The sequence below is a fragment of the Sus scrofa genome, chromosome 6, assembly GCF_000003025.6.
Source record: "Sus scrofa isolate TJ Tabasco breed Duroc chromosome 6, Sscrofa11.1, whole genome shotgun sequence".
Classification (NCBI taxonomy): Eukaryota; Metazoa; Chordata; class Mammalia; order Artiodactyla; family Suidae; genus Sus; species Sus scrofa.
The window spans coordinates 114446608-114590786 of record NC_010448.4 but is presented as its reverse complement, the minus strand read 5'-3'; the positions used below and the strand labels follow the sequence as shown (position 1 = coordinate 114590786).

The window sequence follows — 144179 nt, the reverse complement described above, 5'->3', positions numbered from 1 at the left end:
GGAACTCCTGTAATTACTTCTTAATTTATGAAAGAAAGAGAAGCAATGAAAAATGAATTTATATATTTTCTCACTAAATATTTACCAGTTTATATAATGTTATAATAATATATGTAAATTTATCCATAAGTTTCATGAAAGTAATATATTAAATATATTTAATATAATATAAAAATAATAATTTACATATAAAAGATAATTTACAAATAAACTGTAGAGCACAGAAAGAATAAAGAGGGAGAAACGGTTATCAGTTTGCTTGTTAACAAATGATATATTCTCCTTACCATTATCTCTCTCTTTTCAAACTCAGTAAAAGCTGGGAATAATTGTGTGGTATTTTTCAGCAACACACTATTAGAAACTATCACTATTCAATCTCCCATGTCTCTTTTTATCAAAGATGTCACCAAAACTATATTTCCTTGTAGTTGGAGGTGAAAGAGACCATTTCATTAAGCAACTCATATCATTCTTTCAAGTTTTGGTTACAGGACAGTTCTAAGGGATCAACACAAGGAGAGGGAGCTTGTTTCTAATTTACTTCTTACCTAGTGCTATGATGTTGGGGAGCTTATATGTAGTATTTTAATGAACTGACGTTGAGATCACAATTTCTTGACACTGTTGTCCATGAATTTGGAGGAAGTCATAGATCTTGGTGGCTACTGGGTTCGACAGTAAAATGTGGGCATATGACAGCTAGGAAGAGCCAGATTGGAAGAGACAAATCTGAGACTTAAGGTTCATTCCAAATGCAATGACTATTTAACAAACAGCAGTTATTAGTCCAGAAGTCAATCATTATGACAAATGCATGCCAAAGACAAAAGGTTAAGAGTCAAGAACAAGGACTTTAGAATGGTATAGAAGTGAATAAAACTTAAATGATTAGCATAAATGTAAAAGGAAACCTAGAAATTATTTTCTGTTGTAAGTATTCTTTATCAATATTTATCTTTGCCAATTGTTTCTTTTTTTCCCCCCTTTTTATGGATGCACCTGTGGCCTATGGAAGTTCCCAGGGTAGGAGTCAAATTGGAGCTGCAGCTGCAGGCCTATACCACAGCCGCAACAACTCAGGATCCAAGCTGCATCTAAGACCTAAATCATGGCTTGCAGCAACATTGGGGCCTTAACCCACTGAGCAGGACAGGGAGCCCACATCCTCACAGATACTATGTTGGGTTCTTAACCCACTGAACCACATTGGAACTCCCAATTGTTTGAATGTTAATTCTCATTGCTCACTCAATTAGCTTCTGCTTTTGTGAATTTGATAGGCCATTCAGGATGAGTTTTCTTATTGGAGATATTTTTACTAAATCTCCTCCTGCTGATTAATCTTCTTTGTAGCAAGGGACCAAGTAATTAAGGGACAAGTCTATTGGCCCTCTATCAGGCATATCCAGTTAGATGATTATAATTCACTTGAAACAACATTGACTATATGAGTACATGATTCCAGACTTTGTGACAGGCACCAGAGAGAGAAATTTAAGATGAATTCTTCAGTATTATTTGTGTTACACAGGTGAGAATCTTGAAGAAATATATTCAAGACAATGTGTAAATGGCACAGAGCATTTCAAAGCACAAGTTATTATAAAAGCACAAAAGAACAGCACTAGATCATGGGAGTTCAGGGGAGGTCTTTCTAGAAGAGATGATACCTGGATTGAGTCTTAAACAATTAGTTGGATACAGCCAAGGGAATAATTCAGAGAAGGTAGTTAGCAGATGGAAGAAGATCACAAAGGCATGAAGCATAAAACTCTGTCACCTTGGTAGGAAATTACAAGTGATTCAGTATTGGTAGGGAAAGAAAATAAAGACAAGGAGTTATGGCAGGCAAAGCTGAGGGGTAGGCAATAATCACACCATGAAGAGCCTTAAATGTCAATTGCAGACTTTGGGTATTTTAAAAAAATTTTTATTTATTTATTTATTTATTTATTTATTTATTTATTGCTTTTTAGGGTCACACCCATGGCATATGGAGGTTCCCAGGCTAGGGGTCAAATCAGAGATATAGCTGTCAGTCTACACCATAGCCAGAGCAACGCCAGATCCAAGCCGTGTCTACAAGCTACACCACCGCTCAAGGCAACTCCAGACCCTTAACCCACTGAGCGAGGCCAGGGATCGAACTTGCATCCTCCTGAATGCTAGTCAGATTCACTTCTGCTGAGACATGACAGGAACTCCCAGACTTTGGGTTTTATCTTGAAGGTCAGGTTTGTATTTAAATTTCACAAATTAGGAAGCAATGTGAAAACTAATGTGATAGGAAGGGCAAAACAATGAGTGAGACATTTGTTGTCATAGTCTAAACAAAATATGGTAAGACCTGGACTAGGATAATGGCAAACTGGTGGAATGAACCAGTTTCAGATAGTTCTTGCTATTCTGGCCTAAGATCTGATATCAGAATTACTGACAGAGGAGAGGTTCAAGTGAAAATTTGAGTTTATCTAAGTATACATTGACTTTCAGTGTCCTCTAAACCATCCGAAGGATATTGTCAATAGGCACTTAGATATCAGATCTAATGGTGAAATGATCAGGATTGGGTGGGCCAACTCACCAATATGCCAAATCCATGAACCCAGGAGAAATTTGGAGATTTGGTCTAGAGCCAAGGTATAGGCAGAAACATACTTTACTATAGGAAGTTTTAAATGAGACTGAGCAGAAATAAAGAGTGAAGTAAAAATATAAAAAAATAAAAGCTGGAACTGTTTTAAAATATAGAGTGTTAATGAAAATTTTGAGGTATAGCAAGCCCAACAGATCACTAAAAAGACAGTTTGTTACTCACACTTCCTAAGTGGGGGGAACACTCCTTCCACTCAGGGAGGGAGAGGTCAAGTGAATCTGTCACAAGATAGATGGAGAGGGGGAAATGTCAGCAAGAGACTTTATTATGGCTTTATGAGAATGAATAGGCAAGGCAGGGTAAACAGACTAGGACTGGCTAATTTGAACAATTCACTGGGCTCTGGGGTGCAGGGATTGTCTCTTGTCTGGAACTTGGTCTTAGGTGATTGGGGCAGGTAGATAGTGAGAGTGTGAGAGTCTGATAAGGGTGATGGTTGGGGGCCTAAACTCTGGATTGGTTGGTTTGTATGTGAAAGGCATGTTCCAAGAGAAGGATTCCTTTCAAAGAAGAAGGGTAATGAAAGAGGCAGAAGCCAAGACAAGGTGACTCAGGCGTATAATCAGGTTTTCATGAACAAGGAGTGTTGGGCATTTGAATACAGGGTAGATCTTAAAGCATGAAGTTTACAGAAGCTAGAAAAATGGTTACGACAAGGACTCAAGGCATGAAGCAGAGGGAAGCTAGTTTCTAGAGAGGACCTTGAATGCATGAGTAGATTCACAAGTCAAAGAAACAGACCGATATAAACAATATTGTTGAAGTCCTGCTATATGCCAGGCATTGAACTGGATACCAAAGAGTAACCTTTGCAAATGATGGAGAATACAGTGCCAAACATGAGAAGCACATAGGACATGGTGGTTACTTAAGGTTTTTGTTTGTTTGTTTGTTTTTGTTTGTTTTTTTTTTTGTTTTTTTTTTATTCTGGCCTCTAGGAAAGAAAGTTGCAGAAGAATTCACTATACTTCTTTCCCTAACCACAGAAATACTTAGCATACTTCTTAGCCTCAAAGGAGACACAATTAATTAGAAACATGATGAAGTTGTTAACAAAGGGTGATACATTAAGAAATGTTTCAGAGAGCTTAAAAAAGAAAAATTGATAGCCCTCGGATAAGTTTGTTTATTCAGGTATTTAAACGATGTTCATCATTGCAACATCTGGGTGTTTCACATCTCAGAAAAGCATCATTACTGAAAAAGAGGTAATTTCAACAGCAGAAGGCAAAATAATTGAATTGAATTGTTGCCTGCAGGACTGAATGACCCCAAAACAGCACAAACTTTGAAATATCACAATGAACAATAAAAGAGTAAGGTAAAAAAAAAAAATTTAAGGAAAATAGGGAAACACTGAGTTTAAGGTTCCTAACTGGATACCAGTTTATAGTCCTGATGGATTATTTCCAAAGCTTATTATTGAATACTTAAAGGAAGATTGGGTTTATCAACTGGATTAAACAAGAAGTAAGAAGTTTGAGTTATTTGAATTTGGCAGTTGTCCTGTTATATGTAAAGGCTCCTCATATCTGGATTGTAGCATAAGATTTTTCTTCTTTTTTGCTTTTTAGAGCTGCACCCATGGCATGTGGAAGTTCCCAGGCTAGGGGTCGAATTTAAACTGTAGCTGCAGGTGGTGTATATCCACAGCCATGTGGGATCTGAGCCGCATCTGTGACCTACACCACAGCTCACAGAAACGCCAGATTCTTAACCCACCAAGTGAGGCCAGGGATCAAACCCGTATCCCCATGCATACTAGTCAGGTTCATTACCACTGAGCCAAGATGGGAACTCCAAGATTTTTCTTAAATGAGGTTTCTTTCTCCTAGAATTCGTATTTTAAGTTATTGCTGTACTAATTGACAAAAGAAAGCATCCCTATTAATGGAATTAAATTTGTTCAACCTTCCTTAAAGAACCTAAATTAGAAGTTGTAACCATAGGACCTTCTAATCATATACGTATATTTTTCTTGGTTTGGTCAGTAATATCTTTATTTTTTTTAATTAAAAGCGTTTAGTTTGCCAGTTGTTGGAAACACCTTTCTCTTTATTGTTTTAACAATAACACATTTTATCTGTTTAAATATTGCTGTCTCCACTTCTCCACTTCCTGTGCCCCAATCTCTCCTCCCTCTGTACACATAGTCTAACATTACCTGCTAGAATTCTTCATAAACACTTAATTACATACACATACACACACTTCCATTTCCATACGTTGGTCTTTTGAGCATCTTCTCTTGGCTAATAACCAATCTTACTTTTACTATAAAATCAAGGTTAAGATGCAGTTCCCCATGATTTTGCTTTAACAGCTTTGACCCTTGCTAAATTCATATTGTACTTATTTGTGCCATGTAATTTACTTTTTATTTTTCATTGTATTTTACTCTTTCTCATTGTCTCTGTAGTGGGTAATTTTTTTTTTCGACAAAACCCACTTAGAACACAAGGCCAGGAGTCATTCCTTTCATATTTTTTAATCTGGCAAAGTACAACAAATACGACAATATCATATATTATCAAATATTTTCTAAGTGATGAATTAATGTAGTTTCTACATATAAGATTAATTTCTATTTTTCATAAATACATATGCTAACAAGTTCCCTGGATAAATGCTAGTGGAATAGCTTCTGCGAACTACTCGTTATAGATCTTATTTCCTAAGTTGATAATATTGATCTTGAATGCAGTGATGTGAAATGGTAAAGTGTTTGATATTCCCCTATTTATGTTCATGCTTATATTTTGCTTCATATTTTTATTTATAGTTGCATAGACATGGGGATGTCTGATAAACTGGCATCTAATTTTAACTGACTGAAGAAGTAACTATTACCCAGTTATGACATAGGAACATTCACTGAAAACTCCTTGAAGGCTGAAATGCCTCAAAGTAGAAAAATCATTCAGGTGACTTCCAAGAAGCATGAACAGGGTGTGTATTTTAGAAATACCAACAACAAAGACAATAAAAATATGTCGACGCTCTCAAACAGTTGAAGAGACCTCATTTTCAGATGATTCTCTAATTTCAAAGCAACATTAGAATCATGTATAAAAGTGTTTTCTTCATCAAGTTCATTACAAAGGACTTATATCTGGAAAATATCCAAACACAAGGAAAGGGTTTGGTGCGCTCACTTTAACTCAGACTTAAAAGTTAGTTGGTTTTGTTTGTTTGTTGATGTGGCAGCTTAAAAATGTTATGTGCCATCAAAGGAAATTGATCTCCTTTCCTTTTTCATAGGATGTAATAGCAAGACACATTTTTGAGTGTGAAAATAGAACCAACTGTCCTCACTCATCTTTCATAATCTCCGCTTGGAGCCATATGATGCCTGCTGTTTTTTCATAACTGTGGATTTGTAGATTCAAAAGTTTAAAATGGTTATTCTTTTATCAGGAAAAATCAATCATACAATTTATTTTCTGCCAGCAGGTCACAATTAGATCTCATTTACTACCATATGGTTGAAGAAGTCAATACTTAGGTGTGTCAGAGACAGTTTTCAACAAACATGAAAGATACCAACTCATCATTAAAACAGTGAGAATTAAACTGAATTACAAATACTCTGAACAAAGAAGCTAAAAAAAAAATCTACTTCTCTTTCCATTTCTTAAAAACAAAAATTCTAAAAATATTTAAGTTAGAGTCATCCCAGCTCTGTTGTAAAAAACACTGGTATTTTGGATTGATGATAGAGAAATAAAAATGAAATGGTATCACATGGTATACCATTAATCACTGTGCTCTAGTCTGTAAAACTTTGCAGGCCCATGTAAACTAGTTGCATATCAAAAGGTAAATGATCAGATGTTTTTTGTTTGTTGGTTTTTTTGTTTGTTTTTTTAATGGCCACATCCGCATGGCATATGGAAGTTCCCAGGCTAGAGGTCAAATCAGCGCTGCAGCTGCCGCCCTATACCACAGCTCACAGTAATGCCAGATCCTTAATCAACTGATTGAGTCCAGGGGTGGAACCCGCATTCTCATGGATCTGGTCAGATTCATTACTGCTGAGCCCTGATGGGAAACTTTGAGCAGGTGGTTTTGATAGAAAAAGAGATTTAGAATCACAAAGTAAGGTATACTTTAAATATTTTTCAATACGATGTCTTTCTTTACTTATAAACTCACCTGAACTGTAATCTCGAGAGTTGTAAGACCAGGAGTTCCCGTCGTGGCACAGTGGTTAACGAATCCGACTAGGAACCATGAGGTTGCAGGTTCGATCCCTGGCCTTGCTCAGTGGGTTAAGGATCCGGCCCTGCCCTGAGCTGTACTGTAGGTTGAAGACATGGCTCGGATCCCATGTTGCTGTGGCACTGGCGTAGGCTGGCGGCTACAGCTCCGATTCAACCCCTAGCCTGGGAACCTCCATATGCTGCGGGAGCGGCCCTGGAAAAGGAAAAAAAAAAAACCAAAAATAAAATATTTTTGCCTCATATTTCTGTTTTTCTATCTTCCTTAATTGGCTAGCCACCAGAATTTTCAGTTCAATGTGAAATAATGGGATATAGATGTCATCTTTATCTTTGTTCAGTCTTTTATTGAAAATTTTAAAATGTGTGACTCATCTAGAGTTTTTAGAGTCAAGTTTTGGTACATAGCTTCATCAGGTTAAGGGAATTCTCTTGCCTTTGTAATTTGATGAGAATTTAACAGATGAATTAATTATTCTACCATACATTTTGGTGCACATTTTGAGGTAATATTTTTCATCATCAATGTGCTAAGAGAGAACTTAGTATTGATAGTATTTTCTAATGCTAGACTATTCTTGCTCTCCTTCAGTAAACTTAGTAATATATCAACTTGAAGGTACATTCAGGTTTGTTTTGTTTTCTGTTTTTTTGTTTTGTTTTTAGGGCCACACCTGCCCCACACAGAATTTCCCAGGCTAGGGGTTGTATCTGAGTTACAGATGCCAGCCTACACCTCAGCCACAGCAACGTGGGATCCGAGCCATGTCTGTGACCTACACCACAGACCACTGAAATGCTGGATCCTTAACCCACTGAGCAAGGTCAGGGATGGAACCTAGTGTGGTTCATTACCACTGAGCCACTACAGGAGCTCCGGTACATTCAGTTTTAAAATTTTATTCAGGGAGTTCCCGTCGTGGCGCAGTGGTTAACGAATCCGACTAGGAACCATGAGGTTGCGGGTTCGGTCCCTGCCCTTGCTCAGTGGGTTAACGATCCGGCGTTGCCGTGAGCTGTGGTGTAGGTTGCAGACGCAGCTCGGATCCCATGTTGCTGTGGCTCTGGCGTAGGCCGGTGGCTACAGCTCCGATTCAACCCCTAGCCTGGGAACCTCCATATGCCGCGGGAGCGCCCCAAGAAATAGCAACAACAACAACAACAACAAAATTTTTATTCAATGTTTCAACTTATATATTCAAATGTAACAATACTCTCTAGTTAATCTTTTTTTTTTTTTTTTTTGGACTTTTCCCCACTTTTTTGTAAAGTCAATGAAAGCCCAAAAAATAATTTACATGGCTTTACTTGTATTTTTTATGCCTAAAAAAACCTCTTTTATGAGATGGTCTCTGTCCCTTAAAAATTACTAAATCTGCAAATTGCCTATCCTAGATATGTTTTTGAATAGCAACATTTTATTAATTTGCTAGACTAATGCTTATTAGACTAATGTTCAAGTTTCTTTTTAATATTACTGTGATAACATGTTTTTCTAAAAATATTACATTTTATCTGATTTAAAACCATTGACACCACATAAATTAGTGATCTAAAAAAAAATTTTTATCTGCCCTTATAGCCCCTCTTTTATAAACTCTTTTGTATCTGCATTACATTTCATTTTCTTTTTAAAAAATAGTTTTAGATTCTGTTTGAATTTTGAAATAATGGAAATAAAGCAAATAATGTTACTGTATTTAACCCCCAGCTGAATGAACTAAAAGGTTATTTAAATGCTCTTATAAAGTAGATGATTTATTAAAATTTCATTGTGGAAATAAACAAAAACTTATTCCTAGATTAAGTTACTTCCTTCAAAAGATTACTCCTTACACTATAGGTTTTCTAGACAATTTTTATTTTAAATATGACATGTTTTGCTATAAAGGTCAGATATCTTGGTCTATTCCTATAAATAAGATTCTGATAAGATTTTTTTTTTTTTTTTTTTGCTTTTGTCTGACTTATTTCAGAATAATCTCTGACCAAAATCTTTGCTCAAGATGTTGGCTATTCCGAAAGCTCTTGAATAGTCTACCTACCGAAAAACTGCTAATTGAATTTGACCACATATTATTCTATGACATTTGTTGTGCATTCCCTTTGGTTTTCTTGACCTTTCCAATCAAATACCAATTGATAAAAATTGGTTAGTTAAAAGCAACGCACATTTTTATGACTTTTGCTATGCATGGTTATTCTGCCTTCACAGATAATATAAGAAATTACATTGCTATCAGCATAAATTCTAGTTTTAATTAGAATATTTCTTTGAAACTGATTTTATTTATTTTTAAGGCAGTCAAGTGCACTTTATTTTATGCTGGCCTACTTTTAGGTGTGGTGCTCTTTGGGATAGTTTTAGTGCTACCCTGCCCACTTTCTTCTCCTAACATCATAGAGAGTTTGCCACTTTTTTTTAAAAATGCTATGTAACCAAGACTTTTTTTAAATCTACTTATTTATTTTGAGTCTCTGTTGACATTATTTAAATGTAATCATCCAGAATGAATCCCTTTTTTTTTTTTTTTTTTTTAATGGCTGCACCCACAACATATGGAAATTCCTAGGCCAGGGACTGAATCCAAGCCACAGCTGCAACCTATGCCACAACTGTGGCATGCTACTGTGTCAGTCTGGGGATTGAACCCACACCTATATAGTGACCTGAGCCACTGCAGTCAGATTCTTAATCCATAGTACCACAGCAGGAACTTCAAGAATTAATTCTTAATGTCTGGTTTCCTGTGTTATGCTTGTAAGCTTCTTTTTCTTTATCCAGCTTTATGGAGCTATAATTAACATATAACATTGTGTAAGTTCAAGATACATATGCAATGATTTGATATATGTATATATTGTGAAACGATTGCCACAATAAGCTTCATGGCACAATACGCCATTGCCTCATAAAGTCACCATTTGTATGTTTGATGAGAACTCTCAACATCTATTTTCTTAACAACTTTCAAGTATACAATATAGTATTATTAACTATAGTTACAAAGCTATACATTAGATACTTGGAACTTATTCATTTATCACTGTATCCTTTGGCCATCTTCACCCATTTCCCCCACCCCCCAACCATTGTTCTTGGCACCATTGTTCTTACCCTGTTCTTTGTAATTATGAGTTTAGTTTCTTTAGATTCCACATTTAAGAGATCATACAGTATTTATCTTTCTCTGATGACTTATTTTACTTAGCATAGTGCCCTCAAGGTTTATCCAAGTTATTGCAAATAACAGAATTTCCCTTCTTATGGCCGAGTAGTATTTCATTATACATATACAATGGCTATTGTGAATAATGCTGCAGTGAACATGGGGGAGGGGTACAAGTATATTTTTGAGATAATGATTTCATTTCCTTCAATATATACCCCAGCTGGAATTGCTGGATCATATGGCATTGCTATTTTTTTTATTTTGGGGGCATAAGTCCATACTATTTTTCATAATGTCTATGCCAATTTACACAACCACCTTTTTTCCATATCCTTGCCAGCACTTGTTATTGCTTGTGTTCTTGATAACAGACATCTTAGTGGGTTTGAAGTGATATTTTTTGTGTGGTTTTGATTTGTGTTTCCCCCATAATTACTGATGTGGAGTGCTTTTTCATGTACCTGTTCACCATTTCTATTTCTTCTTTAGAAAATTGTCTACTCAGGTTATCGGTCCATTTTAAAATCTTTATTTATTTTGTTACTGAATTTATGAATTCCTTATATATTTTGGATACTAACCCTTGATAAGATTTGTAGATTCTTTCTCCCACTTTATAGGTTGTCCTTTCATTTTGATATCTTTTTCCTCTGCAGAAGCTTTTTAGTTTGATGTAATCTCATTAATTTAGTTTTTGCTTTTGGTGTCACATCTAAAAAATCATTGCTAAGATCGATGTTAAAGTGTTAGGGAGATTTCTAGCTATATTTTCTGCTAGAAGTTGTATTGTTTTGAGTTTTATATTCAATCTTTAATCTACTCTGAGTTAATTTTTGTGTATGGTGTAAGAAAGTGGTCCAGTTTCATTCTTTTGCATGTGGATATATGTTTTTCTCAACATCATTAATTGAAGATACTATTCTTTTCCCATTGTGTATTTTGATGTCTTTTTCAAAAATGTATTGACCATATATATGGGTTTGTTTCTAGGATCACTATACTGTTTTTTATACTATAGTTTTGTGATATAGTTTGAAATCAGGAAGTGTGATGCCTCCAGTTTTGTTCTTCTTTGTCAAGATTGCTTTGGCTCTTCAGGGATTTTTGAGGTTTCATACAAATTTTAGGATTTTTTTTTATTGCTGTGAAAAATGCTACTGGAATTTTGATAGAAATTGCATTGAATCTGTAAATGAACATTTTAACCATGTTAATTCTTCCAACTCATGAACTTGGAATATCTTTCAATTTGTTTGTGTCTTCTTCAATTTTCTTAATCAATGTTTTAAGGTTTCACAGTACAGATTTTTTACCTCCTTGGTTAAATTTATTCCTAACGATTTTATTATTTCTGGTGATACTGTAAATAGGATTTTATTACTTTTTTAGAAAGTTTGTTGTTATTATACAGAAACACTACTGATTTTTGTATGTTGATTTTGTACCCTGAAATTTTACTGAAATTATTTATTAGTTCGAATAGCTTTATGGTGGAGTCACAATCATCTATGGAATTTTTTTCATTATTGTTACTTGTGAATATGGTCCAGATGCTGATCCCATGGATTTTAACAATTTATCTAGTAGAAACGTATAACATGTTTATAGTGTATAGAACTATAAGAAAATATCTGAAAAAATCAATTGTATTAAATTAGAGGATGCTATTTTAATGTCATTTTAAAAATGCAAAATAATTTAGACACAGAAGTTAAAGAATAAAGCATAATCACAATTTCATAGAAATGAACATACATGATTCAAAAAAATAGTTTTGAATGGTAAGAGAGTCACATATTATGAATTATGTAAATTTCAAAACATTCAAAATATTCTTATATTATTAAATATATCCATATGTATATGATAAAACAATAAAGCAATAAAGAAAATCTAGAGAATAGTAAACAAAAAATTTAGAGCAGTAGTAAAATTGGGAGCAAAGAGAGGGCATGAATCAAAGCGGCAAGCACTAGGGATGTTTTATTTCTTAAGTTGGATGATGGAATGTTCATTTTGTTTTAATATATATTATGAATATACTTCTCATTTTTTCTATTTTATTTTTTAAAATTTAATAATGCAAATTTACAAATACCAATATAATAGATATCCATGATTCAGCTTCCCAGTTTAACTCTACCAATAAAATCCTTAGTCAAACTCAGCTTTTCTTCCTGGTAACTATGTGAATGAATAGGGGTAATAAAGCTCCTAAATGTGGCATGTAATTTCTCCAGAAACCAAATGATTCAATTAATCTTTGTGCCTCTTTCCTTGATTTTGGTATTGAAAGATTAATAACTCACTTTTGGTTGTTTGAGGAAAGTCTCCAATGGCTCTAGCAAAGGCAATTCCTAAGAATTTAATGTTTGTGCTGGGTTTTCTATGTTAGCCAGATTAATGAGATAATTTCTGGTGGTCATTAGATTAACCAGAATTTGAAATTCACTTTGGGATCAATCTTCTGATTGATATCAACATGATATTAACAATATAATTGTTTTAAAAAATGTACTTTTCATGTGAATCAAATCTGTCTCTCTTTCTCTTTTTTGGCCAGATTTTGACAGATAGAAGAATTTAAATATCCCTGTAGGAGCACAATAAGTGTCTATTGGAATCAGTCTCCCGTGGATACAAACTGTCTCTAATTTCCTCCAGAAATAGAAATTTAAAAGAAAGCATTTGCTAATTAGATCTCCAAACTCCTATAACTTGTTGCACAACCTGAAGTGTTAACACTATATTGGGTATAATTGATTCAATGGGGTTATTACTTTAATAAGGCCTCTATAATCCTCAGTCAATCCCCACTATCCATTAGCTTTTCTCTAGACCATACTGCACTATTATTAAAGAAGAAATTTGTGGGGACAAATCATCTGTGCCTAACACATCCTTAAATAAACATACAATTTTTGATACTTCCCATGTATTTGACATTGCTTTAAAATAATTCTAATTATTCTTTAATTCTAAGGGAGTTATTCGGGCATTTAAAACCTGATGAACAGTAGGTTTGCATAAAGTTCTTATCCTCTTGCTTAATATCACCTCAATAATGCACACTGGTAGGCTGGACTAAGACATTCCTTTAATAAATTTCTATTTTACAACTTTTTTTTTGTCAGTACCCATGGCATATGGAAGTTCTGGGGCCAGGGATCAAATCTGAGCCACATCTCTGGCACACTGGATCCTTAACCCACTGTGCCACAGTGGAAACTCCAGGAGACATACTTTCACTTGTAAGCCTCCTTCAGTTGTATAGGCTTAACTCTCTAATTTAGTTATTTTGACCTTGAACTGTTCATCACTGCATTTAGATTATGACAACATGCTGTACATCAGTGTTGGCAATCCTTGTAAAAATCTCTATAAAGTTATCTTCATTAGCCCTGGCTACTTTGCTTATACTAATACAAACAACCCTGATTTCTCTACCGGAGTTTGCACAAGACGTAATGGCCATTCTGTTTCTTAGAACCATAATTATGCCCTTTATATCATAACTCTTTAATAATCACAGGTCCTGAGGACTATAGACTTCTCTTTGGGTCAGCATCTGATTTTTTTTTTTTTTGCTTTTTAAGGCCAAACGTGAGACATATGGAAATTCCCAGGCTAGGGGTCGAATGAGAGCTTCAGCTGAGGCCTACACAACAGCCATGGCAACACCATATATGAGCTGCATCTATGACCTACGCTGCAGCTTGCTTCATCACCAGATCCTTAACCAACTGAGTGAGACCGGGGATTGAACCTGTATCTTCACGGAGACAATGTCGGGTCCTTAGTCGGGAACTCCAGTATCCAGTTTTTTAATATTTATCAAGGACAGAATGATTTGAAAGATATGACGTAGTCCTTTTCTAGTCTGAGGGATTGTTGGAGTAGCCAGATCATCTATTCACCTATAGTGATCCATTAAAATGTTCACAGCTCTTCCATCTACACCTTTTTCACAGCATTGTTTGAAATGCTGTGAACATTTGAATGAGTCATCTGGACATTTCCACCAGCTTAACTGCCTGAAAGTTTTATTTATCCCTTTTATTTTATTTTTTATTTTTTTAAATTAAATTAAATTAAATTTTTTTGGTTGTGCCCATGGCATGTAGAACATGTAGCAGTTTCTGGGCCAGGGATCAAACCCCCACCACAAGAGCGACTCAAGGCACTGCTTGCGCCAATGCCAGATCCTGAGTCTGCTGCACCACAAGATCACTTCCTTGTTTCCTTTTTAATGAATAATTGTAATCTTTCCCCCTTCATTTAACCTCATTTTTAGGGACCTGAGCTGGCAGAGTCCTAAAAACCTCCTTTATAACTCTGTGCTCACAGCATCGACTGCAGTAATAAGAGTGGGATCATTGAAAGAGCCTGTAAGACTTCACTGAGCACACTTACATAGGCTTTTAATAAAAGTAACAGTATAGCAGGGAAATACAGAGAGGTCCAACAAATTCCAGACATAGCTCCTAGAGTCCTTTCTCAGTTGCACAGGATGTTTTACCTTCACATTGTTAACCAAGAAGATACATGCAAAGATACCCTGGTCTCAAGGAAGATAAGATGTAAATTTACTGAGGATCCCTTGTGTCTCAATAGTCATAAAACCAGGCTAGGGAACTGTTTAAACAAGGTGCACACACTTTGTGTACATGTTTTCAGTACATAATATAGATAAATTAGAAAACAGTTACCTCAAGGGAGTCTGTGACTTTATATAACATATTTAAAATCCCTAGCTAGTACATATTATCCCTGCTTTTGTCAAAGGTCAGTAGCAGACATCAGGAGTTCCTAGGCAAAAGCATAGTTCTATATCAGAAACAACCACAAGTTAATCCTATCCTTATACAGATTGTTTACAATTTCAGTTATCTCTTTATTTCATTTAAAAATACTTATAGTGGAATAAAAGACATGGTCTATATGATTGATTTTTGGGAAGATTTTCAGACTTGCTTTAAGACCCAGAGATTGTTTTACTATCTATCTCATAAATGTTTCCTGTATGCTTGAGAAGGACATGAATTCTATAATTACTAGAATTAGTTAATATATATAAATGTGTCTTTTAAACCAATTTGCCAATTAAGTTTATCAAATATTTCAAAACCTTATCGTTTTCCCCTTATTTGTCCACTTTACCTATCAATTAGTGAAATAGGAATGTTAGATGGATTTTAATCGTGCTAGATTTGTCCATCTATACATGTAACACTGTCACTTTTTTTCCTTTATGTATCTGAGAATAGATTACTGTGTTCACTCAGGTTATAGCTGTATATAATCTTGGTGAATTTAAAAGGTTTTTTTCCCTATATCATTCTTATTTTCCCACAAAGTATATTTTTTAAGACATCACCACCAGTGCATGTTTAGGTCATTTCTGTCCTGATGAATCTGTTCTAATATTTATTTTCAACACTTTATGGCTTTATATTCATTTATATTTTATAAAATTATATAGCTATACATTTTACAATTCAATATTAGGGTATTTGTCTTTTAGCAACATACATTACTTTACATGTATTGAGATTACTTATTTATTTGAATTCTTTCCTCATCTTATTTTCTGTTTTTTACTTGTTCTGATTTTTTCTCTTTTTCCTTTAACTTTCTTTCACTGCATTCTTTTTGATTGGTAAATGTTTCTCCTTTATTGTTAGCACATTATACATTTTGTGCTTTTTCTTAGCTTTTAAAATGTGACTTCAAAAAAAGGTCAAAATTTATGCCTTCCTCAGATCACCCTATCCCATTTTAAATGATGCTTTAGGGAGCTTCCTCCCAAAGAGTGGTATGTGCCATTGGCTGGGAGGGTTTTATAATCCAACCCTATTCCCATTTAATTTTTAATGACTACTCCATGAGATCCTACCTGTGTTAAACCTAAAAATGAAATGGTCATATTAATGACTGTCTTTTGTTACAGAGCCAAGCTTCAAAGACAGATCATTGCGTCTTTATCTGCTGAAGAATGTGATGGGCACAGTCTTACATCACTGTATTTGTGCATTCATTTCACATAAAAATGTACTTTCCTCTTCTCCTCTATCAGCTCCCTTACAGTTCCTGAAATAATATATAATTTCCAATGCAATATAAGTTCTTTTCAATTTTTTCCACTTTCAGACATTGCTGTCCATAATAGATAATAACATTTTTTTAAAGTGGAAATACATTTTTTACACCAAGATGCTAAAGTTACCTTCTAGGCAGTAGCCATATTGCCTTCATTTTATTGACTTGTTTATTCACTATAACATACTGAATTATGACACATACAGAGATGGGAATGCAGCAGTGTTTTAACACTAAAATGTATTTAACATAGGCCATTTTGAGAAAAAATGAAAATGAGAACCTATAAGCAGAAACCTATGTTTTTAATAATCAAAATGTAAAAGGAGTATGTACGTCTGAAGGTATGCTCTCATCAACCAACAAACACACAATGCTAACAGCTGTAATGGAATGGTTAAAATCTCAGTTTAGTAACTAAATCTTTTAAACAATCATATGTCAGTAAATACAATCAGAATAATTTTTATTTTTCAAAGATGAGGTTTTTTTTGCACTATTTTGTTTGTTTGTTAATAAACCATTAATATTTTTCACATGAATACACTTTTCAAGGAAAATCAGAATTGAAATTTTCAATAAAAGTATAATTTAAAGTCTAAATTATTCTTTTTAAAAAAATGCATTAATGTATTACTATAATTTATTTGGGTCTACATTCTACTTACTTTTGCCTTTGAGGTTACTTAGCTTTTCTCAGTGGCCTGAACATCTGAAATTTGGCAAACATCCTCTCTAAATGGGGCTTTAATCACAATCTCTTCTTTTTCTTCAGTGTTTGTGAGATTTTTATGTCTCTTCCATACTGATTGAAGAGGCATAAAAAACAACTATAGGAGGGTGTCAACATGCTACCTTTTGTTCTTTATACTGCCTGAGAATCTAATTTTTATATTCATTTCTAATGTGTATTTGGAGTCTCAACTGTATTGAAAAATCTCACCAATAAGAATCAGTCTATCTTTTGAATTAAAGGTTTAATCAGGAGAAGATCAATTGATTTTACTATGCCCAACTGGGAATTTTTTATTCATTTATTTATTGCTTCTCTTATTGCATCTGTAATCTAAGATCTGATATACCATATAGTTGAAGAATGATATCTCAATTATGAGCAGTTATGAGTAAAATGAAAATAAAGACCTTAAAAATATATTAGTCTTCAATAAGTTTACAATTTTGCCTAGAACATAGAGGTTAAATGCATGAAAAGTAAACTAAAAGTTATTTGCATGTCCAGGTATTTCGAGAATAATGAAAACCAATTTAGTCCAACTAAAGGATGATACTAGCCTCCATCTGGTAACTGATAATGAAGCAACTTAGTCTGAAATGTAGAACTCATCAATAATTTATATGAATATTCCAGCCTTTCAACTTGTGTAACTGAATTACTTTCGGTTCATTAACACTACCCAAAAGCTATTTATTTTAATATGCATTTGGATGACAGCATTTGAGTTGTAATTTTTTTCTTTTCTGTTTTAGCTTATGTGTAAATCAGTTTACCGGTAAGATAAAGAAAAATTTCTTCTGCACTAGATTTACACCACATAGCCATAAGAGAAGAAGGTTTGAGACATAGCAACTTTATATGAATCCTTAAAAAATATTATAATAGTGGTGTACCCAGAAGAGTACAAGGAGTTAATTAAACCCTCACCTACTGTATATGTGCAAACATATTTAAACAAGATATTTGAACACAAGTATAGCACTTGAGATTTAATCTAAAATTTGAGATAACCCAGACAATTTCTTCTACTAGGATGCATAGAATAGAACTATTGTTTTGCTTCAGGAAAAGCTATGGTAGAAAAGGTTATATGTGGAAACCAGGGTTTCAAGGGTTAAGTAATTTGTCCACAGTATGGAGCTGGTGGATTGCAAACTCAACTCTGTAGGTCTTCAAATTATTTGGTCTTTCCATTGTATTACTGTAGTATGCTGGTATCTCTTGAAAGCAGATTCTTAGATGGGGTTTAGTTTGAAGGATGTTTATTAGGAGGGTCTTTGGTATCAACACTTGTGGAAAGAATGGGAAAGAAACAGGACTGGATATGTAGAGAACTGTAATGCAAACCCAGCAATAATTCTGACCAAGATTTTGACCAATATTGTGCTTCAGCTATGGCAAGTACATAAATAAATACATGTTTAGTATTTTTTCTGTACTTTCAAATTATCATTATTGCATATTAATAATCAGGTACTGGTTTCAAGAAATATTTAGGAGTCCCCATCATGGCGCAGCAGAAACGAATCCGACTAGTAACCATGAGGGTGAGGATTTGATCCCTGGCCTTGCTCAGTGGGTTAAGGATCTGGCACTGCTGTGAGCTGTGGTGTAGGCCTGCAGCTGTGGCTCCAATTGGACCCTTAGCCTGGGAGCTTCCCTATGCTGTGGGTGCAGCCCTGGAAAAAAAAAAAAAAGAGGGAGAGAGAGAGAAATATTTAAAAGAATTTTTAGTCTGACTTTGTTTACCTATAGTAATAGAGACTCCACTATAACTACAGGCATTTAAAGTTATAAATTCAGGGTTTTAATAAAGTTAGCATAGAGAAAGCATGTACCCTTCCACCAACTGTTTCGACAGTGAAAGTTGAAAAACAATCAACTGCATTTGTATGTACTAACAATCAGAAATAATTGGTGAAATATCCTATGTTTATGGATTTGAAGCCATAGTATTTTTGTTACCAATCTCCTAATATTGATTTATAAATTCCACACAATCCCACATTATAGAAATTGCCAAACTGGTTCGAAAATATACATAGATGGAGTTCCCACCATGGCTCAGTGGTTAACGAATCCGACTAGGAACCCTGAGGTTGCGGGTTTGATCCCTGGCTTTGGTCACAGGATCCGGCGTTGCCATGAACTGTGGTGTGGGTTGCAGACATGGCTCGGAACTTGCATTGCTGTGGCTCTGGCGTAGGCTGGTGGCTACAGCTCCTATTGAACCCCTAGCCTGGGAACCTCCATATGCCACGGGTTCGGCCCTAGAAAAGACAAAAAAAAAAAAAAAAATTAAAAAAAAATACACATGGAAGTGTGAAGAACCTACAATAGCTAAGTAATTTTGAAAAAGGGAAAATCTGTAGTAATTAAGACAATGTTATTGGCATGAAGATAGGTAAATAGGTCAATGTAGCAGAATACATATAGAAATAAACACATCAGATTGGATTAATTGATCTTCAAAAAATGTGAAAGGAATCCAGTGAATAAATGATAGCCTTTTCAGCAAATGATGCTGGAACATTTACAAATACATATGAAAAATGGAATGTTGATTCATACTTTCTACCACATGCAAAAACCAACTCAAAATGCATCACAAGAGTGGTATTGCTGGGTCATATGGTAGTACTATATATAGATTTCTAAGGTACCTCCATACTGTTCTCCATAGTGGTTGTACCAGCTTACATTCCCACCAACAGTGCAGGAGGGCTCCCTTTTCTCCACACCCCCTCCAGCATTTGTTATTTGTGGACTTCTTAATGAGGACCATTCTGACTGGTGTGAGGTGGTATCTCATGGTAGTTTGGATTTGCATTTCTCTTACAATCAGTGATGTTGAGCATTTTTTCATGTGCTTGTTGGCCATCTGTGTATCTTCCTTGGAGAAATGTCTATTCAGGACTTTTGCCCATTTTTCAATTGGGTTGTTGGCTTTTTTGCTGTTGAGTTGTTTAAGTTGCTTGTTTATTCTAGAGATGAAGCCCTTGTCAGTTGCATCATTTGAAACTATTACCACTCTTGGGCATATATCTGGACAAAACTTTCCTTAAAAAAGACACATGCACCCGCATGTTCATTGCAGCACTATTCACAATAGCCAAGACATGGAAACAACCCAAATGTCCATCAACAGATGATTGGGTTAGGAACACATGGTATATATACACAATGGAATACTACTCTGTCATAAAAAAGAATAAAATAATGCCATTTGCAGCAACACGGATGGAATGAGAGATTCTCATACTGAGTGAAGTAAGTCAGAAAGAGAAAAACAAATACCATATGGTATCACTTACATCTGGAATCTAACATACGGCACAAATGAACGTTTCCACAGAAAAGAAAATTGTGGACTTGGAGAATAGATGTGTGGTTGCCAAAGGGGAGGAGGAGGGAGTGGAGTGGTTAATAGATGCAGACTATTGCCTTTGGAATGGATAAGCAATGAGATCCTGCTGTGTAGTGCTGGAAACTATGTCTAGTCACTTATGATGGAGCATGATAATGTGAGAAAATAGAATGTGTACATGTATGTGTAACTGGGTCACCATCCTGTACAGTAGAAAAAAAATTGTATAGGGGAAATAACAATTTTAAAAAATTTAAAAAAAATTTCAAAATGTATCACAAACCTAAGTGCAAAACCTAAAACTCCAAAAAAAACAGGCCAAAATATAGGACAAAATCTTTGTGAGCTTTGGTTAGGCAAATATTTCTTAGATACACAAAAAAGCATGAGGACTGAATGATAAGAAAAGAATATACTGGATTTCATCAAAATTTGCAAATTCTACCCTCAAAAAGTCTCTCCTAAGAGAACAAAAATACAGGCTGCAATTCATAAAAAAATATTTACAAATAACATGTCAGATAAAATGTTTCTGTGCAGGATATACTCAAAACCCAATAATTTTATTTTTTATTTTTTAAATTTAAAATTTTTTTTGTCTTTTTGTCTTTTCTAGGGCTGCACCCATGGCATATGGACATATCCAGGCTAGGGGATCTAATCAGAGCTGCAGCTGCCAGCCTATGCCGGAGCCACAGCAACGCTAGATCTGAGCCATGCCTGTGACCTACACCACAGCTCATGGCAATGCCGGATCCTTAACCCACTGAGCAAGGCCAGGGATCGAACCCACAACCTCATGGTTCCTAGTCAGATTAACTAACCACTGAGCCATGATGGGAACTCCAAAACTCAATAATTTTAAAAAAACCCAAATAACTTTGTAAAAATAAGCAAGATTCATAGTTCCCTTCTGGTGCAATGGTTAAGAATCCAGATTAAGGATCTGGTGTTGTCACTGCTATGGCTTGGATTTGATCCTTAGCCCAGGAACTTCCACATGTCATGGGCATGGCAAAAACAAAAAAGTAAGAATCAAACAGACATTTTATTTATTTCACCAAAGAAGATATAAGGGTGAAAGGTGCTTACTCAACATTGTTAGTCGTTAAGGGTTTTCTACTTAAATCTATGTGATTTAACTACATATGTACATGGATGTCTAAAATCAGAAAACCTGGACACCCCAAGTGTTGACAAGGATGTTAAACAACTAGACGCTAAAACCACTGCTAGTGGACATGTAAAGTGGGACAAACACTTTGTAGAACATTTTGACAGTTTCTTTAAAAATTAAATGCACATCTAACCTATGGTCCAGAGATCCCATTCATATATTCATGCAAGAAAACTGAAAGCACTACCCATTAAAAAATTTATACTCTAATGTTCATAGGCAATTATTCGTAATAGCCAAAAACTGGAAAAAATACCAATGTTCAGTAACAGATTCTGGGTAAACATTTGTGGTATATCCATATGGTGCAATAGTGTTTAGCAATAAAAGCAAAAAAAAAAAAAATCATGTAAAACCACCATTATATCTTAAAATATAATGTGTATATCTTAAAAAGATTCTTCAGTGGGAAAGAAGCCAGAAAAAATATTACATACTGTATGATTCCATTTATATAAAATTCTAGCTAATGCAAATGAATCCTAATAACATGAAACACATCAGTACTTTCCTGGGACAAGTAGAGTGATTGGAAAAGATGGGAGGGACAGATTACAAAGAGGCATAAGGACGAGTTTGGGAGTGCTGGATATGTGTATTATCTTGATTATAGTGATTTTTTTCATGGGTATGTACACACGTCAAAATTTATCTCTTTGTACTATTTAAACATGTAAGGTTATTGTATGTTCATTATACCTTGTAGGTAGATACAATTATGTTTAAACACTAGCTTTGCCATTATACACTTGAGTGACTTTCAGACAATTGCTAATACATTCTAAGATCAACCTTCCTTCATAAATTAAGAGTGATTTCGATCTTATAGGTATATTGGAAGATAAAAATGAAATAATTTTTGTTATCCATCTATTGCAGTGTTAAACATAAATTTAATATGTTAATTATTAATATTAATTATAGAATGATCGATCTAAATAATACAAATCATGCCAAAAGCAATGTGCTATGTATACCACCTTTTTAATAATCACTCTTCCATTATACCACAATATCCACCAAAGTATTTCACAAGATGGTTCTCAATGACTTACTAAAATTCCCATGTTCTAGAAATATACTTAGGACCAAATGTTTAAAACTACTACTCTACTACTAATGGAGAGTATAAATAAGTTGATCACATGCCTATACCTAGTCAACATATACTTTGACCTATATTACTAAAATTATAAAGGCCAACAAGTGGAAAAGTAGTTTATTTTAATATTTGCCTCACTTTTCCCCTTCAGTTCATCAGTACAGAGTTGTGCAAATACAGGCTGCTTTATTTCCTCCAGACTTTGCCAGAGTAAATACATTTAATTAAAATCCCTCTATTCGATGAACAGTCAATATAGCAACTCATCTAAAAAATGAAGCCCCAATACAACTTTAATCATTAGTCAGAAGCTTTGGGCTCTGAGCTAATCTGGATTATGTTTCAACTTCATTTCACCTGCCCTACTTATAAAGAAGGCTACTTTCACAGTATAAATATATCTGAATAAATAAACATATCAAATAGATTTTTGTGATCATTTTCCTTCTTCCCCAATTATCTGTATCTATAAGGAAAACTATATGAATCACTAAAAACTAAGTAAGATGATGCATATGAAAGTATACTAAAAACGAAGCAGTAGCATTATTAGTATTGTTTCTACTGCTAGTACTATACTAGTACTATTACCATCACCACTATCTTTTTCAATCATCCAGTGTTACCATATGTAAATATTCTAGTAATGGCAAAAGGTACTGAAAATTCTTCTTGTCTTACCAAACATAATTTATGCAACTAGGACTTATGGGTGAGAATTCTTTTTTCTTTGCTCTTTAAGAGTAGCTTTCATCTCAAATCTGCACAATGCCTACTCATTCAGCCCATTATTTCCAAATGTCATATTTGTTGCTTGATCTTTAGTAGAAAGAGCAATGATCCAAAAGTCAGGAATCAGGATTTCAGCTTTTTCTACTACCTTGAACTAGGGCAATTGTCACTCGGGTTCTCTGTGATTCATTTTTTTAAATCTCAATAATAAATTAATAAAACCTGCTGACCTATCTCATAAGATTCCTGAGGAACTTTATTTCTTAACATGTTAGAATATATAATAAAAAACTACAACTCCAGATGTATTTCATGCAACAGGGGTAACTGTTCAAATCTATGTCAGGAACACAGAACAAAAGCAACAAAAAAACAGACTCATTTCCATTTCACCTTAGCAGTGAGACAGTAGGTTTGCCACCAACAAATTAGTCAGAAGGAGGAATGGGTAGGGTAACCCTGTAATTTACTGTTCAGACTGGGAGATCTGCGTGGTAGAAGAGCTATTAATAACAACCCCAGGAGTTCCCGTCGTGGCGCAGTGGTTAACGAATCCGACTAGGAACCATGAGGTTTCGGGTTCGGTCCCTGCCCTTGCTCAGTGGGTTAATGATCCGGCGTTGCCGTGAGCTGTGGTGTAGGTTGCAGACGCGGCTCGGATCCCGCGTTGCTGTGGCTCTGGCGTAGGCCGGTGGCTTCAGCTCCGATTCGACCCCTAGCCTGGGAACCTCCATATGCCGCGGGAGCGGCCCAAGAAATAGCAACAATAACAACAACAACAACAAAAAGACAAAAAAAAAAAAAAAACACCCCAGGACAACAGATATAAATGGGGATTAATCCAGGCAAACTGAACTATATGGTCACTCTAGATCTGAAACACTAGTCTTGAAGCTGCATTAACATAGACTGCACAGCCTTCTTGCTGATTACATATTTGTTTCTTCTGAGGAGAAGTAGAGGAATGGAGATTTGGAGATGCATAGGGTTTCCCAAAGAAAGGAAAACTGTTCAGTGTCAGATATGTAAAATTATTTATAGAAAACTAAATTTAACAAACCAAGAAAGGATTTGAAAATCTGTATGTCTGGAGACTCCAAAGGAGGAAAAATATTTCAAAGCATTTAATTTTCCTATTCTAGTAATATTGAAAAGTAATAAAAAAGTAAAATTAGCTTAATTTTGTAGTCATTTGAAAAATTATATTTAAAGTGGAAATAAGTGAGGATAATATTATATTCCAGATTGCTTTATGCACAAATTTTTTTATCAATATACATATTTTTAAGACTACAAGGAGAAAATTTCCAAAATTCATCAAAAGCTGATATACTTTATTAATGCATACATAATAATGGACAAAGAAGATTCTTTTACATTATGACTATCTTATTTAATAAGTATGAACTATAAAATAGGTGTTGCTTCTATATTTTATGGAATAACTTAGAAAGGTTAAGTCACCAGTTAAACTCGAACAACTAGTAAGTGACAAAATTGGGAATCAACCTAATTCTTCACATGAAATAGTCACTGTGAGAAGTAATCAAATTGTGATCAGTATTTGAATCAATAAATACATTATCCAAAATCATAAAATGGAATCCTATATAGAATTGAAAATAAATGCTACAATACACTCAAATATGACTGATTCTTTTCAAAAGTAATATTGAACAAAATAAGCCAGAGGTAAACAATACAGTATGAACTCATTTATGTAAAGTTCAAAAATAGACATCACTTAACTATAATGATTAATAATTCTTCATAAGGTATTAAGATTATAAAGGAAAAAATAAGTGATTATTACAAAATTAACTAATAAACTATTCTAGGAAGGAGGATTTAGTGTTCTTAAGCTGTAAATATTGGGCTTCTGTGCTGCTGGAAATGTTCTTTATTTTCAGGTGGGTTTTGAATATAAAAGTGTTTGCTTGTCAAGAAATTATTCAACTTTATGTTTTAAATATTTTTCTGTATGTGTTATAATACAAAATTTTATAGTTAATAAGAAGAATTTATGGATATTTTTATGTCAATAAATTTTGAAAATTACTTGGAGAATTATATTTGTAGAAATATGCAACATATCAGAATTGACTCTGAAAGAACCAGAAAACCCCAAAGAATCATTAACTATTAAAGAAAGTACATCTAAATTTTAGTGTTCCCTAAAAGGTTTTAGAGAGTAGTTCTATTAACTATTTAATAAACACACAAGTTCAATTTATACAAACTCTTCTAAAGAAAATTAAAAAGTACTTCTAAAGTATTTTATGAGAATAATAAAACTTTAGTTTCAAAACTAGTAAGGACTAATACAAAAATAAAAAGTACATACCTGTACCACTCCTGAACATAATAAGTAATACCTTAAGCAAAGTGTTACCAATTACAGCAAATTATAACATGGCAAAGTTGTCTATTCTATGATTTTATTTGTATAATATTCTTGAAATAGCAAAATTATAAAAATGCAGAACATATTAGTGGTTGGCAGAGGTTAGAGTTGGATATGGCTATGAAAGGGTGACACAGAAATCCTTATGGTGATGTAACTGTTTTTATTTTATTTTTTTTAATGACTGCACTTGCGGCATTGAAAGTTCCCAGAGCCAGGGATTGAATCTGAGCCTCAGCTGCACCCTACGTCACAGCTGCAGCAACACTGGAGCTTTTAAAGCATTGTGCTGGGCCAGGGATCAAACCCACACCTCTGCAGCAACCCAAGCGACTGCAGTCAGATTCTTAATCCACTGTGCCACAGCAGGAACTCCATAACTCTTATTTTAATGTTACTGATGTCAATATCCTGCTTATGATATCATACCATAGTTTTGTAGGATGTTCTCACTGGGAATAACTGAGTGAAGGCTACATGGAATCTTTGCATTATTTCATACAACAGCAGGTGAGTTACTAATCAACCCAACATATACTTAATTTAAAAAGCATATTTACAGTAGCTAAAATAATAAATCTTAGAAGACGTACAAAAATTTTACAGAAAAAATTACCATTCAAAATTTCAAAGTAGAAAAAATAGACAGATATATCTCATTTTGTATAGGAAGGTTCACTATTATAAAGATTTCAAAGTTATAAAAATTTCCAGAGCAAATTACTTAGAAATTTGGCTCCTTTAACTAGGCTGAGAAGTATAATTTCATCTCTTTTGTAATGCCTTTATTTTTCTGCTAGTAAGCATTTAGACTAATCACAGTGATGTCACTGGATGATAAATTTGTGGGATTTGAAATCTGTAATGTTGCTTACCATTTGTTACAGGACAAGATTGCTGGCAGATTTGAAGGCTTGCCTTGCCTAAGGTCACACAACAAAAGAGTGGATTTTTTTTTTTTTTGTCTTTTTGTCTTTTTGCCATTTCTTGGGCTCCACAGCGTATGGAGGTTTCCAGGCTAGGCATCGAAGTGGAGCTGCAGCCGCCAGCCTACGCCACAGCCACAGCAACGTGAGATCTCAGCTGCATCTGCAACTCACACCACAGCTCATGGCAACGCCGGACCCTTAACCCACTGAGCAAGGCCAGGGATCGAACCCACAACCTCATGGTTCCTAGTCGGATTCGTTTGCCACTGAGCCACAACAGGAACTCCCCAAAAGTGTGCCTTTAATAAGAATTAAACCCCAGTTCCTTAGATGTAAGATAATTTTTTCTTCTAAAGTACCATTGCCTCTTATAAATAAGTTATATATTTGGGATAAAAATAAACTTCCCACTAGGCCCATAAGGATCATTCATGATCTAGCTTCCTTTTGGGAAGTGCTGTTCAGCTGGTAGAGGACTCTGCTCTTTGAACTGTCCCAGGAAACCCTCCCAGCTCAGGTCTTGCCTGGAATTTGGTCGTGCGCTCTTCAAGTTTTTCTAGGACTTTCCCTTGAAGCATACTCTAAGATTTTTTTCTCCTGCATTAACTTCTGATGGTTATTACTAACATAGAGCAAAGATTTATTAGTGGAATAATGTCTTCATTGCCTTCTGAATATACACCATATTTATCCTCTATCTCTGCATTTAGGAGCTGGTAGTCCACCTCACTCTTTTCCCTTCCTATTCAGTCTGGTACCTGTCCACCCAGACAAATCACTGAATTCACGGCTTCTTTTTATTTGAAGGACAAGAGATAACTGCGTAAACGTTATGCTTTAAAAAAAAAAGAGGAGTTCTGGGAGTTCCCATTGTGGCACAGTGGTTAACAAATCAGACTAGGAACCATGAGGTTGTGGGTTTGATCCCTGGCCTTGCTCAGTGGGTTAAGGATCCAGCATTGCCATGAGCTGTGGTGTAGGTTGCAGACGAAGGCTCAGATCCTGAGTTGCTGTGGCTCTGGTGTAGGCCGGTGGCCACAGCTCCGATTAGACCCCTAGCCTGGGAACTTCCATATGCCACAGGAAGTGGCCCTAGAAAAGGCAAAAAGACAAAAAAATAAGTAAGTAAAAATTAAAAAAGAGGAGTTCCCATCATAGGCTCAGTGGAAACAAATCTGACTAGTATCCATAAGGATGCAAGTTTGATCCCTGGCCTCGCTCAATGGTTTAAGGATCCTGCGTGCCATGAGTTGTGGTGTAGGTCACAGACATGGCTTGGGTCTTGCATTGCTGTGGCTGTGATGTAGGCCAGCAGCTACAGCTCTGACACAACCCCTAGCCTGGGAACTTCCATATGCTGCAGGTGCGGCCAAATAAAAGCCAAAAAAAAAATTTCAATAAATAAATAAATAATGAAAAACAACTGCTTTTGTCTGTTTTTTCATTTTAGCTTTTCTTTTATCTGTTTATTAAATTTAGTTTAAAATTTAGTAAGACATAGTATAGACTTAGAATCTGAGTAATTACTGTGACATAAATGATCATCATTATTTTCTATTTCGATACTTAGTATCTTGTGGATTTCTGGTTTTAAAGCATGACAACTGATAGTGATTTAAATAAATGTATCTTTTCAAAACATGTATACACTTTCCCATGCAACTGTATATTTTTAGAAGTTTTCATTATATAGTATAATAATTCATATTGACTTCTATTAGGAATATCTGTTACTGTTTTGAGCATATTTTTTCATACTATAGTTAACTTTTTTCTTTTTTCCTTTATAAAAATTACCAATACAATTTCAGTACCTAGTTATTTAGAAATGGGTGTAGTTCTGAATAATACTGAGAAACCCTCAATTGTTTTTTCACTTTATTCCTGAGTACATTCTATCCTAGCTCGCTTCGGGAAAATCAGATTGGGGCTCCAATCACCAGAGGCTGTCCTAAAATTGTGAACAAACAATAAAATTGGCATTTCTGATTCTCATCGACATCATGCAGCTGTGTAGATAAATAAATCATATGGGGTAAATGTTTCCGTTCCATCTAATTGGACTATACTCTTATAGACTAGCCTTACCATGCAAAAATAGTTATTGCTATCTTATATCTTCATTTTCATCATCATCATCATCATCATCATCATCATCATACTTATTCAGATGAGTTGATTAGAAAAACTCTAATGAGTTATAGGATTTGATATCATGCAAATGTACTTTTTCACTAGCTGATGAGTTTATTCTCATCTTTCGCTTAAGAATACAAACTCATAACAAGGGTGAATCAAGCCTATGCATATGTAATGATGTAGAAATAGTTCCATTCTATCTATATGTGTATGTGTGTCTGCAGTTCTCTTGTCTATTTTTTCTATTACCCTCCTTTCAATAAAATTTGCCATAAGCTTTTTCTACTCTTAGACCAAAAGAAAAAAAAAAAACTGTACCCCTTGATTACTGAAAACACTTGGCATCATTTGAATTTTGACTTATAATGACCCTTGAAATGGATTTTGAAGAAATAATTTAAGAAACATATTTTATGCCTAAGTAATCATCAAATTTTATAAAAACTTCCATTGGAATGTTAAAGTATTTATATGATATTGACATAAACAGGCTATAGCATACCACATACCTTGATGTATTAAGAATAATCAAAAATCCTTTGACTACAAAGAGATACTCATTAAAAGCATTAATATTACATATACTGCATGCAGATAAAATTTACATCAAAGCACTTCACAACTGAGATGGTAAAGAGTCTGAATTAAATATATGGAGGTGTTATCTTAAATAATACTCATTTCAAAGTAATAACCTGTCTAAAAATGATGGCTTAGTGCTTCTGCATTTGGTATTCAGCAAGTAGTTAGCCTGTCAAAACTGCCAATGCTGACTGATAAATGTTTGAAAGACTCTGCTGGAATATTGACAAACCCTCAACTTGTGTGTATTATGGAGATAAGAAGACTAAATTTATATTTACCCCAACTCATAGCCCAGCCCTGAACTTTACAAAACAGAAAAGCTTTGTTAATAATTTTTCAGGATGATGAGCACTATGTGTGTGAATAAAAGTACACACACACACACCCCATCCCACGATTTTTATCAAAAAAGCATAGGACATTGTATCAGTCAGAGTTCTACCAGAGAAACAGAAGCTATAGGATATTTATATTTAGAGATTTACTGCAAGGAATACAGCTATGAGATTGTAGGGGCTGGTGAAGCAAGTCTTAAATTTATCGAGCAGGCCTTCAGAAGGGCAGGCTGGAACTCTTGGGCACAGGGGAGGGGAAGCTGCTATCCACAGGTAAAATTTCTTCTTAAGAAAGCCTCAGTTTTGCTCTTATACTCTGTCAACTAACTGAATAAAGCCCACTCAGTTTATCTAGGATAATCTCCCTTACTTAAAGTCAACTGATTATTTAATCATATCTATTAGTGGGGTTTTTTTTTGGGGGGGGTTATTGAAACACAAAACTAACAGTCAGGTACACAGTTTATTAACATGAATGTATCTTGCTGCCCTTAACACTGTCATGAAGTCAAATATTTAAGATGATCTTATCATACAGCCCTTATGTTAGCATGAAATGCTAAATGTATGTTGGCTACTTAAAAATTTATTAGGGTGCCCAATAAACACTGTGTCCTCTGCATAAAAAGTATCGTCAAAACTCTTGAATTTTCTCAGAGAATTTTCTTGCTGTACAATGAAAATCCCTAATGTTATTTATGATATTATTTGCACACTGTTCATAAACCAGTAAGTAGTTAATACAGTGACATAGTTTCACATTATCTCTCCTGGCCTGCAAATTTCATCATCTTGCTTTGCATACTGCTCTGCTTTGATATGTTTAAAGCATTAAACATAGTGATTTATTAATTATTAGCTAGCACATTAAACAGTTTATATGTTATTTGTCTTATGCAGTCATATTATTATGCATTCTTATAATGACACATAGGTCTCTGTTCCTTTCTTCATTCATCCTACAAACATTCATTAGACAAGGAGGAATTAAAAGATTTCAGTGAAAAAATAATTAAAAGTAATGAGATCATGGTTAGATAGAGAAGGAGATGTAGGTTAAAGTGAGCTTATTGACTTAGGAAACAGGTGATAAGATGAGAGAAAAGTAAATTAGAAAAGTATTCAAGAGTACAATATGGAATCAGATATACTTTGCTCTGAATTGCAGATGTGTCACTTAGTAACTAGCTTTGAGCAAATTATATATCTTTGTGCCTTTGTTTCTTCATCTATAAACGACCCTTCATTTGTTTAATAAATATCTAGTAGAACAAAATATGTGCACCAGGCACTAAATTCTTCATTGGATACCCAATAGTGAATTTGATGGGTACACTCCATTTTCCGATAAATCCTATATTCTAACCTTCAGGACTTGCACCTAAGGAGGTACTGTCTGTAAAGCACTCAGTAGTATGCTTGACTCACAGAAAATAACCAATGAATAGAAATATTCACCATTATCACAATTATTTTTTTTTTTTTTTTAGCCATGACATCATATATATGATCATCAGGGTTCTTTAGAGACAAAACCAATAGTGAGAGAGAAGGGAAGGGAGCAGGGCACAATCTTTAAAAGAATGACACAGCCCTTATGATATGACAAAAACTGTTTAGAAGCTACTAGGCCCAAGATGGTGCAAGATTTGCCTTCCAATATACCTTGGACCTCATTATACCTGCAATGCAGTGCATTAGCATGCCAACTGACACACCCGCAGGTGTCATAACCATTCCCAGGCTGACCACAAAAGGCTAAAGAGTGGACGATGACCCAATTCTTAGAAATCTCCACTCCCCAAAAATACTTGGAATAATTCTCCCACTCATTAGTCTATGAAATTACCCAGTCCATAAAACTCACCACCCCATATTTCAAGGCTGTTCTCACTGGACTGACTCTGCCTATGGATTGTATATCTCTCTCAATAAACCTGCTCTCACTTTACTAAGGCTTGCTCTTGAATTCTTTCCTGCAAGAAGCCAAGGACCTCACTTGGCAGCCTGTCGCAGGGACTCACCCAAGATCTGGTATAAGACCCATCTTCTTGCACCCCAGTTTCCTGCAACAATTCTTCTCTTACAATGAAGAGATTATAAGGCATTGACTTACATGGCTATCGAGATCCAGAAGTCCTCCATAAAGCCATCTCCCAGCCAGAGATCCAAGAATGCTGGTGGTATGGTTTGAGGTCCTGAGAACCAGAGCCAATAGCATAGATTCCAGTCCTAGTCTGAAGGTCAGAGAACCAGGAGCACTAAGGGCAAGAGAAAATAGATATTTTAGTTCAACAGTCAGGCAAGAGTGAAGTCAACTTTCCTTCACTTTTCTGTTCTACTCAGACCCTCAATAGATTGTATGATGCCCACCCATACTGGGGATGGCCATCTGCTTTTTATTCAGTCCACCAATTCAAAGGCTAATATATTCCAGAAACATTCTCACCAACACATTCAGAAATAATATTTAACCAGATAGCTGGGCAACCCCTGGCCTAGTAGAGCTGACATATAAAGTTAACCATCACAAGGTATATATGAAATTACTGCGTGAGATAGCTAGAAACCTACGGTCAGAGTGAAATGCAGAAAATAATAATGAAGACTTGAAATGTTGTAGCAATATCATTTGATTAGATTATTCCAAAGAGTGTGAGACTAAAATATTAGAAATGCTATATATTGGATATTAACTTATCAAATAACAGTGAAAAACAGTGGAGTCCACAGGAAAATTTTGGGAAATTAACCAGTTAAAAAGCCATGGTAAGGGAGTTCCCGTTGTTGCTCAGCCAAAACAACTGCTTAACTTAACCCAACTAGTATCCATGAGGATATTGGTTTGCTCCCTGGCCTTGCTCAGCTGGGTTAAGGATCTGGCATTGTTGTGAGCTGTGGTATAGGTTGCAGATGCAGCTCAGATACCGCCTTGCTGTGGCTGTGGTGTAGGCTGGCAGCTATAGCTCAGATTCAACCCCTAGCCTGGGAACTTCCATATGCTGCAAGTGCAGCTCTAAAAAAGCAAAAAAAAAAAAAAAAAAAAAAAAAAGGAAGTATACTCAGACAATAAACACACAATAAACACCAAATATTGTTCAATCATACTTAGGAACAGGAACAATCTAACAGTATTCTTAATAACATTATAGAAATTCTAGCTTCTACAAAAGGACAAAAGAAAATATTTTACATATTTAAAATATTGGAAATATTTAATATTGGAAAGTAGAAGAAAATTTATCATTACTTATAGATCATTCATATAGCATTGAATAAGTATTTCTTAAGAATATTCCATGTCTTTAGGAGCACCTAAAGATTTCCCTAGGAAGTGCCATTTGTAAATGGAATTAAAAATAAAGTTTTTCATGGGAAGAGGAGAACAAAGTGTGTTCCATCAAAGAGAAAAAGTAAGAGATAGAGAAAACAGAATGTACAGGACACAAAAGTATTTGAAATCTGAATGGAGGGCAGTGTTTACTGGCAGAAGCTGGAAAGAGAAGTGCAGGAATTATCTACAGGATCTTGCAAATCCTTTTTTTTTTTTCAAATTGGGAAAATGGAAAGCCTTTCCAGAGAGTACAGAGGCCCTGGAAATTATTGATAAATCAACTTTAAGATCCTTTACTTCCAAAGCTTTACAAAACTGATCTACTTGAGAAGAGTAACTTAACAAGCACGATTTAAATGTTATTGATCATTGGGTGCTATTATGAGCAAAGGCAAGCTAGGCTCATTAATTTTTCCCCTATTTTTTTTATTAAGCATGTAGGGTTTAACTCAAAAAATATATATTCAAGAGATAGTTGAGGACCTGGAACTATCTCAGTATGAACAGAGTGAGTCCAAATAAAGATTTCACAATTGTTTAGTTAAAATAAACAGCCTTATTGGATTACCAGAAAGGCAACTTTCAGGAATAAATCATATGCTTGAATTGTCTTTATCTGGTTCTACACAGAGCAGTAGCAGAATTCTTCTTAAGTCTGGCTGTAGATTTTTCCTGAGGAATTCAACCATTGACTGAATGTAGTGAAAACTAGAAAGACGTGGTTTTAAGTCACTCTAGTCACTCAGTCATACTGACAGGCTCCAAGGAAACAGCTCTGCACATTTCTACATGTTCCTCTGAAGTGGGTGATGGAACAGGTGCTGGTTAACACTATCTCATCTAGTGTTGCACAGACATGCTTTTCACAAAAGCAGCAAATGAGATATGCTGAATCAGTATTTTCTGGAGTATCAGGATCTGCTATTTTCTTTCTTTAAAAAAATTATCAGCCATATTACTCATTTAAATTATACTTGCTTTTATGTTAAGGACTTATTGTGACTTTTCTAAATTAACATTTGATAGGTATACCCCCCAAGATGGCAGGTGGTGAAGTTCAACAAAAGATCACAGAGGAACGGAAACAGAGCAGTTTATTACGGGCCCGGGAGGAGGTACATAGCATGCTCTGAGGGATCACAGGGGAAGTCACAATAGGATACAGGCAGAGAGTAAGCAGCATAACATCGGCACACGCCTTTATTAAAGCCCTCAGTTGGGGAGTACTTTGGGGTTCCTAGACAAAGGTCAGATTGGTCAGTGCAAACCAAAGAGCAGGGTTTTGGTAATCTCCAAGACAATCTTTGAGGGGTACATAAAGAGAAGGAGCTAGGAGGGAGGAGAGACTATTTTCACCAAGAGCACTTGGGGAATCATATCAGGAGCTTACATTTAGTTGTGACTCTGTGGTTTATTTCTAGAGCATGCCTTCATGGGAAAGGCCAGCATCAGTTCAAGGTCTCTGTAGGCCATGAGCCACGTAAAATGGATGCTGAGGCAGCAATATTATAGAGTAATATTGTCACTAAACTCAGTTCTCAATAGGACTTTTTTTGTACTTGTGGTTTTAAAATTGCTAACTAAGGGCACAGATGTCCATCTCCTGATTCAGACTCATGAAGTGTGGGAAGCAGATTCATGAATAGAGATATGGTGACTGGAAGTTATAACAGATGTCCCTCTGCAGGGAAATACAGAGGTGAAAAGACAATTCCCTCCACAACTGTCACCTTTAAAAAAAAAATCTGCTTTTGCCTGTGCTTGATACCAGACAGTAATTCTAGACTGGTTGGGTATGCCTATCTAGTCTTTGCTGGATGGCTGTATCAATGTGACTACCTCCAATAGGTAAGGTATCACTTTGTCCTTTACCCTGTGTGCCACGCTTGAATTAAGGGAAAGATTTCTTACAGGGATCAGGGCCTCCTTGAGATCTTGGCTCTACTTCATTCTTCATTACCATCTCCACTGAGGTCTTGTTGTTTTATTATTATTGTGGACATTGGGATGAAAGAACACATCACAGATCTACAAGGAAACATGCATGTCCCTTTGCCCTGTCACAAACGATGTAGTCCTGACCATTTTACCCTAAAAGGTAGAATAGTCTCCCACTAGAATATGGGTTCATTGACACCTGAGAATATAATAGGATTGTTTTAAAGTATCCATTGTATAAGTAAGTGAAATATGAATGTCTCATTTTGTCATCCAGGGGACTGCACATAAAAATGAATTTCAACTTATGTCACTAAACCTTACTATTTCACTTAGTTGCTCTAATTGAAACAGTTCTAGATAATTTTATACACTAGATGAGATTGTGATGCTTTTAAAAATGTATATTTTAGACTGACCCTGGATATTCTAAAATAAGACTTTAGAGGAGAACCTAGGATTCTGTGCTTTAAAAATCTCCCCTGAGATGATTCTGAAATATAAACTAACTTTATATACTTTTTAGACTTTGCTAATATAAGATAAATTGATCTTAATCAAAAAAATGATATCAGTGTTCCAAAATGCATCAGCTTTTCTTAAATTATGAAATGCTCATATTTCTGCATATCAGTTTCTCTGTCTAGAAAGCCCTGATATGCTAATTAACTCACAATCATTTTTCATGAAATTAAATTTTTTACTTATCACCCCTCTCACCTCCCTCAGCAGGCAGAGTCAAGCACTTACTATAATGGAAATATCAGGAGCTTATTAAACACAACGATTTGAACTCACATATTAGCATCTGTTCTTTCCTAAAATCTCACTGATGGAACTACCAAGATATTTTTATGGGCATAAACCCATAAGAACAAAGAAAAGTCGAGAGAAATAAATGCTAGAAAAAAAGACAATAAAATTTTGAAAGTTGAAATATAGATTGATGAGTGATGGCTGATTTAGAGGGAGAGACAAAACTGACTGCTGGGGGTTTTTAAGGAGGGTCGGTGAGTACAGACCCTTCAGAGTATGCTTATGGCTCCTACAGGATCCTGGGTAGCTCAGGATTTGGAAGCAGTGAAAACCTTTATACTTGACTAGAGCTGAGCGAGGGGCAGGAAACAGGTGCACCAGTTAAGAATCTGTATTAGAAAGTTATTAGGCACCTAGAACCACTCTCTAACTCCCCTCAGCCAGGTAACTACACCTCCTTCTCCTTGGTGACTGGAAGTTTAACATCCGGAAAGGTTTAACTAAAGTGTCTTTGAATGTGGGAATGCTGGCCATGTACACAAAAACAAGTAAATAAAACCTATATATTAAAAGGTAAACAATAGTTTGCAGCCTGAAAACACCCAGTCTGATAAACACCTAGCAGTCTGGAGAACTCTTCTCTGCAGATTGCGATGGCTATTGAAAAAGATTGGCAAGACTGGATACTGGGTAACTATGCCACATAGCCAGACAACCATTCCAAAATATAGTTGAAGCCCATTTAACACATATTTATAGAATTCCTTCTATGTGCACAACACTTTCCTAGTTGTTGAGAATACAGCAGTAAATATCTATACTAAGACAGACAGACAGATAGATAATGTGTATGTGTGTGTGATGTATTTTCAAAAATCTCTCCCTTCATGGAACTTATATTCTAGATGAGAAAGGACAAGAAAAAAGCAGAGGAGCAACATTTAATAATAATGGCTAATATTAGCAAAGACTGAGGTAGCATTTACTATGTTCACCTCCACTCTTTTAAGCACCTCACATATATACACTAACATCATCATATCCATTTTATGAGGGAGGAACTATTATTATTTATATTTTACAGATCTAGTAACTAAAGTACAGAGAAAAATTAATTTGTCCAAGTTTTCACAACTTTTAAGTAGCAAACTGGAATGTGAGCCCTGATAATCTGGTGCCAGAGCTTGTGCTGTTAATACGAAGCTATAGTACCATAATTTACATGGAGAGTAGTGCTACCAAGAAAGAAAAAGCTAGGAATAAAGTATTGTGATACGGGTTCCAGGAGTCCCCACATATCCCAAAATCCAAGGATGCCGTATATAGCTGGCTTTATATCCCTTGTTCCACATTTTCAGATTCAGCAAACCTTGGTTCCTATAGCACTACACGAATTTATTTTTAAAAATCCACATGTAAATGGACTTGTGCAGTTCAAACCTGTGTTGTTCAAGGGCCAACTGTATAAGAAATACATATATTTGGTCTTCATTCAGGGTTTCTGATATATAGCTCCCCCAAACCTTGGAATCTTCCAAGTTTACAAATGATAAAAAGTGTCTTTTGTTACGTTAATGAAGTGATTTCTGGAAAGCATCTAAGAATGAGGGCTGGTTGCCAGAATCAACCCTGTGATTAGAAGGCTGGAACTTCCATTTCCAGCCTCTGACATCCCGGAGAAGAAAGGGGCTGGAGGTTGAATCAATTGCCAATGACTAATGATTTAATCAAGTGTCCCTATGTAATGAAATTTCCATAAAAACCCAAAAGGAGAGGTTCAAAGAGGTTTGGGGTTGGTGAGTACATGGAGGTACAGGGAGAGTGGGAGAGTGGAGAAAGCATGGAAACACCACATCCTTTCCCCACCCCTTCCCCATGCATCTCTTCCATCTGGTTGTACCTGAGTCATATCCTTTTATCATAAACCAGTGACTTAGTAAAAGTGTTTCTCAGAGTTCTGGGCACTACTCTAGCAAATTAACTGAATCTAAGGAGGAGGTCTTGGGAACCTCTGATTAATATTCAATTGGTCAGAAGCACAGATAACAGCTAAGCTTGTGACTGGCACTTAGTAGGCAGTGGGATGGGGTCTTATTGGAATGAATGCTTAACCTACAGGACCAAATGCTATCTCCATATAGATAGGACCCCCACACATATTGGAAACTGAATCTCAGAATACCAAAAGAGATGTAGAGAATCCCGGGCCTGGTGGGGGCCTGGGCTGTGGGGCATGGTAGGAATGTGATTTTATTTTATTTTATTTTTGTCTTTTTAGGGCCGCACCTGCAGCATACGGAGGTTCCCAGGCTGGGGGTCGAATAGGAGCTGTAGCTGCTGGCCTACACCACAGCAGCAGCAACGCCAGATCCGAGCCGCACCATGGCTCACAGCAATGCTGTATACTTAACCCACTGATCAAGGCGAAGAATCGAACCTGCATCCTCATGGATACTAGTCAGATTCATTTCCACTGAGCCATTGTTGGGAACTCCAGAATGTGATTTTAAATAGCGTTGTCAGGAAAAATTACACACACACTGAGAGAAGGATGTCTAAACAATGTTTAGAAGCAAATAAGGTAACCAGCCATGCAGCTATTTGGTATAAAAATTATTCAGGCAAAGGCGATAAGAAAAGATCCAAGTCAGAACAAGTCTGATATGTGCAAGGAACCAGTGCATTTGCACCAGAATAAAAGAGGTCCAAAGTAACAGGAAAAAGGTTTAGGGGATTCAGGACCCAGGCAATGCAGGGTCTTGTGCCATGGTAAGGACTTTGGCTTTCAGTCCAATAGAGATAATTATGGCTCTTCATTGAAAAGAATCTAGGGGCAAGGGTGAAAGCACGAAGGCTTTTACAATAATCCAGAGAGAGAGGATGGCAGCTTGAATGATAAAGAAAACTGTGGAGGTAGTTATATATTCATCATTCAATTAGCCCTACATGTGGAAAAAAAGGCTTTTAATCAGTTTCAAATTTTTCATGGAAAATGATTCCTAAAATAGAATTTTATACCCAGATATATTAACAGTATGAATGCTGATTGGGGATATTTTTGGTACTATCAGTCAAGATTCTTAGTACCAATAAAATCCTCTTGGGTTAGTGTAAGGAATAAGGAAAGTATTACAGTCCATTTTATAGCTTTCAGAATTTCTAGATGGACAAGAAAGTTGATCTCAGAAAACACACAGTGGAAGCATATCCATATTGAAATTACGCTAGAGAAAATCTCAGGTGCTTTCTGATTATCTTACAGAAATATCACAGCTCCAAGACTGAAGCCCCTAAAGAGCTTGATACCTCCTCCATGATGCTTGCCAAAAGACAAATTTTTACGTATACCTGTATCCTCTTCTTCAAGTAACAGTGTCACAATAGTTGTATACATGAGCTACTGATGACACTAAGGTCAGTAGCAACAAGGAAGGCTGGTAAAATGAGCTGTGCCATTTGTATTGGGGATGTGCGAGTTAAATATGAACTACTCCAAACTTAGGAAGTGATTTCCAAATATGCTGGATGCAGACATAAACTTCAAACATGACAGATTTTTCACTACTTGTCACATTTCCTACTCAAAATCAAAATACACTCTTTGTATACGAACACTTCCCTAAACAACACAAATAGTGTGTTCCTTTCAACATAATTCAACTCTCTCATTCAATAAAAGTATGCACCTCCTCACTAAAAGGGAGACAAATAAGATATATCAATCTATTGGTTAATTATAAAATCAATAAAGGCTGCATTTTAAATTTAACCACCATCTACGTGTTTAATTAGGAGAAGAACTGTGGATTAAAAATAAAGTAAAATATTACAACGAAGAACAAAACATGAATAGAAATTTACTCCTAGATATCCATCTTGTCACAAATCTGTATTTTGTATTTATAAATTTTTTGCTTTACCACCAGTTTCCTCTTTTCTTTACCGCAAATCAGCATATCAGGTACTCAGGATTTTTACCTGAGCATAAGATTTTTTTTTTCCTTTACGCATGCCTTCATTACTCTAGGAACTGCATTCATAGTACCTTTGGTCATAGATGTTATATTATCTTTTATCACCAAGTACAGTAGAACTAGGAATCATATCGATGTATTCCCCTGGGTTTCCAACATCTTCCATACCATCCCAACCTATGTTAGCTACTTGTTTTTCTTAATTTAGAATGGAGTCAAGTAGCCATCATCAAGATCTATTTTTACCTTTAGGACATGAAAAGCCTGAAATGGCCAGAATGCAGCCATATACTCCAATGTAATATATGATCTTTTGGGTGTTCATTAGATTTGGCAGACAATTTGCTAACAGACATTTTTGTAGGTTTGCTAGCATAGGCACTGATAGATTTAGTTCTGGACTATTCTTTCCAGGATTTCACTTAGAAGGTGAAAACTGTATCCCCTCCCCCAGTCCCCCAATTAATGTAAGGTTTGTTTGCTGCTCAGTATAACAATGATAATATTTCTATGTGGGGCAAGTTGTGGATGGATTTGCTTGCAGTCCATTACCAAAAAAAAAAAAAAAAAAAAAAAAAATTTCTGAGGTTCACTTTCCTTGGCTGTTGTCTTAGCCTATTTAGGTTGTCATAACAAAATAACACAGACTGGGTGGCTTAAATTTATTTAAGTTTTAGAGGCTGGGAAGTTTAAGATCAAGATGTGGCAAAGTGAGTTTCATTCAGAGGCCTCTTTCCTTGGCTTGTAGATTGTCACTGCTTGTTGTGTGTGCATATGACTTTCTATCAGAGAGAAAGAGGGTGTGCTCTGGCATCTCTTCCTATAAGGACACTAATCCTATTAGATCAGGGCCCCACTCTTAAGACATCATTTAACTTTAGTTACTTTCTTAGAGGCCCTATGTCCAAATATAGCTACATGGAGGGTTAGGGCTAAATTCAAGATATGAATTTAGGAGGACACAAACATTCAGTCTATAGCAGCTGTAATGCAAACTCCAGTACACATGCAGCATTTACCTACCTGGGTCAATTCATCAACTTGGGTTGGGAGTAAGCTCATTCTACTTGCTGTTCTGTGAATACGCAAGTTCTTTTCTGTTACCCAATCATCTCAGTCATTACACTATGACCAGATAACTTGTCAGTTTGAAAGTAGCATAAAATCTCAGAGCCTTCACAATTCTTGACTCTTGGCGGAAGTAACTCTCCCTGCTATATTGAGACTAAACCAACATAGCCCAGATTTATACAGATAGAGGGAAGAAATTTAACGTAAACTCATTAGGGTTTATTGGCATAATTGTCAGAGTTGTCACCCCAAATTTACCCATTTCTAATACCTCTGAACCTCTGTAAATAGGTTATTAGGGAAGCAGCTATACATATTGGTAGATTTTTCAGTGCATAAACTATACAACTTTGAAAACCTACTTCACAAAATACTATCATCTGCTGGTGTCTAGATTTTACTATCTATAAGTTCAGCTGAATCTGCGTGATTGAGTTTCTTCTTTGACCAGTAAATGTGATCAGTCCATCATCGTAGTTTTTTGCTCTAAAATATGTTTCTTCTTTGAATAGGAAAGGGACATATAATATATGTGTATACATTTATAAATATATATAATGTATATATAAACATTTGTATGCATGTTAAAACAATTATATATACATTCACGATATATATAAATATAAAATATATAATATATAATATATATATGATACCCAGTTATGGACAGGTGCTCCAGAATATAGCAGTATGTCAAGGCTCAGAGTTAATCCCTGCTTTGATATGCTGAATGCCCAGTAACTATAATCAGGTAAGCTTTAGTGAGGAAAATCTAGTTGAAGAATCCATGCAAAAGCTCCATCCCTGCAAAAATGGATACTTCTTCATTCATGAGCTAACTGAGCAAATGAAGACTTGACTTAAAAAAAACTTGACAGTCACAGGACAGTTAATCTTTCTTTCTTTCTTTCTGTCTTTTTCTTTCATTTCCTTCTTTCTCTCTTTCTTTCTTTCCTTTTTCATTTGCTTGTTGAAAGCTTCCTTTACAACTTAGACATGTTAAAACATTACAAGAAACAAAAGCATCACATTCTAGCTTCATTCTGAGAGATATGTCCATGTAACTCTTTCCCAGAACTCCTTGTCTTCAATACTCCTATACTGTTCTTTTCAAGTCCTCAAACATCTACCAAATGATTAGTCACCACTCATGAATAAAATTATATCTTTCAGGCATCTCCACCAAAAATATCTTTTCTGGGAAGAGAGACGTTTCTTCCAGGAAAAAGAAACTGCATAACATACATCCTGAAGTTCTTTCCCTTTGAAATCTTTCCTTCTTCACGTTTATTTCAAAGTCACATGTGAGTGGAGCTATAATACTACAGCAGCCTCCTTCTGGTATATCATCTGTTGCCTATATGTGCTATTTTCCTCTTCAGTCAGTCATAGGGTAACTCTCATGACAGCAAAAGTTGGGATTGGGGCTGGATGGTAGTGAGGCGAGAGCATGTATATTGAATGTAAGTCACATGCTCATGAAACTATCTTTGCCTTAATTTCTACTAGAACCAAGTCTTCTACATATATCTTCTACTTGAAGATAGTGAGATATTGGTCATTCTTGAATTAAGGCTAATATTTCCAATAACATCCAAGTGATTATTGGCAGTTTGGGTCATTTTGTCACCTGGTATTTAGTCACTTAGTTTCTACTAGGGATCAGGAGTAACCAAATCCTATTTCTTGAGAGTAGTACTTAACAAGAAAATTTCTCCAAATCTTAAGGAAATCCTCTATGAACCACTTTTCTGGAGTTTTTTTTGTTTTTTTTTGTTTGTTTGTTTTTTGTTTTCCTAAAGGACCAGTATTAGGTCCTCTGGGCATATGACCCATTTGGTCTCAGTCACAACAGCTCAATTTGGCCACTGTAGAACATAAGGAAGTACTCAACGACAATGAGTATGTGAATGAACCTGGTTGTGTTCCAAAAAGACAATAATATCAGGCAGATGGCCGGCAGGCTATAGTTTATTAAGTTCTGCTCTTATTGGGGTTTGTCACTAATTCCACAGAGAATTCTAGTCTTCCACTAAAACTCAAGTAACTTTAGAACTTTTAGTTTATAAGACCAAGTTCAGAGCTGGAAGGTTTCAATGTGCTTGGAGAATGGAGAGACTTCTCTTGCTTTGAATCTTATTCAAAGGTGTCAGTGAGGTCATCTAAAAATGGGTTAGACCCAAATGTTTTTTTTTTTTCTCCCAAACCCAAAGGGTGTTACATAAAGCACTGTGCATCTTTCTTAGTTCTAGTGAGTATATTACACTTTAGAGAGTGGATTTTCCAAGTGTCCTAGAACACCAGAAACACTGAAATAACACGGAGTTGGCCGAACCATTTGCTCATGGGATTTATCTCATATCTCTTGGCATACATTTGTATTATAAGTTATCCACACTGCTGTCATTTCCTGCTTACTAGATTCTATTAATATAATTTCATTGCTGTAGTAGACCATGGTAAGTTTTTTTTTTCTCTTTTTGCTTTTGTTTAAGAGTAATAAAATTTTCTATAGTAAATTTTTTCCCCTAAAGCATGAGAGAATAAATATCTGAAGGTTTGCAAAAACTACCTGAACTGATTAATAAATTCAGTAAAGTAGCACCATATAAGATTAACATTCAGAAGTCAGTTGCATTTCTGTATACCAGCAATGAAATATTAGAAAAGGAATACAAAAATACAATACCTTTTAAATTGCTCCTCACAAAATCAAATACCTTGGAATACACCTGACCAAGGAGGTAAAGGACTTATATGCCGAGAACTATAAGCAAAGAAATCAAAGAAGATGTAAAGAAATGGAAAGATATTCCATGTCCATGCATTGGAAAAATTAATACTGTAAAAATGGCCATACTACCCAAAGCAACCTACAGATTCAATGCAATCCCTACCAAATTACCCACAACAATTTTCACAGAACTAGAACAAACAATCCAAATATTTATATGGAACAACAAAAGACCCAGAATTGCCAAAGCAATCCTGAGAAACAAAAACCAAGCAGGAGGCATAACTCTCCCAGACTTCAAGAAATACTACAAAGCCGCAGTCATCAAAACAGTGTGGTACTGGTATCAAAACTGACAGACAGACAGACCAATGGAACAGAATAGAGAACCCAGAAATAAACCCTGACACCTATGGTCAATTAATCTTTCACAAGGGAAGCAAGAACATCAAATGGGAAAAAGAAAGTCTATTCAGCAAGAATTGCTAGGAAACCTGGACAGCTGCATGCAAAGTAATGAAACTAGAACACACCCTCACACCTTGCACCAAAATAAACTCAAAATGGCTGAAAGACTTAAATATACGACAGGACACCATCAAACTTCTAGAAGAGAACATAGGCAAAACACTCTCTGACATCAACATCATGAATACTTTCTCAGGTCAGTCTCCCAAAGCAATAGAAATAAGAGCAAAAATAAACCCATGGGACCTAATCAACTGACAAGCTTTTGCACAGCAAAGGAAGCCAAAAAGAAAACAAAAAGACAACGTTCAGAATGGGAGAAAATAGTTTCAAGTGATGCAACTGACAAGGGCTTAATCTCTAGAATATACAAGCAACTTACATAACTCAACAGCAAAAAAGCCAATCAACCAATGGAAAAATGGGCAAAAGACCTGAATAGACTGTTCTCCAAGGAAGATATACAGATGGCCAACAAACACATGAAAAAATGCTCAACATCGCTGATTATAAGAGAAATGCAAATCAAAACTACCATGAGATACCACCTCACACCAGTCAGAATGGCCATCATTAATAAGTCCACGAATAACAAATGCTGAAGGGGGTATGGAGAAAAGGGAACCCTCTTGCACTGTTGGTGGGAATGTAAACTGGTACAGCCACTATGGAGAACAGTTTGGAGATACCTTTGAAATCTATACATAGAACTTCCATATGACCCCGCAATCCCACTCTTGGGCATATATCCGGACAAAACTCTACTTAAAAGAGACCCATGCACCTGCAAGTTCATTGCAGCACTATTCACAACAGCCAAGACATGGAAACAACCTAAATGTCCATCGACAGATGAATGGATTAGGAAGTATGGTGTATATACACAATGGAATACTACTCAGCCATAAAAAAGAATGGCATAATACCATTTATAGCAACATGGATGGAACTAGAGACTCTCATCCTAAGTGAAATGTGTCAGAAAGACAAAGACAAATACCATAGGATATCACTTATAACTGGAATCTAATATCCAGCACAAATGAACATCTCCACAGAAAAGAAAATCATGGACTTGGAAAATAGACTTGTGGCTGCCTGATGGGAGAGGGTGGGAGTGGGAGGGAGCCAGAGCTTGGGGTTATCAGACACAACTTGGAATAGATTTACAAGGAGATCCTGCTGAGTAGCATTGAGAACTATGTCTAGATAGTCATGTTGCAACAGAACAAAGGGTGGGGGGAAAAATGTATACATGTAAGGATAACTTGATCCCCTTGCTATACAGTGGGAAAAAAAATAAATTATAAAAAAAAAGATCTTAGGGTTTGTAGGCTACATTTAGTGACGTTCACATACTCATGTGTGTGTGTTTATAAACTTTTGCAAGTGTAATAACCATGGTTAATCCACAGGCCTTATAAAAATAGGTTGTTGACTGAATTTGGCTAATGGACCATAGTTGGCCAATCACTTTAGTAGCCCAGTTTCATTTACTTTGAGATTCTGGGATTATCAAGGCTCTGTAAAATTGAATTATGGCACAGAGCTCAATAATTGATTCAGCTCTAAAGCATAAGAATAAAGATAAAATGCTGTGTTGACTGAATGCAAATTGCCTCTATTTTTCTTTACCTTGTGCAATTTATACATGTGTATTGTGTGTGTGTGTGTGTGTACACATATATATGTATATTTTCTAGGAATGCTTAATACCATTGAACTCATGGCTTAAATGATAGAAATTTATTTTCTCACAGTTCTGGAAGTTGATAGTCCAAAATCAAGGTGTTCCTAGATTTAGTTTCTCCTAGGCCCGAAGACAGAATTTTCTCCTTATATCTTCACATGAACTTTGCGTTGGCATCTCTTTGTAAGTCCAAATTTCCTCTTCTCATAAGGACGCCAGTCAGATTGGACTAGTGTACATCTAGAGTCTTCATTTTAATTTAATTACTTCTCTAAAGGCCCTATTCCAAATACAGTACATTCTGAAGTACTAGAATTTCATCTTCCCATATGAATTTTGGGGAGATACAATTTAGTTCATAACATGATATATATTATTATATAACTATAATTTATACAGACAGCCCTCAACTTATGATGTGGTTAGATCCTAATAAACCTATCATAAATTAAAAATATTAATAAGTCAAAAATCCATTTAATACATCTACTCTATTAAACACTGTAACTTAGCCTAGCCTGACTTAAACATGCTTAGAACACTTGTCTATAGTTGAGCAAAATCATCTACTACAAAGCCTATTTTATAACAAAGTGTTGAGTATCTCATGTAACTTAACTGATGACTGTACTGAAAGTGAAAAACATTCAGTTTTTAAGTGTATTGGTTGTTTACAGCCATTACAGAATGAGTGATCGGGAGTTATGGCTCACTGCCTCTGCCAAGCATCATGAGAAGTATCACTAGCTTAGGAAAGGCTCAAATTTAAAATTCATGGGAGTTCCCATCGTGGCGCAGTGGTTAACAAATCCGACTAGGAACCATGAGGTTATGGGTTCGATCCCTGCCCTTGCTCAGTGGGTTAACGATCCGGCGTTGTCGTGAGCTGTGGTGTAGGTTGCAGACACGGCTCGGATCCCGCGTTGTTGTGGCTCTGGTGTAGGCTGGCAGTTACAGCTCTGATTAGACCCCTAGCCTGGGAACCTCCATGTGCTGCGGGAGCGGCCCAAGAAATGGCAAAAAGACAAAAAAAAAAATTTAAAATTCATATTATGGTTTCTACTGAATGTGTATCATTTTCCACATACATTGCAAAGCTGAAAATCGTTGTCAAACCACCATAAGTTGGGGACCACTTATATATATGTGTGTGTGGTATCTCCTTTCCCCTCCTCTCTTTTTCTCTTGGGTAGAGAGTGCGTCAGAGAGAGAGCTTGAAGCTTTAAATCATAGTAGCCTTCACTGCCAATCTTGATTTTGCCATGTTTTAAGCAAAGTTATTTCTAATTTTCAAATATTTGTTCCTTGCTTATAAATATAGCTTTAGTGGGTCACATAGTATACTTTTTTATGAAGTTCCTAAGCTCACAGCAAGCTCTATGGGAACATATTGGATCTTATATATTCCTGATAATACCCATAATAATGATATTAATGCATGAAATATGCATTTATTCATGCTTTCATCCGTTCAACAATTACTGCATATTAACTATATTTCAGGTACTTCTCCGAGGAAGAATTTATGAATACGAAGTAATTCTAAGGCTTCAGAATAATATTTAGTTAAGGAAACAAAGACGTAAACAAAAAGTGAAAAATTTGTGCTTGCTATGGCAGAAACTCACATCTATGACACACACAGGAAGCATAAAGGTGAGGAAGCCCAATTCTCCCTGTTGTGAGGATAGAAGAGGAAGCAGATTCAATAAAGATTTTGTAATAGTGATGATGAGTAATTTAGAACTTCATTGTTAAATCAGAGTTCACTATAGGAAAGAAGTGCATTTTAGGTAGTGCAGATGGAAAAGCAAAACAAACCAGGAATAAAATGAATGACCCATCAGAAAAAAGAAAAGAATAAATATAATCAGAACAGAAGCACAGGAGGGCTGCTCAGAGATTACACTGTACCAAATACATTTTCTCAGTATTATTATTATTATTCTTTGGTACAGATAGTATCACCATGAATAAGTACTCTTATTTTTTTCCACGATATGAATGAGGAAAATATGTTTATAAAGGATGACTCCATTGCTCTGTTTCACCCCTATAACAAGGGATAGACTCCAGGACTGAATGCAAACACCTTTCTTTTTGTCCCTAAATTGATCAATTAATACTTGCCGAATAAAACTTTGAATAAATGAATAGTTTCCTTATGGACTCCTTGTCAATGTGCTGAAAACATGTCTGCCTGTGAGGAAACAAACTTTCTAAAATTGTTTTTACAGCTGCACCTGTGACACGTGGAAGTTCAGGGGGTAGGGTTGAATTGGAGCTGCAGCTGCTGGCCTACACCACAGCCATAGCAACAGGAGACCTGAGCTGCATCTGTGGTACGCTCCAGCGTGAGGCAGTATCAGGTCCTTAACCATCTGAGCAGGCAAGGCCAGGGATAGAACCTGCATCTTCATGGATACTGGGTGCGTTCTTAACCCACTAAGCCACAATGGGGAGCTCCAAATTTTTTCTTTTAAGTAAAAATTAAATAGAGAAGCAAAGGTTTAACCAACCTTTTTTATTTCTTTTTTTATTCTTTTTAAAAATTTATTTGTTTGTTTATTTATTTGTTTATTTATTTGTTTATTTATTTATTTTTGTGGCTATATCTGCAGCATTCGGATGTTCCCAAGCCAGGGACTGAATTCAAGCCATAGCTATGCTCTGTGCCACAGCTGTGACAACACCTGATCCTTTAACCTAATACATGGGGCTGGGGATCAAACTTGCAGCTCTGAAGCAACCAGAGCTGCTGCAGTTGAATTCTTAACCCACTGCACCATAGAGGGAACTCAAAACCAACAATTTGAAAGTAAGATTTGGTCTATTTTAGGCTAGAAAAAAACGATTCTGCTGTTCTAAAAATACCTTTGACATAAAAGATTCAATCCGATTTAACACAATTTTTTTTTTCCTTATTTAGTCCAAGACTATTGGGCTTACTAATAGATTAGAAGTTAAGAACCATTCTCAATGTATTATGAGGCCAGGATGATATAGACGAAATATCCTACATGTACAAGATAATTAAATGTTTTTCTGGAAACACTTACTGATATGGATAACTGTCAAAATATTCATGCACACAAGAAGCGAATCACACTAGATCCAGAAAACTTGGTTTCATGATGATAGGCCATTTATTGTGTTAAAAATTTATGCTATTGACAATTAACATCACTATATAACTAGTCTTTAAGGGACATGCCTATCCTGTAGCTTACAGGAACCTCTGACTTAATGGTTCTTGATTCTTTATGTCTCTTTCTGGTTAAATCGTCCTAATCTCTGACTACCCCAAATCTTTGTCTCTTCCTAAGACAAGTAGACACAATATGAGCTTGTTTTATTGTTTCATTCTCTGAGGTTCAAGGCCTGTGTAGAAAAGTGACAACTCAGTATCAGGGCTACTAGACTTTCATCCATTCAATTTCAATGGTGCAAGGGGAATAGGGATCAGGGTTCCACTGGGAAGGGAATAATACAGATTAAAGGTTACAGAGAATTTTGAACCAAAGTGTTAAAAAATATCAGCTTCAATATGAAAAATAATTTATTTGTTGTTTTTTTCTTAATTGGTGACTACTTCCCAATCTTTTTGCAAAAGGCAAAAGACTGCGATTTTACTACTTAAAAATGATTTGAAGGAAAAAAGAAAAAAAGAAAAAAGAAGATAATAACATGTGTATTAAGGTCTAAAAGTTTGGAAATTAACCACTGGAATCTCTTTCTTCAATCTCTTAATTATATTTTTAAATTCAACTCCATTGTCATTGTAGAGTAGCTTTGAAGAAGTTCTATATGTTTTAGGCTTCAGATTAATAACATTTCAGATAATTAGCAGAAGAATAGAGTAGCTTAATGGCTTTGGAGCCATGAGGCCTATAGAAAGAAGGAAAAAACCCTTTAGTTGAAATTGCCTTGGGGTCACATTAGTATTTAATCAACGTGTGAGTCTTAATGGTAAAACCGTGAGGCTGACTGGTTCAACAGGCACACAGTCTTCTTTAGAAGTACATATTTCAATAGCAGATAATGCTTAAAAGTTTGATAGCAATTTCCAGGAGTTTCCATTATTTTGAAATTAGAGACATAGATTATAACACAGTGAAAATCAGTCCTACTTTAATGAACCTAGAGTAACAGTCCATTAAATGCAGCATCCTGAGCTCTGTAATTGATAATTTAAAAAAACATTAACCATCTAGATGTATAATACCATAAACTTTGGCTTCACTCAAAAAATAAAACAAGGCTTCTGTTAAAGCAGCAAACCAGCTGTGCTGTGCTATCCCTAAGGAGAGGGAATTGGATTCATCCTCAGATTCTTGTATCTGTACTCTTATTGCTTCAGAAATAACAGAGAGGCAAGCATACTGATATGCAAATAATTCACTTCCTTCCTGTTCTGCAAGTGACTTGGTGATAATGTGGATTGCTCTGGAACCTTTAAAGGCCTTTCCTTTCATTCAGCCTTGGTGCCAACCACTGGGGAGTTATATATTCTCGTCCCTCTTCCCTCCTTACATGTGCATTTTGGCCCAGGATTGTACTGAGGACTGTCACTGTAACTTTGTAATTGTATTCCAAAGCGCTTACCAGTAATTGACAAAAATCATCATTTACTCTGTCAGTCCTTCCTGGCATAAGAATAAATATTCTCCTATCTGATCCCTGGGTCTGGAAATGCCCCATCTACATATGGAATCACTTCTTAGTGTTTTATAGACAGCATCCTAAGTTGAGCACCATATAATAGTTTGATTTTAAACTTACTATACTAAAGATTTTACGTTTTTTTTAGGATAAGAACTGAGTCATTTTCATGTTTTTATCTAAATATTCTGCCTTAAATATGTTTGTTATAGGGATTTTGTGTATAAATGTAAGAGATGAATAATACAGGATAATTATAAATTGCTTTTTGCTAGAATTGCTTTATCGGATTAGGGTACATGTCCAAAGTTATGAAAACTCCAAGTGTGAACAAATACATTTTGATGGAAGGAGAGCAAGGAGTAAAATCAATGACTGTTTTCCCAAAAAGAAATTCTAAGGGGAGTTTAAAGCCACTCACAGGCAACCTTGAAGAAGGACAAAAAAGGTACAGGAGAAAGGGTGGTGAGGAATAAGATACATAGTAAAAATTACAGGACCCTTGTTTTTCTTCTGTTAATGGAGCATTAGCCCCTCTGCTCCTCTAACCGTCACCATCACACCTTTGCTCTTATTATCAAGGTGGCTCACCCTCATGGTGCTTGGCAGCATCATGGATTGAGATCCTCAGAAGCAGACCCCGTGACATGGATTGACAGGTGAGAGATTCACAAATACTTCATGGGAAACTGGCAGGGAATAGGGAAGGCCGGGCAGGGAAAGGTTATTAAAGGAAAAGTCTAAGTGAGAGACCACTGCAGGCAATGTTTTGCAAAAAGTAGCTTCATCCTGGTCTTGCAAGGATTTCAGAACTATAAATTATGCCTCAGTGTGGTTCTGACTTGAGGTGAACAAGCTACAAATTCCCAGGTGCTTCCTTATCTCTACATAAGATAGGTAAAGAAGGCTCTAGTAGCCTAAAGGCAGTCCTCCCGAAAAGAATTGCACAGGCTGAGTTTTGGAAATTAAAAAAAAAAAAAAATGTGACTGCTTCCTGCCCACTCTCACTCGTATATACACATCCAAGGCTCTATGGGCAAAGCACCAACATTTTCCAAAACACAAGCTAAGGTAAAAGTTGTAATATCATTACCATTTATTAAAGTCTGCTGTGGGGATGCAGAACCCTTGCATGCTTACTTTTTCTCCTCTCTCATGATTACTGTGAGGGTTTGAATGCATGGCATGACCAGAAATATCAAAAACAAGACTAAGTGCTCCTGGGAAGTTTGCTTCAGAAATTGAAGTAAAGGAGGTCTTTAGGCTGAGAGAATTTAGATGATAACTATTTCACTTAGCTTTGAAATCTGGCATTTTTAGAACCATTCTCCTGGAACGCTGGGCCATTTACCGTGAACTTAAGCTTCAGAGCCTTAAGATTCTATTCAATATGTAACCCCCTTCAATGCATAAATAGACTGAGGTGCTTGGTCTGAAACATCAATGCAACTTCCACAGTCACTTAATTTACTTCAAGGGTACCTGCCCATTGTATTCCCCAATAACTATATTCTTACTCCATTATTTACAAGAAAGGATATACTGTGAGCAGACATGGGAGCAAACTGTGTTAGTGGCCTCAGCAGCAGAATGAGCCCCTGTGAGTTAACACTGGCGGGAAGGCTTCAGAGACACCAAAGAAGTTCATAGCTGTATTGCAGGCTTTTTCTCTGTGCTTTAATTTTGAAGCAGAGCATTAGCTTTGACATTTTTTGGTTGATAGATATTTTTCTAGATATTCTTTGGGGATTTCAAAGTAGGCTAAAAGGCTTTTTGAAGGATGGGGAAATCAAGCTTTTATATTTGTTATTTCCATCGCAGCTATTACTGAGAAAATTAGCTCTATGTCAAGAGAACAGAACAAACAACACAAGATTACTTTCCTGGGTCTCAAACCATACAATGTGTTGTACTCTGCATCATTCCCTCCATGCTCCTCCCTCTCAAAAATGATTCATTGTTTTTTTAAATGGCACTACCCAAAACTAGGTAGAAAAATAAATTAATATTAGCCTTCATGAAAATATGTAATGTTAAAAACCAGCCAAACATATTCTTTCATCTAAGGAGGCAGAATTCAAAATGGCATAGCTTATAACTCTCTAAAGCTGAATCTTTTCATGACAAGTCGACAAGCTCCTTAAAAAAATCAGTGGGGTGTACTCAACATGTACAATATTTTTGGTATGGTTAAAACTTATCCTCAGCAGAATGAATCTTCCTAACACATGAAAATGGGAGTGTTAAGATTATGCATGAACCAAAAAAAAAAAAAAAAGTGCTTTATCTGTTGGCTCAAAATTCCACATAAAGCATGTAAATCGATTCCCACATGAACCAGTCATTCCCAAGTCAGCTAAGAGCAAATGATTTCTTCCTTTCTGCTTATGACTTTGGAACAAGGTTTTAACTCTCAGTTGCTTTTGTCTTATTTTTTTCTTAGCAAATTGCAAAATCACACTTGCAGACATTAGCAAAGGAAAATGTTTTCCTTCACTATAAGGAGCTCATGTTACAAAAACCATATGGTTTTAAAGACTGAAGATCATTTCACTCCCTCTCCAGGAGAAGAGTATTTGGGTGTGACGATATTTTTAATTCTTATATTATTGAGAAAGCTAGGTGTGTATACATTTATAATTGTCATATCTTCTTGATATATTGATTCATTTTTATGACGTCTCTCTTTGTCTCTAGGAATATTTCTTACAAGAAATACAAATCTCTTTTCTGTGATATTCACATAGCCACTTCAGGTATTTTATGACAACAATTCTTAGGGTACACTCTTTTCCATGTTTTCATCCTGTTTGTGTTTTTTGAATATAAAGTGAATCTATAAGATAGCATGTTGGAAAGTCATGCTTTCTATCCAATGTAACAATCTTTGCCTTTGATTGAAAAGAATAATCCATTCACATTTTATGCAGTTATTGATATGGCTGGGTTTACATCTGCCATTTTTGGTATTTATTTTCTACATCTCTTTTGTGTTTTTTGTTGTTGTTTTCCCATTATTGTCTCATTTGCTGTTAAACAAATACTTCTAAATGAACCATGTTAATTCCTCTGTTGCTATTTTAAGCCATATTTTTGAGCTATTATTTACTTAATGGCTATGCTACAGACCACATTACCCACATTTGATTTTTATGTGGCTGTTTTTTTTTTTTTTTTTTTTTTTTTTTTGGTAGGTTTAGGGCTGCATCTGTGGCATATGGAAGTTCCCAGGCTAAGGCTCAAATTGGAGCTGTAGCCGCCAGTCTACGCCACAGCTGCAGTATCTGGATACTCAAGCCGCATCTGTGACCCACACCACAGCTCATGGCAATGTTGGATCCTTAACGCACTGAGCAAGGTCAGGGATTAAATCCATGCCTTCATAGATACTAGTCAGGTTTGTTACCATCCATGAGACACAACAGGAACTCCCTGTGTTTTATTTTTTGTTGTCGTTCCTCCTATACTCTGTTCTTTTGGGTTAAACACATATTTTTAAGCACCATTTTAGTTTCTCTGTTGACTTAAAATATTTTTGAGTTATTTAATAATAGAGAAATAAATATAACTAAAAAAGATTAAATTATAGTTTAAAAGTGCAGTAGCCAAAGAGAGAGAGAATCTATTAGAAGTGCTAAAAAGCAGATATAAAACAGCAGAGGAAAAAAAAATCAGCAAACAGGAAGTGTGTTATACCAAATGTTATCTAACCTGAAGAAAAATAAGCAAAATAACATCAAACATAGTAAGGTAGGATGTAATGTAATGCAAGTCCCATAAAGAAGGATGGGGGAAAAATACTTGAAGAAATAATAGTTGACAATTCTACAAATTTATGAAAAAAACATAGGTAAAACTATAGGTAATTATAGATACAAAAATCTCAACAACCCCCAAGCATCATATATTCAAATAGAATCACATCTGGGCTCATGGCTCTGAGGTTACTTCAGAGTAAGTTTTGCATTTCTTTTGTTAAATTTATTCCTAAGTAAGTTATCTTATTTGGTGATGTTCCAAATAGAATTATTTTCTTAATTTTAGGTTGCTCCTTACTAGTGTATAAAAATACAATTTTGTATATTTATCTTTTACTTACTTAAAACTTTACTGAACAAATGATTTGGTTCTAATAGATTTCTTGTGGATTGCTTAGGACTTTTTATATAAAGGATTATGTAATCTACAAATAAAGATAGTTTTAGTTAGACAGTTTTAGTTTTGCTTCAATCTGGAGACATTTTATTTCTTTTTCTTGCCTACTTGCCACATCATTTTACTTTTCCTTTTCTTTGTCTATTTTTTCTTCCATTTCTTCTTCACTGTTTTATTTTGTATTTAATGAATATTTTCTAGGGTAACATTTCAATTTATTTAATAATTTTATTATATTTTTTGAGTTATCTTAATTGTTCTAGGATTTACCATATACAACTTAACATCAGAATTTACTTCAGATTTATACTAACTTGATATTCGAGCTAATATTATTATACACATTACATTTGTATATTTTATAAAAGCAACAATACATTGTTATAATTATTTATATTATTTCATGTTTTTTAAAGAAGATGAGAGAATAAATAGCAAGTACAGATTTACAAAACTTATCATATTAAATTTCTTAATTATAATTTCTGCCTCTTGTTTGTTCCTTTGGATTCAATTTAATCTCTGAGGTCTTTTTCTCACTGCATTGTAACTTTGCTCCCAATCACATTTTTTGTTGTTTCATTCTGTATTATAGCTAAATTCTAACATAAAAATGTGTAACTTGTACAAATGAATAAGTAGTCATTTTACTTAGAAAAAATACATGTGAAGAAATGAAGTTATTTCACTTATCTATGGAAAGCATCTTTGTTTTATTTTGTCTTTTTAGGTCTGCACCTGTGGCATATGGAGGTACCCAGGCTAGGGGTCCAGTCGGAGCTATAGCTGCCAGCCTATGCCATAGCCACAGCAATGCCATATCTAAGCTGTGTCTACAACCTACATCACAGCTCATGGCAACGCCAGATCCTTAACCCACCGAGTGAGGCCAGGGATCAAACCCACAACCTCATGGTTCCTAGTCAGATTCATTTCCACCGTATCATGACGGGAACTCCGGAAAGCACCTTTAAATAATTATGAAATAAGCATGTGTATATATGTGTATGTATTATATACATATACACGCACACACACATATAGGGTAGTAATAATGGTTATATTTAAAACCTTTATCTAAAACGATTTAGCTTCTATTCATGGGGGAACAGGACCACTAAAGGACAGACTTAAGGCATGAATTGTAAACAGTCCTATTTTTCTCTACATTCAGTTGAGCACACCTAAAACTTTATCAACTTTGTACACTTTGCTTTTTGAGTAGTAAGATTAGTGATTATTAAAAACCGATGGCAGGAGTTCCCGTCGTGGCGCAGAATCCGACTAGGAACCATGAGGTTGCGGGTTCGGTCCCTGCCCTTGCTCAGTGGGTTAACGATTTGGCGTTGCCGTGAGCTGTGGTGTGGGTTGCAGACGCGGCTCAGATCCCGCGTTGCTGTGACTCTGGCGTAGGCCAGGGGCTACAGTTCCGATTCAACCCCTAGCCTGGGAACTTCCATATGCCGAGGGAGTGGCCCAAAGAAATAGCAAAAAGACAAAAAAAAAAAAACGATGGCAATATAAATCATGCCATCTAAGAAAGTGTTCTATGGATTAATATGGAAATAATATGGGAAAGATAATGAGTTCAATAATTTGAAAAAATAGCCCAATGGAAGAAGATTAGAATCTCCTTTACATCCCTAAGAAAACAGAACAACTACTAATGGAGGAAGCTATAGGGCTCAAATTTCAGCTTGAGAAAAGGGAGAGTATTTTTCAACATATAGAGATAGTAGATGAGGTAATTGGTTTCCATTAATAGTGGTATTTAACCAAAGGCTAATTAAACACATTAATTAAAACTTGTGGAATAAGTAAAGAATCAAAGGAAAAGCTAAACAACCTGGTTTTGAAAAAGGCTAGAACTGGAATAGGTAATGGAGTCCAGGTAGCTTTCCATTCAGGGATGCTTTCTTATTTGCAAAACTTTGTGCAAGATTGAAAAGCCCTTAAAGTATTTCCTTGGCATTCAATTTATAATACTTTGGTCACTTTATTTGATAGTCCCCAAGATTTCAGGCCATGAAGGAGACGTTCCTGAAGGAAAATCATTAGTCTAATTAAAAACATGGATGGTGAATGCACAGAAACTCTGCATGTCCATTGCAACAGGAATGAATGTTTTGTAGAGACATCAAACAATCAAGTAGTATAGAGTTTTTTTTACTATTTAAACTATTCTCTATGATACCACTTCATCTGGTAATATTGTAATTTGTTTCTGTCTTTTGTCTTAATTGTTGACAGCAAAACATTACAAGTGAAATACTCAGTATTTGCTGATTGAGGTCCCTTTGCTATTTCCTTTCATGTGGAGGTAGCTCCACCAGTAGTATCATTTCTGGTCTCTCTACTCTTTTTTAGTCTGATATGTAAGCCTGGAAGGAGAAATTAGCGTATGTAAATAGTTTCTTTTCTTTTCTTTTTTCTTTTTTGTCTTTCTAGGGCCACACCTGAGACATATGGATCCCGGGATCAAAATGTATATGCAACGTTAGATCCTTTAACCCACTGAGACAGGCCAGGGAACAACTCTTCATTCTCATGGATACCAGTCTGATTCTTAACCCTCAGAGCCACAACAGGAACTTCTAAAAAGTTCCTTCTTGTTTCCTCTCTGTGGCGTGAGCTGCCTGTAGGGAGAAAGGCATTCTTCAGTTCTTCTTTGTTTTTTTTAATTTTAATGCTTTCTATTTTTTCTATTATAGTTGGTTTACAGTGTTCTGTCAATTTTCTACAGCAAAGTGACCCAGTGAAACGTGTACACACACACACACACACACACACACACACACACACACACACATTCATTTTCTCACATTATCCTCCATCATATTCCATCACAAGTGACTACATATAGTTCCCTGTGCTATACAGCAGGATCTCATTGTGTATCCATTCCAAATACAATAGCTTGTATCTATTAACCCCAGACTCCCAGTCCATCTCACTCCCTCCCCCTTGGCAACCACAAATTTGTTCTCCAAGTCCATGAGTTTCTTTTCTATGGAAAGGTTTATTTGTGCTGAATATATTACAATCCAGATATAAGTGATATCACATGGTATTTGTCTGTTTCTGACTTAATTCACTTAGTGTAAGAGCCTCTAGTTCCATCCATGTTGCTGCAAATGCATTAATTTTTTTTAATTTTTTTATGGCTGAGTAGTATTCCATTGTGTTTATGTACCACATCTTCTTAACCCATTCATCTGTCAATGAACAATTAGGTTGCTTCTATGTCTTGGATATTGTGAAAAGTGCTGCAACGAACATAACGGGTGCAGACAATGAACATACTTTTTTTTTTCAAGCAAAGAGTTATCTGGATATATGCACAAAAGTGGGAATGCTGGGTCATACAGTAGTTCTATATTTAGTTTTCTGAAGCACCTTCATACTGTTTTCCATAGTGGTGTACCAAGAAGTTACATTCCTACTAACAGTGTAGGAGGGTATGCTTTTGTCCAAACCCTCTCCAGCATTTGTTATTCGTTGACTTGTTAATGATGGCCATTCTGACAGGTGTGAGGTGGCAATTCATAGCTGTTTTGCATTTCTCTAATAATTAGTGATGTTGAGATTTTTTTTTTCATGTACTTGTTGGCCATCTGTAGGTCTTCTTTGAAGAAATGTCTATTCAGATCTTTGCCCAGTTTTCAATTGGTTGTTGGTTTTTTTGTTGTTGAGCTGTATAATTGTTTGTGTATTTTAGAGATTAAGCCCTTGTCAGCTGCATCATTTGACACTATTTTCTCCCATTCTGTAGGTTGTATATATATATATATTTTCTTATGGTTTCCTTTGCTGTGCAAAAGCTTGTCAGTTTGATTAGGTCCCATGGGTTTATTTTTGCTTTTATTTCTGTTGCCTTGGGAGACTAACCTAAGAAAATATTTGTAAGGTTAACGTCAGAGAATGTTTTGCCTATATTCTCTTCCAGGAGTTTGAAGGTGTCTTGTCTTATATTTAAGTCTTTAAGCCATTTTGAGTTTGTTTTTTTGCATGATGTGAGGGTATGTTCCAGTTTCACTGATATACATGTGGCTGTCTAGATTTCCCAGCACCACTTACTGAAAAGACAGTCTTTTTCCCATTTTATATTCTTGCCTCCTTTGTTGAAGATTAATTAACTGTAGGTGTATGGATTTCTGCATTCTCTATTCTGTTCCATTGGTCTGTATGTCTGTTTTGGTACCAATGCCACACTGTCTTGATTACCATAGCTTTGTAAAATTGTCTGAAGTCTGGGAGAGTTATGCCTCCTCAGGATTGCTTTGGTAATATTGGGTAATTTGTGGTTCCATGTAAGTTTTTTGATTGTTTTTTTTTAGTTTGTAAAAAATCTCATGGGTAATTTGATAAGGGTTGTATTGAATCTGCAGATTGCTTTGGGTAGTATGGCCATTTTTATGATATTAATTCTTCCAATCCAGGAGCATGGAAAATCTTTCCATTTCATTGATTCTCTTTAATTTTCTTGATTAGTGTTTTACAGTTCTCAGCATATAACTCTTTCACCTTCTTAGGTTTATTCCTAGGTATTTAATTTTTTGGGTGCAATTTTCAAAGGTATTGTTTTTTGTATTTCTTTTCTAATATTTCATTGTTAGTATACAGATATGAGACTGATTTCTGAATGTTAATCTTATATCCTGCTACCTTGCTGAATTTGTTGATCAGTTCAAGTAGTTTTTCTGTGGTGTCCTTAAGGTTTTCTATATATAGTATCATATTATCTGCATACATTGACAATTTTACCTCTTCTCTTCCAATTTGGATACTTTCTATTTCTTTGGTTTGTCTGACTGTTGTGGCTAGGACTTCTAACACTATATTGAATAAAAGTGGCGAGAGTGAGCATCCCTGTCCTGTTCCATATTTTAGTGGGAAAGCTTTCAGCTTTTCTCCATTGAGTATTATGTTGTCTGTGAATTTGTCATAAATGGTTTTGATTGTGTTAAGATGTGTTCCCTCTATACCCACTTTGGTAAGAGTTATTATCTTGAATGGATGTTGGACTTTGTCAAATGCTTTCTCTGCATCTATTGAGATGATCATGTAGTTTTTGACTTTTCTTTTGTTGATGTGTTGTATGACATAGATTGATTTGTGTATGTTGAACCATCCTTGTGAACCTGGGATGAATCCTGCTTGGTTTATCATTCCTTGTATTTATCGACACTTTTACAATAGTCTTTTTTTTCCTTTTAGATTGGTATACTGGCTTTTTTAAGTGATTGCTTTCCTATTGAGTTTTTCTCAAGTCTATTTCTTCTTACTTCTTTTTTGTTTAGAGTAGCCCTTTCAATGTTTCTTTTAGAATGTGTTTAGTATTGCAGTACTCTTTTAGTTTTTGTTTGTTGGAGACAGTCTTTATTTTTCCCTCTATTTTAAATGATATTCTTGCTGGGTAGAGTATTCTAGGCTGCAAATTTTTCCATTTTAGGACTTTGAATAAATCTTGCCATTCTCTTCTGGTGTGTAGTGTTTCTTATGGGGATCCCCTTTTAATTAATGCTTTGTGTTTCTCTTGCTGCCTTTAGAATCCTCTCTTTATCTTTAATTTTTGCCATTTTTATTATAACATATTTTGATGTGGGCCTGTTTGGTTTCAACTTGTTTGGGGCCCTCTGTGCTTCCTGTATCTTGATATCTGTTTCCTTTAGATTTGGAAAGTTTTTGGACATAATTTCGTCAGATGTATTTTCAATCCCCTTTGCTTTTTCTTCTCCTTCTGGAATTCCTATTATGCATAAATTGGCCTGCTTTATATTATCCCATAGGTCTCTTATATTGCTTGCATGTTTTTTCATTTGGTTTTCTGTCTACTGTTCTGATTGGGTGATTTCCATTATTCTATCTCCCAAGACACTAATTTATTCCTCTGCATTAGTCATTCTGCTCTTTAGTGCCTTTAGCTCAGTTTGCATCTCTGTAAATGAACTCTATAATTTTTCTTGCTTCCTCCTTATATTTTCTAGTTCCTTTTTAACTAGGAAATCTGCATTACTGTTTGTATCTGCTCTTAATTCCTTCAGTATTGTCACTATCTCCCTTTTGAACCCAGTGTCTATCATACTGCAAAGGTCTGTTTCATTATTTGCTGCTTCAGGTGAATTCTCTTGTTCTTTTAACTGGGCATGTTTCCCAAGCTTCTTCATTTCACTTATATTTTTCTTTTTCTGTGAGTTTAGGGAAACCAACTACTGTGGTCTTAGAGGGCTACTTCTATGCAGGGATGCACCTTTTTATTCTGTGGGGGGGGTTACTATTTATTTTGGGCATGGGATTTTGGATATTTGGTGTCTCTTTCTTCACTGAGAGTAGGCTGTTATTCCCTTGATAGGATGCTGAGTGTGTTTTCAGGGAGAAGAGGCAATGGGCAGGGCTAGTAGTTGGCCTGGTTACTGGGTTCTTTACAGTAGTAAGGACCAGCAGAAAGGTGGCACAGGCCTAGTTCCAGGGACCTGGGGTGTGGTAATGAGCCTCAGGCAGATTTAGGTGGTTCCTAGAGCATTTGGTAATGGCAGTGGCAGGGTGTGTGAGTTCCCAGGGGAGTGAGAGGAATAATAGTTGGTGTGTGGCAAAATGCCCTCTTCTGAGATGCCCTCTGAGGTGACTGGGGCCCAAAGTGGTGCCTGTTCATGGACCCCTGATGGTGGTGCGCCACATCCACCTCTGGAGTCAGAGATAACTGTGGTGGTTTGCCCCTGCCACCTGTAGGCCAAGCAAGAAGCACCCATCCCACTTAGCCCATGTAGTAAGTGCTGCACAGGTTTCTCCTAGTTGCAGGGTCCTTGCAAGCGACAGTGATCAAGCATGTGTGGGTGCTGCCTAGAGCATTTGGCAGTGGCAGAAGCAGGGCAGGTGTGTTCCCAGAGAAGTGTGTGTAGGAATGTTTGAAATGTTTCCTTCCTCACCTCAGTACTTAGATAATTAGATTATGAAAAATATAGGACTTGAAATAAAAGTGCTGCAACCACCTAACAAATTCTGGGAAGTGAGAACCAAAATTAATTATAAAGAACTTCAGAGAAATACAAGTTAGAAATTCAGGTTGTTTTTCCATCACATTTTATTTCTTTTTAGATTTTTGTGTGTGTGTGTGTGTGTGTGTGTGTGTGTGTGTGTGTATTGTTCTGAATTTGAGAAGTGAATTACAATTGATACCCTCTTACGGTCAGTCACCTTTGGCCAGGTAGCAGCTGTAATGTAGTTTCATTACTTGTTTATGTACAGGTTTAGTCAAAGTTGTATATTCTTCCCCTCAACAGAGGTATGTGTCCTGTTATTATAACACATGTTAGGTGTAATTGCCATTTAAAATGTCTTTTAAAGATTACATAATGTGAATTCCTGTTGTAGCACAGCAGAAATGAATCCAAAACTAGGAACTATGAGGTTGTGAGTTCAATCCAAGGTTTTGCTCAGTGGGTTAAGGATCTGGCATTGGCGTGAGCTGTTGTGTAGGTCGCAGATGTGGCTAGCATCTGGCATTGCTGTGGCTGTGTCATAGGCCGGTGGCTACAGCTCCGATTAGACCCCTAGCCTGGGAACTTCCATATACCTTGGGTGCGGCCCTAAAAAAAAGGACAAAAAGACAAAAGAAAAAAAAAGATTACAGAATGATTCAGCATTAAATGAAAAAGTTACTAGTATTCAGGAAGGCATGAAAAGTGATCAATGGGGGTAAATTTGATATTTATAAAAAAATATCCATCATTAGAGGAATGACTATAATTCCTCATTTTCTCATAAAGCAGCAGCCAAATAGTTATTGAATTTTTGAAAGAAAAATACCCTCAAATAACTAATTTTTGTTGTTAAAATCACCAAAGTGTAGTTGAAGTCAGAAGCCATGTCTAAAACCCCAGGATAGAAGAAAAGTTAGTGTGTGTCAAATAAAACAACTGTTAAAATACTGAGTGCCCTTTAATTAGCAGAATTTTTTTCTCTTATTGTTGATATAGATGGTAAAATAATGGTGCATTTTACAAAGGATGGTTAAGGGTAGATGAAAATGCAATGAAATAAACCCAACCAAAGCATTATGTGGTTCAAAAGTTTACCTCTTTGTTTTGTTGTAGTGTTATGTGTGAGTAGAAAATTTTTGTATCCTTTTGAGAAATAATATTCTTGTGAAGAGCCATGGCAAGGCTTTTTGCTTATTGAATTTGACACCTACTTAACATATATTTCTCATATATGAAAAAAAATCTACAAACAGTCAGTACATTTCTGCAAAATTAAACCACATCTTGAAAACGCATGTAATTTGTTCTTGCAATTTCTTCATTCAAAAAGAAATCTTGGATTTCCAATCTGAATTTGCGTCATAAATATAAATGCCATAAAATAAGGTCATGTCTACTACCGCTTTAGGCAGTTAAACCTGCAATTTATTGTTGTTCAGAGCTCAATATCTAATCTATTTCTGTTGTAGAGATCATTTGGCATATATTCACTTAGAAGCAGTCTTGTAATTTCATTCCAGAATACTTTTAGGGGGTTATGGGAAGCAAAGTTTTACTTGACATTGAAAGATAAGAGATAGTCCAACAGTCACACTCTAGGCAAGGTTTTGGATCATCTAGAAACATCTATCTCTACAAACAAAGGTTGAGAAAACAGACCTATTTCATTTCAAAATTTGTTAGGAGGACAGATAGCATGGTTAGTGTTAACACTTGCATATCAAAACAATGACAACAAAGAGACATAAAGAAACTCTGGGAGGTGTTCGATCTATCTATGACCTTGATTGTGGTGATGGTGTACTAGGTGTTTATATACCAAATTCATTAAGTTGTACACATAAAATATTTGCAATTATTTTATATCAATTATACAACAACTAAGTAATTAAGAAAACCAGATCTTCTTTTTTTGCCATACCTAGACCCTAAGCTGATCATTTATGTTAAATTAATGTTATTTCTGTTTCAGTTATAAGGAATATTCCTTCAGCCCTCCACTTGAATTAGAAAGTACAGTTTTAGTTGAGATTTGAAATGTCAGTGACTTAGAGCATACTGAGAAACATAAATCTATTTTTGGATGCCTTTTTTCTTGTAAAACATAAAAAAGGAATTTGGCAGTCCACTCAGGCTCTGATTAAATAAAGTTCTGATTCAATAAGGAAAGAAAACCTTTAGTTGATGAAATTCTTTTATAAAAGTATTTCCTTTCTTAGACTAGTAAGGAATTTTGATTTTATTTTTCAGCCATGTAGTTAGGATCTAATTTGATTCCTATAGGAACTACTGAGATCCTCTCAGAAAATTCTGTAATATGTTCAATAATTTTTCATTCCTTAGAACCTGAAGGTGAAGCAAAAGAATTAATCAATGGATTATAATTTATTGCTTAACTGAATTTTCATAGGTAATATTTCCTTTTTGTTTCTATTTTTCCTTATGTTCCAATGTGCCAAGTATTTACATAAGCACACAAATTCATATAGTTACACAAATCTTTGCATCTAATTGTAGATGTCATGCATGTCAGTATGGCTTTGGCACATAACAAATTGTACTCATTCAAGGATTAACTGAAAATTGGCCTGAAGACTGCAGCACCAAGGCCAGAGCCAAAAAAGCTGATGCAGCTACAGAGATAGCACTTCAAACCAGAGAGGCACATCTCTGTAGAATAATGGTTTTATCTGACTCTGTGTTATTAGTTTGGTTTTTTTCAGATCTCAGATGAGGAGGGCAATTCTTTCATGGCCATTCTCTCCCCATCACATCTAGATTATTTTAACCTACGCTGCGTTACCATAACCTGCTACCCTCCACCTATTATGATACTTACCATGCCTACTTGTGAATACTTATCTGTTTTTATGCATCATCTTATTTTGTAACCTCTATTAGGGTAGGGACTATGCCCATATTTGTTGTCATTTTACCTAAGCATCACAATATATGAGTCACTTGAAGAAGTAGAATATGTACTTATTAGATGTGTGACTGAATAAATTCATCATTTATTAATATTCTCCTCAAAGGCAAAGAATCATTCTCATACATCTTTGTACTTCTCTCCACAACAAACTGTTCTATGATAGAATCATGAACAAGATGAGAAGCCTCTTGCCCTTTTAAAATCCTAAGAAATGACAGAATAAACCCATATCACAATAAAACAAGAAAGAATACCATGTTGAGGAATTCCTAAAAGCTAGAAAGCAAGTAACACTAGATATATTGAGAAACAAACCTGGAAGGAGTTAGAAGCAAGAAAAGAACATGCTTAAGTATGGAAGTTTGAGGGAGGATGAATCACCTGGACCACTTAGAGCAGCTTAACTTGGGGAGCTTCACAGCCCACCCCTCTTTGGACTTGGCTGACCAGGGCATTTGGCCAAAGACTAAAGCATTGCGTGGGATGCTTGGACTAAATCATAAGGGGATGCTCCAAGGTTACTGCTAAGTGCTTTGAGGGGGTCCAGCCAATACCCAGATGGTCAGCACTACCTTCATCCCCTACAGACCCTCACCTGTTAAACAGGCATTTTCAAAACCAAAAACAAACTGCCAATCTTCGAGTTATTGCAAAATACTATGAAAATGAGATACCAGACTTAAAAAAATGGAGTTAACATCTGAGAAAATGCAATTTGTAATGTCCACAGGACAACTATACACAGTAAAATCAGAGAAATATGAAAAACATTATAGTTAGGAGACCCTGAAAATTTTTAACTTCTATTATAAAAGTAAAACAAACATTCCATGTGGTAGGCAGATTTCCAGAGTGACACTCCCTCCTTGGTTTCTCTATAATCTCAGAAACTGTGATTATGCTGTTGATGGCAAAGAGGATTTTGCAGATTCAATTAAGGTTACTAAGCAGTTAGTTTTGAGTTAATCAAAAGGAAGATTATCCAAGTGGTTGCAATTTATTCTCATGAGCCTTTAAAATCAGAGTTCTATCTCCAGCTGGAGACAGAAGAGCAAGTCAGGACTCACTGGAATGTGAGAGGAACTCAAGGTACTGTTGGTGTTTTGTATAGGTAGGAGGCTTTGTGGAAAGGACTGGAGAATTGACTCTGGGGGTTCAGACTGACTGCAAGCTGACAGACAAAACGGAAACAGGGACTTCAAATCTATTGCCACAAGCAACTGGATTCTGCCAACTACCTGAATGAGCTTTAAAGCAGATTCTTTCTTAGAGCCTCCAAATAAGCTGCTGATTCCTTTATTTCAGCCTCCTGAGACCCTCAGCAGAAAAACTAGTCAAGCCAGTTAGACCTCTGACCCACGGAATTGTGGGAATAATAAATAGATATTGTTTTGGTAAAAACTAACACACTCTACACGTCAGTTGGTATTTTGTTGAGAAGATTGATTATCTTATTACCACCTTTCAAAAGGCATCATGTCACCTGTTCCTTAAGAAATTTGTGGAAAATGGCTCTGCATTTTCTCCTAAAGGTGAATTAAAAGGTTTAACACCTCAAAATCATATTTAATTGTACTCTTTCTTTTGTTCTCAGTAAACAGTTAATCATATTATTTGGCTACTTTCTTTGAATTATTTTTCACATTTATCTTGATCAATGTTGCCTTTAGGTCCTATCTCTTCATTCCTAGATTTTTAAAAGGTTCTGAAGAAATGTACCACCATCAGTGTTCACCTCTTATCAAATTATACAGCATAAATGCCCCCAGTATAATATTACTAAAAAAAAGTCTTTAATAACATTGCCTTCTTGTTCACAAAACTACCCAGGGTCCTGTTGTCTAAAAAAATACTTAAATTTTTAAGTTGACAGTTGACAAGGTTCTCTAATCTAATCTCCACTGTCCTTCTGGTTTATCTAAAATTTCTCTTTTAAACTCTCTAATCTAGTCCAATTATAATGTGTTAAATACTGACCACTGAATTCATCTCATATTGATTTGGCTTATGGGATGTTTTATACAAGATGATTTTCTGTCTCCTAGCAAAATTCCTTTCTTCCTCCAAAATCCATTTCAAATCTCATGTGATCCAATAAAGCCTTCCCTAAACGTTTCAGGTGAAAATTATATTTTCTATCCTAATATCCAATTTCAATGATTCTTGAATAAACTTGGCCTGCTGGTCCCAAATTTTCATGTTATATTTCAGAGCACATGATTCTTTATCAGAGAACTCAATCTTTATATGGGTGTATCAAAAAGTGACTAGGGGCAGAGGAGGGATAGTTTCAATATTTCTTAGGAATTTGGAAATGAAATTTTCTATTACCTATGAAAAAAAAGAATTTATATTGACTATAATTGACAAAATGGTTATTGCTTTCTGTACAAAGACCTATATAAGATGAGCATTCAGGGTGAACATTTCTCTCTTCTCCAAAGAGGGAGATCCCTGGGGTCAGAATTAAAGATCAGTGATAATGATGACAAGTATGACCTGCTTGTCCATGTCTTATCAGTTCTACAGGCAAAATGCATGTCTTCAGTGTTCAAAGTAAAGTTACTAATGATGTGTAAAATTGTAGGAAACATTTGGTGGGTGCCAGTAACAGTCTACCCTAAATGATTTTGCTCTAAACCATGAAAGTCTAGAAAAAAAAAAATCAGTTGACACACAATTCACATCAAATACTGCCTGCCCACTATCCTAAAAATTACTCTGCTAAAACTGAAAGGCATTCTATTTCCATAATAATTTAAAAGAAAATATATTAGCATTCCTTATAATGTTTCAACTTACACATACATATACATATGTATATTCCTTTTTGTCCAAATTAACATGTGTCGAAGTCTATATATAAGGCAAATACCATAGGATATCACTTATAACTGGAATCTAATATCCAGCACAAATGAACATCTCCTCAGAAAAGAAAATCATGGACTTGGAGAAGAGACTTGTGGTTGCCTGATGGGAGGGGGAGGGAGTGGGAGGGATCGGGAGCTTGGGCTTATCAGACACAACTTAGAATAGATTTACAAGGAGATCCTGCTGAATAGCACTGAGAACTATGTCTAGATACTCATGTTGCAACAGAAGAAAGGGTGGGGGAAAAAACTGTAATTGCAATGTATACATGTAAGGATAACCTGACCCCCTTGCTGTACAGTGGGAAAATTAAAAAAAAAAAAAGAAAAAAGAAAAAAAAAGATATTCCACATATTCTTTTCTTCCTAAAATGACGGGACACTCATCTTAAATTCAACCCAAGACTTGGAAGCCATGTGTTTCTACAAGAAAATTTCTGTTTTTATTGTCTGCTACCTTGGTTTGTGCACTTTTCATCTTTTAGACTTCAGTAATGTCATATAACCAGTTTTCCTGCTCAAAGTTCTACTGCTCTTGGATCTTTATCTTACATGGATATAGAAAACTACTTCTAAAAAGCCAATACTATTATTTCACTTCCCAATAAATGGCTTCCAGTTGACTAGAGGAGAAAGTCAAACTTCTACCTTGGCTTATAAGGGACGTCGGGAACTGGGTTTTGCACTCCTTTCACTCCTTGCTCCTCACTCTGTTCAGAACTGCATCCCAGGCCACACTATTTCAAGCTTTCCAAAGTCACATGTATTTCCTCATTGTCACAGCCTTCTGTGGAATGTGAAAGCTCCACTCTTGTCCCACACACTCCTCCCCTTCCTGACCCACGTTTCCGGCAAGAACCTATTAATCTTTTAAGTGCAGTTCATGTATCCCACTCTAGAATAATATATGATATTTTCCTACTTCCAAAAGGAATTTAGTTGTAACTTTATAAATCTGACATACACTGTATTTACAACATTGCATACTTTATAATTTTATAATTCATTAATAATTTTATAAATCATTCCCTATTCTGCTATTACATGATTTAGCATTTGATATAGTATAGTTACCATCACAAAAAAGTCAAACCTGACCAATTAATGAACATATTTATTCATATAAGAAAATTTACATGTGGAGTTAACTGTTACTGCAATGGAACACTAGAGATTTCTTGATGATTAGAACATTTCAGTCAAACGTCAGCAAAACTGCAGAAGAGAATATCCATTATGAGAAAAAGCAGTACTAATAGCAAACAATCATACAGCATTTCCAATATGCTTAGGCACAATTGAAGCATTTTATGTGTATTGACACAATGAGGTGTCTAAACTCTGTTTACTTCCTTACAGATACAATTCTATGGTATTCATCAGTTTAACTAAGCACTTTGAATAGCATTTGACCAAAATAGATTATATAAGTAGACTTTACTAGCATTTTTTGAGAAATATAAAGGTATGCTGTTAATTAAGTCTTTGACAGATTACTATAAATTAAATTTTGTCTTATTGAAGTTTGGTGCTTACATTTCTAGTCTGGTGTAACCCAATTTAAAGTTATTTGAAATATAGAGAACAGAGATAGTTTTTCACTTATTATTTTAAAAATTATGATTAATATAAGCTTACTATAAAGATATACTTAATTCAAAAGACTCATGCATAAAACGTTTTTTACACGTGGGAATGCTTTGCTTTTTCTTTGTTTTGAAATTCTATGAAATCATTTTTATTATGCTTTGCTTTATCCTTAATTATTTGCAAACATGATTTCTTATTAGATTGTTGGTTTCAGTGGGCTATAATCTAGCCACCAGATTATGCCTATCTTTTATCCTTTCATCTTTTCATTTATACATGAAACCTAGATATAACATGATAAGCACTATGAACTAGGGGAAAGGAGACTGTATAAGTAGGATTAATGGCATGTAGTCCCAGGTCTGCCCGGAAGTAGCTTTGCTACCTTAAATAACTTTTTTTGTGGGATTCACTTTATTCTTAGACGAATAAGCTTTTAGGGTTAAATTCATCTCAAATTTCTCTCTCATTCTAATATTCTATTATCCAATGAGAAAATTATTTATATTAAATTTATGTTTATGTTAAATTTAGACATACTATGAATGAGTTGTAGTTATTTGACAAGAACTTAGAATGTGCAGCCATAAGTAAGAAGCATGAGCTAGAGGAAGAGAGTGGTAATCAAAATGTATTGGGAGAGCAAGATGGCGGAAGAGTAGGGGGAGGCACTCGCCCTCTCCCACAAGCACAACAAAAAAAACCCACGCATCTACACATGAAACAACTTACACAGAACAGCAAGTGAATGCTGGCAGAAGAACTTAAACCTCCAAAAACGGCAAGAATCTCTTGACATAACTGGGTAAAACAAGAGAAAAGAGGAGAGAGAGAGAAGGGGAATCAGGACCAGACTGGCACTCCCAAGAGGGAACTGTGAAGGAGAAAGGGAACCCACACCCTGGAAAGTCGCCTAACTGACTGAAAGATCACCTGAGTCAGAGGGATCTCCAGACGCCAAGAAGAGTGCAGCAGCAAGTCTGAGAACTTAAAAGCAGAGTGAGAACCGCACAGATCATCTGAGCCACTTGCACAGACACCAAAAACCGAGAAGCTTGGGTGGGGGCTGGGCACCAAGACTTAGGCTCCAGAAGTTAGTCCCTGGGAGCAGGCTGGGGTTGGTGGTGTGGAGACAGCCTAAGGGACTAGGAAGCAGAGCCCTTGGGAAAGGCTCCACTCCTGTGGAGCAAGCCGGCCAGCACCGCCCACCCTCGGGAAGCCCAGGACAAGCCTGCCGGCTGCAGGGAACACATCTCCACCACAGCGAGCACCTGGCAACCCCGTCCACCCTCGGGAAGCGCCCTCTGCTGGGGAGCAAGCCAGCCAGCACCACCTGCCCCTGGGAAGTGCTCCTTTGCCTAGGAGTGAACCAGCTAGCCCTGCACGCCCTTGGGAAGGGCTCAACTCCTGCAGAGCAAGCCAGCCAGCACTTCCTGCCCTCAGGAAGAGCTCTGCGGCCCAGGAACACCAGGGCAAGTCTTGCTCAGCCAGGGGAAGTTCACTTCCACCACGGTGCCAACCTGCCAGTCCCGCCCAACCTCAGGAAGTGCTCCTTTGCCTCAGAGTGTCCTGGTTAGCTCCTGCCTGCCCTTGGGAGGCGTCCTCCACTGTGGAGTGACTCAGCTAGCCCCGCCTGCCCTCAGGAAAGGCACAGCTGCCTCAAAGCAGGCCAACACTGCCGGCTCATGGGAAACACTCTGCAGCAGCACCAGGGCAAACCCTGCCTGGCCATGGGGTGTACACCTCCACCACGAAAAAGAAAATCACAAGCAAGATGAAGAAGCATAGAAACCATTCCCAGTTAAAGCAACAGGAGAACTCACCTAAAGCAGTCAACAATGAAACAGATCTTTGTAGTCTGACAGACTTGGAATTCAAAAAGGAGATAGTGAAAATACCGAGGAATTAAGGGAAGATATGAACAGTGATATGAAGACTCCCTTAGAAAGGAACTAGAAAATATAAGGAGAAGCCAAGAAAAACTAGAAAATTCATTTGCAGAGATACAAACTGAAATAAGGGCAGTAAAAACCAGAATGAATAAAGCAGAGGAATGAATTAGTGACGTGGAAGATAAAATAATGGAAATTACCCAAACAGGACAGCAGACAGAAAACCAAATGAAAAACATGAAAGCAATATAAGAGACCTAGGGGATAATATAAAGTGGGCCAATTTACAATAATAGGAATTCCAGAAGGAGCAGAAAAAGATAAGGGGATTGAAAATATATTTGAAGAAATTATCACTGGAAACTTTCCAAATCTAATACTGATTTCAAGATAGAGGAAGCACAGAGGGCCACAAACTAATAGAACCCAAATAGACCCACACCAAGATATATTATAATAAAAATGGCAAAAGTTAATGATAAAGAGAGGATTCTAAAGGCAGCAAGAGAAAAGCAAAGTGTCAATTATAAGGGAGCCCCCATAAGGCTATCAGATGATTTCTCTACAGAAACTCTACAGGCCAGGAGGGAATGGCAACAGATATTTAAAGTACTGAAAGGAAAAAATATGCAACCTAAAATACTCTATCCAGCAAGAATATCATTTAAAATAGAAGGGGAAATAAAAAAAATCTCCAACAAACAAAAGCCAAAAGAATGCAACAATACAAAACCCATTCTAAAAGAAATACTGAAAGGGCGTCTCTAAATTAAAAAAAAAAAAAAGAGGAAGAACTAGGATGGAGGAAACCACAATCAGAGAGCAGTCACTTAAATAAGTTAGCATACAGCTCTAACCATGAAGATGTTTAAAATAAAATAAAATAAGACATTAAGACATCAAAATCATAAAATGTGGGCAAGGGATGTGAGGAAATAAATAGATGCTTTTTTTTTCCTTTTTTCTTTTTTTTTAAATTTTATTATGGTAATGAAGTGTTTGAACCTACAGGACTATCAGGCTAAAACACACAATTATAGGAAGGGGTTAACATACTTAAACACATCAAGCACAGATCAAACTGAACATTACATTCACAAAAAAAAGAAAAGCAAAGTACTCAAGCAGAAAATAACTGGAGACCATCCAACCAAAAAAAGAAAGGAAGAATGGAGAATCATAAAAATAACTGGAAAATGAGGTTAAAAATGGCAATAAATAAATATCTATCAATTATCACCTTAAATGTCAATGGACTGAATGCTCCAATCAAAAGACGCAAAGTGGCAGACTGCATCAAAAAGCAAAAACCTTGTATCTGCTGCCTACAAGAAACTCACCTTAGAACAATGGACACATATAGATTGAAAATGAGGGGATGGGAAAAGATATTACATGCCAATAGACAAAGACAGGAAAGCAGGAGTTGCAATAATCATATCAGACAAAATATACTTTAAAACGAAGGCCATAAAGAAACACAAAGAAAGACACTATTTAATGCTTAAAGGATCCATTCAAGAAGAGGATATTACAATCATCAATATATGCCCCTAATATAGAAGCACCCAGATACATACAACAAATATTAACAGACATAAAGGGGGAAATTGATGGGAATACAATCATCATAGGAGACTTTAACACCCCACTCACATCAATGGACAGATCCTCTAGACAGAAAACCAATAAAGCAACAGAGATCCTAAAGGAAACAAAAGAAAAGTTAGACTTGACATTTTCAGGACATTACATCCAAAAAAATCAGAGTACACATTCTTCTCAAGTGCACATGGAACATTCTCAAAAACTGATCACATATTGGGGCACAAAGCTAACCTCAACAAATTTAAGAGTATAGAAATTATTTCAAGTATCTTCTCTGACCACAATGTCATGAAACTAGAAATCAATGAAGGAAAAGAAATGAGAAATAACCTACAACATGGAGACTAAACAACATGCTACTAAAAAACCAATAGGTCAATGAGGAAATCAAGAAGGAAATTAAAAAAATACCTCTAGACAAATGATAATGAAGAAACAACCTCAAAATCTATGGGATGCTGCAAAAGCAGTGCTCAGAGGGAAGTTCATAGCAATACAGGCCTTCCTCAAAAAAGAAGAAAAATCTCAAATTGACAACTTAACCCACCACTTAAATGAATTAGAAAAAGAAGAACAAGCAAAATCTACGGTCAGCAGAAGGAAGGAAATCAGAAAGATCAAAGAGGAAATCAATAAAATAGAGATTCAAAAAACAATAGACAAAATCAATCAAACCAAGAGCTGATTCTTTGAAAAGGTAAACAAAATTGACAAACCTCTGGCTAGACTCACCAAGAAGAGGAGAGAAAAAACCCAAATAAACAAAATAAGAAATGAAAAAGGAGAAATCACCACCGATACTGCAGAAATACAGAAAACCATTAGAGAATACTATGAACAATTGTATGCTAACAAATTTGACAACCTAGAAGAAATGGACAACTTTCTAGAGACAAACAGCCTGCCAAAAGTGAATCAAGAAGAAGCAGACCAACTGAACAGACCGATCACTAGAAATGAAATTGAATATGTCATAAAAACACTCCGTACAAATAAAAGTCCAGGACCAGATGGCTTCATAGGTGAATTCTACCAAACATACAAAGAGGAACTGGTGCCCATCCTCCTTAAACTTTTCCAAAAGGTTGAAGAAGAAGGAATACTCCCAAAGACATCCTGTGATGCCACCATCACCCTAATTCCAAAACCAGACAAAAATACCACCAAGAAAAACCAAAAAACAAAAAACTATAGGCAAATATCTTTGATGAATTTTGAAGCAAAAATTCTCAACCAAAATTTTAGCCAACCAAATCTGACAACATATCAAAAAGATCATACACCATGACTAGGTGGGATTCATCCCCAGTTCACAAAGATGGTTCAACATATGCAAATCAATCAACGTCATACACCACATTAACAAAAGAAAAGTCAAAAAGCATTTGATCATCTCAATAGATGCAGAAGAAGTATTTGACAAAGTCCAACATCCATTTATGATAAAAACTCTCACCAAAGTGGGTATAGAGGGAATATTCCTGAACATAATCAAAGCCATTTATGACAAACACATAGCAAATATAATAGTCAATGGAGAAAAGCTGAAAGCCTTCCCACTAAAATCTGGAACAAGACAGGGATGCCCACTCTCACCACTGCTATTTGACATAGTTTTGGAAGTCCTAGCCACAGCAATCAGAAAAACAAAAGAAATAAAAGGCATCCAAATAGGAAGATAAGAGATAAAACTGTCACTGTATGTGGATGACATGATACTATACATAGAAAACCCTAAAGACTCAACCCAAAAACTACTTGAACTGATCAACAAATTCAGCAAAGTAGCACCATATAAGATTAACATTCAGAAATCAGTAGCATTTCTGTATACTAACAATGAAACTTTAGAAAATGAATACAAAAATACGATACCTTTTAAAATTACACCTCACAAAATCATATACCTGGGAACATACCTGACCAAGGATGCAAAGGACCTATATGCTGAGAACTATAAAACATTAATCAAGGAAATTAAAGAAGATGTAAAGAAATGGAAAGATATTCCATGTCCATGGATTGGAAAAATTAATACTGTAAAAACGGCAATACTATCCAAAGCAATCTACAGATTCAATGCAATCACTATCAAATTACCCATGACATTTTTCACAGAACCACAACAAACAATCCAAAAATTTATATGGAACAACAAAAAAACCCAGAATTGCCAAAACAATCCTGAGAAACAAAAACCAAGCAGGAGGCATAACTCTCCTAGACCTCAAGCAATATTACAAAGCTGCAGTCATCAAACGGTGTGGTACTGGTATCAAAACTGACAGACAGACAGACCAATGGAACAGAATAGAGAACCCAGAAATAAACCCTGACACCTATGGTCAATTAATCTTTCACAAGGGAAGCAAGAACATCAAATGGGAAAAAGAAAGTCTATTCAGCAAGCATTGCTGGGAAACCTGGACAGCTGCATGCAAAGCAATGAAACTAGAACACACCCTCACACCATGCACAAAAATAAACTCCAAATGGCTGAAAGACTTAAATATACGACAGGACACCATCAAACTCCTAGAAGAGAACATAGGCAAAACACTCTCTGACATCAACATCATGAATATTTTCTCAGGTCAGTCTCCCAAAGCAATAGAAATTAGAGCAAAAATAAACCAATGGGACCTAATCAAGCTGAAAAGCTTTTGCACAGCAAAGGAAGCCAAAAAGAAAACAAAAAGACAACTTACAGAATGGGAGAAAATAATTTCAAATGATGCAACTGACAAGGGCTTAATCTCTAGAATATACGAGCAACTTATACAACTCAACAGCAAAAAAGCCCAACAACCCAATGGAAAAAATGGGCAATGGACCTGAATAAACATTTCTCCAAGGAAGATATATGGATGGCCAACAAGCACTTGAAACAATGCTCAACATCACTGATTATTAGAGAAATGCAAATCAAAACTACCGTGAGATACCACCTCACACCAGTCAGAATGGCCATCATTAATAAGTCCACAAATAACAAATGCTGGAGGGGGTATGGAGAAAAGGGAACCCTCTTGCACTGTTGGTGGGAATGTAAGCTGGTACAGCCACTATAGAGATCAGTATGGAGGTACCTTAGAAATCTATACATAGAACTACCATATGACCCCACAATCCCACTCTTGGGCATATATCCAGATAAAACTTTCCTTAAAAAAGACACATGCACCTGAAAGTTTATTGCAGCACTTTTCACAATAGCCAAGACATGGAAACAACCCAAATGTCCATCAACAGACGAATGGATTAGGAAGAAGTGGTATGCAGACACAATGGAATACTACTCAGCCATAAAAAATGAAATAATGCCATTTGCAGGAACATGGATGGAACTAGAGACTGTCATACTAAGTGAAGTCAGAAAGATAAAGACAAATATCATATGATAGAACTCATATCTGGTATGTAATACACAGCACAAATGAACCTTTCCAAAGAAAGGAAAATCATGGACTTGGAAAACAGGCTTGTGGTTGCCCAGGGGCAGGGGGAAGGAGTGGGAGTTATTGGGAACTTGGTGTTAACGGATGTAAACTATTGCTTTTGGAATGGATTAAGAGTGAGATCCTGCTGTGTAGCACTGAGAACTATGTCTAGATACTTACAACACAGCACGATAATGGGAGAAAAAAGTATGTATACATGTATGTGTAACTGGGTCCCATGCTGTACAGCGGGGAAAAAAAAAGAAAATGTAATAAAAAGATAAAAATTAAAAAAAAAAAAGAATGTATTGATGTGCAAGAATTGTGATGCCTAGCTGATCATGGACTAGGAAGGAGATAATTTTTGTATGAAGATGTTATTTGGTATAAATAGGCTGAAATTTTCTAGGTCTGGTAGGCATAAATCCCCATAATGTGGATTCCCAGTCTATTTTCGTTTACAGCACTAAGCTATCTCCTTGAACTAGAGACCCTTGAATGAAAAATAGCCCAGTTGCCTGTGAGGAAACGCACTGCATACACAGCCACAGGTGGGTGTTATGAAACCCCGCAAAGCCTTCTCTAGAAAAACTAGTGCCATTTGCAATGGGATAAGGTACAGTGAAGAAAGGTGAATAGCCAGACCTTTCAGTAGTTATTAGGTAATGATTCTGAATTCATGGTGATCTTTGGACACTTGAAAGCACTGTGGCTTGCCAGACAACTGGGAGCTTTTAGAGGTCATGAGATAGGTGAAGTCAGCCCGAGTAAGTCCAGGGGGAACACAGACCCCTTCTGGGGTAGTTTTCTGGTGTCAGGATAAATGTACTTTATAATGAGAAGATTTCCACATCTGTACCCTAACCTGTAGAATAAATGCTATTATGGTAGAGAGAGCTATGTAAAAATTCTGGACCATCCATTTTCCCCTGACATGATAGAAAACCACCAACAATGCTACATACCTAGGGAAATGATAAAGATCCATACCATCACCAATAAAAGAAAGACCTATGTATGCTTATTGATGCTTACCACATTTCAGTTTGTCTCACCTCTTTAGTTGGTGCAAAAGGTAGAGCTTTAACGTATGAATGTAGACTAACAGAAACTTAGTTATATGGTGATGATAATTCCAATTGCAGGTCCAGATAAAGTTGCTTTACTAAAGCAAATCACCAGATGTGCAGTTAATGAAATAGCAAATGCTTTTTCTTTTACTCACTTTTACAAGCAAATATAATAACAAGCATGCCTCTCACACACAAGATTCAGCAGTACGCATTTACTGTGCCACCACAGGCCTTTACCAACAATTCAAATTTTAGGAATAATATAGTCTAGAAAGATCTTAATTTTTTGATATATCAATAGAACATCATATGCACATTTATATTAAAGAGACTATGACTATGCCAGATAGATATGGTAGTCAGGGAGCAGTAAATGTTCTAGATGCTCCCGTAAGATCTGTGCATGTCAAAGGATGATGTCATATAACATCACCACCAATTAACATATATGCTATTCATTTGTATGGAAAAAGAATTAAAGCAATGAGCTGGCATCCATGAAAGTTATTTACTTAGCATATGATCATGATTCAATTGCAGCTGGCTTTACAGAATGGTGGAACAGCTTCCTGAAAATTTAGTTACAGCACTGATTGGCATGCAAGTCTCTGTTAGGTCATGACATTCTCCACTTATCATGTAATACATGCCATAAACCAGAAGCCACTATATGGTGTTAACTTTACTATAGCTAGAGTACCTAGAATAGGGAAACTAAGGGGTTAGGGGTTCTTTTCTTACTACTACATAAAATAAATCACTGGAAAAATATTTGCTGTCTCCACGACTTTGATTTTAGTGGCTTTAGATATCCCAGTGCCCAAGGCAGAAATGCTTCTACTAGGAAACAGTTATGCTCCTTTAAATAAAAAAACTGAAATTGCTCTCTTTGCACCTTAGGTCATATAGAGAAAAGGGTTGATGATGAAGTAATTTACCTTTATTATCAAGCAAAAAAGTAGATGGCTGCTATACAATAGGACAAGGAAGGCAATGTCTGGAACCAGAGGATTCTCTGGCTTTTAGCACCTTTTTGTACACTTTTACCCAATAGTGCTCAGTGGAACACTCAGCATTCTAACAAAGATGGGACCAGAAAGATTCGGATCTCAAGAATAAAGGTTTGGGTCACCCCACTTGATAAACAGTCTTATCCAAACTAGGTAATTGCAGAGGGTAAGAGGAATGTTAAATGGGTGTTGAAAGACAGAAGTTGAAGAAATGGAAAGGTTAAAGCCAGGTTTTATATTGTTTCTTCCTCTCCCTTTATACTGAGAAATGGTGGTAGCTTAAAATTTATATTTTAGATGGGAATATGTCTATAGTGCTGTCATCCCATGGTTAAATGAGAGCTTTTGATATTTTGCATGAGTATACTCATTTTTCATCAAGAAAAAGAACAACAGCAGATACTGAGAAGCAAAGGCAGTGGACTGTGCTAGATATTGTTTGTATCTCCAGAATTCTTCCTCACCCATTCTTACCTTAAGCTGTCTCCTGGGAAGTTATTGTTATAGAATGCATCAATGAGCTCCTTTCCCATAGAGTTGGATTTAATTAGTGGGAAACACCTGCAAAAGATAGGGTGGAAGGAGGAGAACTGAGATTGTACACATTACTCTGACTCTTGTCAGGTTTATTAAATAGCGCATCTCTTTCCTGGGACCCCTCCTCTTACATCCACAGTTACATTTTTCCACTTCTAGTAACTACTCAATCCTCTTTCCTTTACAGATATATGGCTATTAACAGCTTTTGCTAGCTCCAAGCTGATTCACCAAAAAATTTTGGTTTCCTAATTGCCCACACTTTGTAAACAGTCTTTTCATTAATATTTCTTCATGTATATCTTTTTTTTTTTTTTTGTCTTTTTGCTATTTCTTGGGCTGCTCCCGCGGCATATAGAGACTCCCAGGCTAGGGGTCGAATCGGAGCTGTAGCCACCGGCCTACGCCAGAGCCACAGCAACGCTGGATCCGAGCCGCGTCTGCAACCTACACCACAGCTCACGGCAACGCCGGATCTTTAACCCACTGAGCAAGGGCAGGGATCGAACCCGCAACCTCATGGCTCCTAGTCGGATTTGTTAACCACTGCGCCACGACGGGAACTCCCTCTTCATATATATCTTAAATACACCCTTTATGAGTGTGAAATCTGTTTTCTGTGGAGAGCCTGAATGATACAGAGTAGCACAATATTAAATGTTAGATATTATTTTTCTTCTGCCACTTAAGTCTAAAATATTAAAAGTTCTAGGTAAAATAGGTGTCATCGCCTTAGAAAATGTCACCAATACCATAGTTCCCTATGGCAATTCAGTCCTAGTTTTGATGAAAGGGTAATAGGAGGTAAATGGATCTTCTTTGTCTTTTTGTTTTTGTGCATGCTTTAGAAAAATGACCTTTAAAAGCAGTGTAGTGGAATATAAATGTAAACTGTCTTTAAACATTTTTGACAAGCTTAGCGCACTCAAAGCCTCTACTTGTAAAAACAAGTTTGTTAAAAATTTCTATTTAATAGTCACTAATAATTATAGTTACCGCCATATAAGTTTGGTTTTCATCATGTTGTATAGTTTTATTACAGTTGTGGAGAATTTTAAACAATTTACACAAGTGATGAAATTTTATGGAGAGGACATAGCAAAATAAAAATGAATAATCTTAGTTTAAACACAGATTTGGATCACCCTATATTCTCCATAAAACTGACTAAATGATAAAAAAACAGTCAATAAATATAACCAAGTAAACGTAACTGGCAAATAGTAATTTGTGCCAATGTTTAACCATTTTAACACAGCAACAATATACACTTGTAATTTTGTAAAAGTTTTTCTGTTCCTTTATTACATTGTTTTGTTCTCCTATCTTTGCTTTTTTTTTTTTTTTTTTTTTTTTTTTTTTTTTTGTCTTTTTGCCTTTTCTAGGGCTCCTCCCGTGGCATATAGAGTTTCCCAGGCTAGAGGTCGAATCGGAGCTGTAGCCACCAGCCTACGCCAGAGTCATAGCAACACGGGATCTGAGCCACGTCTGCAACCTACACCACAGCTCACAGCAACGCCAGATCCTTAAACCCACCGAGCAAGGGCAGAGATGGAACCCGCAACCTCATGATTCTAGTCGGATTCGTTAACCATTGCGCCATGATGGGAGCTCCTTGTTCTCCTATCTTTAGCATGTTAATAAACACTTTTAAACTTGGAGTCTATACCTACATAACACATTGCACAATATGATTTCAAGTATTGAATAGTTTTCTCACAAATATAGTAAAAACATTTTTACTTTAAATGTATAACTTCAGCATGGTTTCATGAATATATTTAACTTGAAAATATCAGTTGGTAAGCATATATGGAATATTTTCTAAAATATACCATGAAAGTGATAATTACATTTTTTAAATAATCAAAATAATGATTAACAACAGTCATTAAAACTGTTCTCTTTAGAATCTTTTGCAAATGGGGTAGTGAGGTGACATTCAAGGATGTTCTGGTATCTGCAAGTAACAGTTATGTGTACATTTACCTCTAGAAAACAGAAAAATATTTTGAAGAATATTTCGCAAAGTATTTATGAAACATAATTAAGACAATAGAGATAGTAAGACTCAATCAATTAAATCTAGGAAACTCAGTCAACACTGCTTCCAGAGAAAGGCATGCTATTATAAAGTTTTCCCATGTAAAAATAATTGACGTTTCATGTGGCATTTCCTGTTGCCACTCCTAATAACTAGATTAGATTGTTTCAACTCACTCCTCTCCCCACCATCCTAATATTCCACCTACTCCTCTTGGACATCCAAATCTCCTGAGGTCACAGAAGGCAGTAAGACAGACTACTTCCTGGGGTCTATCTTCCTTCTGACTCCAAATTCTCTTTCTGCTGAATTGGTTCAGTTTTGGTGTCATTCATGTGCTATTCCTGCAGCTAGGGTGGCCATTTTAACAAACAGAAACACAGCACTTCAAGCTACATTTGAATTTCAGATAAAAATTAGGGTTTTTTTTTTTTTTTTTTAGTATAAGTCTGTTCCAGGCAATATCTGGGACATACCTAGACAAAAAGCTTAAGTGTTTTTTATTTTGTTATTTATTCAGTATTTAACTGAGCTTCTGTATTTAATTTGACAATCCTACCTATTGCACACTAGATTAGCCTTTGATGGAATTCTGCTTCTTTTCATTAATTCTACATTCTCTCCCCTCCTACCGCAATAAGATTCTTTTCATGAAACAATTTTCCTTGAAGTTTTGGGAGAGCTGGAAAGAAAAACTTACGAATAATAGGAGATACTATAAAACACAGTTTATTTTTCCCCTTTACTGCTCTGTTACCAATGTATGCATTTTTACTGGTATTGATTGACTCTAACTTATTGCAAGGAAACAGAGAAAGGGATTCTTAAGTGTAACTTTGGGTAAATTTAAAATGTTTATATATTGTTTCCTCATATGCAACATGAAAAGATTGATTATTTACATGAAGAGGTAGGTTTATCGATCAAATTTAAAGTTGAATTAAGATTTGGGGAAAAAAGATTCTGTGGACTATATACATATATATTAAGAAATAGGAATTTTCCTTGCTATTAAGAAAGGAAACAGAATAGCAGAATAGATAAGGAAAGGCTAAAATTGCCTCAAGGGCTGATTTTTTTTCCAGTATTCCCTATCTCTAGTCTTCCTCCGTCTGTAGACCAGTGGAATAAGCCTAGACTTTGTAACTAGGAAGGCTGACTCAGTATTCCACTGGTTTTGTAAATTTTATAATTTTTACCTTTTCTGAACCCTAATTGATTTTTAGAGCCTGATATTTTCTTTAGGAATTTGCTCATATATAGCTTTATCACTGAGGCCATCTCTTACCAGCCTACAAATATAGCAAATCAAATGTACACTTTACTTTTCTTCATTGCACATATCTTCTCTCACATCATGTGACCATTCATATATTAACCTGTTTATTTTTATTGCCTATCTCTTTATGCCATAAGGTAGCCACTACAATGACTAGGATTTTGCCTATCTGTTTCTTTGCTATATCCCCAGCACTTCAAACAATTCTTATCTCATAAAAGGACACAATATGCATTTGTTGACTGAAAGGTAAGCTTTATCTATTTCTATATATCATAAGGGGCTAAACCAAATTCCAGAAGGTTTTTCTGAAGCATTAAAGGTGTACTGCATATAATGAATTAGGATAGTGCCTGGCTCATGGTATGCAGAAAATAAATGATTAATTTTATTGTTACTAACACAGTGCACACTCCCTGACATGTAGTAGTAAATCAATGGATTTTAATACTCTTTCCTTTCCTTCTTAATTTCTTTGATTTATCTCCCATGTCAAAGTCCTAGCTTCTCTCACTTACCCTGAACAGAATCATGGAAGTGCAGGAAAATACAAAGAACAATAAAAATGCTAAATTTACAAATTATTGATAATAATGTGTTTTGCTTGAATTCCATAAATATATTTAAATACAATTAACTGAAAATACTTGGCAACAATAGCACAGAAAGTTGCAGGAGTATCTATAGTGTTATATTATTTAAAAATTTTAGCATCTTGGGGATAGCAGGGAAAGTATTCATGTATATTATATCTTACTAAGTCAAAGATTCTTGTGGTAGTCTTTTGAGTAATAAAGTAGAAAAAGAGCTTTCTTCAATCAACCATCTCAGAGTTTTCATTGTGGCTCAGCAGAAACAAATCTGACTAGTACCCATGAGGACTCAAGTTCAAACCCTGACCTCACTCATTGGGTTAAGGCTCCAGTGTTAGCATGAGCTGTGGTGTAGGTTGTAGACACGGCTTGGAACTGGCGTTGCTGTGGCTACGGCATAGGCCAGCAGCTACAGCTCTGATTCGGCCCCTAGCCTGGGAACCTCCATATGCCACGGGTACTGGGTACAATCCTAAAACAGACAAACAAAAATAACAACTTCATAGAAAAGAAAAATAAATTTAAAATAATTTGATCAATTCAAAAGTGGGCAAGAAAAAATATTTTAAAAAATTGTAATGCAATAGATATACATAAATCTAAACATATAAACAAATCCAGCAAGTTGATGAGGAATAAATAATCAAATAAAAATGGTCATTTGCATTTAAAAGTGGAATCTAAATATAGGCTGCTTTCAAAAGACCCTTGAAATTCAAAAGTAAAGAAGTTATTATAAAAGTATAGGAAATATGCCAAAACAAAATGAAAAAATAAAAAGAACATTGGTATAGCTACATTAACATCAAAAATTACTTTAAGGCTGGAGTTCCTGTTGTGGCTCAGCAGTATCCATGAGGACTCAGGTTCAATCCCTGGCTTGGCTCAGTTGGTTAAGGATGCAGGGTTGCCGTGAGCTGTGGAGTAAGTCACAGTCACAGCTTGGATCTGGCGTTGCTGTGTCTGTGGTCTCTGTGAGCAGCTGTAGCTCTTGTTCATTACCTAGCCTCCTTAGCCTGGGAACTTCCATATGCCACAGGTGAGACCCAAAAAAGCACACACACACACACACACACACACACACACACAAAGACGACTTTAAGGCAATAAGAATCACTAGAGCTGTAGAGAGATACTTCATCATAATAGGGTCAATCCGTTGGGAGGATCATTAATTCTAAATTTGTGTGCATATCATAATGTAGGTTTATACCATATAAAGCAAAAGTTGACAGAATAAAAAAGAAATAAGCACTACCACAAATACACTGGGAAACTTTTCATGTATTTCTCTCAGTTACTGTACAAGAACACAAAAAACAATAACACTATAGATGAGATAAAATTATTTTAAAAAATTAAACTTAACTGACATATAGAATGCCACCAATAACAACTGAAGGGAACATATTTTTTCCAAGTGTGCTTGGAACATTTACCAAAACTGTTTATAGGCAGAACAATAAAACATGTATCGACAAATTTTAAAGAGCTCATACAGGAGTTCCCAATGTGGCAAAAAGGATTCAGTGGCATCTCTGCAGAGCCAGGATGCTGGTTCCATGCCTGGCCCAGCACAGTGGGTTAAAGGACTGCATTGCACAGGGGTGAACTAAGTCACAACTGTGGCTTGGATCTGAGCCTTGGCCCAGGAATTCCATATGCCATAGGGCAGCCAAAAAAGAAAAAAAGAAGAAGAAAAAAAGCTCACCTAACACAGAATAAATTTTCTGGCCACAGTGTAACTATGCTAAAAAACAATAACAAAAATATAACTGGAAAATCCTCAGATATCTAAAAAAACCCCAGCAAACCCTTCTAAATAATTTGGGTCTAAAATAAATCACATTGGAAATTTCAAATATTTTGGACTGTATGATAATGAAAATGAGGTTTGGTGACCCTTCTGGATGTAATGAAGATATAATTTGAAAAAAAAATGTAATGTGTCAGTGAATATGTTAGACATAATCTAAGTAGCCACCACTAAAAGTTATAAAAAGACTTCTAGCAATACCTCTGTGTTCCTATTAAAGATTAGAAAAGACCGAGAAAATTTAATGTGCGTGTGTATGCGTGTGTATTTTAACACACTAGAGAGGCGATGAACCAACCTGGACTTAGGAGAACAAAATTCCCAAGAAGGCAAAATCTTTTGGAGAGGTATGGGTATGACAACATTGTGCAGTGGTTTTTGTTTGTTTGTTTGTTTTTCTCCCAGTTGAGAGTGGGATATAAGACATACTTAAAGTAAGACAAACTGCTCATGAGGCTTAAGAACAAACAGCATAGTGTTAAGGAGTCTCACAGGGACAGAACCATAGAAAGTGAGCACCAATTAGAGTATTTGCAAGTGAATAAATAAAAAAGGAGAGGAAGGGAACTGAGTCCAACAATCTTCAGTTTTTCCATTTGTGATAGTCCCTGAATTCTAAAGTCAAAGGGACAGTCTAGGAAGCTAAGATGAAGTCTTTCACCTCTAGGTCCTCATGTAAGGAGGTCGGAAGTCACAGACCCCATCCTAACAAGTAAGACCCTGAACAGAACGAACTGTCAACTCTTCTTGGCTCTGTAAAAGAGGGGAGGACAAAGGCAAACCACTCCCTGCTCCCCTCCAGATCAGAGAGACAGACAGGCAAATGTAGGAAGTCAAGGCTTTCCAGAACTCAGCCTAAAGGACAGGAGGCTTGGTGACCTTTTTGGATGTAATGAAGATATAATTTGAAAAAAAAAAAAAAATGTTATGTGTCAGTGAATACATTAGAAATAAGTACCCACCACTAAAAGTTATAAAATGACTTCTAGCAATTCCTCTGTAGAACCAGCACTGCAGTAGGAAAACCTGAACTATAACTGACAAACTTCTGGAGACACAGTGCAGACAATGCTGAGAGTTAAAAAGTCCAGGGGGATCCTGTCAAAGGAAGGCCTCCATAATATTGTGAGATTTGCCTTCAGAAGTGCAAGCAGATCCCCACAGTAAATATCAGAGAAAAAAAAATCTCAGAGTTCCTGTCGTGGCACAGTGGAAATGAATCAGAGCATCCATGAGGACACAGGTTCAATCCCTGGCCTTGTTCAGCGGGTTAATGATCTGGCCTTGCTGTGAGCTCGAATCCCGTGTTGCTGTGGCTGTGGTATAGGCCGGCAGCTGTAGCTCCAATTCAGCCCTAACCTGGGAACCTCTATATGCCATGGGTGCAGCCATAAAAAGACAAAAAAAAAAAAAAAATCTTATTGGGTTTCAGGTATGGATGGAAAAAGGAACTATTTTCAAATATGCAATAACACTCTTCTTTTTAACGAGTCCTATCCTCAGGAGAAACAAGTTAACAGAGCTTAAACTGCCTGGGTATTTTCAGAGCCTAACTGACCTGCGGAAGAGAAGTACCTAGCTCCCCGCTAACCATCCACTCTGGCCATACTTTCCTACCCAATTAGGGAGTAAGAAAACCTGAGGAACATCTGTGGTATTCACAGTGCAGAGGCACAGACTCACTAAAACGCTGAGACCTAATCATAGGAATGCTTCCCTGCCCTACACTTCACCACATTGCTAAAGGCTTGTTTATAGCAGTTCCTTTTACTGGTACATCATATCCAATAATCAAGAAAAAAATTGCAAAGTATACCTAAAGGCAAAAGAAAAAAGAAAAAAAAAAAAAAAACCCAAACCCCCACAATTTGAATAGATAGAGCAAGCATTAGAATTGGACATGACAGTGATGTTGGAATAGTCACACTGTGAACTTAAAACAACGAGAATTCATATGCTAAGGTCTCTAAAGAATAAAGTAGACAGCATGCAGGAACAGATGGCTAATGTCAGTAGAGAGATGGAAATCCTAAGAACCAAAAAAAAAAAAAAAAAAAAAAAAAAATTACTGGTGATAAAAAAACACTGTAACAGAAATGAAGAATGACTTTGATGGGCTTATTAGGAGACTGAGCATGACTGAGCAAAGCAGAGTGTTTTCAGCAGTGCTTAGCTGGGATGAATTAAGTAGTAGTTCAGAGATTAGTGGAGGAAGATGTGACTTGGAAAGACCAAAATCTATGGTGGGACCTCTCAAAGGCTATGACCTAGAAACTGGTTGAGCAGATGAGAGCTAGAAGTTTTACCAAGTCTTTACAACTTAACAAGCCAAGTCAATGCCTAATTGGATTAATATGATCAACTTTCTACCTAGCCTAGCAACGCAATTAGTAAACCTCCTTGAGAAAAGGTGCTGAAGATGCTATTAAAATACTCTTTACATAATGTCTAGTATCACTCAAATATTAATAAAATATGCCAAGAGAAAGGACTAAATGATTGAAAGTCAATAGGAGAAAATAAATATAGTTAAAAACAGATCCATTGGTGAAACAGATTTTAGAATTATCAGATAAGGGTTCTAAATAGATCCTTATAGAGATATATATGTATGTAGATGTAGATTTATGTATAGAACAAAGAGATGCAATAGGGAGAATTCCCCAAATAATTTATATAAAATTACATATAAATATTTATAAAATTTATATTAAAAATCAAAGTAAAATATTGGTATTAAAAAATACAATAACCAGTGGAGAACTCTGTGGATAAATTTACCATCAAATCAGTGTCTGAGAGTCCTTGATCTAAAATATAGATCAATAGAAAATATACAAACTAAAACACAGAAAGGAGAATAATTGAATATACCAAAAAGAATGTGTGTATGTGCATACACATGTGTGTGTATGTATGTTACTGAAATATCTAACAAATCTGTACTAGAGTTTCAAGGAGAGAGAAACTTTGGCAGAAGTAATTTTTCAGGATATGATAGTAATTTAGAGTTTTCCAAAACTAATGAAAAATTTTAAACCATACATCCAAGAAACTGCAAACTCCAACTATTAATGATCTCAAGAAAAATCACAATTTGACATACACCACTCCAACTATCCAATTTGACATACAGTAGTCCAACTAATCCAAAAGAAATAATATTTTGAAAGCAGCAAGAGGAAAAAGACACATTAACCGTAGAATAGCAGCATATAAGACCATAAACTGATTTTTAGAAAAATTATCAAAACCAGAGACAATATAATATAATCATTAAAGGGCTAAATAAAAACAATTGGCAAACTACAATTATGTGTCCAGAAAAAAGTTTAAAAAATGAAAGCAAAATGAAATATTTTTAAGATATGCACATTGCTAGTAACTGTCACAAGCAGAATTATACTTAAAAAATGTATTAAAAGGAATTCTCAGGCAGAGAGAATTCTGAGTGATGACCTGACTCAGGAACAGAGAAATATAAGAATGAGAGCAATAAAGATAAATTTTCCAAAAAAAAAAAAACCAGAAGTAAAAAGAAAACCATAATTGCCCTGAATTTACTAAAGAAATCAGTTGGTATTTTAGAATATTCTTCTAAAACACCACCAGCTTCATACAGTTTTAGTGGTGGTTTAGTGAAACATTTCAGGTACAAATAACACCAATATTTTAAAAAGTTATTTCTGGGAATGGAAAAACAGCCAATACTTTCTACTTCATTTTGAGGCCAGCATAATTTTGAAACCAAAATCTAATGACATTGAAAGATATAAAATTAGAAGCTAAAAATCTCTCATGAACATAAATGTGAAATCCTAAATAAAGTATAAGCCAAGGGAATCTAGTAATATATAAAACATGATTATATACCATCATTTCTTTGCATTTCTTAACATCACAGAAAATTTTGGGTTAGCAGTCAAAAACCTCCCAACATAATTAGCTATACTAGCAGACATACAGAAGAAAAAAACATGATCATCTCAACAAATATAAGAAAATATTTGATAAAATATTTGATAGAAATATATCATTTATATTTAAAAATAAACTTAGTGTACAAGAATTACAAGGAACTTTACTTTTTCTGATTATTATATCTAGAAATTTAGCAAAAATACAAATTTCAATGAAATTTTGAAGAATGTTCCTTAAAGACTGGGCAAAAAAGACACTGATGCCTGCTCTTACCACTATTATTCAACATTTCATAGAAGAATCTATTCAGGGCAATACAACCAGAGAAAAATATAAGGCACAGAAATTAAAAAGGAACAAGCAAAACTGCCATTATTCACATAAAACATTCTTAGAAAACAGAGAATAAATAAACTATAAGAATTTATCAGTAAATTTGGCAAAATATTTGGATATAAGGACAGCACAGAAAAAAAGACAAGAAAATCAAATACAAAATTACCATTTGTAATAGTATTAAAAATCGCAAATATTTAGGAACATATGCAATGAAAGATGTGCAAAACTTCTTCATAGGAATTTATATATTTTTATTAGAGAAATTTTAAGAGCTAAATAAGTGAAAGAATGAACCACAACCATAATTTGAAATTCAATATTGTAAAATGTCAGTTTCCCTAAAGTGATCAGTAAATTCAACAGACCCAAACTTAATCCACAAGCTATAAGATAACAAGCAACCAAATAATAAAATAAATGAAAGATTGGGACAGGTACTTTACAAAAGTGTATATTCAAAGAGTCAATAAATATAAGAAAAGGTGTTAAATTTAATCAGTAGTAAAGGTGATACAAAGTAAAAACTAATTAAGTATATTATCACATTTCCATTAAACTGTATAACATTTTTAAAAATGATATCTACAATTATTGGTAAAAGCTATCATGTGTTGCTGGTGGAAGTATAAACTGGTATAAACATGCTGAAAATTTAACTATATTTTGAAGACTAATCATACACATATATCATGACTTGTAATATATCCCTAGGCATACACCCCAAGAATTACGCATATATGTTCACAAAAGGCATACATAAGAATATTCATAGCAATACTATTTGAAAGGACCCTAAAATGGAAACAACTCTAATGCCCATCAATAGTAGAATGGATAAAGATATAATATCTTCATTTAATGGATTATTAGAAATCAGTGGAAGTGAATAAACTGCTGCATGGATTAATCTCAAAATATATAAACAATATAATTTATTTATATGAAGTTGAAAATTAGCCAATTTAAGTGAAGTTAAAAGGTAGGCAGGTGTTTTTTGAGAGGAGACAGTGACTCTACACAGGATGAGAACATCATCTGATAATGTGCTAGTTCTTGTTCTGACTGTTGATCACCTGAGTCTGCTCAGTCATGAAAACTACTGATCTGTCTAGTTATTATTTTTGTACTTGTCTGTAAGTATAATTATTGCATAGAATATTATATATATTGTGCTTTAACAAAACTTTACTTTGAAAAAATGACAGAACTAACCTCTTTAGTCTCTTTAGTCACTTTTAGTATCCAAATCAGAATACTCCAAGTTCTCAGCTAATGAATTCATCGTTATTGCCACCTTTTCCTAATGATTCCTGCTTCCAATATTATTGAATGTTCACAAGATTACTTACATAGTTCCTTAAATCAGTATTTTTCCAAAAAAGAAACTCATTACAATCATATGCACAGCAACACAGTAATACCTTTTTTCTCCAGATCCTGATATTCAGTGGAAAATTTTGCAGTGACTATTCCTTCATTAATACTTTTAGAAAAAGAACATTGCCACTCTTTTGAATTTCTTAGCACCAGTGTATTATAAGATCTGAGATGGCTGCAAGCTGCTACTAGCACTATGGAAAAACACCACCGTAAATATTTGTAAAAATGGATTTTCTATTTATACTTGCTAATCCATAATAAGTAAGAGGCATTCTCAAAGATTTCTTGCCATCTAATTCAGCAGTTTATTCTTCCCTATGTAAGACAGAAGTATGCTACCCCAGGAGAGTTGTTATGGAGTTTTCTTTTGGAAAAGTCTTTGTCTGTAGATAGGAGAGTGTGTCCAACTGCTTTGCGAGATTTTAGTAACCCTGAGAAAATTTCACAAGTGAGTGAATGAAGACGTTTCTGCCATTTCCTCTCAAAATATACCATCACCTTCCCCTCACCTGTGGGGTCTAAAATAGAACTCAAATTCACGTTCTATCTTACAAAGTGAAAATTGGTATGAAAAAAAATTGTGAAATGTGACTACGAATTCCAATAATCACTTGGTCTTTCCCACAGGAAGTGAAAGAAATTAGAGAAAATTAGATTTTACTGAGCTAATGAGGCACACAGGAAAAGGTTTAGTTTTGCTTTCACTTTTTCACTGAAGCAACCAATGTAAGATCACAGCTAATTTTGCATTCCCTTTCATCTATTTAAGTCATAAATCAGATAAATGCAAAAGTCAACTGAAACTCCTGTAAGACAAAGGGGATAGGGAGAAGGATCCACAATTTACTGGGCACCTACTATTAAAATATCCATTTTAACCCTTACAATAATCTTACGCAATAAATATTATTGTAATTTGACAGATGAGTCAACTAGGTTCAGTGGGCTTAAATACCACCCCCAGGTTCAAAAAGCTACTACATTACAGAGCCAGGAGTCAATGTCCATATTTTTATCATGCTAACCATGCTGTTACTGTCTGATTGCAGAATTAGTGCACTGTTACAAACGGATGTTCGATCTTTATTGCTATGTGTATTTTATCTCTTTGTGGTCTTTACTACTAAGTGTACTCTAATTTTTAATAGAAATCATTTTAATTCGTACTAAAGAACAGAAACACATTTAAAAATCAGGAGTTCCCGTCATGGCTCAGTGGAAAGGAATCTGACTAGTATCCATGAGAGCCCAGGTTCAATCCCTGGCCTCGCTCACTGGATTAAGGATCCAGCGTTAATGTGAGCTGTGGTATAGGTTGCAGACAAGACTCAGATCCCATGTTGCTGTGACTTTGGCATAGGCCAGCAGCTACAGCTCCAATTCAACCCCTTGCCTGGGAACTTCCATACGCTGCAGGTGCGGCCCTAAAAAGATAAAAATTAAAAAAAAATCAATTTATGCCTACACATTGGAATGTAATTAAACAAGATGCCTACGATAATGTTCCAGGTTAATTGCTGAGCAGGAAGGAACACTAAAATGAAATCTGGTAACAAACCATAATGCCATGAACCAAATAGCTATCTTATATAATGCAGTCCACAATTTAAAGAGATAAATAATGTAGGTAGTGACTAAGATGATGGATTATGAAATCAAGATGACTTGTGGATTACTATATTTTATTAAATCTAAGACACTGTTGACTGTGAAAACTAACATTACTTTATAATGAAGGAACAACTGCCAGCAGATAATTTTAAGATAGCTTTGACAGTATGATCCATCGATGCATCCTGACCTCAGAAGTGTTAAATTTGGAGTAAAAAAAAAAAAAAGAATGAATGCAGAATTGGTGAGAAAGTTATGTCACATAAATTATAAACATTTTAGTAGCTGACATAAGATAAAATTGTGTTCTGCAGTTACTAATATATGTAATGAGTGTTCCTTATTGTGGCTGCCTCCTTTCAGGGACAAATTCAGGGATCCAGAGTCTTTCCATCTGGGGTCTGGTCCATCTTTAACTAAACAGGACTTCCAGGATCCTGCATCAAGATGGTGGGAGGGAAAACAACCAGGGGGATTATACCTAAGAATTGTGTATGAATCACAGCTGGTAATAAAATGTATCACTATTACTCACATGTCATTATTGGAATTCAGTCACAGTAACACAAAGCAAGCTGGGTAATTTCATCAAGTCAAGTGCCCACAAAGAAAAGGAATGCAGTTTGTGCAAAGTTAAGTTCTACCACAATCAATCAAGTCAGTGTGCTCACAAGCCTCCACAATTCTCTCCACTCACAGACACATGCAAGACTGTTTCCCAGCCTCATTTTGGTGGGATGGATCACTCAGTGAACATACCAAGGGCAGCTGCCCTAAAGAAACACCAGATCTACCTCAGACACTCCGTGTGCAAGATTTTAGCACTTATTGTCTTAATCCTCTGAGATTTGGAAATTTTCATTTGTTTATTATTGCAGCATAATTTAGTCCAACGTGATCCATTAGCTCAGGTCCCTCATTTTATGTGTTAAAGATAAAAATGATTACCCCACAGAGTAGTGGTAGAGATTAAATGTGGCATAGTGAACTGAATATAGTGCCTGGCATATAGCAGTATAATCAATAAATAAAATGTGTTACTATGATTTTCATAAAATCACTATCAACTTTTGAATGTGGAATCTTTACTCTGATTTGACTTCCAACATGTGTAAATATTTAAATGATTATCTTCACATTATACTTGCAAACTAATTTTTACTTAGATAACTTCATCTTACAAATTTGCCAGGGGGAAAAAAAATCCCCTAACATAGGCTTCAGATAAAATTAGAGTGCTTTGGAACCCTGAATATGATAGTACATTAAGATAATCTGTTTGTAGACACCAGAAAGAATGTTGGCAATTGTGTGAAAGTGCTGGTGCTTGAATTAGGATGGACACAAATAAACAATAGTTCAGTCCTCAGTTACTCTAGAAAATTTATCCTAATCTCAAACCTTATTAAAGTTTCCAAAACCCATGATAAAGCAAAGAATTTGCTACAGAAAAATAACAGTTTTGCACTTAAATATACCTTATCTCCATGCTAATAATACTCTATTTCCACTGTGAGACCACCTCTTACATTTTTAAGGCCCCTCATTTTAGATGTAAAGCCAAGATTCATGCCAAAGTGTATTATGGAGAAAAGATGAGAGTAATAAATGTGAAACATGAAACTAAAGGGGAAGTATATCATTAGCTGAAATATACCTACAATTCAAAGGAAAAAAACTAGAATGCATTTTGATGTTGTTACGAATTGAATACATTCTTGGAAACAGAATGAGTGGGACAAAATGAGTATTTAGGTCAAGAGAGTTTTGCCTTTTTTATTTTTGTTTTGTTTCATGGCCATGCCTATTTTTTATTTATTATTATTTTCTAGATATAATTGACATTGCCAAAGTTCCATTCTTAGGGCAAAATATAGACAAAGTTTTAAACCCTGAAAAGTGCACAATAGACATTATCCAAACCTAAATTATTATTCAAAAATAATTTCAGTTTATAAAATACATTGAATAGCCAGGTGTACTTTTGGGTGAATGACTATAAATACAGATTACTTATCTGCTGTTGTCTTTGAAAAAATTCACTGCTTTTTATTCTGATTTTATTTCTCCTTCACTTTCTTGCTGTCATCGGTTTCAAAATGAGGCCCTTACACAGTAAAGATATGCAAAGCATACAGATATTTAATGTCATCAGGCCCAGTTCATACTGATTTTTGTATACCATTGTTACTCAATTTTACAACATACATTGTATTTTTGTATTTTTATAAACTAAATTATGAAAGTCAGTAATTTAAGTAATTCCTGCAAGATACTTCAAAATATCTTTATCTCTTTCAACCATGTGAATATTTTGGGGCACTTTTTTTTTTTTTCCTTTTAGGGCCATGCCTGCAGCTTATGGAATTTCCTGGGCTAGGGGTTGAATCAGAGCTGCAGCTGCCAGCCTATGCCACAGCCACAGCAATGCTGGATCCAAGGTGCATCTGTGACTATACTACAGCTTGCAGGAATGCCAGATCTTTAACCCACTGAGTGAGGCCAGGGATAGAACCCACAACCTCATGGATACTAGTTGGGTTTCTAACCCACGGAGCCATAATGGGAAGTCCTGAAGCACTTTTAACTTTAAGCAAAATTATTCTCACTTTAAAAAAAATTTTATAATGATTTTTTTTTTCCATTATAGCTAGTTTACAGTGTTCTGTCAATTTTCTACTGTACAGCAAGGTGACCCAGTTACACATACATGTATACATTCTTTTTTCTCACATTATCATGCTCCATCATAAGTAACTATACAGCAGGATCTCATTGCTTATCCATTCCAAAGGCAATAGTCTGCATCTATTAACCCCAAATTCCGAATCTATCCTACTCCCTCCCCCTCCCCCCTTGGCAACCACAAGTCTATTCTCCAAGTCCATGATTTTCTTTTCTGTGGAAAGGTTCATTTGTGCTGTATATTAGATTCTAGATACAAGTGATACCATATGGTATTTGTCTTTCTCTTTCTGACTTACTTCATTCAGTATGGGAGTCTCTAGTTCCATCCATGTTGCTGCAAATGGCATTATTTTGTTCTTTTTTATGGTTGAGTAGTATTCCACTGTATATATATACCACATCTTCTTAATCCAGTCACCTGTCCATGGACATTTAGTTTTTTTCCATGTCTTAGCTATTGTAAATAGTACTGCAATGAACATGCGGGTGCATGTATCTTTTTCAAGGAAAATTTTGTCTGGATATATGCTCAAGAGTGGGATTTCTGGGTCATATGGCAGTTCTATGTATAGTAATCTTGCTTTTAAAAGTAGTCAATTTTTTTTTTGCTTTGTAAAAGCAGTAAAGTATGTATATTCTTGGGATTGATTACTATAATTACTATAATTTTATTCTTTATTGTTGGTCATCTTTGCTATAAAACTATATTATTTTATGGTTTCAAAAAGGCATCTATACTCTGAAGGTGAAATAATTACTTTGTAATTTTTATAAAGATGTTAGTTTTTCATACTTATCAAATATGAAATATCCATATGTGGAAAAAAGTGGTACATTTCATATTATTGGGGAGGAAGAAGTTTTCTTCTACCTTTTTATGTTCTCCTGGATGTTCTAAGAATTAAATTGAGATGAGATACGTTAACAGAAAATCAAACAAAAATTTGATAGCATGTGTACATGGGAGAGATCTGGGAAAACTGAGTCTCTCACCGAAATGACTGAAACTCTCACCTTAAATATCATCTTCAGCTAAATACAAAACAGAATTTTTGGGATAGTGGTTATGACTTCAAAGAAGAGGAAGGCATTGAGATGGAATCAGAAAGCAAATGTTTGGTAAAAAAAGAATGTTCACTGAGTCCTGAAGAGACAAGTGGACAGAGAGAGGAATTTTAACATTTTGCCTTTTTCTCAGTTTAACATACCTAGTTCTATTATAATTACCTACGATTCTAAGTAATCCACTTGCCAAAGAGACATATTGCAGTAACAAATTTTGCTCCCCTACAATATACATGATGGTTTTTATCATTATATGTTTTATAAGTTATTACTGAGGATTGTCATCTTAGACATGTTAGGCATGAACTTGTTCATTGCAGAAATAAGATTTTTTGAATGCAAATGCAACTTCTATTAATTGAAACTAGCTCTTTAACTTTATATGTTTATGACAAAATATGTGATAAACTTGTATAAAGTTTAATACTGGAAGCCCCTCCTAAAGCAAATAATTAAAATCACATAAATAATTACATGAGAAGGCAGTTATTCTTTCTTCACATATTGTAGGAGTTATCTGTGAAATACCATTTGCTCAAATTCTCACTTGGGCTTACATTTATTATTCTCCATCAGTATGTCAGATAATAATTATGACCATTTTTATTAACTGGAGACATTATATTAAAATTTCAAATCTAGATCCACTCTAACTAGACTGTGAAACTATTGGGAATTGTTTAGTGAACTGATGAAAGCCCATTTCCTAAGATATCTCTAGTTATAACACTTCTATTAACATGTTGTAGGACAAACTGACTCCAAAGATTTCATAAAATATTTAGAAATACAAATACATATAAAAATATAAATAAATATATGATGGCTAATGAAGGTGACCTACTTGTAATCCTTTTAAATTCTTTTTCATTTTTTAACCTATTCATTCTCTTTTCCTACCTGCTCAAATTTTTATTCTATGGCAAGAAAAATATGAATCCAAAGTCAAGATCTTTTGTCCATTATTTCCATAAGCCTTCTGGTGAGAAAAGATGTTCTACTTAAAAGTTTAAAGTGAAACCAAGTTAAAATGCAAAGACTGACAGTGGAATTAACATTGCAAAGAGTAAGGACTTCATGGGTTTCACTAAATATCCATCACTTATCTTTAGAATGGTGACCTTAAAAACAGTTACACATTTTGGTTTATTCTTTTAAGGGCTACTTGCCAACCATTTTATGCTTTCCGAGTTGAATTTCATTTCGTGGTTGCCCTTTAATCACTGAAGGTCCCTTTTTATCGTTTCTGCACTAATTGGTGTTAAAACACTTGACAATTTATTGTGATTTAAGTTTCATTAGCTTGCATCTCTTTCCCCACTAGATGATTAACAGAGATGTTAAATAAGATTACAACCTAATAACAATGCCCTCTCTACCCTGACTGTATCTTTCCTCAACTAGATAAAATAATATGTTTTCTTGATGGAAGCAAAACATGGTTTCAGTCTGTGTCTTGTGAAGAAACAGACTGTCTGTCTTTGATAATTTGAAGATTTGTAATCTTCCTTCAGTCTTATATGATTAAGTTCAGAGCAAAACTGCCACTTAATTAATATAAATTTGTTAGTACTTGTGTAAAATCTAATAATTGTTTCTCAATCATTTCAGCTTTTAAAATATGAACCTCATTTCCAAAAAAGGAATTTCACTCACACACACACACACACACACACACACACACCTCTTAGGATATAAATATTTTAAAAACTAATTTATAATTTTCAACCTACACTTTTCAATTTCTTGAAGACATCTAAAGGGGATTTACTCTAAAAGGTGGGCTTCAGTTAACCTCATCTCAGGCTGACAATTCTCATACCATTTTTAAGAACAGCTTTATTGAGACAAAATTCATATGTCATAAAGTTCACCCTGTTAAAATGTACAATTCAGTAGTTTTCTCTATATATTCACTGTTGTGTAACCATCACTATCTTAGCTCTATATATTCACTCTTGTGTAACCATAACTCACTATCTTTAGCTGTATCTCATACAATTTCATGTTGTTGCAAAAGTTTTTATATTACTTGACTATACTTTTGATTATATCTTAGACATTGACTTTTTAGTTATTTTATATAGATATTTTCTTGACATGATTATAAATTCTTTAGTAGCTGGACATATATGCTTGTAAGAGGATATTTAATTAAAAGTTTTGAGTATAGCAACAAGGTAAAATAGATATGAAACTTTAAAGTGAATATGAGTCATATCATATTAAGTTGACTTTATCAAAGAAATACTCCAAATTCCTTTCCACAATTTGTTGTCTCACAAGCAAATACTTAGACCGTAAGAAGTGGAGCCTTTGTCTAGGGGGTGTATGCCTCAGAGATTGAACCTGGTTGAACAGAGTCCCTGCAAAATTCCTATCTATTCAGAACCTCAGAATGTGATCTTACTTGTAAATAGGGTCTTTTATTGATATTATCAAGTTACGATGAGATCATAATGGATTGTGATGTGCCCCCTAAATCTAATATAACTGATGTCCTTACAAAGAGAAGAAAATTCACATACACACAGAGAGGGGAAGGCCACAAGAAGACATAGGCAGAGATTGATGTGATGCATCTAACCAGCCAAGAAACACTGAAGACTGTCAGCAACCACCATAAGCTAGAAGAGGCAGGTGTGAGGTGGTACCTCATTATAGTTTTGATTTGCATTTCTCTGATAATTAGCAATGTGGAGTATCATTTCATGTGCCTACTGGCCAGGAGAATGTCTTCTTTGGAGGTTGCCAAGGGGGAGGGTGGAGGGAGTGAGACATGCTGGGAGTTTGGGATTAGTGGATGCAAACTATTACATTCAGAACGGATAAGCAATGAGGGCCTACTGCATAGCACAGGGAACTATGTCCAATCTCTTGGGATAGACCATGATGGAAATTAATATAAGGAAGGGAATATATATATGTATATGTATATATATATATATGACTGAGTCACTTTGCTGTATAGCAGAAATTGGCACAACATTGTAAATCAACTATATTTTAATAAAAAATAAAAATTAGGAGTTCCCATCGTGGCACAGTGGTTAACGAATCCGACTAGGAACCATGAGGTTGTAGGTTCGATCCCTGGCCTTGCTCAGTGGGTTGGGGATCTGGTGTTGCCGTGAGCTGTGGTGTGGGTCGCAGATGCGGCTCGGATCCTGCATTGCTGTGGCTCTGGCATAGACCAGCAGCTGCAGCTCCAATTCGACCCCTAGCCTGGAAAGCGGCCCTAGAAAAGGCAAAAAAAAATAAAAATAAAAAAATTTAAAAAAAAGAAGAGAAAAGAATTCTTTCCCAAAGCCTTCAGAGAGAGCAGCTTTGCAGAAACATTAATTTCAGGCTTCTAGCTTATAGAAATGTTAGAGGATAAATTTTTGCTGTTTTATATACTACCTAACTTGTGATACTTTTTTATAGCAGTTATAGGACTGTACAGGGGACTTAACACTTTGCAATGCCTTCCTCAAAATTTTCTAACTTCTTTTTTGGTGTCTAGGTCCAGTATCTATGGACAGCAGGATGAATGATATGGATCACGTACAATTATAAAGCCAGATTAAATATATAATATTAGGGAACTTCAGAGGCAAGAAGATCTGCATTGTTTTGATATGAACATTTTCCAAAGAACCAGAGCACTGTGTGAAACAACAGTGTTGCTACCTTTTTCTTCCAACAGAAGATATAAAACTAACCAGGAATGGTGGATTTGACAATAAAGAGTATGAAAAGATGATGCCTGGATTTGAGGACCCGAGGAGGAAAAAATGGTGCCTGAGTAGTACATATAGTATTCATATGCCCTGATTGGACAATTATGAAAAATATAAGTTTTCCTTCTCTACTCGTTATTCTAAGTATTCATTGATAAGTCATTATATATCACATGGACCCATGCCATTGTAACATATTTAGAATCAAATGGTTTTATAGAGAGAATCTCCTCAAAAGCTATGTGACTCAGAGACTGACACAGCCTAGACATAGCCAAGTCATGTGTCTACTGGCCTGAGGCAAACAGGAAAGGGATGAGATAGAGATAGAATCAGAGAGAGATACAGATGGAGATGGAGAGAGGAGAAAGAGAGAGAGAAAAAAGACTTTGCTGAGCAGTAACTGAACTCCTACTGAATGCAGAATAAAGGTTGTATTAGAGTTCTCTGTGGCCCTAATTCAACTTCCAGGAGAGAGGAAAGAGCTGCATGGGAGTCATTTAGGAATTTCGTGTCTTAACAGAGGAGAAGCTGGGGTTTAACTATTTATCATCTGATTTCTAGAGGCAATCACAAAGATAAATAAATAAATAAATAAATACCCCCAAACCACATTCATTCTGTTTAGGGAAATCATAAAGAAAAACAAATAACATTCCAAGTTTTTTCTGAAGACCATAGTAATGGCAGAGTGTGAGATTTAAATTTTGATCAGGCCCAGAGATTACAACTAAGATTTAAAAATAACAGTCAATAAAGAACTTTCTGCAGTCCTTACTACGGCTCCTGCCCCCTGTTTTTCCACGATGGTGAAAATGGCATGGAATAGAAAAGGTAGAGATGAGTTGAAAAAAGAAAACTGACAATTTTTTCATATACACCAAGCCACCCCTTGGTGAGAAGAGAAAAAAAAAAATTCATCCTCATAGTGTTATTCGCTGAATTGAGACTGTTTGTAAAATGAGTTATAAAACTTTTTTTTTCAACCGAAAGTGACCAGATGTTGAGGGGATGCCTGAGTGTCATCCTGTGATAAAAGACAGACGATTCTTTGTAAGAAGACTTAAAGAGTGTGTGAGGGAAATAAAGACTTCCTTTTGGTTACATTCCATGAGTTTTGTAAATTAAGGATATCAGTTGAAGCACACTTTAACTAATACAGCAGAAGTTGTGCTTTAGTAACACATTGCATGAAGAAGGCCATGGTATACATAGTGCTAAATGAAAGGAGGGAACTAAAATTTTCTCTGAAGTTGTTACAATACATTTTCTTTCTTTCTAGCTTATGTTTCACAACTCAATACTTCAAGCTCTCCCTGAAGAATTTCTAAACAAACTTGAACTTTGATGTCTTTTCTTTTTTGACCCTGACCTTGATGTCTTTTCATCCCACCTGCCCTGCAAGCATCTAGTTCTGCGTAAATCCCTTTGTCTGTACACAGACTTTTGAGACTCCTGGAGAAAAATCACACACCTCAGCCAACTATTGACACTACACATTCATGGTCACCTGTTTGATCAGTGTCTAACAGTGATTTCAACTGGCAGTGTTCCTTCTCATATCCTACAAGAGATATTTTATCTTTTGCAAAAGATAATCCAGTCCTTCATTTCAAGAAAATTGAATACATTGAAAAGTAAAAAGTCCAGTTCTTATTTCCAAAAAACAGGCAATCCTATCATTATCTATGCACACCTGTTCCTTTCATTAAAATGGAAGTTCCCCTATCAATGTCAGGTCCACATTCGTTCCTGAAATTTACAAGTGGTACCCCGCTCTGATTCTTTAGGATATATCATTATCAATGAACCCACATTCCTTTAGAACATCAAGCTGCCCCTTTTACATAGGAAATTTTTCTATTTTCATGTGAATTTTTTTCAAATCCCAAAAACAGCAAATAGAAAAGAAAAAGTAAGCTCTTTCATATTAAAAAATGTCAACAGTGACAATACACACACACACACCAGAAAAAGAATACAGAGAGATGGGATTAAGACAGCAAAATAGAAGGACTGGATCTCAACTTCTTTCCTAAAAACAACAAAATTTACAACCAAATGCTGAGGAATCATCAACCAAATGGACTGGACACTTTCAAAAAGATATCCTACTCCAGAAGACAAAGAGGAGGCCACATCAAGAGGTAGGAGGGGCAATTATGTGATATAAGCAATCCCATACCTCCCAAGTGGGAAGCCCCACAGACTGGAAAGTAAATGTTTCACAGAGACTCACATAGAGGAGTGAGAGTTCTGAGCCCCACATCAAACCCTCATGTGTGGGGATCTGGCACTGGGAGAAAGAGCCCCTGGAGCATCTGGCATTGAAGGCCAGTGGGGCTTGTGTGCAGGAGCTCCACGGGACTGGGGGAAATGGAGACCCTATTCTTAAAAGGTGCACACAGACTTTCAAGTGCACTGGGTCCCAGGGCAAAGCTAAGTCTCCATGGAAATCTGGGTCAAACCTGACCACAGTTCTTGGACAACCTCCTGGGAAAACAAGGGTGAATGTGGCTTGTTGTGGGGGAAGGACATTGGAAGCAAAGCTCTTGAGAATATTCAGCAGCATGCCTTTCTCTGGAGGTGGCCATTTTGGGAAAATTTGGCCCCACCCATCAGTGCTGAGAAGCCCCAGGGCAAGCAACAATCCAGGTGGGATCACAGCCCCACCCCTCAGTAAACAGGCTGCCTAAAGACCCCCCAAGGCACACAGCTGCCTCTAATCTCATCCAAAGACAAAGCCTCACCCACCGAAGAGACAGGAATCAGCTCCACCTACCAGTGGGCAGGTATCAGTCCCTCCCATCAGGAAGTCTACAGCAAGCCCCCTTACCAACTTTAGCCTCAAGGGGGGCAGACACCAGAAGTAAGAGAGGCTACAACCCTATTATCTGTAAAAAACGTCACCACACCAAAAACCTATATAAATGAAAAGACAGAGAACTATAACTCAGATGAGGGAGAAAGAAAAAAAACCCAGAAAATCAGCTAAGTGATCAGGAGATTCTCAGCCTCCAGGAAAAAAACTTCAGAATGTTGATGCTGAAGATGATGCAAGACATTGGAAATAAACTGGAGGCTAAGACTGATAATTTACATGAAACTCTAAGCAAAGAGATACAAGATATAAAACTTAAACAAGAAGAGATACAAAATACAATGACTGAAATTAAAAATTCATTAGAAGCAGCCAACAGCAGAATACAGGAGGCAGAAGAATGAATAAGCGAGGTGAAGGACAGATTAGTGGAAATCAAAGATGCGGAACAGAAAAGAGAAAAAAGATTGAAAAGAAATGAAGAGGGTCTCAGAGAACTCTGGGACAATGTGAAACACACCAACATTCGTATTATAGGGGTGTTGGAACAAGAAGAGAGAGAGAAAGGGACAGAAAAAATATTTGAAGAGATAATAGCCAAAAACTTCCCTAACATGGGAAAAGAATCATTCACTCAAATCCAGGAAGTGCAACAAGTACCATATAAAATAAACCCAAAGAGGAATACCCTGAGACACATATTAATCAAACTGACCAAAATTAAAGACAAAGAGAAAATATTGAAAGCAGCTAGGGAAAAGAAACAAGTAACATACAATGGAACCCTGATAAGGTTATTGGCAGATTTTTCAGCAGAAACTCTGCAGGCCAGAAGGGAGTGGCATGATATACTTAATGTGATGAAAGGAAAAAACCTCCAACCAAGATTACTTTACCCAGCAAGGCTCTCATTCAGATTTGAAGGAGAAATCAAAACCTTCACGGATAAGCAAAAGCTGAGAGAATTCAGCAACACTGAACCAGTCTTACAACAAATACTAAAGGAACTTCTCTAGGCAGAAAAGAAAAGATCCTCTCAACAGATACAGAAAAAGCCTTTGACAAAATTCAACACAAATTCCTGATAAAAAACCACCATAAGGTATCTCCCTACACCAAACAAAATGGCCATCATCGAAAAGTCTACAAACAATAAGTGCTAGAGAGGGTGTGGAGGAAAAGGAACCCTAGTACACTGTTGATGGGATTGTAAATTGGTGCAACCACTGTGGAAAACAGTATGGAGATTCCTCAGAAAACTAAAACTAGAACTACCATTTGATCCAGCAATCCCACTCCTGGGCATCTATCCAGAGAAAACCATGACTCGAAAATACACGTGTACTCTGATGTTCATTGCAGCACTATTTGCAATAGCCAAGACATGGAAACAACCTAAATGTCCATCAACAGAGGAGTGGATCAAGAAGATGTGGTATATATACATGATGAAATATCATTCAGGCATTAAAAGGAATGAAATACCAGCATTTTTAGCAACATTGATGGACCTAGAAATTATCATGCTAAGTGAAGTCAGCCGTACAACGAGACACCAACATCAAATGCTTTCACTGACATGTGGAACCTGAAAAAAGGACTCAATGAACTTCTTTGCGGAGCAGATACTGACTCACAGACTTTGAAAAACTTATGATTTCCAAAAGAGACAGTTCAGGGGTGGAGGGATGCGCTGGGGTTGAGGGATGGAAATGCTATAAAATTGGGTTGTGATAATCATTCCATAACTATAAATGTAATAAATTCATTGAGTAATAAAAAAATAAATATAAATAAAAAACTAAAAAAGAAATTCAAAAATAAAAAAATTAAAAAAAAGAAAAAGAATACAGAAATTAAAAATAAACAGAAGCAGACACTCATATATTGCTGGTGGGAGCATGAATTATTCAATTCCATTGAGAGACATTTTTGACAATACCTGTCAAATTTACAAAAGTTTATGTCCTTTCCCTTGTAATCTTAAATCCAGAAATGATCATACAAAGATATCTGTACATATATAAATTGAATACACACAATGCTTATTTGTTTTAATATTGTCAGTGATTAAAAAGTGCAAGTCAAGTCAAACCTACCGCTTAAAACTTGCAATGGATCTGCATTTCACTCAAAGAATTAATCACATAATGCCAGTGGCTGGTCTTTGATTTTTTTCTTCATCATCTACCATTCTCCCTTCCCCTACTACGCTCCAGGCACAGTAACTTCCTTGCTGTTCTTAAAACACAGAAGGCATGTGCTGGAATAAGGCCTTTCCCTTTAATTGGAACACTGTTCCCATGTGATCTGTCTCTTCCTTCTAAAACATAAATAATATAACTTCCATGAAGGTTTTAGTCTTTATCTGGTTTGTCCACTGACAAAGCTCTGAAATAATCATGCTACATAGTAGGCACTTAAAAATGTTTGTTAAATTAATGAATAATCCAAAATAATCCATTAAAGCTGAGTTTTTAGATAAAATATAGGAAATTCCTAAAATCATACTATACACTACAAAAATATCAAACAATGACTAAAGTTTTTTATGTTCTGTGGAATATCAGTATGTTAAATGAAAAAAATGATAGAGTGGTATGGAATGTTATATTTGTATAAGATATGGAAAATATTAATTTATAGTTGTTTGCATTTTTATTAAAAATCCTTAGAAGCACATTAAGACAATAAAAATTTTTAGTAATTGTTCTCACATCCATTTTTTTGTTATCTTGGTCACATGGCCATACCTCATTTCCAGGAGAGGTGAAAAATGTAGACTAGCTGAACAGCCTTGAATCCAGTTCTTCATTACAATGGAAAAAGAGAATGGGCTTTTATGGACGGCTAGAAATCGCTTCTATATAAATTCACATAGGCCACAGAGTACAAATATCTTGATTTCTCCAAGAATTTTTAAAACTCGTTTTTTTTTTTTTGAGTCCTATACTTGAATGGCAACTGCTACTTAAACCCTTATATAATGCTAAATGCTAAAAGCTTCCCCTTGTCTTGTGTCTTCCTTTGAATTATTCATAGAAATCTGCAATAGTGCTGCTGTTAATATCTCCCAAATGCCTGCCCAGCCTTTATGTAATCCCTTCCACAAACGTGACTTTCTGCAGCTCTTGAATTTCATAGGCTTCAAATAATCTGATCTATTTCAACAGCAGCCAAATGAATAGTCCTTCCTGCCACTTCTTTGCCTGAATCAGAAGAACTTTGTATATAACCTAAGGTGTATGTTTCTGATGTCTCATTTTCTTCTATTGTTTTTCTAGTCATTTCCAGCTCTAATTTAAGTCTGGCTACTCCTTGAACAAACTTCCTTACCTGCACGGAGAGGTCAGTAAACAAAATAGATGGTCACCTTGTTTCCCACGATGACTTTCAAGCCATTTCTCCTTATTTCTTTTTCCGAACAATTTAGATCATTTTGATATCTGACAAAATCCCCATCAACCTACATTCTGGTCCCACAATGTTATTCAGCGAAGATCTTAGCTCCTATCCCACTATTTTTCTCTATGACTCTACCCTGTTTGTGGGTGTTCCTTTTGACACCTTGACATTTTATTGTTATGATAAATCTACCAATGGAGTCTCTACAGGAAGCATTATCACCCCTAATGGTTTATAGGAAGAGATTTTAATGAAAAGGCAAGTTACCTAAGGGAAGACAGTTTTTTAAAAATGGTGAAATAATTTGAAAAAATCAAATAAAAACAAAAGGAAAAGAGAAAAAAGAAGCAGAAAACAAGCAAGTAAGAATACAATAAGTACTAACAGATGAAAGAGGAAAGAAAGATTACATAGATAGATTCAGATCTCAATTCTGCCATTTATCAGCTATGGATTGTGATTTTTTTTCATGAGCAAGGGTCCGTGATTACAATTCTGATCCTGGGTTGACCAATCCAGCTCTTCCTTCCCGAACAAGATACTTTCTAAATCTTCCTGGTAAGTGACTCTTTAATGTCTACTGGAGGGCAGAAAGGGAGTCTGGCAAATAAGAAAGTGTGCAATAAATATCTGTGGAATGACTGACTGATTGAATGAATGAATGCATGGTGAATAAGGCAAAGTGATTCACTTGCTGGTTTAAGTCTGTAGTTCACAGAACTGTTTCAAAGACAGGAACTTAAGAAAATTACCACACATCTCTCAGTGCTGTGCTGCCTATCATGCTGTCCCAATATAAGATAAATACATTCACTCAAACACTCTCTATAGCCCAGATGTCATAGATCTCACTGATCTGTGATTATAAAATAAAGTTATATCCCTGCTTAATTACTAAGCTATCACAGATGACAAATGTTTAATCCTCCTTGCTAGAAACTACTTCTCAAAGAGCACTAAAAAGATTACTTAACTAGTCTCCTAACCACAGCTGAACCTGTTTTTCTTTTCCTTTTCTAGCTCCTGCTTATCCATTTCAGCCACCTTAGCATCATTGCACTTGCTCACACTACTCTCTGAATTTTTTCACTTGGGATTTTTTTTTTCAAATCTAACTTTATTGAAGTATAGTTGATTTACAATGGTATTCACTCAGGCTTTTCAACTCAATGATGCTTTTCACTTTTTTAGCTTACAGCTCAAATAGTACCTTCTCAGAAAAGACTCACTACATGTCCTATTCAAAGTAGCTCCTCTCCACCATGTCACAGGATAGAAGATCAGGGTGTAATTTCTTTATAGATCTTTTTATAATTTGAAATAGTTAATTTTCTGTTTACCTATTTGAAGTTTTGAATAAAGTTTTATTTACTTAAAGTTTTCCTCCCCTTGCTTTACTATGTAAGAAAATAAGTAAACTACTTACTTAAAACTTCACTTTCCATGGGGAAGAAGACTGTCTTGCTTACTGCTGAATTTCCAAGGTATACGATTATGTGTTTTTTTAAACATCACGTACAGGTTGTTTCTAGCACACATATCACCTGGGATAAAAATTGTAAAATTCATTAATAGCTTGTGCTCACTATATATCTATATATCACAATATAGATGTGTATACAGACAATGATATTGTCAAAAATGTATTGATTGAACATTCCTTTATGTGAAGGAAAATATTTTGAGAGACCACAGATAAGAGGGCTATATGATCTTTAATTGAAAAAAAATATTTTAGAATAGCCTTTTAAAAACAAAACATGTACTTGTCTTTAGATTGGATAATACAGAAAAGCATTAGATGCATTTATGACTTCTACTTGTTACTACTACCAGAGTTTGAGTTCTCATATAACACATCACTCCAACAGAAATGCAATAAAGAAATCCTGTGTTTTCACCCTCAGGGCTTGAAGAGTGGAAATTTAATCACTAAAATATGCGATTTTTATTAGAATGAAGGGGAAGCAAGTTCTACATATTTTCTTTAAAAACACATGCCCTTAATAGAAAAACACAACCACCTAACAGTACAGTACGAATCAGTACCTATGGATTTTCAGGCATCCAACCTATCTTTTCATTTTTATTCCATTTCTTATCTTTTATGAAATTATATTTATTTAGTCATTTCTTAATGCTCCAGAGAATTCTATGTCTTTTTTTTTTTTTTTTTGCCCAAGTCCTTTAAGTTGTTGTGGCTGATAAAATATGATATCTTCAACTGCTGTAATGAAGTTTATTCATGACTCTGTCTCTGAAGTATTGGCCCCTAATACTCCATAATCCATGAAGGACTCCCATATAGTGTTATGAGGCTCTTAGGTCCAGAATACCAGTAAAATATGAAAAGGGGAATGTATGTTTGTTTTCTGTCTCAGATTTCTGATATGTCCCATCAGATTCATTTTTTTATTCTCTCTTCATGGTACTATATAACATTTTATCTTCAGTGCTGCTTGCAATTTTCATGCCAAACTTCTCCTTAAAAGTTTTACTAGCCTAGAGATTTAAGAAGGGAAATAAAATGGACTAGTAAAGATTGGTCTTGTAGTTGGTGTCCATTTCTTAGTGATGTGATCTAGACAAAGGGATTTCTATGATGTCAGAATCAAGCAGAAATTGTCACACACAATTTCTACTCAAAAAATTACAAATAACCATACATAGATAATAAACATCTGTATGACAGCACTATTAAATGAGCCCTTTCAGTATAGATGTAAATGTCTACATTTTAACATCATTTAAGTTTTTCTCATACCTATCTCAAAGGTTACAGAAAAACAAGGTGTCAATATTCTGATTGTGCAGCAGTTAACTTCCTAAAATCTTCCAGATAGAGTCCCAATATTAGGAATCTAAGCTGCACTCAAGAGAGGAGTTTGCTTTTGACTTTGCTGGAACCTGATCCAGGGAAAAGGATATAAGCAACTTATTTTAAGATAGTTGAGTCAGTGAAGCGTTTCAATTCTGGTATTAAGGTGGTGGTTTGACTAGACCACCAAATTTCCTTCCAGCTCTGACAGCGTATGTATCTGTCCATAATATTATACATAATCCATGATATTTTATGAAATGCACTAATAATAGAGGCTAAAGTTAATGACATTTGAGAGTTGGGCAGGAAATCTATCACTAGCTTATTCTTACTTCAAGCTTATAAATACTTGGACCTCTCAGCAAACTTTTAATAAAAGTTCCAAATCACTAAGCGCTTGATTGTATGTAGTAATTTTATAGTCTTTTTAGTCTCTCTCTCCTCTTAGATAAGTACTTATGGGGAGTTTTGCTGATTAGCTAGTAAATTCTCAGCTTGAGAAAAAAGCTTAAAAAAGAAAAAGCTAAGTCAGGAAGGATTTTTTTTAATACAAGGAGAAATGTTCTTATTTAGGGGAATATAGGAAAAGCTATTGAATATCTAACCCCCCAAATGGTTTTGCTAAATGTCTACTTTTATTCAATAGATAGCCTATTAAAACACCTATGTAACATATACAAAATCAATTTATCAAGTAGCTATATTACATTGTGGGTAACATAACATCCCAGTACTTCTGACTAGTTATCAAAAAATTAGATTAAATCATTGCTAATAGGTTTATATTTTCCTAATTTTTATTTTATATATTTGGTGCATATTTAATGGAAATAAATAATTTAAAAGAATAGAGTTTCCTGCTTCAAGGTAAATTTGGTGCAGAAAAATTTTAAAGTAATAATAACTTATAAGTTTGAGCACTGATTTGCTTACCAAAATTACTGACATTTACTATGAGTCTGACTGTGGGACATCCTGTAATTAGAGAATTATGCTGGAAAATTTTGAAGTTAAGACTTTATCATGAAGTTCACTTGTTTTTCTTCTTATTGAGATAAGATTATATAAACAATTATAGCACCTGGGCATTCCAAATACCTCCTGCTATGTGATAATTATATCAGAATTTAGTGGCATAAAATCACAATCCTCTTATTATGCTCAGAGGTCTTGCAGGTTAGGAGTCTGGATGTGTACCATAGAGCTGGCATATCTGTACTTCACATGGCCTGCGCCTCAACTTGGAAACCTCAGTTACTGAGAAGTGACTCAAAAGGCCAGAACTGGAATCAGTTTGGAGGATCTTTTACGTGCACTTTTGGCACCTGGGTGAGGTGACTCAAGCTTGAGCTCAAATGGGTCTGCTGACCTGAGCTCTTAACTGAGTCTTCTCCACTTGGCTTGGGCTTCCTCAAAGTTTTGTGATCTGAGGATTAATGAACTTCTTACATCATTTCTCTGGACTCCAAGAACAAGTATTCCATGGAACAAGGCATAGGACACACGACTTTTTTGACTTAGCCTTGAAAATCCGTCATTTTCAATGTATTCTCTTGGTTAAAGAAATTACAAACCCACTCAGATACAAGAAGGGTGCAGGTGCCCTACCTCCAATAAGATGATTGTCAAAAAATTTGTAGCCATATTTTAAAAGTGACATCCTCTTCTATCTAATAAATTAGAATTTTAGTTATTTAGTTCCACAGTCTATTTATTGATTCCCAATGAATACACGTGTATTTTTATTTAACTGATGTTAAACATACACATACATTTAAAATTAATGGAAACTTTTGAAAGCACAGTCTTATTTCATTACTAATTTAACTGAATTGAGCAGCCCATCATGGGAAGAAGTTTCTTTCTCATTACTAGGTCTCATAGGTAGAAGGCTCTGGAATTGCATAAGAAGCTTATTGGTATCTTGTCAGTATATTCTCTTTCAGACAGTATTTTAGGCTGACAATTTGCCTTTCAATTCTAGCCTTTCTAGTCCCATGAAGAATCTTTCAGACAATGAAATTTTTCAGATAAGCCAATTCATTATTTTTAATGGTAACAGAGACAATTAAGATTTTCAAAGCTAAAGGTGTTATATTTCATATTGCGCCCCTTTAAAAATTAATAACAATTTTTTTCAAGGTCCAGGATGGTAAGCTAAGTCTCATATCATATTATTTGTTTTTTAGTTTTGCATATGACTCATGTCACATGTATGGGTCATATGCATTCATTAAAACAATATCCTTAGAAGGACAAAAAGGGAGGTAAAGTGGGCAGTAAAGTAATTACTTTGAGCTGGAGGGTGAGACACACTGGAAAGAAAAAAAAATTCACTATATCAAAGAAATCATGAGTGAAGGAAAGATAAACACTTTTATCATTACTACTAGCAGAAGGTGTCTGTGGCCAGAGGAGAAGAGTACTGGGCACCTACAGAACTGAAAAACAAGACTGAACTGTCATTTTATGTTTAAATTCTACAAGAGTGATGTTAGAACCTATCTTCTGCTGTATCTTGGAGTCGAAAGAGATTACATTCCAAATGCCTGATCAAGACCCTCCTGGACTGAAACATAGCAAGTATGCTTTCACCTTCATGATTAGGGAAGATGGGAATTAATGCTCTGATTTTGGTTAAAAAAAAAACCCAAACTTTATTATTCAGATCAATTATATGAAATACCCTAATTCCTTTCATAGTTTGTTAAATCAGGCTATAATGCCTACAAAAACCTTTCAAATGCTTCACATCCAATTTGGAATGCAAATACTGAAAGCAACTTACTATATTAATTATAATAAATTGAATTATAATTTATTACCTGTATTTATTCAATTAAATTCCTAATACTTAATTCTCTATAGTATACCTCCAAGCTTGACACCATTAACAAATACATAATATTCTAGGCAATGAATTCTATATGATTAAGTACATTACTAACTAAAAATATTTGGAACCTATACACAACAAGGCAATGTGCTGCTCAAATCCTACTTTGTAGAAGGGCTCAATGACCAGCTGCCAGGAATGACAGCCTTCAGTTACTAATCCAAACTGAGAAGTCATGCCCTTTCCATGATGTCTACAGCCAGTGTCTGATGGAGGCAGGGTATGAAATTCTGGCATTTTATGGCATATATTCAGGACAACCCTGATGGGTCATTTAACACCAGCTTTCTTGTGGGTTTAATCAAGGCTGTTGCCAGACCAGAATCACAGCTGAACTTCTCCTTCTGCCCAATCTTCCTTCTTTCCTCATCCTTTCACAGGGGTTGAGTTCTACCAAGGTCACTCCCTGACAAATATCTTGCATTCTAAACTTCGCCCCATAATCCATTTCTAGAAAATGCAACCTTCAATAGAATCTAAAAAATTAAGATTAATCAAACCTGAATACAAATGATCAGAATACACTTAAACTTTTAAAATATGCAAACACACATCCTACTAGGAAAAGAGTAACTTATTCTCTCTGTGAAAGAGTTTCTCCTCCAATTGATTATGTCATTTTGAATTAAAATAACCCACTTGCCAATAATGGAGGGTTTCAGTGTCAATGTCAGTACACATTTCAAAAGCATGCTTGGAATAGTGTATTGAGGAGAGGCTTGATAAATGTACACTGACTTGCTAGATAATACTGTTGCCACATAATGTAGTGGTAACTAAAATTTTTAGAAGTGCCATAAAATATGTAATAGTTTTCCTTTATGCAAGGTGAAAGAAAAGCTTTAACAGCAACAAAAACACAGTTAAAAACTTTCTTTAACATAAACAAACTTCTATTCTCATAAAGACAGCTAGTGAGTTATAGATTCTTTTCAGTGACTTAAAAATAAAATGGGGCAGCATAATCTGGAAACTGTAATGGGAATAATTGACCAAGATGAACAAAAAGGCAGTCATTTCTCTCTGTGAAGTAGAATAATGTCAGTATTGTCATTTACTTTCTTTCCATGTTTTTTCTTAGTTCAGTATTTTGTTTTTGAGTGTATGTAGTTTCAAGGTAAGTTTTTCATTTCTCCAGTCTATATTTTTATACTGACATACTGTATAAATCATTTCTTTATGGATATCTTTGTGCTTTATTGCTCTATTAACTTTCCCCTTCTTTACTAAAATGTAAACAGATTCTGGAATACATGAAGACATAAGTACATAATTCTTGAAAACTGGAAATACTTATTGGAAGTTATTAAATTAAAAAAAGCTGGTTTGTTTTCCTTCTTTTAGTAAATGATTACTGTATGCATTTTAGACTATAAAGTATGATTGCCACATACTCTTAAAGAGTATCCTTATTATTGAAGTAAGCACTATTTTAACAGTGCTTACAATAAAATTTTTAGTCACTGTTCCCTTTATTAAAATATGAACTTCTACTTAAAACCTTATTTTTTTGTTTATATATTATTTTATGGATATATATGTTACACACACATATATAATGCATATTTTATTTTATTTTATTTTATGGTCACACCCACGATATATGAAAGTTCTCATGCTAGGGGTCACATGAAACTTCAGCTGTCAGCCTACACCACAGCCACAGCAACACCAGATCCTTAACCCACTGAGCAAGGTGAGGGATAGAACCTGAATCCTCATGGACACTATGTCAGGTTCTTAACCCACTGAGCCACAACGTGAACTCTCATTTTATGTTAATGTAATAGAAATTGATTTTACTTAAAAATACTCTTTTAATTATACATAACAGAGAAAAGTCAATTAAAAGATGTCAGATCAAATAGTATATGCATACATCAGAAAACTTTTTGAAACAAGGGGTCTATTCACCCTAACTAGATCTCAAGTTAAACCACTGCAGTAACTCCTACAAAACAACTATGTATGTGTAACTGGGACACCATGCTATACAGTAGAAAACTGACAGAACACTGTAAACCAGTTATAATGGAAAAAATAAAAATCATTATATAATTAAAAAAACCCAACTGTGAACCAACTTACACGAAGTTACAGAATGAACACAAAGTTACAGAAGGAAATCCAACCATATACCGTATAGAAAAATCTCCTACTGTGTGCACGAATAGGCTCAACTTCACTGTGTTATAAATGCACCACATTATCATAAGTGAATACTCTTTTTGTCATTCATTCATAAGGTACAAACTGAACAATTTCTAACTACCAGAAACTCTGCTAGCAAAAATTCTGCTTTCAAAATAGTCAAAGCCTAGGGATGAGAAATCACAGACTCGTAATTTCAAAATGAGAATGTTTTTAAGATTTAGTGCTTCATTGTAGTACTACATGGTCCAGATAATCAAGAAAAACATAAATGAAGTGTTTAAAATTGAAGTCACAGAGTTCCTATTGTGGCTCAGGGGAAACGAAACCAACTGGTATCCATGAGGATGTGGGTTTGAACTCTGGCCTCGTTCAGTGGGTTGGGGATCTGGTATTGCCATGAGCTGTGGAGGAGGTCACAGAAGCAGCTTGGATCCAGCATTGCTGTGGCTGTGGCATAGGCCGGCAGCTGTAGTTCCTATTCAGCTCCTAGCCTGGGAACTTCCATATGCTGCAGGTGCAGCCTCAAAAAGCAAAAAAATAAAAAATAAAATAAAATTGAAGTCACACCTTAATCAAAATAAAATCTATGAGCATTTATTTCTTTGCCTAGCTACTTGGACTTCTTTATGCATACTATTATTTCTGTTAGCCAAAAAAAAAAAGAAAGAAAGAAATCTGCTAATAATAATGTACTGCTCATTTTGGGAACTGTCTTTCCACTATTCTTTTTTATTTTTTTCCTGTCTTTTTGAGTTTTCTAGGGCCGCTCCCATGGCATATGGAGACTCCCAGGGTAGGGGTCTAATCAGAGTAGGCCACCAGCCTACACTACAGTTCACGGCAATAGCAGATCGTTAACCCACTGAGCAAGGTCGGGGATCAAACTCGCAATCTCATGGTTCGCAGTCGGATTTGTTAACCACTGTGCCACGACGGAAACTCCTCTTTCCACTATTCTTTGTGACACTGGTTGGTTTCTCCTCTATTCAAGCAACTGCCATTCATCTGTGGATTGAGCACTTTGCCCCAGCAGGCCAATAGGAGTCTTTTGGAGGGACTAATCAATTACTTTTCCATCCAAAGGAAACATTAACTTTTCATGCTTTTATCTAAAATCATTCATTTTTGCACTACATCCCATCCCTTCTGGCCTATTCAAGAACTTTGACTCAGATACAATATGCCTACTTGAAACTCCTCCAATCCCTCATTAGAAATCTTTATTGGGTCATTCCCATTAGCACTCAAAGAAGGTGCTATTTCTTTCTATTAATAAACAAAAACAGCCTATAGATGACACTGACTCTAGTGAATATTATTGTATTTCTTCACTTTCTTTTTAAAAATTAAGCTCCACAGGAAAGCTATCTGCATACGTTGTACCCAATTTCTCCTCTGCTTTTCTTGCTTACATTTAATCCAATCAGAATTTAAATTCAACCACCCCAACCAAGTGCTGTTGTCAAGATGATGAAATACCTCTATGCTCTCGAATTCAATGAGTTAATTCTCAGTCTTCAGACTTTCTTATCGACAGCACTTGACACAGTGGATCACCCCTCCTCTGTGGCGCATTTCTTCACATGGCTTTAGACACCATGTTTGGTTTTCCTCCTACCCCACTGGCTGCTTTTGCTGTTTCAGTTGATAGTTTCTTCTTTCCTCAACCACTTAAAGTAGATGTGACTCAGATCTACATCCTTGATTTTCTTTTACTTTTTACCTACAATGTTATCTAATGATATCACATGGCCCCACATACAAGTATCATTTATATCCTGTGTATATGTATGTGAATATATATATATTTAAAATCTCCTAAGAGTTAAACCTTCATTTTTCTTTTTCCTCTTCTTCACATATTTAATCTGTTAGGAAGTTCTGTTGGATCTTTCCTCAAGTTCATACAGAATACAGTTACTTATCCTCATCTTCACTAAGAGCAAGTGCCTATCATTTCTCCTAGTCTCTGCTGCCAAAACCCCACCATCTTTTCCAACGTTCCATTATCTCATTACAAAATTGCTAGTTTCCTAACAGATCTCTTTGCTTCCTTCCTTTCTCTCCATAGTCTATTCTCAACATTGCAGGTATTCCTTGATATTTCTATTAAAAATTGCAATTGAGTCATTCCAGCCTTCTCTATTCCCAATACTACTTTAGTTATCTCCATCACACGCTCATGCTCTGAAACACTGTATTGTAACTTATTTATTTGGTTATATTTATATTCTTCCTCTAAAATCATGGTGGTGGCAATTTTTGTTTATGTTCTATATTGTATTCCAAAGTTCAAACAGTGCCTGGCTAATAGTTGGTTAATACATACCTGTTGAATGAGTGAAGGTAACTATTATATACTGAGTGAAACAAACTATGTGTCTGCAAGGGTATATACAGCAAGAAATCAAAAAACTCATCCCCAGAATTCTTTAATCTATTAGGAATTTGAAGTGTATAATGCCACGGAAGATGAGGATAAAATAGTACCTGAAAAGAAGAAGAGTTATTGAAAGCCTGCTTTAGGATCGGTTAATGGCTCTGGTCCCTATTCCTACTGGGAAGAGTAATTCAGTTACTACTCCCTACCACTTCAGGTTAAAAGACCTTTATCCTTTGAGAAATATTCCAGGTGTTGGCAAAGTTGACGGCAGGAGTGAGGCCATAGGCTGAAAATAGAGAAATTTAAATGAAAATCCCTGTACTAAATATAGATACCTTTAAGTTTTCCTCCTTCTAGTTCCCAAAATTCTGGCAGCCAGGCTTAAATGCTCAGGCAGATAAGAGACGTCTTTGGAGAAATGGTGGCCAGAGAGAAAAGACTTATATATCCTAAGGCCCAGAAAAAGTCCTCAACAAAACTCAAATAAACATATGGAGACAGAAAGAATATTGTAAAATCTCTCTTTTAAATATTAATGGACAATGAAGGGCATTTAATGAAAGCACAGAAATTGAGAGACCAAAATAAGTAGAAACAGGATCGCCAGAAGCAAGAGAAGCAGGTCAGGGCAAGGGAAGAAAGGTAAGCAAGGAGAGCAGCCTCAGCTTGACTCTAAAGGAGCTCTGGAACAACACTTGTAGCTGAATATATTTTCCCTTGAGACAGAGTTTGGACCCCATATCAGTCTATCATTAAGTGGGGACATAACCTTTGGTGTAAGCCTTCTCCCATTAGGCCAAGGACAGTTCTACTCACGCCAGTTAGGAAAATATGCACAGACCCAGTGAAAAGGATCTGGGCAGGGCAACAGGGGTGTTTTGTTTGTATAAATATGCTAGCATATTTTGCTAGTTTTAGATATGTGGTTAAAATAGCAGAATGAATATTTTTAACACACCATGGGAGCACAAGGAAGGAATTTGTGAATTTTAACGGTCAGGGAAAACTTCCATCAGTTATTTGAGCTAGATCCAGCAAGGTGTGTCAGTGTAGTAATTCCCCTACCTACATGATATAAATACCAAATAAAATCAGGTACAATGAAGTATTTTATAAACTATAATAGCTTTGCTTTTCTGTAAGAAACGTAACCTGAGATGGCACCGGAAAAAAAATCCTGTTCTTGGTAACACTTACTTCTTATAGTATAGCCAATATATAATGGATCCTTCTGAATTTTCAGATTTCAAGAGAATTCTAAGACAAAGATGTTGGGGTTATTATTTTTTTTAATTCTGTTTAAGTCTTTTATCTGTACTGGGACAAAGACAGATGTCTCAACAATGTAACTTAACAGAGAAAGTTCAAATTTCTAAGAAAAATTTTTGTTGATTTTAGGAATATTTTATTTTTAAATTATATAACATTTCAAAGTTTTAAAAGAATTAGCTCAGAATGGGTCTCTTTTTCCAGAGTAAAATTAGCTATAATATTTCAGATAAAATTAGGTTGCTTAAATAGCTTTAGGGGAAATAATATTTTTAAAAGTTGCTGGCATCATTTTTTTTCCTTAAAAAATAGGCAACAGAAACAATGCTTTTTGAGAAAATACTGTTGTGACTAATATATTCCCTCTTATGTGGAATAGAAATTCTCTTTATGTTGACCTTCCAGAATTTGAATTTTTTTTCATGACTTGCTTTGAAAAATCACTTTAATTATCACCCTTCAATATAGTCAATGGCCGTGCTCTTGTTATCACAATTTTCCCTTGAAATCAAAGCATTCTTTCTAGAAATTTCCTGATAATTCACAGTTTATTTAAAAATTGCCAAAACTATGAATATTTTGTAAATATTGAGAGGAAAAAGAACATATCACACAATGCACATTTTTCATTTTCCCTCACAACTACTGTTCAGTTTTAATGATTTATAATTGCATTTTAAAGCACGCTGTTAAATGAGCTGTTGCATTTGTTTTTAAAAATATAAACTCTCCATAATATCTGATCTCATAATGGTTACTGTTACTAAAATCAAAGACAGTAATATTTTCAAAGACTGTCATTATTTTCAGATGTATATATATATAAAGATATTTAGCAAAAACTACTGTCTGGACAACATGAGAATGGAATAAAAAAAAAATTGAGCTATTGTATAGGAAAAGTGAACTGTATGGATTCATTGAAAGCCAGAAGATACCTTCTCATCAATTAGGAATAGCTGACTATTTGCCTTAGCCCTCCCACTGACATGGTACAGTTTATATTACTGATGCTTTGAATGGCAAATGAGCATACTAAGAAGGGAGAAAACTTCCTCCTCATAAAACTGATATGTATGGAATATACTATAAAAAGGTACTTTTAGATATACACATTTGCTCTTAATAAAATAAAAGCGATATTGCCAAGAGCAATTAAAGAGAGAATTAAAAACTGAAGAAACATGTGGCAAGCAGTTAAACTGATACTGTGGCCACCCATAGGGAGATGATGAATTTTGCCTCTTGGCTGTGTTTTAAAGCCAATTCGTGGTAGAGGTGAGGTGTGAAACCCTGTGATTCAAACTGTAGGAAATGGAACTGAAAAAAAAAAAAAAAATACAAAGTTTTGATCATCAAAGTGCTACACCACCAATGAAATGAGAGAAGTAAAATTTTTCTCCCTTGGCTCAATGTATGAAAATAATATATACGATGTTTATGTGAGTTCTGAATAGGAAAAAAAAGAAGACTCTTTGAGAATTCATAACCATCAGCTTTCCCTCAGATAAATTTGAAGTTTCAAGTTTAAATTACCTGTGTCATCTAGCAATGGATATTATAAAACATGCAAAATTTTTATTTTACAATTGTTATTACAGTTGTGTGTGCCAAAGACAGAAAGGCGAGATTTCTTTAGAGAGGCCTACCCTGAACCCAAGCCCTGCAGATTTCAATGAATCAATGCTCTGTTGTAGGTATGTATCCTAGCTAAATTTACATAAGATATAAAGAAGACATCCTCAATGACTGAGAACCAACAGGAACCACAAACATAGGATTGTGTGCCAAAGAACTTCAGATAATAGTCTCTCATAATGAATATAAAATTAAAAACATGCAAAAATAACAATGCATTATAGAGCCAGATGTGTGATTTTACAAAATAACAAAATAGATGTTCTAGAAATAAAAAATGGCATTGTTGAAATGAAAACTCAGTGGGAAGAAGGATTAAACAGCAGCTCTGAGACAACTGCAGAGAGAACTGATGAACTGGGATATATAAAAAGATGTTTACTAGAAGACTTTGCAGAAAAATAAAGACAAGAAGAATAAGATAAGAAGGCTCAAGAAATTATAAAGAGGAATTCCAGAAGTACAGAACAGAGGAAATGAGAAAGTATATTTATAAATAAAGATTTTTCAGATTCCTAAATTCTACAAATAATCATAAAGCTGACAGGCTAGATATTGCAACTCCAGAACCACAGAGATAAAGTTTCTTAAAAATTGATCTCAAATACAGGAAAATTAAACTGCAGAGTATGCAGGAAAAAAAAAAATTCAATGGGAAAAAAAATAGAAGATACTATGATCTCTGCAAAACACTGAGAAAAAAAAAATTTTAACATAGAACCCTGTATTTATTTAAATGATTATTTAAAACCGAAGATGAAATATACACCTTTTCCAGGAAACAAATGCAGCTGTTATTGAAAATATCACTAAAGGATGTATTTGAGAAAGTAGGGGAGATATCCCAGAAGAAACGAAGTGCCAGAAGCAGTGAGAGTAAAAATCTTGGCAAACAAACAGGCACATGTAAACAAGACTTTGCTACTTAAAATTGAATAATAAAATTACCTCTTTGAGAAGACTGTTTAATTTAGAATTCATAAACATGTAATAATAATGACTATATGGTAAAATTAAGTATAAATGAAAAAGAGCAAGGCAAAACTAAAATACTAAATATATATATATGTAAACAAGGGGATGAGATAATTTGAGATTAGGAGTTCTTCTCTGATGCAGCAGGTTAAGGTTCCAGCATTGCCACTGCAGTGACTCAGGTCAGTGCTGTGGCTCAAGTTTGATCCAAGAATTTCCACATGCCACAGGTGCAGCCAAAAAAAGAATACCATGCCCTAAACTTCTTAGTTTTGTGAGAGACAGATAATGATTAAGTATGGACAATTTAAGTATGCAAATACTTATTAAAATAATGAATTATGTGTACATGAGAGAAAAAAATTTTAAATGATTCTGCTTAACCAACAGATACGAACATTGTTAGGAAAAAAGAAGTCAAAAGAAAAAAGTAAAAAAAAAAAAAAAAAAGGAAGGAAGCACAAAATGAAATGGTATCTAAATAGGTCAGAAATGTGAAAGCTAATGCATTTCAGTTTGATTGAAAACAAAATTTATTAATTCTATTTACAAGACAAAACCACAATTTAAGAGCAAAGAAAATTTGTCACTAAAGGGGTAGAAAAAAAGACAAAATGAAAGCTGTGTATATGAACAACAGAAAAATATGCATTAAATAAAAAATTAAATTCTTGATATAGTAAGAGCACAAATACTTTGAAATTTAAATGCAGAAAAAAATGATAGAACTACAATGAAAAACTGACACATCCACAATTACATGGCAGTTTTTAACAACTTCTCACAGTAATTGAGAAAAAAGGAAAACTAAAAATTTTCTTAGTACAGAAAAAAATCCATATACATGTATACAAAGCAACAAAAAGTATGGCCTATGTGAGTGATCACTTGTTAGCTTAAACATGTTTAATATACTATAATATATACATATAATTGATAGATAAATATATAAATATACGTTCTAAAAAATGCACGGCTTAAATATTTAAATAGTTACACTATTACATTTAACAATCTTATGTCTTCTCATTAATAAGATTTGGGAGAAAATTTTGTATGCATGAAAGAAAAACAAGACAAATTTAATTCTAGAAAAATTTCATTCCATTTATAAGAGTTTTTTTCTTTTCCACTTGAGGTAAACGAAACAGAAAATGTATCTAATCTTTCCTTTCTCATCTTGATGTAGAAGATGAGAAGTAGTCTAGCATTGGATTTCATAAAGCTTATTTTATAACTGGAACTTACAATTCTATATCTCTGTATTATAAACAAATTTTCTTATATTTTCAAACAAACACATAAATAAATTTCCCATCTCTGTTCCTCTCATCACTTCTCACCTCTCAAACTGATTCTCACACATAGGTAGTTGCAAATGGACAGTCTTTGAAAAACAATTTGACTTAGTATTTCAATGTCCTGTTCAATAAAATCAATCAAGAAATTTGAAAGTACTAGGGGAGTTTCTTTCAACAGTGAATCATTCCCAATATCAAACAACTGCCAGCATTCCTAACCATAAATTTAAATGTCAGACAGGGAGTACTCACACTATTAAAAACAAAACAAAAAAATTCAGAAAGGATTAGATAGCATGTCTAATATGACAAAAAACTTTTATACATTCACTCATTATTAGACAATTTTCCCCCTATGTCAAGATCTTGTGCAGCTGACTAGGATAAAATTTTAAGTCATGTGGTCATAATGTTGTAGTTGTCTATGGGCTTGAACAATTTTACAATAACTGCAATACAAAGGCCACAATGAAAAAAACGATGCGCTATCTTTCTAATCAACACATCATGTGAAGTTCTTTCCAAAGGAGAAGCTATATTTCAACATTGTTAAGCAAAAACAATTGGCTTAAACACCCCCTACCATATTGGTGTTAGGTTGCTAAGGGGAAACATGCTGAGGGTAGGCTCTCTCCATTAAAGAGGCTTATAAGCCAAGTCTGTGACTTCCCGTCTGTAGATGGGGTTGTTTTGTGAGCACTGTGCATGAGGATGCTGCCATGAGAAGGTAAGAATGTTGGAAAAGAAAAAAGTCTGATATCATTGAATCTGAATATTGTCCAACTTGGAGCAACCTTCATTTGACCCATTTTTCTGTGATATAATACATGTTTACATTTGTAGGCCAGTGCTAGTTGTATTTTCTATAACTTGAAGTCAAATGCATCCTAACAGATGTATCATTACTAAAAGAAATAAACATGTAGTAATTTTTCAACCAAACATTTTACCAGGATGTTATGATAGAAAAGAAGCCAAAAGGTCATGCCTAGCTAGCTGTGTTTGAAACTTTTTGTCTGTGTTTTTGAAGAAGTTACACAGCTTCTCTGAGGTTTGACTTTCTAATACTTCAAAAAGTGGCAATAATACCTCTTCTAAATTTCTGTTCTTCAAAGTGTGAAATCAAATGATATCATATGTAAAGTGTGTTTTTTTCCCCCATGAATTTAATGAACTGTCAAATGCTATGCTACCAAGGGGAACATGAGTGATGAGATATGAAAGAAAAGACAGCAGGAACAGTTTTTTATGTGCTTGTTTTTTTCCATTTCCCTGTTATAGTTGGGCTGTGAGACATCCAAACCCCACTTGGTTAGGAAAGGAAACACATGCATGAATGGTACAGCACTGCCTCCCCCACAGTAAACCAAGAGAATGGTCGCCCTCTTGGATGCCACTCGGTTGCATCTACATGCTCACATATGACAGGGCTTGGGCAACTGGATCTTTTCGCTAAGACATGGATTCTTCAAGAGTGAAGCTAAACTGTTGTGGGTAGTCAGAGATTCCTGACACAGCTGTGGAGAGGTTAAGGTCTGGCGGCCAGACCTAGCGTCTGAGAGCAATGGCATCACCTCTTTCCAAGCCCACCGGTTGGGAGCTATTATCTTGCCTGCACCTTTTAGACTGAAAGCTCTTGTATTTTCCCATGTGTTTTTTTGCTTCAGTTGACCACAAGGGGATTTCTGTTATTTGCAATCAAGAAGATGCCTGAGTACAACTACAAAAGAGGTTTATAATGCGTAACTAGTTCAAATATAAGGCAGATTAAAAGTTTTTTTGTAAAAAGCATGTCTTAGACTCTATTGACCCTATACTGTCAAAGTATATTGTTCATTGAACTCTTCATGATTTCAAAAACTGACAATGCGAAATTTTAAATATATGTAACAGGAGTTCCCATCGTGGCCCAGCAGAAACAAATCTGACTAGTATCCATGAGGACACAGGTTAGATCCCTGGCTTTGCTCAGTGGGTTAAGGATCCAGCATTGCTGTAAGCTGTGCCGTAGGTCACAGATGTGGCTTGGATCTGGCGTTGCTGTGGTTGTGGTGTAGGCCAGCAGCTACAGCTTTGATTCGACCCCTAGCCTGGAAACCTCCATGTGCCATGGGTACAGCCCTAAAAAGACTAAAAAATGCATATATATACATATGTATATATATATATATACATATATATATATATAACATAATTTTATTTACTTTTATTTCTATTAGAATTAATTTTAGCTAAGAAAAACAGCATTTACTAATATTGATGTTATTATTATGGAAGTTGATTAAAACTTGCTTGATTCAAAATCAGATTAGTTTTTAATCTATCAATTTGAATAAAGTTCACTAAGCTTTTGTGTAAATCACAAAAAGGAAGGTGGGAAAATTGGAATAGTTTTCTATATTCCATCCTAACCAGATGTTAAATATAATTTTTCCTTAACATTTGTGTCATTGTTCTTTAAAAAAGAAAAAATACAAAAAGAAGCAAAAGGAAAGTTTTGTGGGTGTTTTTGAAGTTATAGGCTCTACTTTATTAAGGAGGTTTGAGTAATATGTTGTTGTTGTTGTTGTTGTTGTTGTTATAGCCACACCCATGGCATATAGAAGTTCCCAGGCCAGGGACTGAATACGAGGCACAATTGTGGCCATGCTGCAGCTGTGGCAACACTGGATCCTTTAACCCATACTCCCACAGCAACCCAAGCCATTGCAATCAGATTCTTAACACACTGCACCAGAGCGGGAACTCTGGAAAGATGTTTGTTTTTTGGTTTTATTTTTTTAATGCGGCACCTGGGGCATATGGAAGTTCCCTGGCTAGGGGTTGAATCAGAGCTGTAGCTGCTGGCCTATGCCACAGCAACACTGGATCCCAGCCACATCTGTGACCTACTCCGAAGCTCATGGCAATGGCGGATCCTCAACCGACTGAGCGAGGCCAGGGATCAAAGGCACATATTCATGGGTACTAGTCTGGCTCTTAACCTGTTGAGCCACAACAGGAATTCCTGGAAAGATGTTTTAAGGCTGTTTTATAAAGAGGTAGATGCACTCCCATTATATAGTACATATATTGCATTATGTATTAGAAATGCTTGCCTTAAAGATTCAAAAACAAATTCTCAAAGTATGGCCCCACACTAGCACAAACAGAATCACCTGGAAACTTGCAACAAATGCAGATTCTCAGACCTCACTCTAGACCTATGGGCTCAAAAACTCTGAAGGTATCTCAGCAACTTCTATTATAGTGAACACTCTAGGTTGTTCTAGGTTGTTCATGTTAAAGTTTGAAAACTTCTAGACTGCACAGTTACATAAAAGAAAACCAAAGCAATGGAAGTCATTCAACTTTCTGCTGCTGCACCTCACACCCTGTTGTAATTTATTTGGTAATATGTCCATCTATCCTAATTGATTATATTTATATCAACAGCTGTGTCTTATTTGTGTGAATCTGTAACATGCCAACATATATCCATCAGTAACAGATATAAATCAAACTAAATACTTCAGATGAACTCTAAAAAAGAAAACAAATATTGACAATTTTAATAAAAAAATTTAATGGGTTATACAGCAGCTATCGTCAGATTTTTCTTCTCACTACTCTCATATCAATGGAAAAATAAAAAATCCTATCCTTGATTGTCTTCAGATGACCTGTGTGTCAAAACCAATAGTCTGACTGTAATACCTTATAAAATAAAACATGCTATTATTTAGCTATTCATATTATATGGTGAAGATATTCTTATTTTTAAATTGATTTTCCTATGCCAAAGGAAAATTATTTCAGCAGTATCTCCATCCAACTCTAAAAGCTAGTGATTGCACTTTAAGCACAATTATGAGAAGCATTGTTCTATTTTCCTGAACCAATTTGAATTTTTACAGAAAAAAGTTTTTGAAGAGAAAAAGTAGGAGTGGCAGCTGTTTAATGTTTCCCTCTCTTGTTTAGCATTGCTTCTGAACTCATATTGAAGAAAGAGATGGTTATAGCACTCTAAATAGTAAAATGTTTCTGCCTCAAAACCTTTTTTTCCCTTGTGATAATTAAAAGGAAAACAAAAAGATATTTGTGTTTCAAGGTGCCAGTTGAACGTATAGTTTAAAACATGTCGACTATACCATTTCACATATAATTTAACTAATTATCGGTGTACTTTGAAATAAAATTTAAATATGGGAACTTTTACGCATTAATAGTTCTGCATGAAGGAAACTGGGCACCTCCACATCCAGAGAACTAACATGACATGAGCCAATAAGAGTATATGTGTTTCATGTTTGTATCCTGTCACCTGTAATTTAAAAGAAATGTAATTTCCATATAATTTTATCAGTAAAATGTTAGAGATAAAATATCAAGATCAATACCTTTAATTTCAATCATGGAATTCAAACTGGTTGAAGTTCAATACAATGAATAACTTTGGGAGCCTCAAGTAAAGATGAAAATAAACCATTAACATTTACCAAAATTAACTAAAAATAATTTATTTTTGCCACGTGTGATTCATTATGTTGTCTCTAAAATCCCGTACCTTAATTACACAAAATATATTTGTTTTTTCAAGAAGAAATGGAATAGACTGTTAAACACAAATTTAAATGCTAAATAAATTTGTACTTCTATGTCTCGATATATATTATAACCTTCCAAATTTTGTCTATATGTATATTTCCTTAAGAAAATATATAACATATATAAGGCCTACATCAACAATTATTTAGAAAAAATATGGCAGTAATATCATTCCATGTATTATTAATAGACACATCTGTATCATTATTTTTAATGGGTGGAAAGTGGTACGTTTATTACAATTGATGAAACTACACTGACACATGGTCATCACTCAAAGTCTATAGTTTACATTAGGACTCATTCTTGGTATTGTGCATTCTATTGGTTTAAACAAATGTATAATGACATGTATCCATCATTATGATACTATGCAGAGTATTTTCACTACCCCACAAATCCTCTGTGCTCTGCCTATTCATCTCTACTCCCCATCCCCACTCCCTGGCAACCACTGATCTTTTCACTGTTTCCCTAGCTTTGCCTTCTCCAGAATGTCATGTGGTTGGTATCTTACAATATATTACAGCCTTTTCAGATTGGCTTCTTTCACTTAGTAACATGCATTCAAATTCCTTTCCATGTCTTTTCATGGCTTGATAGTTTTTTTTTTTTTTTTAAGCATTGAATAATAATATTCCATTGTCTGGATCAACCAGAGTTTATTTAACTATTCACCTACTGAAGGATCTTAGTTGCTTCCAAAATTTGGCAGTTATGAATAAAGTGATTGTAAATAACTGTACGCTGGTTTTTGCGTGGACATAATTTTCAACTCCTTTGGGTAAATAACAGGGAATATGATTACTGAAAGAATATGTTTAGTTTTGTGAGGTATATCCAAACTGTTACAAAAGTATATCATTTTGCATTTCCATTAGCAACATATGAGAGTTCTGTTGCTCCATATTCTTTGGTCATTCTAACATACGTGTAGTGATATGTCATTGTTATTCTAATTTGCACGTCCCTGATGACATATGATGTAGAGAATCTTTTCATGTATTTATTTGCCATCAGTATATCTTCTTTGGTGAAGTATCTGTTAAGGCCTTTGGCCTATTTTTTTGTTTTCTATTGGTGAGCTTTAAGAATTCTTTGTATACTCTGGATAACAATCCTGTGCCAGACATGTCTTTTGCAAACATATTCCCCCAGTCTGTGGTTTGTCTTCTCATTTTTTTACCTTGTCCTTTGCAGAGTAGAAATTTTTAATTTTAATTATGTCTAGATGAAATGTTGTCTCCTATGCCTAAGTGTTTTCAAGACACCTTATTTGCATAGTAGACAGAAACAAATCCTTTTGAAATATCCTGTATTGTATGTTCATACTCCATGCTCTCATTTTCTTACTGGGCAATATTTCTAATGTTGTTTTATTGAAAAAAAACCCTATACTTTGACGTAACAAAAAAACCAATGTGCAAATTGTAGATGATTTAAAATAGTGCATTGAAATTTGAGATGATTCATATAATTATATTTAAAATGATATAACAGAAATTTTAAAATCATTTATCAAGAGAACTTTCTAGATCATCTTTTGTTATTGAGTGTATATCTATACAACATAACAACCCATGTGATAAGAATAATTGTTTTCTTTCAACTTAATAATTTTGAAGGCAGAAAGCTGAGTTTTCTCAGGCAACAAACTGGAAAGAAATCCTAATGTATGGGGGAAGTAGCAAATAGTGTACGCGTTCTCATAAGTAAAATAGTATGCTACAGTTTTTGGTATCATAACGTAGGATAGGATAATGTGATACTTAAAAGTAGAATACATTCTACATGCATAAGATTTTTGATACAAAATTTGGATTACTGGAATTCCCGTTGTGGGCAGTGGAAATGAATCCAACTAGGAACAATGAGGTTGCGGGTTTGAGCACTAGCCTTGCTCAGTGGGTTAAGCATCCGGCATTGCCATGAGCTGTGGTGTAGGTCACAGACGCAGTTCAGATCCTGTGTTGCTGTGGCTGTGGTATAGGCCGGCAGTGATAGCTCCAATTACACCCGTAGCCTGGTAACCTCCATATGCCACAGGTGTGGCCCTAAAAAGCAAAAAGAAAAAAAGAATTGGATTATTTTATGACTGTGTTTGCTTTTCTATGATTAAATGATCTAATCCACTGATCTATAAGATCAAGAATTATGGTGAACCAATGATGTTGTAAACTTTCTTAGTATTCAGGAAAATCATATGCGAAACTATCAAGATTTCTAACTCAAGGGTTTAGTTTAACTTCTGCCAAGGATGAGTAGAGTTTCAAGAGATGAGAAAGTGAGGGCTGAATGGGTGAGGATTATGTATGGAAAGCTGTTTTTGTGGATGACAGGGAAACTTTAATCTTTATTTGGGAGTATAATATTGGACGTCATAATCCGGAGAATAGCTTGACATTGAATATAGGAAGGCAATAATCTATGGTACTGGGAGGACAATTTACTAAATACACAAAATAAAGAAGGTAAACATGCCTAGACAGTCCACAGAGAGAAAAATGACATTACTAAAGGATTCTGATTATACTCTGGATCTGTGGAAAAGACAACAATAACTTTTTAATGTATTCAATGAAAAGTTTATGATGATTAAACAAATATATTTAAAAGAGCTACCATGAAATAAAGCTGTGAGATATATATTTCCATTTAAAAAATGTTTATTTGGAGTTCCCGTCGTGGCGCAGTGGTTAACGAATCCGACTGGGAACCATGAGGTTGCGGGTTCGGTCCCTGCCCTTGCTCAGTGGGTTAACGATCCGGCGTTGCCCTGAGCTGTGGTGTAGGTTGCAGACGCGGCTCGGATCCTGTGTTGCTGTGGCTCTGGCGTAGGCCGGTGGCTACAGCTCCGATTCAACCCCTAGCCTGGGAACCTCCATATGCCGCGGGAGCGGCCCAAAGAAATAGCAAAAAGACAAAAAAAAAAAAAAAAAAGAAAAATGTTTATTTTTGTTAAATGTCTTAGGATCTCCTTATCACCTGGTTCAATACTGATCTACAGACAATTTTTAACAGAAAAATGACAACAATGGAAACACAATGCAAGCTGCTTAAGGTTTAAAAGTCTGACAAACCTCCATTCAAATATGGACTCTATAATTAGCTGGCTATGCAATCTTGAATAATGTATTATTTTTCATAAGGCTAACTTTTCTCACATGTACAATGAGAATAACTACTATATAGTTATATATAATGTAATTTTCTATGAAATTAAAGGAGACGGGAGTTCCCGTCGTGTCGCAGTGGAAACTACTAGCAACCATGAGGTTGTGGGTTCGATCCCTGGCCTTGCTCATGGGTTGAGGACCTGGCATTGCCGTGAGCTGTGGTGTAGGTCACAGAAGTGGCTCAGATCCAGCATTGCTGTGGCTGTGGTGTAGGCCGACAGCTATAGCTCTGATCAGACCCCTAGCCTGGGAACCTCCATATGCCACAGGTGCAGCCCTAAAAAGACAAAAGAAAAAAAAAATAAAAGGTTGAGAGTGAATAAAATATTTCATAATCTAAAAACAGAGGGGCCTGTCAACAACAACAAAAAGAGAGATTAAAGGAAACAATGCGCTATGGAAGAGCTTCTGAGCAAAGACCAGTATTTGAACCAGAAATTCATACAGTAGAGCAAGTTCTCCTGGCATCCTTTGGAGAGATGTGCTTGCTCTAGGGCACAGCAGGCCACACAGAGTCTGGAGTTCTGTAGGATGACTTCAGCAAAGAAAAGCCTCTCCTCTGTTGTTTTGGTTTTGTTTTTAATGAAGAGAGCAGAGGAATGGATTTGTGGGACTTAGTGACAAACAGACAAACATGGCAACAAAAATCTTGGAGAGAAGCTCTTCAGGGAAGGTTAGGAGAGCTGCAGTCCCTAGATACTGAAGAACTGGGACCCTTCTCCCTCAAAGCTGAGGTCAAGAATAGCCTTTCATCCTGGGAAGGAAAACCCAATTTTTCCAACCAGCTCTTCACCAGGCAACCCAGAGAGTGATCTCAAGGTCATTTACTAGACAGTGTTCTTTGTGTATAAAGTGCATGGTGCATGGTTTGTCATTTGATAAGAACTTATCGAGTGATAGCTATTTTAACTATTCTTATGCACAAGTCTTTGAAAGCAGTAGTTGATGTGAGGCTCTTCTGTGAAGCAAAATGTGTTAATTCTCTACCAAGGGCTCATTTTTGTGTTTGTGGCTTATTCACAGATGGTTGAAGTAACTGCAAATCTGATCATTAACTTAATTATAACAATTCTATTTATCATGAGAGAATAAAAAGGTGGTTTATAGATGTGAATATTAGCTGTGTTAAACCTAACTGGCTTGAAAAATGTAATATTCCTTTAAGAGCTCAACAAACATCTTAAGAGCTTCAAATTACTACTGTTCTATCTATTATTATCATTATTACTATTCACGTACATAAGCGTGTCAATACTTAAAATTTTCAAGTAAAAATTAAAATGTGGAACCAATGTCAATAGCATGTAATGCACCAATATACTAATAACACCTTCAGATACTCGAAATCTAATAAATATTTACCATTAAGATAAATGTGTCACATCTACCCATGGAGAAGTATTATACTATTTCAAATGAGGGCAATTACATGAATCACTGCTTTATAGTATAATGGTTTGACATTAATATTTGTTTCTGAAGAATAATGTCTTTCTACTTTCCATATCTTTCTTACTCTGCCAATTCTGAATAAAGCCTGGAGAGGAGAAATTAAAGCAAATGACTCTGATCAATTAAGTGCTTTGTGAGGAGATAAAGTATTTTCACTCTATGGATATAATCAATGCAAAATATTCTTATTTATTTTTAATACAGTGTGAAGGTATGCAGTGAAATATCTCTAACCCTGTCTCCAATCCAACCACTTATCCTCCTCAAAGGCAACTGCTATTATCAGGACTCTATGAATATAATTTAAGGGATATATTATACAAATATAGGCAAATTAATAAATGGTTTCTTTTTAAAAATAAAAAGTGAATAATATATATGTTGTTTTTTATACATTTTTATTAGCAATAATGATATCTTCAATAGTCATTAATATATTTTTATTCTTTTACTGAAAAGATGGATCACTTTTAAATACAGCATGTTGCATAGATTTGATTATCTCTATCAATTAGCTCCTGGAAGAGGAAATGTTGGTCAAATGGCTTGAGTATTTGCTATTTTTAGAAATATTAAAAAAAGAGAAATATTTCAATTATTTGTCACTAGGAATATATAATTGCTATTTCTCCATATATTTTTTCAACATAGGATTTTGTCAACTTTTAACAATCTGATAAAATTTTAGTATAATTTTAGATTTTATTTACCATTAATTTTAAATGAGTTTGGTGTTGTGCACATATTCAAGAGAAATATGTATTACTTTTTTATGGAACTGCATATTCGAATAATTTGTACATATTTTCTGTAGGGTCATTGGTCTTTTCAATGATTCATAGAGGCCATTTATATTTTAAGAAAATTAGATCTTTGACAAATGAGTGGCTTTTTCTCAGTTTATTGCTTAAATTTTAATCTTGCTTATATTGATTGCTGCATCCATAATTTATTAATGATGTGTGACTGTATAAGCTCTTTATTTTATAGCTTCTGAGTCTTGTGTCTCAGCTAGAAATTATGACAATAAAATAATCTCATATTATTTGTTTTAATTCTTGTATAATGTCTCTTTTCCATTTTGGTAGGAGGATTTTTTTTGTTGAAGTATTATATTTTGCCAGTTATCAAGCTGTTGACTCCTACTTTAAACTCATTAGTCTGTACTCGGATTAGTGATGCTGTGGCAGAGATGCTGAAACCCCATTTTTGCTTTCCCAGTTCCTTGTTAGCTCTGCCAGTAGGACTACCAGAGGGAGACTGCAGATGTGCAGGAGGAAGAAGAGACTTGCTCCCTCTTGTTTGCTTCCCTCAGTGTTCTATTCCTGTCCATTTCCTCACACAATGATTCTACCACTGCAATGTTTTTCCTGTGTCAACTCTTAGCAATTTTTGCAATATTTAAAGAGCCAGTTGGATTGTGTCCTTCAAAGACACCAGCACCAACCATGGGGTGTTTCCATCTCTGGTGTTTGGGTCCCAGCTCCACAGGCCCCTTATCCAATTACAGAGCAATATTCTCTTCCCAGAGGTCTGATTTTTGTACTTTGAGATCATTCTTTCAATTTTTCATGATTTAAAAATGCCAATGACTTCCCTTTGTGTTTTAGTCATAGAAGGGAGAGGGCTACTTTTAATTACTGCTACTGAGATTCTTCAGTGTGATTCCTCCTTTTGCATTTTTAGGTCATCAGTAAGTAAAAAAATCATTTTAGTAGAGTATTCTTGTTAACATAATTGATGAACTGTCTTCTGACAATCACATATCGAGAAGTGTGAAGGTCTAAAAAGATTGCAAAAAATATTCACGAAGTGAACACACCTGTGTAAAAAGCACCTAGAACAAGAAACAGGCATTTCTAGCAACTAAGACACATCTCTCATTTCTCATTCCAGTATATCTAGGTTCTCCACCACAAGGATAATCACTCTTTTGGTTCCTGAAGTCACGGAAGCTTTTTCTCTGTTCTTAAACTTTACAGAATCATGCAATATGTACTCCTTTTTAGTAACTTCCTTTACTGAATATTGCTTTTGCGATTCATCCATGTTACTGACTTCAGTTGTTTACGCATCCTCATGATATATATTATTCCATTATTTGACTGTGTCAAAATTTATTCATGGATGGAATTTGGGGTGATTTTTGTGAATGGCTAGGGGTCGAATTGGAGCTGTAGCTGCTGGGCTACACCACAGCAACGTGCAATTCAAGCCACATCTGCAACCTATACCACAGTTAGTGGCAATGCTGGATCCTTAACCCACTCAGTTAGGCTTGTTATCCTCATGGATGCTAGTCAGATTCGTTTCTGCTGAGCCATGACCAGAACTCCTTGGCACGTGACTTTTGGTAAATATACACACAACTAGTTTAGGGGTAGAACTAGACTAACTACTTCACAGGTAGCTTTACTATACACTGGAAAATACTTTTGCAGTGAAATATCTGCAGGCGAGTCTAGAAACTCCACATTGTTATTAATATATCTCATCTATATTTTTAATTGATTTTGATTGGTATAGAGTAGTACTATACTTTGAATGTATTTTCTCTAATGATCAATGAGTTAGAGCTTTTTTTTATATTTGTAGTGAACATTTGGATATTCCCATTCTTTAAGAGCTCAATTACTTTCTCCAGTTCTTCATTTCATTTTTCCCCCTTATAGCTTTATAAGAATTTATATATATATAAGAATATATATACTTCAACTATACAGCTCATCTTTTCACTTAATTTTGTCTTTCCATAAAATAATTATTTTATATAAACAATATATAAATTTTTATTTTTTTCCTTATGACTCTTGCTTTTACATTATTTTAATACTTATTTCTCTAGCTCAAGTTCATGGAAAATTTTAAAAATTTTCCCCAATTTTTTTTAGGAATAGATTATAATATGTGATATAAAATAGGAGTCAATATTATTCTCATTTACCCACTGTGGATTCAAATTGGTCCTGTAATATTTAGAAAATGTTATTATTTTGGCTTTACTTCAGTGTGTTCTCTTTCATAAATCAGGAGACCATACATCTATATGGCTCTATTCTATTGCACTGGTCTGTTTGATATTACTTACACTAAAATTGCACTGTCTTAAAAAAATTCAGTGCTATAATACATCTTTTTATCTGATAAAATCTATCCCCTATTTTTTCTTTTTCTTTGAAAAATCTGCCTTTGCTTTCTTTGTTTTTTTTATATTCACATATAAATTTCAGAGTCACTTCACAGAATCCCCCACCCCTAGTCTGGTTATTTGATAGATACTGCTCTCAATTTAAGGATTAATTTTATTAGAGTTAACATCACTTAATGCTGAATCTTTCAATTTATGAATACTGAGAGTTATTAGTACTTATTCATGAGTGGAAAGAATTAATATCCTAAAATATTATCATCATATTAACATATAAATTCAATATAATTCTTATGAAATCCTAACAGGATTTTTTTTTTTCTCTTTTTGCCTTTTTCTAGGGCCGCTCCTGCTGGCATATGGAGGTTCCCAGGCTAGGGGTCGAATCGGAGCTGTAGCTGCCAGCGTATGCCAGAGCCACAGCAACACAGGATCCAGGCCACGTCTGCAACCTACACCACAGCTCACTGCAACACCAGATCCCCAACCCACTGAGCAAGGCCAGGGATCAAACCTGCAAGCTCATGGTCCCTAGTTGGATTTGTTAACCACTGCATCACGACAGGAACTCCGGATTTTTTTGAGGTTGACAAATAAATTTTTAATAACTGGGCTACAATTTCCCAAATTGCAAAGAGATATAACTAAAAATCTGAAAAACAAAAATCTAATGAACAGCTCAGGCAGAAAATTAATGATACAAATGTCAGCATGTATAGCAAAGCCAAAATTACTAAACAGTCTGATATGGATGTAGAAAGAGACAAATAGATTAATATATGAAGCAGAGAACCCAGAAACAGATTCATGTCTTTTATGTATCATACACAAAAATTATAATGGTGAAAAAAATCACTGGATAAAGTGCTTTAACTACTAACTGAATTGTTGGCAAATTATTAGCTGTTCATCTGTGGAAAAAATATAAATGGATTCTAAAAATATGTTTTTGTAAGTAAAAATTTTAAATGACCTTAAAACCTAGAATATGGGGCCTGACTACAAGGAACTAAGAAGAAAATGCAGAAGTATTTTCATGACTTCAATATAAAAACATTTCTTACATAAGAGGATAAAGGCACACATCACAAAGGCAAAAGGATAAACAGATGAATACATTTGACTAGATCAAAATTAAATAGTCTAGTACATAAGATATACCATAAGATGATATAGAGTTAAAAGATTAAGAAGCAAACTGCATGAATACAATTACATCATAGGTTTTTTAAAAAAGACATATTTCAAGGAAAAAAATCTTATAAATTAATAATAAAAAAACAAAAATCATAAAATATTAGCAGAAAAAATAAAAAGTCACGGATGAGCAAATTCAGGTGGCCAATTAACTTATGAAAACATGTTCAACTCACTAGTAAACAGAAAATAAAATTACAGGAATTAATTGTGGTACAACAGGATCAGCAGTGTCTCTGCAGCACCAGGACACATGTTTAATCCCTGGCACAGTGAGTTAAAGGATACATCAATGCCATAGCTGAGGCATAGGTTGCAACTGTGGCTTGGATTTGATCCCTGGCCAAGAACTCCATATGTCACTGGGTGGCGAAAAAAAAGAAGAAGAAAGAAAAGAAAATTAAGGAAACAAATACATTGCATATCCGTTACACTGGTCAGTGTTAATAATCCATTAAAATATCAAATGTTGAACAAGATGTGAAATAGCAAGGATTTGCATAAACTTTCACTTTCACCATTCTTGAGAATGTTGGGAAAAGCCTAATATAATTGAAAATATATATAAATACATAAATATATAACCTAGCTCTCTCTCTCACTAGCTGGCTAATCAGTTATTCATCTCAGAAAACATTTTTTTTATATTTACCAGAAATCTTCTTTAAGGATTGTAAAAATAAACATTGAAAATGAGATACAACTTTTTAGGCTGGAAACAACCTAAAAATCTCTTAATAGGCATATAAATAAATGTAAATATATTAAAATATTAAATAAGTGCACAATATATTTGGAAAATCTCTTCATATTGACAAGATTAAGGGGAAAAAGTGGTAAAAGCAAGTTGCTGAACCATGCATGTAATATAATAGTATTTATATCAAATTAACAAAAAGATACTCATAGTTTTAATGACATACAACTATATCTAATAATAATGACAAGCATGGAAGGAAATTTTGAAATCTTAGACTGGAAGGAAATAAAGGGAATTAGGACCAGCATAAATTGGGGTCAACCGTATTATTAATGTTGCTTCATTTTACAAAGAAAACACTACAAAATGATTAGTTAATTCTGTGCAGTAGCCAAATGAATGCTTACTATATATTTGTCTCCATTTTTTTTTCTGTTTATGCAAAAAGACCTCCAGCACATCAAGACTTAACAATAACACAACAACAAATGACTTAGCTATTACTGCTTTGCTTTTGCACAACTCTTGGAGTCCATTTCCCCCTCTACTCTCAAACACCAATAAAGTGCAGTCTTATCCAAAAATGGATTCTGTGGCCTCCTCTATAATTCAGAACAAGCTACAAAAAAAGTTTTAAAATAATAATTTAAAAAAAAAACCCTCTCCCATGTAAAATTGCATTTCTTTCCTTTTAGAAAAGTCTGATTAGGTGACAGATTTATAGAGTAGATTTTTTCTCAGTGAATAAAAATAGGATATAAGAAGATGACTATTTTTTTTTTCAGTGATATTCTGAAATATTGGTTCTTTAATGATTGTCCTTTTACACTCTAGGGATATTTGTATGTAAGGAATTGGGACTAATCATCTGATATCAGACCATTTGGTATTTTAGACCTTTCAGCAGAAATATTGATTAATTCTTGTTCCATTTATTTTTCTTTTCTTAGTCCTTTCATGGCTATTTAAATTTTTCTTACTGATGAGCTTTTAAGGATAGTAATTAATCATAATTTTGCCCCTCCCTGGCCACCATCATCCTAATAAAGAAACCTAAGAATCCAACATTATTTTCAAAAATCACACTGCCAGTTTTATTACTGGTAAAGCTGGAGTGGAAACCAAGGGTAGGGTAGAAACTCATCATCAAGTGTTCTAATATTTGTCACCTTGTTCTAGGCCCCTGATACCATGAGTAAAGCAGACTTTAGGTCTACAGAATATAGACTCACTGCCTTAACAGCTTGTGAGTGCTTATAAAAAGGACTGAGAGAAAAATGTGCCCATAAAAAGGGCTCTGACTTAGGTGATTCTTTCCAAGTGGAAGCTGTAGCAGGACACAGAATATACACTAAGAGGGTAAAATCCTAAAAGGGAAAGGAAGGTGCTAAGCCACAAATGCTCAATTCCTTCACACCAATCCTACTAATCAGCTACTCAGTCACTCTTAAAACATTTAAAAGAAGAGATTTGTTTTGTGGACTTAAGCCAGAAACAAGAGAAAAAGTTTCTCTTGCTCTTATCTTTTTCACATATGACGGAGATCTCACTTATTTCATCAAAGCATTGCACTCCTTCTAAGTTTTAAAGTTCTTAAGACAGACTGAATGTTAAAATGACTATATTCTTTTTTATCAAATCTGTGAGGACTAAGAACCTAGTAACATTTTGTCATTGAAAGCTTCACTGTCTGCCTTCTCTTACAGACAATGTATTCGCTGAAGACAAGCATCCTTATCTTTTCTCCACAAAAGTCCCATTGACAAAAGTAGTATCTGGAATAGAGCAAGCTTTCAATAAATATTTGTTGACTGAGTAGTTCAAATCAGTGCACTTTTTCCCAATTACATGGTTGCTGTTGAGTGAGCTGCCTTTGGGAAGGATTATAGAGACAGCTTATCATTTGTGCATGATATATGAGCTTTTTAGCGAAATTGAGAAGAGGCTTTTTACCACCTTCAGAATTTTCCAGACTATGCCTCACGTTTGTATATTCTATCCTAGTTCAAAGTATCTCAAACCCTGAATGTTCACTGGAATTACCTAACGAGTTTTTAAAAATTACCCCTAGATAGGCCCCATTGAAAATGTCTATCAGCTGATGATAAATAATAAATTGATGGGAAATATTACAGTTTATAAAAAAAAAAAACAAAACAAAACCGGATCCAAGAATGGGGGAAGTTCTACATGTGTGCATGTGTTTGCTATTATAATAACAGATTAATTTTGTTCTCATATTATTTATTAAGGGATCTGAAGGTTGTTAGCAGGAACACAGTTCTTTTTCATGACTACAATTTCTCAATTTCTCAGGTGACTCCAATACTAAGCTTTTGGTTCTTTAGAAAAAGAGTTGATTTTGAATTAAATTTTTAAATCAATAATTGTTTTATTTTCCCTGGATTTAAAGGACTAAACTCATTATTTAATTTCCCTTCTTAGAATTGCAATTGTATTCTATACTCTACTCAATAAATGCCCAAATCTGTTTTTAGCTAATGTAGAAAATGTTTTCGTATTTTGAGTATTTATTAATTGCAAAATCTAAATTTTATGCACGTATCATTTACCATTTTCTATACTTTAAAATGTTCTTATCATACCTATAACCACCTCTACACTTTATAGTAATCAATAGAAGTAATATGTTTTAGGAGTTCCTGTTGTGGCTCAGTGGTTAACGAACCTGACTAGTACCCATGAGGATGTGGGTTTGAACCCTGGCCTTGATCAATGGGTTAAGGATCCAGTATTGCCGTGAGCTGTGGTGTAGGTTTCAGACGTCGCTCGGATACAGCATTGCTGTGGTGTAGGCCAGCAACTGCCGCTCTGATTCGACCCCTAGCCTGGGAACTTCCAGGCTGTGGGTAAGTGTATAAAAAGACCAAAAAAAAAAAAAAAATATTTTTTACTATATATTAAGATTTTCATACATATACTCAGACACAAACACACATACAGATTTTTAGAAGCTTTGACTACAGTTGCCCAACATACAGAACTTAATTCTCAACTCAGAACAAAAATCTTTGAGACTTCCCTATTCTACCAAGAGACACTAGCTAAATTCAATCCTTTCCTTAAAATATGGGGAAGGAAATGTCTGCCTTATATGTTGATTGCATGTGTTTATAGCTTTACCTGTCAAATCTAGGGCATAATTTAAATGATGGGCTCTCTAGCCTCTTTCATTTACTTATCATGTAGCAATTCATTCATAACATTTATGCAGTAATAACCACAGGACTAGGCATCAGAGACACAACAGACTTTGCCTTTTTTGAGTTTAGTATGGGCCAGTAACAACTATTTCTCTAAATGGATGGAAGGTGAGAAGGATCCATTTGCAGGATCAAGCAAGTTTGGAGCAGTTAAGTAAAGAACAAACAGTAAAAATTTAGGAAATCCATAAGAGCCATTAAAAGAGAAAAAAATAAAACTTCTCAGGAAGATACAAGGTAATAAATAGCACTTTATGATATTTTTAAGAAGGACTTAAAGTAATAAATCATGTTTATGGTAATGAAGGTTCAACACTGTAAAGCTGTCAGTTCCTCCCATATATTTAAAGCTGTTATCAAAATCCTAAACGTCCTTATTGATGTTTGGGGGGAAAAAGTCTATTTAAAGTGTAAATTTATGAAAGTAGCCAATTTTTTTTTTTAGGGCCGTGCCTGCCACATATGGAAGTTCCCAGGCTAGGAGTTGAATCCTACACCACAGCCACAGCAACTAGGGACACCACAGCTCACGGTAACGCCAGATCCTTAACCCACTGAGTGAAGCCAGGGATTGAACCCACATCCTCATGGATACCGGTCAGGTTGGTAACCCGCTGAGCCACAATGGGAACTCCTGAAAGTAGCCAAAAATTTTGAACAGACAGGTCAAGTGTAAATGACTAGGTATCAATATATAACCTTAAATGACAGCAATTAAAGGGTGTTCTTTTCCCAAACCAACAAACATATTAATTAAACCAGACTCTAAAAATCCAGTAACAGAACTATACAAAACGACAAATGAATAAATGGGGAGGGAGTGTGGCCCACAAAGCTCATTAAATTTCCTGGGAAATAAAAATAGAATCTGGGTAATAAAGTCTAACCTTTTTTTTTCTCCTTTGTGTTCAGTCCAGTTTCATGCGCTCACAGGGCACCGCATGCAGAGGCCTTTCACCAGCACTTTACACCAGAGTTCCTAGGGGTAAAGGCTGTGCAGACACCTCAGCTCAGCTCGGAGGGGCTGGCAGTGTGCAAAAACGCTGCAAATCTCACTCGATTCAAGATGGCGGCAGCGAGCCCAGTTCAGAGACGCTGCACCGCGCATGCACTGCAATCTGGAGCCAGGAGCTGCACAGCTGTGTAGCCGGCAAGAACTCCGCCCCCTCCTGCTGCTGAGATCCCTATAAAGCAGCCCCGCCCACCCACCTGTGTGGAGAACTGTGCTCTAGGCTGGGAGCTCATGCCTCTCCATTCTTTGACCAAAGAAGGAAAAGGAGTTCCCGCTGTGGTGCAATGGGATTGGTGGCATCTTTGGAGCACTGGGACATAGGTTCAATCCCCAGCCTGGCAGTAGGTTAGCTGTAACTGCAGCTTGGCTCTCATCCTGGCCTGGGACCTCCAGGTGCAGCGGGGAGGCCAAAAAAGAGGGAGGTAGGGGAGGTTCGGAGGCTGAGGGGCAGGAAAATAAAAGAGAAAAGAAAAAGAAAACTTTTCCTTTGCTTCTGAACTGAACTCAGTCTCTTTCTATTGGTTCAAATGACACTGGGCAGGAGGAGCTTTGTTGGGTCCCCACTTGAAAGGGTCAGTACTAGGAGTGCTTACCCAATAAATAATGTCGGCTAAATATTTGGGGGAAAAAATTAAAAGTTACTAATGGGAGGAATTTCCAGCTATGTGGTAAAGTGCTGATATACTCCTCCTCCAAATGATATTGGTTGCAAATCTATTGAAACATATGATATTTGAAAAAGGAGCATAATAGGAAATAAACTTTTTTTTTTTCCCCAGGGTGCCAGGAACAAAGATGCTAAACCACCTAAGTGATATGAATGTGTTTTTTTACTCATAATGAACTCTTTTTTGCATATGTGTGCACTTAGGCTACTTAGTGTGGGCCCCCAGATAGCTTCAGGATGTATCTGGTCTTTAGAAAAATCCGATCATGTTAGAGTTGGAACTTTTCAGCCCCACTCAGACCTCTGCAGAAGGAAGGAATGCTGGAGATTAAGCTAGATTTTGATAAACTTTGGTGTCCACCTGCTAGGACAGAGGGGCACCCTGCCTCTACAGGGACAGAAGCTCCACTGCCTGGGGTTCTCTGAGAACCTCTTTATCTGGCTGTTTATTTGTTTCCTTTTTAATATTCCTTAAAATAAACTAGTAAATATAGACAAATGTTTTCCTGAGTTTTGTGAGCTGTTTTCCTGAGTTTTGTGAGCTGTTCTGAGGCAGAGAGTGGAAACCCTCCTTTAGAGCTGGTGGTCCAGACTTGTAATTGACCTGTGAAGTGGGGAACTGCCTTGTGGAACTGAGCGCTGAACCAGTGGGGTCTGTGCTGACTCCAGGTGGTTAGTGACAGAACCAAACTGGATGGTCATCCAGTTCGTGTCTGGAGAATCAGAGGATTGGTTGGTGGTGTTAGAAAATACCACAGATCTAAAAAGTACAAAAACAATACCCCCCAAATATGCTTAACCACACTATCAATTCAACATAATTCAAAATCCAGTTGTGTGACAATGAAATGAACTTCAAAATAAATGTGTTAAATATATATACATATAATTTTTTGCTTAAAATGAAAGTGGCATTTTCATCAGTATTAGCCACAAGGAACTTGCTTTTACAGGGAGGAGGGGGCGTTTAGTCAGTATTTGTGTAAACATTAATAGTGTATGAAACAGTATCCTCAAATATTCTTTCTTTTCTGTCTTTGAGTAATCAGTAGATGTCATCTGTGATCCTAGTATTACCCTGGTCATTGGATTAAATAAATAAATAAATGAAATGAAGCCCACAATCCTAGTAATATATTTACTTTTAGTTATGCAACAAATACTAGGTAGAATGAGGCACTCTCTGCCCTCCTAGACTTTCCATGCCCTATGGGGGGAGACAGATGATAAAAGAGGGGAGCTAGGTGTGCGAGGGATAATTGAAATAGGATAATCAAGCCTCATCAGGACAGAGCCTTAGAGCAAAGATAGCTGGTGAGCTGTCAGGCACCTTACTGTCTGAGATGAAAGTATCCCAGTTGGAGAAGTCATCAGTGTAGAGCCCTAAGGAGAGAGCAGGCCTGGTGTGCTCTAAGCAGAAGAAAAGCAATCTGCCTGGAGCAAAGAGGTAAGCATGGGAAATGAGGTCAGAGATTATTTTAAGGCCTCGGGGAAGAATATTGGCTCTTATTTCTTGTGAGATGAGAAACCATCAGAGTTACATAATTTGCTAAAATTTGAAAAGATCATTTTGTTTGCTTTGTTGAGAATACATTGTATGTCTTATAGTGGTGTATAATGATGAAAAGATGGAAGTAAGAATTCAGTTGGGTGGCAATTGCAACAAACTAAGTGAGATTGTATGACATTTTGGATTAAAGATATTAGCAGCAGAGATGCTAAGAAGTTAGATTTGGAATAAATTTGTAGATCTAATAGGATTTGTTGATATACTGAGTGTAAGCTGTAAAGACAATTACAATTGACCAAAAAAAGAAAACCCACTCATGATAACTTAAATGCAAATTTAACTTATACTGCTATACCATCTCTCACTTGCTGGAGAGGAAATACAACGTATATGGTTCAATAGACTGTATTACACATGAGCAGTAGGAATGCAAAGTGGTTCAATGGAAGGGTAACCTCACTTCAAAGAATTTTCCCACATAGACACATCATCCATAATATAAAAATACATGTGTACAAGTTCATTTATTGTGACATTATTTTTCGTTAAAAAACACCATAGATAACCTGAATCCCATACTTAAGACAGTGTTATATTATGAAGCTTTACAAAAAAGAGTGATGTATATAAATAATTAATTTTTGTGATTTTCCAGGATATTTTGCCAAGTTTGAAAAGGAAGAGGAAGCATGCTTTTTATGTCAGAAATAAAAGGAAATATTTATGTATGTAGGTTTGTTTATACATATACAGTCCTCATTTTTGCAAATGAAACCTAGAAAGGTAATAAATTGTTTACCAACAGAGATTGATTTGTAAATAAGGAGAAAGGAATGAGGAATGAATGACACTTCTTTGTGACTTTCGCATAGTTTTGATTTTGAAACATCAATATGCACATTTATAAAAGCAATTAAATCAACAAAAATGTAGGAAAAAAGTAAAATTGAATATAAATATTAAAAAAAAAACCTGGGCATATTTCTAATGAACAACATATCACACAGAGGAGTTCCTGTCATGGCTCAGCAGTTAAAGAAACCGACTAGCATCTATGAGGATGCAGGTTTGATCCCTGGCCTCACTCAGTGGGTTAAGGATCTGGCGTTGCCATGAGCTGTGCTGTAGGTCGCAGATGCAGCTAGGATCCTGTGTTGCTGTGGTTCTGGCATAGGCCGGTGGCTACAGCTCTGATTAGACCCCTAACCTGGGAAACTCCATATGCTGCAGGTGCAGCTCTACAAAGACCAAAAAAAAAAAAAAAAAAAGTGACTATGGAATTTCTTGTGGGTGTCAGATAATAGGGAATTAGAAAAGTTAATGAGAGCATGAGAAAAGGCCATAAAGTCTACTTGAAGAAGATTCTATTGTCAAATCTGAGACAATTTAAGCACCAAAATAAATACTGACACTAATGACAATCCAAGAAAAAAATAAAAGAATCCATGAGCTCAAACTAATGAATAAGTATGTAAATAAATGAATTAGCTATTTAATAAGAGAATAGGAAAGCTCTTTCTTACACTGGTATATAAATTACTCACTGCAGAAAGAATTAAACAGTGATAAAATCATCTTTCAAAAATACCATAGTTGCAATTAATTTAGCTGAGAATCATCAATAAATGCTAAAAGTATTAGGTGAAGATTTGGTAGGGAATAAAACATTTACTAACTCGTGAGTAGTTTTCTCCCAGATTGCAAATGGAAGGTGGTAACTGTATGATTGAGAAATGTGGCAGACATCAACTTCACAAATGCAAGCTTAGCATCACGAATATTAAGTACAAGCTGTCGTGACGTGCCTCGTAAAGTGATACCCTGAGAAGATAAGGCCTCTCATGCCGTGTTCTTGCCAAAAAGGCCTAACTTGAATGTAATCATGTACAAACATCAGACAAGCACAGTCTACAAAAGAACAAGTCTGTTATCTTCAAAAACAGAAATGTCATGAAAGACAGTTGCCAGATTAAAGGAGACTGAAGAGATGACAGCTCAATGCAAAGGGCATTCTTGGTTTGGATTCTGGTTTGGAAAAAGAAAATACATAGAGGACATTATTGGACACTTAGCAAAATTTAATGTTGACTACCCACTGGCAATAAAATGTACAGATTTAAAATTTTTTGGAGTCTTTTTTAGGGCTGCACCTGCATCATATGGAGATTCCCAGGCCAGGGGTCGAATCAGAGCTGTAGCCGCTGGCCTATGCCACAGTCATAGCACCATAAGATCCAAGTTTTGTCTGTGACCTACACCACAGCTCATGGCCAGATCCTTAACCCACTGAGTGAGGCCAGGGATCAAACCTGCATCCTCAATGATACTAGTCAGACTCATTGCCACTGAACCATGATGGGACCTCCCCAGATTTTAAATTCGATGAATTTTGATAATCACACTGAGGGTATATAAAGTGAATGTCCTTATTCTTAGATAACTTTCCTAGTTTCTTTCAAATAGTCCAGCAACAATAATAGACTAATAATAACAATAGAGATAGAGAAAAAGAACATATGGCAAGATGCTAACAATTAGTGAATCTATATGAAGAATAAAAGGCAGTAGTTTTTACTGTGCTTACAACGTTTTTTTTTTTGTTTTTTTTGTTTTTTTTTTTTTTTTGTAAATTTGAAATTACTTCAAAATCAAAGATTAAAGTGAGAATCTCCACTACAAATTCTAAGGACTTTGGCAGCAGGCAGATCATTTAGAAACTTAGTAGGAACTACATCTGTCCTTTCAGCAATGTTTACTCCTTGCTGTTTTTGCAGTTTGTGTTTCAACTTACTAAATTATTGGTTAAGTACTGCCTTATAGTTGGGTTGTTATTGATATGTAACATGACATACCATCTGGGTAACTTCAGCATTTTTGTTGCTATCTGCAGCACTAATGATATTTTGCCCTATATTTTGGGTAATTGTGTAGGACAATATTCCCCCAAATGCGACCATGGGTGATAATTGAAAATAAAATTAATACTATATGATCCTCTCTAAAGTGGTTAA

General features: G+C 35.4%; 1 long non-coding RNA gene across 1 annotated transcript; it reads right to left on the bottom strand.

The window, feature by feature from the left end:
• LOC110261440 lies at positions 31774–139039 on the bottom strand. Its single transcript, XR_002345520.1, has 4 exons — positions 138867–139039; positions 106485–106602; positions 78312–78398; positions 31774–31918 (listed from the first exon to the last, which is right to left on the bottom strand). It is a non-coding gene; the product is annotated as an uncharacterized LOC110261440 (long non-coding RNA).